Source organism: Salmo trutta, chromosome 24 (assembly GCF_901001165.1).
Source record: "Salmo trutta chromosome 24, fSalTru1.1, whole genome shotgun sequence".
Taxonomy (NCBI): Eukaryota; Metazoa; Chordata; class Actinopteri; order Salmoniformes; family Salmonidae; genus Salmo; species Salmo trutta.
This window is the reverse complement of record NC_042980.1, coordinates 33,291,924-33,436,102: the sequence shown is the minus strand read 5'-3', so window position 1 is coordinate 33,436,102 and position 144,179 is coordinate 33,291,924. Positions and strand designations below refer to the sequence as shown.

The 144,179-nt window shown below is 44.4% G+C and overlaps 5 protein-coding genes and 1 long non-coding RNA gene across 16 annotated transcripts in view; 2 read left to right on the top strand and 4 right to left on the bottom strand.

Moving 5' to 3' along the window:
- Positions 1-6,336: 6,336 nt before the first annotated feature.
- LOC115161155 (nectin-3-like) lies at positions 6,337-13,053 on the bottom strand. The gene is made up of 9 exons (XM_029711924.1): positions 12,588-13,053; positions 12,161-12,242; positions 11,338-11,685; positions 8,499-8,804; positions 8,053-8,155; positions 7,712-7,866; positions 7,089-7,191; positions 6,930-6,960; positions 6,337-6,529 (listed from the first exon to the last, which is right to left on the bottom strand). Exons 2-9 carry the CDS (start codon positions 12,213-12,215, stop codon positions 6,410-6,412), a joined length of 1,221 nt encoding a protein of 406 aa, XP_029567784.1. The 5' UTR covers positions 12,216-12,242; positions 12,588-13,053; the 3' UTR covers positions 6,337-6,409.
- Positions 13,054-13,181: 128 nt separating this feature from the next.
- Positions 13,182-14,081, bottom strand: LOC115161149 (uncharacterized). The gene is made up of 3 exons (XR_003869186.1): positions 14,005-14,081; positions 13,461-13,505; positions 13,182-13,410 (listed from the first exon to the last, which is right to left on the bottom strand). It is a non-coding gene; the product is annotated as an uncharacterized LOC115161149 (long non-coding RNA).
- A 14,332-nt stretch (positions 14,082-28,413) lies between these two features.
- Positions 28,414-30,303, bottom strand: LOC115161148 (gap junction alpha-8 protein-like). The gene is made up of 2 exons (XM_029711918.1): positions 29,209-30,303; positions 28,414-28,881 (listed from the first exon to the last, which is right to left on the bottom strand). The coding sequence occupies exons 1-2, from the start codon at positions 30,301-30,303 to the stop codon at positions 28,783-28,785; spliced, it is 1,194 nt and encodes a 397-aa protein (XP_029567778.1). The 3' UTR covers positions 28,414-28,782.
- Positions 30,304-75,244: 44,941 nt separating this feature from the next.
- Positions 75,245-95,812, top strand: LOC115161147 (gap junction alpha-5 protein-like). Of its 3 annotated transcripts, XM_029711917.1 has the most exons (4): positions 75,245-75,492; positions 76,824-77,068; positions 91,413-91,517; positions 92,848-95,812. In XM_029711917.1, exon 4 carries the CDS (start codon positions 92,873-92,875, stop codon positions 94,046-94,048), a length of 1,176 nt encoding a protein of 391 aa, XP_029567777.1. In that variant the 5' UTR covers positions 75,245-75,492; positions 76,824-77,068; positions 91,413-91,517; positions 92,848-92,872; the 3' UTR covers positions 94,049-95,812. The 3 variants fall into 3 exon arrangements, with proteins under 3 accessions (XP_029567777.1, XP_029567776.1, XP_029567775.1); XM_029711916.1 differs by lacking the exon at positions 91,413-91,517 and having other exon boundaries at positions 75,246-75,492; positions 76,904-77,068; XM_029711915.1 differs by lacking the exon at positions 91,413-91,517 and having other exon boundaries at positions 75,246-75,492.
- A 3,971-nt stretch (positions 95,813-99,783) lies between these two features.
- On the top strand, positions 99,784-112,492 carry LOC115161146 (lysophosphatidic acid phosphatase type 6). 5 transcript variants are annotated; one of them, XM_029711911.1, is made up of 11 exons: positions 99,784-100,031; positions 100,465-100,688; positions 101,107-101,235; positions 105,911-106,041; positions 108,159-108,238; positions 108,336-108,423; positions 108,558-108,690; positions 108,904-109,004; positions 109,196-109,288; positions 109,882-110,047; positions 110,825-110,959. In XM_029711911.1, the coding sequence occupies exons 2-11, from the start codon at positions 100,470-100,472 to the stop codon at positions 110,957-110,959; spliced, it is 1,275 nt and encodes a 424-aa protein (XP_029567771.1). In that variant the 5' UTR covers positions 99,784-100,031; positions 100,465-100,469. The 5 variants fall into 5 exon arrangements, with proteins under 5 accessions (XP_029567771.1, XP_029567769.1, XP_029567772.1 ...); XM_029711909.1 differs by having other exon boundaries at positions 99,785-100,031; positions 100,460-100,688; XM_029711912.1 differs by lacking the exon at positions 99,784-100,031 and adding an exon at positions 100,049-100,332.
- A 25,759-nt stretch (positions 112,493-138,251) lies between these two features.
- Positions 138,252-144,179, bottom strand: part of LOC115161144 (B-cell CLL/lymphoma 9 protein) — a 50,645-nt gene continuing 44,717 nt past the window's right edge. For all 5 annotated transcript variants that reach the window (XM_029711908.1, XM_029711903.1, XM_029711907.1 and 2 more), the window contains 4 exons: positions 143,744-143,843; positions 141,421-143,587; positions 140,471-140,752; positions 138,252-140,257 (listed from right to left, as the gene is read on the bottom strand). In XM_029711908.1, coding sequence (XP_029567768.1) covers positions 139,182-140,257; positions 140,471-140,752; positions 141,421-143,587; positions 143,744-143,843 — 3,625 coding nt within the window. In that variant the 3' untranslated portion in view covers positions 138,252-139,181. The remainder of the gene's footprint in view (positions 140,258-140,470; positions 140,753-141,420; positions 143,588-143,743; positions 143,844-144,179) is intronic.

Below are 144,179 nucleotides of genomic sequence, written 5' to 3'. Positions count from 1 at the left end.
GTGGCAGTCACTCCAACTGAGAGGGGAATGAAGGCATACATTGTTAGAGACAATATGGTCGTCTGTGGGGACGGGGAACCATGTTATTGGTACAGTCAGGATTTGCTGAGGGGGGATAACAAATATTCCTAAAACCTTGATGGAACTCTCAGAACAACTAGTACCAAGACTCATTAAAATGTCTCCCGATGACTTACACTGTACTTACTCTCTGGTATAACAAACACCCAGGTCCAGATCCTGTCTATGAGGAAGCATTACTTAGAACCCCAGAGAGAACTATAGGGTTAAAGTGGTTACACTATGACAGCACTCATGTTGCTGTGGAAGTGGAGCTACTTCCACAAGACCAGACATTGTTCAGAGAAAGGTGGAGCCCCCATGTATCTCTCGCCAGGGAGCCCTCAGAAAGGTGGGAGGACATGGGCCAGTGGGTGTCACAGGGGAGGACAATCACAGACTGAGTAGACATGATTAGTGGAGATCAACACAGTCCCTCAACTGATAGGTATTGCAAGAAGCTAAATTGGAGAGCTAATAGTGTTCCTTCTGTACACCTAGAAGCCACGATATCTTAAAATCTCTTGGGGACACCCCTTCACGTTCTCATCCCGTTAACGGGATTGCTTGACAAGATACATGGCGCGAAATTCAAAACTGCAAAAATCTAATAATTTCAATTTCTCAAACAATCAACTATTTTATACCATTTGAAAGATAAACATCTCCTTAATCAAACCACGTTGTCCGATTTCAAAGAGGCTTTACAGCGAAAGCATAAAGTTAGATTATGTTAGGACAGTACATAGACAAAACATTACACACAGTCTTTTTCAATGCAAAGACAGGCGTCACCAAAAGCAGAAACCCAGCTAAAATGATCAATTAGCCTTTTAAAATGATAAACCTGGATTAGCTAACACAACTTGCCAATGGAACACAGGAGTGATGGTTGCTGATAATGGGCCTCTGTATGCCTATGTAGATATTCAATTAAAAAGAAAATCTACCGTTTCCAGCTACAATAGTCATTTACAACATTAACAATGTCTACACTGTATTTCTGATCACTTTCATGTTATTTTAATGGACAAAAATTGTGCTTTTCTTTCAAAAACAAGGATATTTGTAAGTGACCCCAAACCTTTGAACAGTAGTGTATGTTTAATTAGCAACCAACCAATTAACACAAAGAAATGTACGGACTAGTACTGTACACACACACACACACACCACCCACCACCCCCAAGCCCACACACCTGTCTCTCATTGCTGATTAAAAAACGGCACTCATTGTTGATTTAAGAAAAGGCAGGTGTGCAGACTAGGTTCCTCTTTAAACATGTTTCAACTTGATAAGAGGCCGACGCCAAGCAACAGCTTGTCCATGTGTTCCTATTTCCAAGGCTGAAAAACAAGGACATTACAGTGCACTAACCAAAGCAAGGCCTTGACTACTAACGTAGTAAACCACCTGCATTCTAACTACTAATGTAGTGAAAAGACCTGCATTGTAACTTATAATGTAGTGATAATACTTGCATTGTAACTAATGTAGTGAAAATACCTGCATTATAACTACTAACTGCAAACAGTAACCACCGGTGGCCAAAAATGCCATGCTACACTAATGCTAGTCTAAAACAACAAATAATACAGGGTTCATCAGGGATAGGGTTAATACGTGGATCATAAGGCAGCTGTTAGTGGAGCTTCTGTTCCCAGTGGATCACTTGGTTTCATGGTTCCTTTTACAGTATAACTGCTCCCTGTACCAAAACTGCATAACCGCATAATATAAAGGAATTAATTTTGGAGCCGCAGCAAGAATTACCATCAGCCAAAGGTGTGTGTACAGTAGTAGTTACTGACAAGGTTCTCCATTTCATACATATGTCATTTAGCTTATACCAGGGCTTCCTTTAGTTGGCTTCAACACTTACAGTACAGTTCATTCAGAAAGTATTCACACCCATTGACATTTTCTACATTTTGTTGTGTTACAGTCTGAATGTAATATGTATTACATTTCGATGTTGTGTCACTGGCCTACACATAATACCCCATAATGTCAAAGTGGAATTATGATTTTAGAAATTTGTACAAATAAAAAAATACATGACAAGCTGAAATGTCTTGAGTCAATAATTATTCAACTCCTTTGTTATGGCAAGCCTAAATAAGTTCAGGAGAAAAAAGTTACTTAACAAGTCAAAATAAGTTACATGGACTCACTCTGTGTCCAATAAGTGTTTCAAATGATTTTTTGAATGACTACCTCATCTCTGTACTCCACACATACAGTTACTATAAGGTCCCTCAGTCTAGCAGTGAATTTCAAACACAGATTGAACCACAAAGACCATGGAGGTTTTCCAATGCCTTGCAAAGAAGGGCACCTATTGGTGGACGGGTAACAAAAAAGCAGACACATTGAATATCCCTTTGAGCATGGTGAAGTTAATAATTACACTTTGGATGGTGTATCAATACACACAGTCACTACAAAGATACAGGCGTCCTTCCTAACTCAGTTGCCATAGTAGAGGAAGGAATCCGCTCAGGGATTTCACCTTTAGGCCAATGGTGATTTTCAAATAGTTACAGAGTTTAGTGGCTGTGATAGGAGAAAACTGAGGATGGATCAACAACATCATAGTTACTCCACAATTCTAACCTAAATGACAGAGTGAAAAGGAGGAAACCTTCCCTGTAGCTCAGTTGGTAGAGAATGGTGTTTGCAACGCATGGTGTTTGCAACGCCAGGGATGTGGGTTTGATTCCCACGGGGGGCCAGTACAATTTTTTTTTTTTTAAATACTAAAAATGTATGAAATGTATGCATTCACTACTGTAAGTCGCTCTGAATAAGAGCGTCTGCTAAATGACTAAAATGTAAAATGTACAGAAAAAATATTCCCAAAAATATTGCATTTAGGATGCATCATGTGCATCCTAAAGTGAAAAGAAATTAACTTTATGTCAAGAATAGAAAGTATTATGTTTGGGGCAAATCCAACACAAAACATCGCTGAGAACCACTCTTCATACTGTAATTTCAAGAATGGTGGTGGCTGCATCATGTTATGGGTATGCTTGTCATCGGCAAGGACTAGGGAGGTTTTTTTGTATAAAAATAAATGGAATAGAGCAAAGCACAGGCAGTGTCCTAGAGTAAAACCTGGTTCAGTCTGATTTACAACAGATACTGGGAGACAAATTCCCATTACAGAAGAACAATAACCTAAAGCACAAGACCAAAAATACATTGGAGTTACTTACCAAGATGACATTACATGTTCAGGAGTGGCCTAGTTACAGTTTTTACTTAAATTGGCTTGAAAATCTATGGTAAGACTTGAAAATGGCTGTCTAGCAATGATCAACAACAAACTTGACAGAGCTTAAAGAATTGTAATAATGTCCAAATATTGTACAATCCAGGTGTGCAAAGCTCTTAGAGACTTACCCAGAAAGACTTACTGCTGTAATCACTGCCAAATGTGATTCTAGCATGTATTGACCTATGGGTGTGAACACTTATGTAAATGAGATATTTCTGTATTTCATCATCAATAAATATGCAAACATTTCAAAAAATATGTTTTCACTTTGTCATTATGGGTTATTATGTGTAGATGAGCGAGAAAAACATTTTTTTTTATCCATTTGAAATTCAGGCTGTAACACAACAAAATATGGAATAAGTCAAGGGGTATGAATACTTTCTGAAAGCACTGTACATACATACTGTACATACATACATACATACATACATACATACATACATGAGAGTTGTTGACGACATCCGATCCTCGTTTGCTAAGTCAAACGACACCGCTGGTCCTGCTCACACTGCCCTACCCTGTGCTTTGACCTCTTTCTCTCCTCTCTCTCCAGATGAAATCTCGCGTCTTGTGACGGCCGGCCGCCCAACAACCTGCCCACTTGACCCTATCCCCTCCTCTCTTCTCCAGACCATTTCCGGAGACCTTCTCACCTCGCTCATCAACTCATCCTTGACCGCTGGCTACGTCCCTTCCGTCTTCAAGAGAGCGAGAGTTGCACCCCTTCTGAAAAAACCTACACTCGATCCCTCCGATGCCAACTACAGACCAGTATCCCTTCTTTCTTTTCTCTCCAAAACTCTTGAACGTGCCGTCCTTGGCCAGCTCTCCTGCTATCTCTCTCAGAATGACCTTCTTGATCCTAATCAGTCAGGTTTCAAGACTGGGCATTCAACTGAGACTGCTCTTCTCTGTGTCACGGAGGCTCTCCGCACTGCTAAAGCTAACTCTCTCTGCTCTCATCCTTCTAGACCTATCTGCTGCCTTTGATACTGTGAACCAGCAGATCCTCCTCTCCACCCTCTCCGAGCTGGGCATCTCCGGCGCGGCCCACGCTTGGATTGCGTCCTACCTGACAGGTCGCTCCTACCAGGTGACGTGGCGAGAATCTGTCTCCGCACCACCTGCTCTCACCACTGGTGTCCCCCAGGGCTCTGTTCTAGGCCCTCTCCTATTCTCGCTATACACCAAGTCACTTAGCTCTGTCATATCCTCACATGATCTCTCCTATCATTGCTATGCAGACGACACACAATTAATCTTCTCCTTTCCCCCTTCTGACAACCAGGTGGCGAATCGCATCTCTGCATGTCTGGCAGACATATCAGTGTGGATGACGGATCACCACCTCAAGCTGAACCTCGGCAAGACGGAGCTGCTCTTCCTCCCGGGGAAGGACTGCCCGTTCCATGATCTCGCCATCACGGTTGACAACTCCCTCGTGTCCTCCTCCCAGAGTGCTAAGAGCCTCGGCGTGACCCTGGACAACACCCTGTCGTTCTCCACTAACATCAAGGCGGTGACCCGATCCTGTAGGTTCATGCTCTACAACATTTGCAGAGTACGACCCTGCCTCACACAGGAAGCGGCGCAGGTCCTAATCCAGGCACTTGTCATCTCCCGTCTGGATTACTGCAACTCGCTGTTGGCTGGGCTCCCTGCCTGTGCCATTAAACCCCTACAACTCATCCAGAACGCAGCCCGTCTGTTGTTCAACCTTCCCAAGTTCTCTCACGTCACCCCACTCCTCCGCTCTCTCCACTGGCTTCCAGTTGAAGCTCGCATCCGCTACAAGACCATGGTGCTTGCCTACGGAGCTGCGAGGGGAACGGCACCTCCGTACCTTCAGGCTCTGATCAGGCCCTACACCCAAACAAGGGCACTGCGTTCATCCACCTCTGGCCTGCTCGCCTCCCTACCTCTGAGGAAGCACAGTTCCCGCTCAGCCCAGTCAAAACTGTTCGCTGCTCTGGCACCCCAATGGTGGAACAAGCTCCCTCACGACGCCAGGACAGCGGAGTCAATCACCACCTTCCGGAGACACCTGAAACCCCACCTCTTTAAGGAATACCTGGGATAGGATAGAGTAATCCTTCTAACCCCCCCCCCTTAAAAGATTTAGATGCACTATTGTAAAGTGGCTGTTCCACTGGATATCATAAGGTGAATGCACCAATTTGTAAGTCGCTCTGGATAAGAGCGTCTGCTAAATGACTTAAATGTAAATGTAAATGTTGTTGTTCCTGCTGAAGCATCAAAGCCCCTCAACCACGGCAAGGCGGAGTCCAAAAATCTGAAACGAGGACCAGCACTGGGTGAAGCGGTGATGGAATCGAGGTTTCCAATGTCCTAGAAGATATTGTTCATTAGATAGTTGGAGAATGTGCTTATTCTGTTTTATTTTTTTATAATTTGTAAAAACTTTTGACCCCTTTTTCTCCAAAATTTCGTGGTATTCAATTGGTAGTTACAGTCTTGTCTCATCGCTGCAACTCCTGTACGGACTCGGGAGAGGCAAAGGCCAAGAGCCATGCGTCCTCTGAAACAAAAGCCACACTGTCATGCATCCGACAAAACCAAGCCACACTGTTTCTTGACACAATGCCTGCTTTACCTGGAAGCCAGCCACACCAATGTGTCGGAGGAAACACTGTACACCTGGCGACCGTGTCAGCGTGCATGCGCCCAGCCCGCCACAGGAGTCATTCGAGCGCGATGGGACAAGAACATCCCTGCCAGCCACGCCCTCCCCTAACCCGGCCAATTGTGCGCTGCCCCATGGGTCTCCCGGTCGCGACAGAGCCTGTACTCGAACCAGGATCTCTAGTGCCTTAGACCACTGCGCCACTCGGGATAATGTGCCTATTCTTTGCAGATGGTTAGAACATTGGAGAATGGGATTTTTCTGGCATTCCCTTAAACCTGTCTGGCGATTTCTTTGAGCTAACACAATAAATATACTTAATGAACAGACAATCTATCAAACATAAAACACATTTGGAATAACCCAAATTAAAAATGTAATGTTTACAAAAAACAAATAAGGTATATTGTTCCATACATCATGATACTTCTTCCTCCTCCTCAGGCTCCTTCCTGGTTTGGACAGTTGCAGCTAATGAGTCATCTTCACCTTCCTCAACCTTGTCATGTCTCCTCGTCTTGGAAGATATTGATATAGTCTGGAATCAAACGGACATTATTACAGTATCATTACATAGAAACCATTGGCTAATGAGAAACCTAATTCGTAAGTTTAGTCACAAAACAATGGAGGTCAGTGAAATACATATGTAGCAACTTCATTTGATCACCCAGTTGAGGGAACTGGGGAACTTCCCTGCAATGTAGGACATTTAACACTTGTAGTATATTTGAGGTTAAAAAAGCTTCTAAAATTTGCAGTTTCCACTTTGAAATTTCAGATTAGATTTTCCTCATGAAAAATGTATCAACCCTTACAAAAATGTCTATGAATTATAATTTTCATATTTCCTGTTGCTGCACGATTATTTTCCTTCTGTAGCAAACTGACTCAAATTAAGATTCTACATCTGTAACTACTCACTAACCACAGCATACCTGTTCTGGTGCCTTGGCCACGATTGAACTCCTGGAAAATATAGTCCAGGAAAAGAAAATATATTAACTTGAGCAAAATCAATAGATGATCATCTAATGCAAATGCATTATTTTCACAATGCAAAATTCTGTTCATAATATTACAGTAGTTGATATTACCAAGGAAACTGTCTGTATTTCCACCAGTACCATACAAGTGCCATACAAGCAGAAACAATCAGACATAGAATGACCAGTAGAACCCAACAGACAGCAGAGGTCTCTGTGAAGAGAGGGGATACAATTAATATAAGAAACAGTCTGTATTTATAATTACATGTAATCTTGTTGCCCTAGCAACCATCATGGCTCTAATGAAAACACTTTCCTGCAGAAAGCAAAGAGAAAATACCAGGTTATAAGACATGTACATATGCAGTAAGAGATAAGTGTGTATCATGACCATCTTAGTTAGTGGTTATACAGTAACTTCCAATAGAAAGGGTAATGAGGCAATAAGTCTGATACTAACACATGCAGTGAAAGATAAGTGAGCATCTGGCTCAACTTTGTTATCCATGCTACATCACATTTCTCATAACTTCATATATGTGTTTTATATGTATGCCACGAATGCCAATATTGTTACCAGACAAATGTCCCTATGGGACAATAAACTATTCAATCAATCAATCAATCATAGAACAATTATAAGCATCTTATAAAACAGCATAAGCAAATAGTTAAGCAACCAGCATGAATAGTGTGTGTGTGTGTGTCTCTCTCTCTCAGGTGCTTCTCACCAGAGGATGTGTGTACATAGAGGGAGCCAGTTGCTCGTCCGTAGGGGTTGGAGGCCTCACAGACATAGAGACCATTCAGCTCAGAGTTGAGACTGAGGAGGTGCAGTTTGTCTCCCTCTGCTCTCACTGAAGACCCAGGCCATGGCTGGACCACCCTGGGGGAGAGAGAGGAGGAGAAGGGCTTTGTGTGTGTGTGTGAGATAGGCAAAGGCATCATTTGACTACCAGCATAATATATGAACATACTGAAGCTTCAAGCTAATCTGTTTCATATGTTTAAACAAGTTCACCTAACATTTACATTTAAACTGGATTTAACTAGTTTACATAGGAGTGAGTACCTGCTCCAGGTGTAGTTGGGGTGTGGGTTGCCATCTGCTACACATAGTAAGACTGTGGTTTTAGAGGCCTCACTAAGGGTGATGTTCACTGACTGAGGTGGATCTATGAGAGAGAGAGAGAGAGAGAGAGAGAGAGAGAGAGAGAGAGAGAGAGAGAGAAATGGTTACAGTTACTGCAGATATAGAATGTAAATAGACCTACACACCAAGACAGACCCATAACAATGACACTACAGGCTCTGAGCAGTGGGCAGGAAAGAAACTTTAATCCACAGATGAGGCAACACTAAGAATTATTTGTTTGTGAACCTGGTCTTCCTTCATTTCAGTTTGATAGATTACTTGCAGTAGAGGAGCAGTACAATGAAAGCGCATAAAGGTCCATACCACTTGTGTGCCTCAGTGGATGTCTATAGTGTAGGACAGTGGTAGTAGAATATATTTACAGTGGATGTTTATGCTGTAGTTGTAGGTCTTCTCTGTTACCAGGGCAGACTGGTTGACCACACACTGGACCTGCTGCTGATTGGCTGCCTTGGTTGGTACCCCGAGCAGGTGGCTGAGTACTGTGGTGGTGCCGTTGGCGTGCTGGGTAGAGTTGGTCACCTTCCTCAACAAACTGCCAAATGCACCCGTCTTCCATGTCACATCTGCCTGTGGCTTGGCTCCAGCAGCCACACAGGTTGCCAAGACAACCTCATTCTGCCCAATGACAGGAGTAACATCGACTGTCACATTCACCACTGGAGGGACTATGACCAGAAAACAAACCAACAGAGAATAGAAAACATGAACAAATCACTAATTATAAATGTGGAACCATAAATGAATAAAACAACCAAAATACACACAGCTCATCATGTGAAACGTATCCAAATGCTCATGTTACATGACCAACAAACTTTAAATAAACCCAATCATGTTCTCTATCTGGCCAATTGCAATATACATCATTTGTAGCGATACATTTACTGTATTGGAGTTTTGGTCAAATCCAGTTAACAGGTTTTAGCTCTCCCTGATGAGAGGTACCTGCACCTGAGGTATTAAGTTTCACACACATCACTAAAGCTGGTTTTCCATTTTCAGCAGTTCCACTGACAAGCATTCACAATCCCAGTGATTATGCCGTTCAGGAATGCTGTATATAGTGGTGTATATATTCCAACATCTGTTCCACCATTAGGTAAACTATTAATGCCTGTACTCTCCTGGTTACAGCTTGAGTAAGAGGATACACTCTTAGGAAAAAAGACGCTAAATACAACCATATAATGTAGTGTTCTTTGGTTTGTCCCCATACGGGAACCCTTCTTGGTGGTAGTTAGAACCCTTGGAAGAGGCTGCTTCCATGTACTGTCACATACACCAGATAAGTGCAGTGAAATGTGTTTTATAGGGTCAGCCATAGTAGTACAGCACCACTGGAAATTAGGGTTAAGTGTCTTGCTCAAGAGCACATCAAGAGAATTTTCACCTTGTTGTCTCAGGTATTCAAAGTGTTAACCTTTTCAGTTACCGGCCCAACGCTCTAACCGCTTGGCTCCCTGCCACCCAAGAACCATTATATCTTTGAAGGAATCCTCCTAGAACCCTCTATGAATGGTTCCACCAACCTTATTAGCCTTTAAAATTAAACTCTTTATGACAATGCATTACATACAGTATATATCATTAAGCCTTTCTTTGAGTGCCTAGTTATACCCTAAAAAAGGAAACTCATGCTTTACAGGCCACATCAGGCCTGCAAGTCACATTATGCTGGCTTGGAAAGTGATGTGTCATTGCTATTGGTGTCCAGCCACTGAGGATATAAAACAATTGCAACTTTTAATCACCTTGCATTCAGAATGACTGCCAGGGTAGGTAAGACTGATAAATAAGCCTACCTAAATCATCTGAACTGGAATAACTTTCTGAGTAATGGGTGCAATAAATCCAACTTGTAACATATTGGATTAGTTTAGAAAAATATATGTTATTTATCTTAGTGTAGCATAATATTAATATACTAATCACTGGACTTGCAAAAACACAGATATTGAAACAAACAATAAATCTACCTCCAATAGAGCACACTGAGAAATATGATAACGTCGGGCGTGGTTTTGAGTGTTTTACACTACACCAGAAATAAACAGTGCCTTCAGAAAGTGTTAACAAATACAAATATTTCCGGAGATTTCTTATATCTCCCAGTTATATTCTTTGACTGTCTTTTTTGCCCCTAATGAATGTGTTATTCAATGTGTTTCTATGGGCTATAGTAGTAAAGGCACATGTACAAATATTGCCATATACGTAGAGTTTAAAACATGTTTTGAAATTCATCAGATTACCGGAACTCCTGATGTTAAAGTAAAAAAATGTAAATAATAATAATACAATGAAAGTCTTATAAAAGTTCAGAAGGGTTCCATGTCCTTTCTTGCCTTCCGATGAGTCAGAAAAGGATGTTCATATGATTGGTAAGCTTTACAAAACCTTGCAGAGAGCCTTTTCAACAGACAATATAAACTTTTGGAAGATTTAAAATAACTGATATTAGCACAAGATGGAGGGAAGGTTGGAACATAACTAACGAGATTAGTTAACAAAAATGTACGCTTAATCCAGAATAAATACATTTATAGAATTTAAATACAGGTCACAAAATTCACAAATTCTACCGCACAACGGCAGTCATGTCTGGAGTGTAAAACTACTAATGACTCAATAAGCCTTCTGGGAATGTTTCAAAAGTAATGGGCGGAGTTGGCAAGATGCAGAGGTACTGCATAGTAAATATACTATTAATTTGTCCGTCTTTATATTTCAAGACATGACATATGAGGGTGCAATGAGATACCCGATGGGTTGGACAATACTCTTCTCATCAATAATCTTTAAACAAAACTTTTACTCAAAATCTGGAAATAAGCCAATCCTCCGTCTTTCACGAAATGGAAAGTTCAAATGCTTTATTAATTTAAAAAAATTGAAAGAGCGTGTGTGACTGAGAGAAAGAAAATCGTGCAGTTTGAAGCCATGTGGCAGAAAGTGTAGCGGGTGCTGGAAATAGGGGTGGGGGCTAGTGGGTCTGGCGGGTGTGCTGTAGATGTTTGTATGTATGATGTAGTTGTTTGTATGTGTCTGTTTTGTATTGTTGATAAAAGATCAAATAAAATCTTGTAAAAAAATGTACCAACCAACTTTTTAGCTGTCGAGTGTTGATTATCACACGCAGTCTTTCTAGACTTTCAAAAGTAGAAACATCGAATCAAAGAGTGAAGGAAGAGTTCTTACCTAGCACAGTCAGAGGTATCTCTGTAGTGTATGCGCCACTGGGGAAAACACTGAAGATACATGTGAAGGTGCCTTCATCCAACAGTCTGACAGCTGTTATTCTAATAGATCCAAGGTTTTCTGATGGGTTCCCAATAAACTGGACTCTACCACTCAATCCATTTGGTGCAATAAACTTAGTAACCCCATTGGGTTGAATCAGCATAAAATTATGGTTCTGTGTTTCTTCCCAAGTACTTTTCTGCCATGTTATCTGTTCGAGGTCCTCGTCTGTCTCTATCAGTCTGCAGGATAAGTCCACATCCTCCCCCAGTACTACAGTCCTGCGTCCTCCAATCACCTGTGTACCTGAAGAGAAAACACAAGCCAAAAAAACAAGTCCAAAAGAGATCTGTAGAATAGATGTTTATGAACTCTAATAAACAGAGATGTTACATAAACACACAGATAAGACCATTATTAGTATTTAGCTGTGCTTATGAACTATGATATCCTATTGATGCTGAAATGTGGCTATTGTAAAAAGAAATGGCTAAAGCACATACTGATCTGGGTCCAGTCTAGGCTGAAACTACTTAGTGAATATGTTATTAGAATAATAAGCCAAAAGACCTGACTCTATTCTTACACTTAATCAAGAGTAAGATATCCAAGACATTCCTAGATACGTGTGCATGCTCAGCATGTCTCAAAACGACTGAGTTAAAAACATAGTTAACATACTGAGCTAATGTGTGTGCCTTATGGTACCCTAAAAGGACCAGGACTGAAAAAAACATGCACTCAAAATTATGGCATTTTATGACATCAATTGGAAACATACTTTCTGTATCCCTCTGGATGATGAGTAGAATCACACAGCACAGCTTCAGTAACATGCTTTGCTCTTCTCATTGCTAGGATCACTAGGGAAAATGTAATAATAGCATTATATTATATTTTGAGATTGGCGTTTTGTAATAATGACGACCTATTAATTGTTTATGTACGACAGTTATGTTGGGTAAGCTACAAAAGCATGCTCGTGCGGTAGAGTCGATATCCGCTCTTATAAACCCAGGGTCGTTACACTATGTTGCATACAATGCTAATTATTCGAGCAATGGTCTGCAATCATTACTCTTTGATGGAGACTATGCACATCTTGCAAAGTAGCCTATACCTTATTACAAAAATAAACAAACAGTCCTACATTGGTCAGTCATAATGGAACTAAACAAGAGCAACTGTAAATGTAATAGGCCACAAACCTTTGATGAATCTAAGTTCTTCTGCTGAAGCAGCCGACACCTTTTCCAACCAGATTAACGCTCCAGTAGGAAAACGCTTATTCAGTAAAGGAGTCCAACCGAAAAGGTTCTTCTTCGATGATGTTTAACGTCGGTTGGCATCGAATAAATGTTGCATTACCGCCTCCTAGGCTGGAGTATAACTCCTTTATACTTTGCTTAAAAAATAGACAAATAAATAGACAAATACTCTACCATCTAACCCAGGTGTCGGCAACCCAAAATGTTGAAAGAGCCATATTGGACCAAAAAAAACAAAAAACAAATCTGTCTGGAGCCGCGAAAAGTTAAAAGCCTCATATAAGCCTTATAATGAAGGCAACACATGCTGTAAGTGTCTATATTAGCCTACTGTCAAAATGATAAGTAGGCTACAAATACATAATGAGCATTCATGATTAAACGTTTATTTTACCTGCAGCGCAACCTGGAGAGAATGACGCACCACGTGACTACTCTGCTGTACGATGGTGCTTTAAGTTTAACTTCCATTATGGTATTAATGTATTATGTTTCGTTGCATTGATGAAATTATAGAAATACAATACAGAAATCAGATTTTTGATGTCATTTTTATTTTAGGATTCGAAAAAACAACAACAAAATGTGCAACGTGAATAATAGGTCTCCTGTAATTTCAGACCTTCCCATGGAAATAAAATGCAGTCCTTTTCAATCCTCAATAATACGGGCAACAGACAGAGTGCAATAAAACAGCAGCCTTTTGAAAAGGTAAAGTATATCAAATTAAAATACAGTTTAAGTTCGATTTCTGTGCATTATCCTCTTCTCTTTAGTTTTCTGCAAATGTAAAAGGGTAAAATGCAGCAGCACCTCTTCTCTTTTGACACGCACAATACAATGCAGCCATCCTCGGACCTGAGCAACAAAACACAATAAAATCCCTATGTGTCATTCCAAATATATTGTAATGACCCGGCTGGGTCATAAAAGGAAAAGAGACGGACTCTATGTGTGCAGGTTAGAACACAGGTTTATTCCTAAACTGGGCTATTGTTGTGGCCACAACCCACGCCGCTAAATGCCGAACGTACACAATTATACCATTTCGAGTTAAGGGTCACCCCCATAGGAACAGATCAAGGCCCCGAACAGAAAGAGAGAGAAAGATGATGAGACAGTAATCCCTATTTATGCATTTCCAAATCCCGCGGGATTACCCATCATACCCCCCCCAACCTTTCCCTCTGTCCTGACACATTTAACCCCTGCTAGTAGCCATGAGAACCATAACACACCCACAAACACAGAACACAATATCGGGTCGTTACAATATACTGACAAAAATCAGAAATCACTTTATAAAAACAGCCACTTTGTTACTAAATATGTGCCTATGACAGGATTGTGTTCTTACCCGTTTAATGTGACTTCTGTTTTCGGACATCACTGGACAGCTTCTCAACATCGGGCATGTAAAATGTAACTTTAATCTTAATCTTCACGCAGGACTGCAAGCTCTCATCTGTGAGGCGGGTGCGGTATTTGGATTTTATGTAGTTCATGTTTGAGAATATCTGCTCGCACAGGTATGTTGATCCAAAGATGGATAATACTCCAAATGCATATTTCTTCATGTTCCTATAACTGTCAGGAAGAATGGAAATGTCTTTCCACGTTACTCTTTTTGTTTTTTGACAACTTCTCATTACAAAGCAAACATGCAGGCAATCCTTCCACATTGGCAATTAAAGCAAATGATTCGGTCCAAGAACTGTGGAATCCTCTGTTCTCCTCAGCTATCTTTCTCTTTTTCCCTTTGGGATCCATGGCCCATGACACACCCGCCGGTTTGTTTGCAACAGCCACCTGTCTGGCACTACGCCGAGCTGAAAGAAACGTGTGTCGCAGGCTTTGACGTAAATCTTCGTTGACAGAAATTTTGAAATTAAATATTTATTATACACATTTTTACAGCATTGGATAATAAATTATATTAAAAAAATATATATTCACACCATCTTTTTCCATTTTCATATTTTTGAAAAAGCTCCAGGGAACCACTAGGGCGGCGCTAAAGAGCCGCATGCTGCTCTAGAGCCGCGGGTTGCCGACCCCCGATCTAACCCTACACTCACTTAAATCAAAAATAAAAACACCACCCTACTCCACTATTTAAATATATTTAGTCCTACCTCAGGCCAACAGGCTGAAAGTATGGGACGCAACCACTTATTAACAAATCAAATCGTATGTCACATGAGCTGAATACAACAGTTGTAGACCTTACAGTGAAATGCTTACTTACAAGCCCCAACAATGCAGATAAGAAAAATGAGTGTTAAGAAAGTATTTTGTAAAATAAACTTTAAAGAAGAAAAATTGTAATATAACAAATAATTAAGGAGCAACAATAAAATAACAGTAGAGAGGTTATATACGGGGGGAACCGGTACAGAGTCAATGTGCAGGGGCACAGGTTAGTCGAGGTAATTTAGGTAATATGTACATGTAGGTAGAGGTAAAGTGACTATGCCGTGCGGTAGCAGAGAGAAAAGTCTATGACTAGGGTGGCTGGAGTCTTTGCCAATTTTAGGACCTCCCTCTGACACCGCCTGGTATAGAGGTCCTTGATGGCAGGAAGCTTGGCCCCAATGATGTACTGGTCCATGCGCACTACCCTCTGTAGTGCCTTGCGGTTGAAGGCCAAGCAGTTGCAATACCAGGCAGTGATGCAACAAGTCAGGATGCTCTCGATGGTGTAGCTGTAGAACCTTGAGGATATTACATTTACATTTTAGTCATTTAGCAGACGCTCTTATCCAGAGCGACTTACGGTAGTGAATGCAAACATTTCATTAAAACAATTCCATACTGGTCCCCCATGGGAATCAAACCCACAACCCTGGTGTTGCAAACACCATGCTCTACCAACTGAGCCACACGGGATCTCTGCAATGGGTAGACTGCATCTTGCTTGTGCTACGGCAATATCCAATGCCAAATAAGTGTTGTCGTGCGCTCTTCATGACTGTCTTGGTGTGTTTGGACAATTATATTTTGTTGATAATGAGGACACCAAGGAACTTCAAGCTCTCAACCTGCTCCAATACAGACCCGTCGATGAGAATGGGTGTGTGCTTGGTCCTCCTCCTCCTGTATTCCACAAACATCTACTTTGTCCTGATCACGTTGAGGGAGAGGCTGTTATCCTGGCACCACACTAGCAGTTCTCTGACCTCCTCCCTATAGGCTGTCTCATTGTTGTCGGTCATCAGGCCTACCACTGTTGTGTCGTCTGCAAACTTAATGATGGTGTTAGAGTCGTGCTTGGCCAAGCACTCATGGGTGAACAGGGAGTACAGGAGGGCACTGAGCAGACACCCCTGAGGGGCCCAGTGTTGACGATCAGCGTGGCAGATGTGTTGTTACCTACCCTTACCACCTGGGGGCGGCCCGTCAGCTGGGGAGGCTTGGGCAAGTAGCTGCAGGGGGTGCGGAGCTGTTCGCCGGGGGTTGGGGTAGCCAAAAAATTGTCAAAGGTACACACATAAGAACTCACATGGAACTGGTTGTGCGGATAATCTATTTTCATGGTAAAATGTTGGACCCAACATTTTGAATATAAGGTACAATCACTGTGCTCTGAAATGTAGGTAGGGACAATGTACTGGTGAGGAACATTAGCATATTTGGGGGTGTGGTCTAATATGTGTGTATTTGTGCCAACAGTTAGCAGCATACAGCAAAAACACCTTGATTTAGCAGTAAAAACACAGTAACACCCAGTAGCCGGTAGTGTAACGTAAAATTATAGGGCATTTTTAACAGTGCATTTACCTGTAAGGTACTGTAAGGTACTGTAAAACAACAGGGGTAAAACAACAGTACCAAAGTTTACTGTAAAAAACAGTGGCTGCAGTTATGGATGTCTGGAGCCCAGAAGTTTTGGAGTAAAGACTTCTGCGCATGTGCAGGATCTTCTGCGCTTGTGCAGGATCTCCTGCGCGCTCCCCCTCCGAGTCCTTTTAGTTCCTACTCAGTGCGCACTCACTCTGTGACTCCGCTGTCGAATGTTTGAACAAACTTAATTCTTTGTCTAGTGTAACGGCAATCAAAGCAAAATTAACTTCGACATAACTTGCAGTGTAATGATTTCATGTTATTTTTTCAGGAGGGGATTTAGCCTACATGCAGCTATTTACTCTAGGTAAACTATACGTAGCCTATACAGCATATCAACAAGCAAGACAGACAGGCAGCAAAGAGCGATTTAATGTGCATTGGCTATTGGGAGGCAGAGTTATTTTTTCAGCAACTCATCATCACACAGCGCAGTTAGCTGATAGTTTTGCCCCAATGCAATGGGTAGACTGCATCTTGCTTGTGCTACGGCAATATCCATTACAACAGACAGATAGCCTTAATATACACTGAGTGTACAAAACATTAGGAACACCTTCCTAATATTGATTTGCACCCACTTTTGCCCTCATAACAGCCTCAATTTGTCAGGGCATGGACTCTGCAGGTGTGGAAAGCATTCCAGTGGGATGATGGCCCACGTTGACTCCAATGCTTCCCACAGTTGTGTCAAGTTGGCTGGATGTCCTTTGGGTGGTGAACCATTCTTGATACACATGGGAAACTGTTGAGCATGAAAAACCCAGCAGCTTTGAAGTTCTGGACACACTCAAACTGGTGTGCCTGGCACCTACTACCATACCCTGTTCAAAGGCACTTAAATCCTTCTTTAACCTGTCTACTCCCCTTCATCTACACTTATTAAAGTGAATTTAATATTTTTGTATAACTTAGATTTACTGCCAGAGCCCAGGTCTGACAGAATCTGTGCAGAAGATCTAGGTGCTACTGTAGGCCTTCCTTGGTTGGGGACAGAAGCACCAGATCATGAGCAACAAGTAGACTCTTTCTCACCCTCTCTTTCTCTAAGACGACACAAGCACATCCAGTATTAGTTTGACAATCCCTGCCTCCCATTCTTATGCATGGATCACCCTGTATCTTGGTTTCACAAAAAGTTGTCAACAGTTGAATGTCAAAGTACACACATAAACTAACAAAATAACAAAACAACGTATGGTTACCAATAGATCACATGAGTATATAGGCAGACTCTTCAGTTGATAATTTCATCCCAAATGTAAAGAAAAAAAATCAATGGGAGGGGGGTGGAGGATATCCATAAGGGGAGCAGCAATGGGGGAGGGGGAGGAAGTGTGGTGGGCAGGAGGGGGACAGGCAGAGCAGAAACCACCTAGTGGCTATTCAGCAGCCTGATGGTCTGGGGGTAGAAGGTATTAGCCATTCTGACAGTTTTGGGGGATAAAATTAATTTGGATGTTTTGAATGTGAAATGTGAAGATGGCATTGGAGGAATGGAGGCACTGGCTCGAAGGTGCAGAACATCCGTTCATTGTGTGGACTGACCACAAAAGTATCTCCGCACCGCCAATCGCCTCAACTCCAGGCAGGCGAGATGGGCCCTGCTGTTTACCCGGTTCAACTTTCCCTCTCCTACAGGCCAGGGTCCAAAAACGTCACGCCGGATGCCCTGTCTCACCGCTATAACCGCACAGCTACCACCCCGGAGATCGAGACCATCTTGCCCACCTCGTGTCTGGCGACAGAACTCAGCTTGGGTATCAGGAAACAAGTCCGGGAGGTGCAGCGGTCCCAGCCGAACCCTGTGGGGGACCAGATAACCGGATGTTTGTGCCTGACGTTGTCCGCTCCGTTGTCCTGGAGTAGGCACATTCCTCCAGGCTTGCCTGTCACACGGACAAGTGGCTTGTCATACAATTACATCAGGATGGCAAGATGCAGTAGATGGTATAGAGTACAGTATATACATATGAGATGAGTAATGTAGGGTATGAAAACATTATATGAAGTGGCATTGTTTAAAGTGCTAGTGATACATTACATCAAGATGGCAAGATGCAGTAGATGGTATACAGTAGAGTACACTATATACATATGAGATGAGTAATGTGGGGTAGAAAAACATTATATAAAGTGGCATTGTTTAAAGTGGCTAGTGATACATTTAATTACTTCAAGATGGCAAGATGCAGTAGATGGTATTAGCGTACAGTATATACTCAATGTTAGTGATGGCTGTTTAACAGTCTGATGGCCTTGAGATAGAAGCTGTTTTTCAGTCTCTCGGTCCCCGCTTTGATGCACCTGTACTGACCTCGCCTTCTGGATGATAGCGGGGTGAACAGGCAGTGGCTCGGGTGGTTGTTGTCCATGATGATCTTTTTGGCCTTCCTGTGACATCGGGTGGTGTAGGTGTCCAGGAGGGCTGGTAGTTTGCACCCGGTGATGCGTTGTGCAGACCTCACTACCCTCTGGAGAGCCTTCCGGTTATGGGCGGAGCAGCTGCCGTACCAGGTGGTGATACAGCCAGACAGGATGCTCTCAATTGTGCATCTGTAAAAGTTAGTGAGTGTTTTTGGTGACAAGCCGAATTTCTTCAGCCTCCCGAGGTTGAAGAGGCGCTGCTGCGCCTTCTTCACCACGCTGTCTGTGTGGGTGGACCATTTCAGTTTGTCCGTGATGTGAACGCCGAAGAACTTAAAACTCTCCACCCTCTCCACTACTGTCCCGTCAATGTAGATAGGGGGCTGCTCTCTCTGCTGTTTCCTGAAGTCCACGATCATCTCCTTTGTTTTGTTGACATTGAGTGTGAGGTTATTCTCCTGACACCAAACTCCGAGGGCCCTCACCTCCTCCCTGTAGGCCGTCTCGTCGTTGTTGGTAATCAAGCCTACCACTGTAGTGTCGTCTGCAAACTTGATGATTGGGTTGGAGGCGTGCATGGCCACGCAGTCGTGGGTGAACAGGGAGTACAGGAGAGGGCTGAGAACGCACCCTTGTGGGACCCCAGTGTTGAGGATCAGCGGGGTGGAGATGTTGTTACCTACTTTCACCACCTTGGGCAGCCCGTCAGGAAGTCCAGGACCCAGTTGCACAGGGCTGGGTCGAGACCCAGGGTCTCGAGCTTAATGACGAGTTTGGAGGGTACTATGGTGTTAAATGCTGAGCTGTAATCGATGAACAGCATTCTTACATAGGTATTCCTCTTATCCAGATGGGTTAGGGCAGTGTGCAGTGTGCACTGTGATGGCGATTGCATGATCTGTGGACCGATTTGGTCGGTAAGCAAATTAGAGTGGGTCTAGGATGTCAGGTAGGGTGGAGGTGATATGGTCCTTGACTAGTCTCTCAAAGCACTTCATGATGATGGAAGTGATTTCTACAGGGCGGTAGGCATTTAGCTCAGTTACCTTAGCTTTCTTGGGAACCGGAACAATGGTGGCCCTCTTGAAACATGTGGGGACACCAGACTGGGATAAGGATTGATTGAATATGTCTGTAAACACACCAGCCAGCTGGTCTGCGCATGCTCTGAGTACTCGGCCAGGAATGCCGTCTGGGCCTGCAGCCTTGCGAGGGTTAACACGTTTAAATGTTTTACTCATGTTGGCTACAGTGAAGGAGAGCCCACAGGTTTTGGTAACGGGCCGTGTCAGTGGCGCTGTATTGTCCTCAAAGCGAGCAAAAAAGCTGTTTAGTCTGTCTGTGAGCAGGGCATCGTGATCCACGACGGGGCTGGTTTTTCTTTTGTAGTCAGTGATTGACTGTAGACCCTGCCACATACCTCTCGTGTCTGAGCCGTTGAATTGTGACTCCACTTTGTCTCTGTACTGACGCTTAGCTTGTTTGATTGCCTTGCGGAGGGAATAGCTACACTGTTTGTATTCGGTCATGTTTCCGGTCACCTTGCCCTGGTTAAAAGCAGTGGTTCGCGCATTCAGTTTTGCGCGAATACTGCCATCAATCCACGGTTTCTGGTTTGGGAATGTTTTAACCTCTCTGGGCAAGGTGGGACGTAACCGTCCCACACTATTCAACAGCCAGTGATATAGCATGGCGCGAAATACAAAATCCTCAAAAATGCAATAATTAAAATTTTTCAAACATACGACTATTTTACACCATTTTAAAGATAAGACTCTCGTTAATCTAACCACATTGTTAGATTTCAAAAAGGCTTTACAGCGAAAGCAAAACATTAGATTATGTTAGGAGAGTACATAGACAAAAATAATCACACAGCCATTTTCCAAGCAAGTATATATGTCACAAAAAACCAAAACACAGCTAAATGAAGCACTAACTTTTGATGATCTTCATCAGATGACACTCCTAGGACATTATGTTATACAATACATGTATGTTTTGTTCAATCAAGTTCATATTTAAATCCAAAAACAGCTTTTTACATTGGCGTGTGATGTTCAGAACATGCATTCCCACCGAAAACTTCCGGTGAATTTACAAAATTACTCATCATAAAGGTTGACAAAATACATAACAATTATTTTAAGAATTATAGATACAGAACTCCTTTATCTTGTTATGGATAGGGGGCAGTATTTTCACGGCCGGATAAAAAACGTACCCGATTTAATCTGATTATTACTCCTGCCCAGAAACTAGAATATGCATATAATTATTAGCTTTGGATAGAAAACACTCCAAAGTTTCTAAAACTGTTTGAATGGTGTCTTTGAGTATAACAGAACTCATTTTGCAGGCCAAAACCTGAGAAGATTCCAAACAGGAAGCTCCCTCTCTGACTATTTCTTGGCCTTCTTGATCATCTCTATCCAAAACAGGGGATCTCTGCTGTAACGTGATATTTTCTAACGCTCCCATAGGCTCTCAGAAGGCGCCAGAACATTGAATGATGACTTTGCAGGCCATGGCTGAAAAACAGTAGCGCATTTGGATAGTGGTCGATCTGAGAACAATGAGACTGGGGGGCGTGCACGAGACGACTCCATGTTTTTATTTTTTCGTCTTTGAACGAAAACAGGGTTTCCCGGTCGGAATATTATCGCTTTTTTACGAGAAAAATCGCATAAAAATAGATTTTAAACAGCGTTTGACATGCTTCGAAGTACGGTAATGGAATATTTTGATTTTTTTTGTCACGAAACGCGCCGGGCGCGTCACCCTTCTTTACCCTTCGCATAGTGTCTTGAACGCACGAACAAAACGCCGCTATTTGGATATAACTATGGCTTATTTGGAACCAAACCAACATTTGTTATTGAAGTAGAAGTCCTGGGAGTGCATTCTGACGAAGAACAGCAAAGGTGATCCAATTTTTCTTATAGTAAATCTGAGTTTGGTGAGTACCACACTTGGTGGGTGTCAAAATAGCTAGCCATGATGGCCAGGCTATCTACTCAGAATATTGCAAAATGTGCTTTCACCGAAAACCTATTTTAAAATCGGACATAGCGATTGCATAAAGGAGTTCTGTATCTATAATTCTTAAAATAATTATGTTTTTTGTGAACGTTTATCGTGAGTAATTTAGTAAATTCACCGGAAGTGTTCGGTGGGAATGCTAGTTCTGAACGTCACATGCTAATGTAAAAAGCTGTTTTTTGATATAAATATGAACTTGATTGAACAAAACATGCATGTATTGTATAACATAATGTCCTAGGAGTGTCATCTGATGAAGATCATCAAAGGTTAGTGCTGCATTTCGCTGTGGTTTTGTTTTTTGTGACATTATATGCTAGCTTGAAAAATGGGTGTCTGATTATTTCTGGCTGGGTACTCTGCTGACAGTCTAATGTTTTGCTTTCGCTGTAAAGCCTTTTTGAAATCGGACAGTGTGGTTAGATAAAGTAGAGTCTTGTCTTTAAAATGGTGTAAAATAGTCATATGTTTGAAAAATGGAAGTTTTGGGATTTTTGAGGAATTTGTAATTCGCGCCACGCCTATCATTGGATATTGGAGCAGGTGTTCCGCTAGCGGAACGTCTAGATGTAAGAGGTTATTAAGCAATCGCTATGTCAGATTTTTAAATAGCTTTTCGGCGAAAGCACATTTTGCAATATTCTGAGTACATAGCTCAGCCATCACGGCTAGCTATTTTGACACCCGCCAAGTTCAGAGCACACTAAACTCAGAATTAGTATTAGAAATATTGTATTACCTTTGCTGATCTTCGTCAGAATGCACTCCCAGGACTGCTACTTCCTCAAGAAATGTTGTTTTTGCGAGAACGCGCATATCCAATCTCTTTGTCCCCAGGCAGACCACTGAGAAACTGAGCTACTGTACTCTGCCCAGAGACAGGAGACGGCTCAATCCGCTTTCTGAAGGCTTTAGACAGCCAATGGAAGTCTTAGAAAGTGCAACGTAACCCCACATATACTGTAGTTTCGATAGAGAATCAAAAGAAGAACTACAAATTCTCAGACAGGCCACTTCCTGCTTGGAATTTTCTCAGGTTTTTGCCTGCCATATGAGTTCTGTTATACTCACAGACACCATTCAAACAGTTTCAGAAACTTCAGAGTGTTTTCTATCCAAATCTGCTAATAATATGCATATTCTCGTTTCTGGGCAAGAGTAGTAACCAGATTAAATCGGGTACGTTTTTTATCCGGCCGTAAAAATACTGCCCCCTATCCTAATCAGGTTAATAGACGCTGTGGAGATGACATCGGCGATGCACTTATTAATAAAATCACACACCGAATCAGCGTATTCGTTAATGTTGTTGTTGGCTGCAATGCGGAACATATCCCAGTCCACGTAATCGAAGCAGTCTTGAAGCGTGGAATCCGATTGGTCGGACCAGCGTTGAACAGACCTGAGGGCGGGAGCTTCCTGTTTTAGTTTATGTCTATAGGTTGGGAGCAACATAATGGAGTCGTGGTCAGCTTTTCCAAAGGGAGGGCGGGGGAGGGCCTTATATGCGTCGCGGAAGTTAGAATAACAGTGGTCTAGGGTTTTACTAGCCCTAGTAGTACAATTGATATGCTGATATGTTAGCTATGTTAGCTAGTTGGCTATGACTATTCAACACTGGATTTCTTCCAAGTTAACAGATAATTGTATGTGTGGGGTACAGAGATGGGGTAGTCATTCAAAAATCATGCTAACCACTATTATTGAGCATGGAATGAGTCCATGCAACTTATTATGTGATTTGTTAAACACATTTTTACTCCTGAACTAATTTAGGCTTGCCATAACAAAGGGGTTGAATACATATTGACTCAAGACATTTCAGCTTTTAATTTTGTTATTAATTTTTTTTAAATTCATGAAACCAAATTCTACCTTGATATTATGGGGTATTGTGTGTAGATCAGTGACACGAAATCAAAATTTAATCCATTTTAAATTCAGGCTGTAACAGAACAAAATGTAGAAAAAGTAAAGGGGTGTGAAAACTTTCTGATAGCACTGTAGGTACAGTAGTACAAACCAGTTCACACTTGTGAGGTGTGACTTAGCAGGATTTCCTCTGTTCCATTTAGGTTTTTATGGAGAGTTTTGTCAGTATTTTAGTACACTATTGACACTTATAAAGTGTATCTTCCCACATGTGACCTGGTATGAGTTTGGTCTATACAGATCAGCGGTCGCTTTTGATGTATTCAGCAATCTCTTCAACTAATGTATTAAAGTAAGCTGATAACCAGTATATAAACACTCAGCAGGGCTTATTGTTTAGTATTTAGTGAAGCTGTTTGTAACAAAAATGACTGAGTCACTATCTTTACCAACAGAGGGCAGTAGATACTCACTAATACTTGATACAAGTTTAACCATGTACACTTAGAATACTCTGGATAGTAATGTACTGTGGCAGTAGGCTGCAAAGCATCAGATGTCAGCATAGTGTGTGTATGTGTGTGTGTGTGTGTGTGTGTGTGTGTGTGTGTGTGTGTGTGTGTGTGTGTGTGTGTGTGTGTGTGTGTGTGTGTGAGAGAGAGAGTGCGTGCGTGCGTGCGTGCGTGAAGTTTGTATAGATACGATGACACAATACTTCTTGACCACGTGTGACCTTTTATTGCCTTGGTTCACTTTCCAAAAGATGATACTGCCACACAACTAAGAGCATAAGGACTACAAGTTAGTAAAAACACAACTAGGAGCATAAGGACTACAAGTTAGTAAAAACACAACTAGGAGCATAAGGACTACAAGTTAGTAAAAACACAACTAGGAGCATAAGGACTACAAGTTAGTAAAAACACAACAAGGAGCATAAGGACTACAAGTTAGTAAAAACACAACTAGGAGCATAAGGACTACAAGTTAGTAAAAACACAACTAGGAGCATAAGGACTACAAGTTAGTAAAAAGGGTTATTTTCTTTCTAAAGATTAATCAAAAGTTTTTTAGAACAATAAAGCAAGGGGAACTGTTTTAAATCAAAAACAAACATGCCCCAGTTTTGGAATATACACTGCTCAAAAAAATAAAGGGAACACTTAAACAACACAATGTAACTCCAAGTCAATCACACTTCTGTGAAATCAAACTGTCCACTTAGGAAGCAGCACTGATTGACAATACATTTCACATGCTGTTGTGCAAATGGAATAGACAACAGGTGGAAATTATAGGCAATTAGCAAGACACCCCCAATAAAGAAGTGGTTCTACAGGTGGGGACCACAGACCACTTCTCAGTTCCTATGCTTCCTGGCTGATGTTTTGGTCACTTTTGAATGCTGGCGGTGCTTTCACTCTAGTGGTAGCATGAGACGGAGTCTACAACCCACACAAGTGGCTCAGGTAGTGCAGCTCATCCAGGATGGCACATCAATGCGAGCTGTGGCAAGAAGGTTTGCTGTGTCCAGAGCATGGAGGCGCTACCAGGAGACAGGCCAGTACATCAAGAGACGTGGAGGAGGCCGTAGGAGGGCAACAACCCAGCAGCAGGACCGCTACCTCCGCCTTTGTGCAAGGAGGAGCAGGAGAAGCACTGCCAGAGCCCTGCAAAATGACCTCCAGCAGGCCACAAATGTGCATGTGTCTGCTCAAACGGTCAGAAACAGACTCCATGAGGGTGGTATGAGGGCCCGACGTCCACAGGTGGGGGTTGTGCTTACAGCCCAACACCGTGCAGGACGTTTGGCATTTGCCAGAGAACACCAAGATTGGCAAATTCGCCACTGGCGCCCTGTGCTCTTCACAGATGAAAGCAGGTTCACACTGAGCACGTGACAGATGTGACAGGGTCTGGAGAGCCGTGGAGAACGTTCTGCTGCCTGCAACATCCTCCAGCATGACCGGTTTGGCGGTGGGTCAGTCATGGTGTGAGGTGGCATTTCTTTGGGGGGCCGCACAGCCCTCCATGTGCTCGCCAGAGGTAGCCTGACTGCCATTAGGTACCGAGATGAGATCCTCAGACCCCTTGTGAGACCATATGCTGGTGCGGTTGGCCCTGGGTTCCTCCTAATGCAAGACAATGCTAGACCTCATGTGGCTGGAGTGTGTCAGCAGTTCCTGCAAGAGGAAGGCATTGATGCTATGGACTGGCCCGCCCGTTCCCCAGACCTGAATCCAATTGAGCACATCTGGGACATCATGTCTCGCTCCATCCACCAACGCCACGTTGCACCACAGACTGTCCAGGAGTTGGCGGATGCTTTAGTCCAGGTCTGGGAGGAGATCCCTCAGGACACCATCCGCCACCTCATCAGGAGCATGCCCAGGCGTTGTAGGGAGGTCATACAGGCACGTGGAGGCCACACACACTACTGAGCCTCATTTTGACTTGTTTTAAGGACATTACATCAAAGTTGGATCAGCCTGTAGTGTGGTTTTCCACTTTAATTTTGACTGTGACTCCAAATCCAGACCTCCATGGGTTGATAAATTGGATTTCCATTCATTATTTTTGTGTGATTTTGTTGTCAGCACATTCAACTATGTAAAGAAAAAAGTATTTAATAACATTATTTCTTTCATTCAGATCTAGGATGTGTTGTTTAAGTGTTCCCTTTATTTTTTTGAGCAGTATATTTTACAGTGTTGAAATGTGCTAAACTATACTTCAATTGTGAAATGCCTGTCGTCTCATTCACAAGGTTGTCACGGCTTTGGCTTATGGGAGCCAAAGGAGTGTCTGGGGATCACAAAGTGGTCAAAGCTGCCTTTCTGTCAGAGTTTGTCTAGAGCCATTTGATCATACCCCAAAACCAACACAGGAAGTGTGTTGCGTTTGCATGCACATGTGTATGCGTGTGTGTGTATGCATGTGTGCATGTGTGTGAGTGTGTGTCTCTGTGTGTGGCTTTTCTGAACCATTTTATAATCTGTGCCACTGTATAAACACACTGCTGCACAGAACAACCCCAATGCTTTGCTTTAAGGCACAGCACTGACTGAGAAGCAAGTACACTTCTTTGCAGACATACTCTACATTTCCCCCCAAAATTAAGGATTTTACATACAGTACACAAAGGATTATTTGAATGCTAAAGAAAAATATTTCAAACATGACATTAAAAACATGACATTCACAGTTTTCCCAGAGCTATGTAAGCACTTTAACCTTTACAAAGACATTTGAGAATGTACATTACAGATGAAGCACTGAAAAAGTATACACTAGAAAGTAACATAGCCAAGCAATTTAAATAAAGCAGAGAGCGCAAGAGAGAAAAATAGATAAATATTTGGTCGTACTTTAAAGCATCCCTTTCATAGGGCATTGTTTTTGTTCGATTTTTTTAAAGTACTTGTAAGATTAACTTCTGCTCTCGTACAAGTGAATAATACAAAAAATAGAACATCTCTGGGACAGAGAGAAGACAGGTGAAAAGGTTCTGAAATGCAAGTCTTTGGTAATTATGGAAATAATGCTCAGGTTTTGAAATGCACTTAATTTTCCCTACTGAAACAGTGACTGTAGCAGCGTTATGGAAGTTTTTTATAATGTTTAAATAAATAACTGGTAGTTTCTCTATTGGATAAATGAACGATTGTCATCATAGTAATAATAATTTAGCTATAGATTATATCATAACTTAAACTAAGTGTTCTCAACATCATGTTTGCTATTTAGACATCAGATACAATCATACTTTATGTACAATAAGATTCTCCTTTTATAGTTTTTTTTAGAAAACATTGTAAACATTGCCCTAACTATTTCATATTTGTACAGAGGAAAGGCCCATCAAGGGCAAATAAAATCAAGTATAAAGATTTTCCCCCACAACAATGTCAAGGATGCTTGTTTTCATATATGAGTGGTTTATTTTATTGTCTGTGGCTCAACAATACTTTGTGCTGATCGTGCGTAATCTTTATCGCCCTGACGCCGGTTTGTACAGCGCAAAAAGAGAGGATTTGGCCTGAGGTCGTTAATATGGCCCAGTCTGTGATCGGGCAAAACCAGCACTCCTCTCTTTTCACAGACAGACAACATTTTCACAGTGCCCACTTATTATATAGGCAACGAAAGATATAAGCAATCTAAAAGATCAGATCAGATCAAAAGATCAGAAATCACATTGAAAAGAGACCATTAACATCTGGTCCTTTTTTGGTTTGTTTTTCTCTACTACTCCGCTTTTTGGCTGTACTAGTCTGTATATAAACATGAAAAGGACAGATATGCTCTTGTACTTTATTGCAAATCTGCCTTCAATTGAAAGAAGAGTAAATCGATGCGTAGTTGAGGTGATATGAGGTTTATATAGGCCTTGCACAGAGTTCTATATCCTCTAAGAAATGTGTGCAGAAATAACTATTTTCAATCCAAAAATGGACTATCAACTTGGTGTTAAATAGACATACATTTTCTGTGCAACGGACTTGGTGTGCAACAGCCCTTCCACCTGCAACATATTTGCAGCTACATATGAAAGTGATTGCCTGCCTACAGTAATTTTACTGCTTTGCAGACACACAAGAATATATGATCAATCTCTCCCCCCTACCTATTCAACCCCCCAGTATATGTAAACATTAGTAATCTTTCATTGGTTGTTGTTGAAAGTCTTTCGATAGAAAAAGGTCGACAGCATGGATTTTCATCAAGTAAAAAATATTTTTCCCCTCTTTGCATGTTTGTCCTTTCTACATTTGGTTTCATATAACATGCTTAATAAAATAAATCTATCCCTCCTCTCTTAAAACACAACTTTTTATAATATTCACTTATCTCACAAATGAGCACAGATCTTTTTGTTGCCTTATTGAGTGATGTTACCCACGTCCTAATGGTAATAAGTGTTTGTTGTCTTGAGCTAGATGTGTGTGTTCTCCTGTGTTCAGTGTTTGTGTGCGTGTAAGTTTGTGCGTGTGTGTGTTTTCTCACAGGTTCATACGGTGAGATCGTCTGACCTGGCCCTGCTGCTGGCTTTGCTCAATCTGCTCAGTGGTCTTGTGTCCTCTATCGTATCCATCGCCTCCATCCCCACCTTGGTTGAAGGTCCCCCGTCCCTGTCGACCACTTCCTCCTCCTCCACCACCTCCCCCACCTTCTCAACAACCTCCTCCACTACATCCTCCTCCTCACACTCCTCTTCCTCTTTCTTCCTTTCCACCCCCCCATCTACCACATCCTCTACCACTCCATCCACCACATCCTCCACCACCCCATCCACCACATCCTCTTCCGCCACTCCATCCACCACATCCTCTTCCGTCACTCCATCCACCACATCCTCCACCACCCCATCCACCACATCATCCTCCACCACCTCCTTCACCACCTCCTTCACCACCTCCTCCTCTTCATCCTCCACCTCCTCCTCCTGCTGCTGCTGCTCCTCCTCCTCTTGGTGTAGTGGTAGTCTGTCCTCCCCTATCTCTGTGGTCTGGGCGTAGGAAGGCAAGGTCCCATCGTACACCTTCGAAATGTCCTCCATGTGCCCCAGTTCCTCCACTTTCTCCTGCTTGCACTGAAAGGGCGGGGCCAGAGGGATTAGCCTCCCTGCCTCCATGCATGCCTCCACTAGGGGGTAGTGGTGGGTTTCCTCCTCCAGCAGCCTGTAGCCTTTTGCTCTCTGGAAGGAAGGCACGGCCAGGGGGGGCAGGCTCTTGAGAACCCCCCCTGGAGGGGGCAGGGGGCTTGGGCCCTCACCCTGGGCTGGCCCCGGGGCTGGCTTGCAGAAGATGAAGCGGATCTTCTTCAGGCTCAGGTGACTAATCTCCACAAAGTTGAGGAAGAGGGAGACGCAAGCCACGGCCAGCATGAATATGATGAAGACAGTCTTCTCTGTGGGGCGAGACACAAAGCAGTCCACGGTGTTGGGGCAGGGCCATCGGCTGCACTTATACAGCGGCAGGATGCGGAAGCCGTACAGGAAGTACTGGCCCACCACGAAGCCCACCTCAAACAGCGTCTTGAAGATTATGTGGCAGATGTAGGTCCTCAGCAGGGTGCCTTCCAGCCTGAACTTCTTGCTGCCCTTGGTGCTGGTCTCCTTGGTGGTGTGCACACTACCCTGGTCGGGCGCTAGAGGCAGCCGCTCCTCACTCAGCTCCTGCTGGCGACTCAGCTCAGCCTCCTCACGCTCTTTGCGTTTCTCCTCCATGTGGACATGGTGCACGGCATGGCCTACGTACACCAGAGATGGAGTGGACACGAAGATGATCTGCAGAACCCACAAGCGAATGTGGGAGATGGGGAAGGCCTCGTCGTAACACACGTTCTCACAACCGGGCTGCTGCGTGTTACAGACGTAGTCCGACTGCTCGTCACCCCACACAAACTCTGCCGCCGTACCCAGGATGAGAATGCGGAAGATGAAGAGGACCGTGAGCCACACCCGGCCAATCACCGTTGAGTGCTCATTCACTTCCTCTAAAATATTACCCAGAAAGCTCCAGTCACCCATGATAGGTCCGTAGCGCTGTAGATAGAATGAATGGATGGATGCAGGGGGTTAGGGAGGGTGGAGGAAACAGAGAGTGCGAGAGAGAGAGAGAGATGCAGGGGGACAGGTAAGGTGGAGGAAACAGAGAGAGAGAGATGCAGGGGGGACCAGGAGTGTGGAGGAAACTGAGAGAGAGATGCAAGGGGGACAAGGAGGGTGGAGGAAACTGAGAAAGGGAGTTGCAGGGGGGTCAGTGAGGGTGGAGGAAACAGAGAGAGAGAGAGAGAGAGAGAGAGATAAGTGTTAAAAACAGATGGGTGGAAGAAGCGAAACTTCCAAAAAGTCCTGCCCCTCACCACACAGTTATCACAATGTTTTCATTTCAGCTGAAAAGCTGTTGCATGTCAAAATCTAAATAATGCCAACAGAACAGCCAGCCATCGTGGTAAAGTCAATTTACAGTCCATACACAAGGTCTGTACAGTACACAAGGTACACAGCGTAAAAATTAACCGCCTTTTAGGACTTTTGTACTCTGCATGTTCCCCTTTATTATCCATAATAATCAGAAACACAAAGCAAAATGGTCTTGCTGTAGTCTCGCTAAAGCACTGTTCCACTAGCCACCAAATGCTACCAAATCAACCATCCATGAAAACTAGCAATAACACACCCATAACCCAAATGTTTACATCTGTAAGGTATGATGGTTAAACGTTATCAAATGGGCAACTTGCCACAGCTGCGGCTCCAGTGAACTTGTAGTGTCCTGTCCTGTTCTCTTGGTACCCGGGGAAAAGTGAACTTTATTCTGCCCTCTTTCCCACCTAAAGCCCTGTCCTTGTCGCGCCACTGAGCAGATGTGAATGAATCAGCTCTGATGGTTGGTTTTTAGTTTGCTGCAATATTGAAGCTTGGAGCCAGACGGCCTTGATTCGCCGGGTGAGGCGTGGTGACGCAGGAGACAATAGGATCAACAGACCCAGAGAGGGGATGTATGGGAGCCGGCCTGAGGCTCCCAAAGTGACATGGACGCTGCAGAGCCAGGGCACATGGTACATCCCCTCTGCACCCCGCCTTACTGCAGCCCTCCACAGAGAGCGAGTTAGAGAGACAAAACAGCCACAGCAGCTGACCTACCACTGGCCACTGTCCTACTATCAACCTGCAGAGACAGAGTCAAGCTTGAACTCTGTGAGAAGTGCAGGGAGGGGGCAGAATGTCCTCATGGACCTACACTGGGTTTTTGGTTGATGTCTTTTCATCAATGGTCATATGGTTCTATTTTACAGCTGAGTGGGGATGTATTGTCATCGCTGTTCATTGCGCAACCTGAGTGGTAACCTATTGTTATAGTCTAGTGTGGAGCAAAAGTATTTTCTTTAGGCATACTTTTTGCAAATAACTTAAATTATGACCATTCATATTCTTATACAATTGACAGTATATTATATGTGGCATGCATTGGATTGACTTTGGAATAGTAAACTTAATCTCTTCAGAAAAAGTCTAGTTAACAATGAATTTAGTGGTCATTAAAAAAGTGTATTTACAGGTGTGCTCACATTTTAGAAGGACCCAAGGCAGGAAGCAGAGTGACAACACAGTGTGACATCATAGTAGACAGGGAGGCTATAGATGGTAAGTACGAAAACAATACTGTAATGAGGATTCACAGTTTTCGTCTACATTACTTTGGTACATGTGTGACTGTTTATGAGCTGAATACGAATCATGTCATGTGTATGTTCTACACATACCATAGCTCTAGTCAGTGTCATAGGTTGCAATTATCTGTCTGGAATGTGAAGAATTTCAACTATTGAGTGAAAGGATGTGTAGACAGGTCTCATCTTTCCAGGAATAGGTAACACAAATGTCAAACCTTTATGGCTTGGTTTTATCTTTCGATCTACAGTTTAACTTGTCTTGCAGATGATGTAATGTCTACAACATCATGACATCATATGCAAAAAAAAAATAATGTACGAGTGCTGTAACATATTTGCAACTGATTTGTCAAATTAAATTACATTGTTTCATGGAATGATTTTAAGGTCAAATCAAAAAGGATTTGTTGCATTCAGAAACTCTCCACAGCATTCTCAGTGTATTTATCTCAACCCAATACCTGGCACAGGAAGATTGTCATGGCGTTGGCCTGTGGGTAAGGTTTATGACCCCCCCCATAAATACCTTTCTCCCTTCCCATCTCTCTCTGACCCTACTGAAAGACTTTTGAATAGCCTTTGTTAAAAATAGAGAGTCTGGGAACATCAAACAAGTTGGGGGAAAGGAACCATATTTCGGTAATAGAACCAGTTGGAAATATGCGTTGGAACTTAATGAGTATGGATGTCAGTTCGGTTGTCATCTGAGACATTATGACTGATGACAGGATGACATAAACTGTATCTGGGAAAGTCTACACATTCTAGTTATCAAATTCACATGGAATTGTTGTGCAATTTAAATGTTTGATATTGAAACTGTTTGTTAGAAGATTAAATGTAATTTTAGCTTCCAAATGAGAGAATTGGGTTTTCATAAGGAAAGTGCCTTGCTTAATCAGTGGCTAAAAATAAGAGGCCACTTGAAAATGCCAAAATGAAGTTCCATTAAGTGTTGTTTTTCCTGTGTATGGAGGGAGGCAGGTGCAGTGTTTCGGTTTAAAAAAACAAAAACAATGTATTTACGCAGCCCCTGTGAAGAGACAGGGGTTATAAACGATGAAACACACCCTTCTCCCCTCGCCACTATATAAGACAATGACACAATGTAGCCAGGGTTCCACTAAGTGAGGTCTGCAGACTCTGCGTTAAAAGGACACACATGTCAAGTACAGAACTAAGCCAACCTCAGCGTGAGCTTTGGTTGCGAATGGTATGAACTTTGAACGCTTATTCACTACAGAAGTGATACTTCCTAGCAGTTGAGTTAGCAGCGGCCGCTGTAAACGTGGGCTAGGAAAGGACGGACGACGGATCCAGTCTAACACACGACGAAGATACTACAACGTATCGAATTTACCACCAGAGACATTCTTCCGAGGACAGGAAGATCTCTGTTGGCCAACACGGCCAGCATCTACGACCAACCTACCGAAGCGCAGCTCAGAGTAAATATTTATTGCATTTTCCTTTTCCAAATGGGCGGAAATTTAGAATGCATACGTTAATGTATTTACGATGGCATAGCAAAGCTGTTTCTGTGTTCCTCAGTCTTCCCGCTCTTTCATTCAAGCCCAACCCCCTTTCTTTGTGTAACAAGCCGCCATGTCAGCTCCATCCACCAGGGCCGTTTTCTGCATGACATCATTTGTATTCTGTGTATATGTAATTCTGTGTGATTAGTTTAGGTATTTGGTAAATAGATAACTAAACCCAATTTTGTATTGCTGATTCAACTTGTTAGCCAGGGTTCGTGCAGATAACCAAGAATTGACAACTTTCATTATGAGACTGAAAATAAGATAAGGATTAATATTGACGGCTATCGATGTAAAATATTACTACGTTTTTAAGAGTTTATTCGGAAGATAACGGCTCTATAAACACTCTTCCGTGGTGTCCCGACTTTCTAGTTAATTACATTTACATGATTAGCTAATCAGGTGATATTAATTACAGAGAATGGATTTTATAGGATAGCATGTCATATCACTTAATCCGGCATAGGCACAGACACGACAAGATAAATACAATTACAATACAATACATAAACAATTGCATTGAGCTTCAAACAGTCTAACTCAAACACCCCCCCACTCGTTCATAACAAAGCCACTTTTCTCACACTCTGCATGTTTCTCTGACTCTGTTGTTGACATGATTCAGGAGCTCAGCTTTAGAGCAGGTGACAAGAACAGGAAGGCAGTAAGAGAGGCCAGAGCGTCATCATTTTGAAGGTGATACAGCAGGTCTCAATGGTATGTTTATCACCTGTCACACACACGCAGGCACACACATATACAAACAGTCGCACACACACATGCACACACACACACACACACACACACACACACACACACACACAAACAGACACACACACATACAAACATGCACACACACAGACACACACACACATGCAACCAAACACACACACATGCATACACACACATTCACATGCTCACAGACAGGTATACACTAAAATATAAGACTTGTCAGTGGCTAATTTAGAGATATATTAGTGACTAGTCAGTGGCTAATAGAGAGATATATTAGTGACTTGTCAGTGGCTAATTGTCACGCCCTGACCTTAGAGAGCCGTGTTTTTTCTCTATTTGGTTAGGTCAGGGTGTGGGGTGGGCATTCTATGCATTCTATTTCTTTGTTTTGGCCGAGTATGGTTTCCAATCAGAGGCAGCTGTTTCTCGTTGTCTCTGATTGGGAATCATTCTTAGGCAGCCTTTTTCCCACCTGTGTTTGTGGGTAGTTGTTTTCTGTTTTGTATTCGTTACCTGATGAAACTGTTTGGCTTTTCGTTTTGTTGTTTTGTTCGTGTGTTTCATAGTTAAATAAAATCATGAGCACTTACCACGCCGCACTTTGGTCCCCTTCTTCCTACGAACGCCGTTACACTAATAGAGAGATATATTAGTGACTAGTCAGTGGCTAATAGAGAGATATATTAGTGACTTGTCAGTGGCTAATTTAAAGATTAATTAGTGACTAGTCAGTAGCTAATAGAGAGATATATTAGTGACTTGTCAGTGGCTAATAGAGAGACATATTAGTGACTAGTCAGTGGCTAATAGAGATATATATTAGTGACTTGCCAGTGGCTAATAGAGAGATATATTAGTGACTTGTCAGTGGCTAATAGAGAGATATATTAGTGACTTGTTAGTGGCTAATAGAGAGATATATTAGTGACTAGTCAGTGGCTAATAGAGAGATATATTAGTGACTTGTCAGTTGCTAATAGAGAGATATGTTAGTGACTTGTCAGTGGCTAATAGAGAGATATATTAGTGACTTGTCAGTGGCTAATAGAGAGATATATTAGTGACTTGTCAGTAGCTAATAGAGAGATATATTAGTGACTTGTCAGTGGCTAATAGAGAGATATATTAGTGACTTGTCAGTTGCTAATAGAGAGATATATTAGTGAATTGTCAGTGGCAAATAGAGAGATACGTTAGTGACTTGTCAGTGGCTAATAGAGAGATATATTAGTGACTTGTCAGTGGCTAATAGACAGATATATTAGTGACTTGTCAGTGGCTAATAGAGAGATACGTTAGTGACTTGTCAGTGGCTAATAGAGAGATATATTAGTGACTTGTCAGTGGCAAATAGAGAGATACGTTAGTGACTTGTCAGTGGCTAATAGAGAGATATATTAGTGACTTGTCAGTGGCTAATAGAGAGATATATTAGTGACTTGTCAGTGGCTAATAGAGAGATACGTTAGTGACTTGTCAGTGGCTAATAGAGAGATATATTAGTGACTTGTCAGTGGCTAATAGAGAGATATATTAGTGACTTGTCAGTGGCTAATAGAGAGATATATTAGTGACTTGTCAGTGGCTAATAGAGCAATATATTAGTGACTTGTCAGTGGCTAATAGAGATATATATTAGAGCCATAAACATAAGTAATTCAGTGGAGTCACTTTTTATGATCACAAATAAGTGACTCCATATTAGGTCAATTCTACACTTAGACCGTGAGTGTCCTCCAACTTGGAAACCACAATCCTACTTCTCACCGCGCCAAGACTTGAGACGGCAGATACAGTACATACAAACCACACTCAGAAGTGGGAGAGGTTTATTTGAAGAAAGGAAGTGTTTGTCTGTTATCTAAACTGTTGAAATATTGTGATCCAGAAGGAGCCTTTGGTGCATCGATTCAATGGAAGGGAAAAGCGGTTATGTTGCAGTCAATGGGCAATGTTTCATGTAACCTAGACAGAACGATTATTTAGATTTACAAAATGTATTTCCTCTGCACAATCTCATTCTCATGACCCAGAGTCGCTCAATGTAGTCAAGAGATTTGCTGTATATTACTGTACATTTAGGGTAAAGTTTTTCCATTGTAGTTTAACCCCATACAATATTACAAGCCAAATAGAGATGTGCTGACAACCACACACCTGTAAGGAAAGTTAGAATTGACACCTTTGAGGAATCATTAGATAACAACAATAGTTTATTGGGCCTTAAACGGATTGTCTGACTCAGTTCCTTTAATGCACTAGTCAATAGTGGAGACAAGCCACAACACCTTTCTACACCACTACATCTCCTGTCTCATTTTACTAAGCCCTCCACTGGGATTTCCTCCAACCAGTAAATGATTATGCCCTGTGTGACATCATTGGTTTGTGGACTGGACCCCACAACCTGGGTCTTCTGTCTCTGGGGTGTCAATGAGGTATTTGGTCTCAAAGTCTGTATAGCAAGAGCAAACTGCCTGGAACAGCAGTACAGCAATAACCAGAATGGTTTTGACCCAAGACTAATGTGTCAGGGGCGTCGTAAAGGACAGACCAAGGCGCATCGGGTATCATGCTCATCTTCTTTTTTATTACGAGTGAACGAAATAAACCAACGCCAAACAACAGTTTCGTAAGGACACAAGGACTATACGAAAAACAACCACCCACAAAACCCAAAGGAAAACAGGCTGCCTAAGTATGGCTTCCAATCAGAGACAACAAAAGACACCTGCCTCTGATTGGAAACCACACTCGGCCAAACCTGGAAAACGGAACATAGAAAATGAAAACTAGAACCAAAGTCCCCTAGACCAAAAACCCCAAAACACACAAAACAAACACTCCCGCCACGCCCTGACCATACTACAATGACAAAAGACTCCTTTACTGGTCAGGACGTGACATAATGTCTATTTCCGGACAAAACCAAGAAACAGATTGAATCCTGGTCTTCCTTTATCACATAGTGTTATTACTTATCAAATTATTACATCCACTTGGTACTGGTACTCCCTGTATATAGTCATGTTATCGTTATTCGTTATTCACTGTGTATTCATTCCTTGTGTCACTCAATTTTTTTTCTTTACTCTGTATTGTTGGAAAAGGACTCGTAGGTAAGCTTTTCACTGTTAGTCTACACTTGTTTACGAAGCATGTGACAAATCATATTTGATTTGATTTGATTCTTTGTCTATGTTACTGATGAGACTTCCAGAACATCAGGTGTCAAGTTAGTGGATATTTTAGGAAATAGTTTTCTGTGTTTACAGAATTATGAGGCTAGTCGTGATGTGCCTGCCAGTCATCCTCAGATGTGAATATCATTGAAAATCCCAAGCAAAAGGTTATGATGCACATTTCCTCTCCACCAACCCCAGGAAAACAACACCCTAAGATCACTGCAGACCAGCAACCCCAGCAGAACAACCCACTAAAGGAGATCACTGCAGACCACTAACCCCAGGAGAACAACCCACTAAAGGAGATCACTGCACACCACCAACCCCAGGATAACAACCCACTAAAGGAGATCACTGCAGAATACACAGGTGTGGTGGAGACCAAGGAGAGTGACCAGAGCAGATGGGCCCATAGTGAGGAAGGGAGTCATGCTGTATACTCAGAGGGCTGGGTAGCTGGGGGACTCCCTTTAAAGCGCTGTGTGTTGGTATGGTGGCCGCTGGCATTCTGAGCCCTGCAGTGGGCCCGTGAATGGCGCTCGGATTTCACACAAAGACATGATATCGTGATGAAGGGCGCAAACTCAATTGATCATGTGCGGTGAGGCGTGAGGAAAGATTAGATCCCTGTGGCAGGGCAAAACGCCGCTAATCAGAATGCTAACACGCTAACAAACCTATTGTATGGCGATCTGCCTAGGTGCCACGCACTTCCTGCTCCCAGCTTAGCCTGTTCCAAAAGAGTGAGTGAGTGGGAAAAGAGAGAGAGAGAAAAGAGAAAAGAGAGAGAAAAGAGAAAAGAGAGAGAGAGAAAAGAGAAGAGAGAGAGAGAAAAGAGAAGAGAGAGAAGAGAGAGAAGAGAGAGAGAAGAGAGAGAAAGAGAGAGAGAGAGAGAGAGAGAGAGAGCGAGAGAGAGAGAGAGATTAAAGTGATGGTACAAACTCATATACAGTAAGAGCAAAAATACAGTGAGGAGGGTCAACAGAGTAAATACAGTGAGGAGAGTGAATACTGTAAGGAGAGTAAACAGAGAAAATACAGTGAGGAGAGTAAACAGAGTAAATACAGTGAGTATGGTAAACAAAGTAAATACAGTGCAGGAGAGTAAACAGAGTAAATACAGTGTGGAGAGTAAACAGAGTAAATACAGTGAGGAGAGTAAACAGAGTAAATACAGTGAGGAGAGTAAACAGAGTAAATACAGTGAGGAGAGTAAACAGAGTAAATACAGTGAGGAGAGTAAACAGAGTAAATACAGTGAGGAGAGTAAACAGAGTAAATACAGTGAGGAGAGTAAACAGAGTAAATAGAGTGAGTAGAGTAAACAGAGTAAATACAGTGAGGAGAGTAAACAGAGTAAATACAGTAAGTATGGTAAACAGAGTAAATACAGTGAGGAGAGTAAACAGAGTAAATTGTGGTGGATGAATCAGAATTAGTTGGGTAACATAGATAATTAAGATGTCTTATCTGCATAATATGCATATGTCATATACTTGTTATTAGAATGTATCCCTTTGGACTTTGGTGTTGGCAGTTGTACTTCTTCCCTCACCTGGGGCTCAGTCTCTTGGGGCCCAGAGAGGGGAGAGGTCAGGCTTGTCTTTTACATGTCTCTGGTGCTATGCAGAATATCAGAAAGGGAAGAGGACAGGATGGAACATGGTTTTCATATGAGAATGTGTCTTTACCTATTCTTAAACCATGTGAAGGGATGGCGTGATTAAGGGGGAACCAATTACGTGTCTCCACAATGTCTGTGCACAAGTCACTACCCCCTTTGGCATTGGGGGAGGTGTATGGCAGTGTCTGGAACCATTGTATGTCCCCTCTGATGTTGCACTTATCCTGGGATAGTGTATGACCTATAGGCTCACTCCCCTCAGTGAGCTTGTCCAGAAGTGGGGTCAAGAAGGGGTTTTACTTGAGATGGCAGTATCTAGAGTTGACAATTGATTTATGCCATTGGATGAGTTGGTGTTTTTGTGCTAGGAGTGACAGGAACAAGATAGCAACCTCTTCTTAGGGACCAAACTGAACGATAATTTATAGCGAATGCTATCTGGCTACGGGATACTCCTTTCTCATTATAAAGTTCCTTTGTGAACTGTTCCTAATATCTGTGGTTTGTTATGTTGACTAGGGGGGTGGATCTTTGCTTTAAAAGATCTCAGTAGCCATTGTGTTGTCACTCAACGGTTCATTAGAAATAGGGAATCGTTGAAAGTCAGTGGTATTGCAAAGCTCTTATTATTAAAGATGTGGTTTAAGTTATAACTCTGACTGGTGTGTGAAGTTTGTCTCTCCTCATTTGGTAATACAGAAATGAACCACCACAAAATACAGTAAGGAGAGTAAGCAGAGTAAATACAGTAAAGAGAGTAAACACAACATAAGGAAGGGTTCATGGCATTTGTCATCTAATGGTTTTCATTATGTTATGATGACCTTATGTATGATGGACAAACAATGCCCCTCTCCTTTTACACACATACCTGTGCACACAAACACATACACACCCCACCCGACCAAAAAAATGACCTCTCCGGTTTCTATGGTTACTACATTATCTTCCATCATTAGTCATTAACCTTGCTGACAGTTGTGATCTCTGCAGCAATACTATTAAATAAACTCTCTCTCTCAATGACTCCACATACATTTACCCAAAGTGAAGAATCTTACACAACCAGTTCTATGTATTGAGAACTTATAAGACCAATGAGTTAAATGAAATACATGCCAAAGACCTGCCATATTAATGCTGTGCTTACAGCTGCAGCCTATAAGACTGACTGAAGATTTCCTTTATTCTCAATGCGATTTACAAACACCGGATTTTAGCCTGACCACTGCTGTAAGTAATACAGTTCATTTACTCAGTTTGTTAGAAATGAAAGATTATATTGGGTTTGCCTTGAGAATGACATAAATGGGCAGAACATATCCCAGTAGTCACAACAGTCCTGAAAATCCCAAGAGAGATTCCTCTCCCTTCAATAACAAACCCATGGCTAAGTCTCAGCCTCTCTCCTCCTCCTCCTCCTCTCCACATGAGGCAAAAGGAAGGAATGAAACGAGTCTCATAGAACAGATACAGGATGAGTGTCATGAGAGGGGGATGAAAAAGGAGAGCAAAGAAAGAGAGTGATAGAGATTAGTATAAAAAGAAGACTGAAAGCCCTGGGCTTGATCCTGTGAGCTTGTTGTTGTCCTAAGATAGCCTACTCACACACTTGAATACTTGATCAGGATCCTTATGGAGCATTGTGCATGTAACAACCCACACTTTTCATACAGTACATGTCAGGTGAGGTATCGGATCTTTATAAGAGGTCTACATAAAGCATCCTCTTTTCCATACAGACGAATGTGGAATTTCTACATCTGAACACACACACACCACATGATTATACATAACTGTGTGGTTAGCACACGCAAGTCTCACCTGTAAGAAACATTAATGGGTTGTTTGCATAGTCAACTTACACACAGCTCTGACACACACATCCCACCAGACATGCCACCAGGGGTCTTTTCATAGTCCCCAAATCCAGAACAAAATTCAAGAAAACGTACAGTATTATATAGAGCCCTTATTGCATGGAACTTCCTTCAAGTGTATTTGATATTGCTCAAAAAACAAAATAAGGCAACACCTCGCGGCACAACGCCTCTCCCCTATTTGACCTAGATAGTTTGTGTGTATGCATTGATATGTAGGCTTCGTGTGCATTTTTAAAAATGTATGTAGTTCTGTCCTTAAGCTGTTCTGTATTATGTCATTCTGTATTATGTTTCATGTTTTGTGTGGACCCCAGGTTAGAGTAGCTGCTGCTTTTGCAACAGCTAATGGAGATCCAAATAAAATACTAAATACCAAATACCTGTACAAAGAGGTTATTGCCAGAGATAGTTAAGGCGTCCGCATACATACAGTGGATTCGGAAAGTATTCAGGCCCCTTGATTTTTTCCACATTTCGTTTAGTTAGACTTATTAGAAAATTGATTAAAAATATATATGTCTTATCGATCTACACACATACCCCATAATGACAAAGCAAAAACAGTTTTTTAGAAATGTTGGCAAATTTATAAAAAATGAAATATCAAATTTACATAAGTATTCAGACCCTTTACTCAGTACTTTGTTGAATCACCTTTCGAAGCGATTGCAGGCTTGCGTCTTCTTGGTTATGAAGCAGTGGTGTAAAATACTTAAGTAAAAACACTTTAAAATGCTACTTAAGTATTTTTGGGGGGTATCTGTACTTTATTTTACTATTTATATTTTTGGAAACTTCTACTTTACCTCACTACCTTCCAAAAGAAAAGAATGTACTTTTTAATCCATACATTTTCCCTGACATCCAAAAGTACTTGTTACATTTTGACAAGAAAATTGTCCAATTCACACACTTATGAAGAGTACATCAATGGCCATCCCTGCAGTATTCAGCTATGCGTTGTTTTAGTTGTCTTTTCATTTGTCTTACATAGGCTTTCTCACATGGACAGGTGATGAGATAGATGACCTTGTCTTGCATGAGATGACACCACTAACAGGGATTTTCAACATGTGTGTTGGTATCTGAAGAAGGATTTTTTCATAGTGCTGTTGCACTGTGCACATGAGCCGTATGTAATTCCCATTTGGAATGCCGAGAATGTCGGAGTGAGCTCAGGTCAGATGTCACTAGGCTGTCCCCAAAGTTGTGGCCACGCTTGTAGACCACCAATAGGGGTTCCTTGAAGAGAATATGCCAGTGCTTTTTTAGGATTGCATTCATTTTCTCAGAACACTTGGTGTATTTCATCCAGAAGACTGTTGCCTTGTTTTTCTTCTTTGGTTTAGTTTTGAGCAGATCTTCTCTTGGTTTTTGGGATATTTTTAAAATTGCATCGTCAAGAGTTTATTTTCCTTGTAGCCTCTCATTTTGAATTTGTCTGTAATATTCTTAGCGTTGGTGTCCAAATCTGACTGTTGGCCACAGATGCATTGAACCCTGCACAACTGGCGATATGATAAACCATTCTTGAGGGGAAGGGGACGCATACTGTCCACACCTTGCAGGGTGTTGTGGTCTGTGGGCTTTGTGTATAAGTCTGTGTGTAATGTATCATTCTCTTTAATGATCCATAACTCCAGATAGTTTATTTTTCTCATCTGTCTGCATGATGAATTTTAGAAATTCCGTTTGGAATTAATTTAGCTCCTGCAGACTTCCTTCCCAGAGCACATAAGGCAATGGCAGTGCTGGCAACACTAGCTGCAGGAACCCATGGGGAGGGGGTCACACTCGGACATTCAGAGAGGGGGCCTATTATTGTGACCCTGGTGGCACAAAATCAAAGGTCTGACTGCACGGAGATACTTGGGAATATGGTCACTACAGGGGACCATGTTGTGGGTGTTTCAGGGGAAGGGGGTATATCTGACCTCGATCATTTAGGACATGACAATGGCTAATCAAATCTCCCCATTTCTGCCCCTTTTTTTGCTCAGTTTTGCAGACCTTCTCATACAGCTGCAACTGTATATGCATTCGTAAATCAATACCTTTCTTGAGTCGGGCTCTGGGATGGTGCAACTGTTGAAAATCTGAGTCTATGGTTGTTGTGGTGGGAAAGGGGTTGTGTGTGTGTGTGTGTGTGTGTGTGTGTGTGTGTGTCTGTGTGTGTGTGTGTGTGTGTGTGTGTGTGTGTGTGTGTGTGTGTGTGTGTGTGTGTGTGTGTGTGTGTGTGTGTGTGTGTGTGTGTGTGTGTATCCCACAACTGTTGCGAGCGAGTAAAAGATGTTAGAGACAATATATGATGATTCACAATGAATGTTTACAAATATAATAATTGCTTGCCATAATGTAATTTTGGTAATGGCGAGACTGGTGAAAGGTAAAAATCCTTTGCATAAATTGCCTACATTACTACAAATATTAATAGCTAATTATGGAAAATAAGATAAACAGGATTTCAAAAATATATATTTTGGTTTATGGCTATATATACTGCTCAAAAAAATAAAGGGAACACTAAAACAACACATCCTAGATCTGAATGAAAGAAATAATCTTATTAAATACTTTTTTCTTTACATAGTTGAATGTGCTGACAACAAAATCACACAAAAATAATCAATGGAAATCCAATTTATCAACCCATGGAGGTCTGGATTTGGAGTCACAGTCAAAATTAAAGTGGAAAACCACACTACAGGCTGATCCAAATTTGATGTAATGTCCTTAAAACAAGTCAAAATGAGGCTCAGTAGTGTGTGTGGCCTCCACGTGCCTGTATGACCTCCCTACAACGCCTGGGCATGCTCCTGATGAGGTGGCGGATGGTCTCTTGAGGGATCTCCTCCCAGACCTGGACTAAAGCATCCGCCAACTCCTGGACAGTCTGTGGTGCAACGTGGCGTTGGTGGATGGAGCGAGACATGATGTCCCAGATGTGCTCAATTGGATTCAGGTCTGGGGAATGGGCGGGCCAGTCCACAGCATCAATGCCTTCCTCTTGCAGGAACTGCTGACACACTCCAGCCACATGAGGTCTAGCATTGTCTTGCATTAGGAGGAACCCAGGGCCAACCGCACCAGCATATGGTCTCACAAGGGGTCTGAGGATCTCATCTCGGTACCTAATGGCAGTCAGGCTACCTCTGGCGAGCACATGGAGGGCTGTGCGGCCCCCCAAAGAAATGCCACCCCACACCATGACTGACCCACCGCCAAACCGGTCATGCTGGAGGATGTTGCAGGCAGCAGAACGTTCTCCACGGCGTCTCCAGACTCTGTCACGTCTGTCACGTGCTCAGTGTGAACCTGCTTTCATCTGTGAAGAGCACAAGGCGCCAGTGGCGAATTTGCCAATCTTGGTGTTTTCTGGCAAATGCCAAATGTCCTGCACGGTGTAAGCACAACCCCCACCTGTGGACGTCGGGCCCTTACCACCCTCATGGAGTCTGTTTCTGACCGTTTGAGCAGGCACATGCACATTTGTGGCCAGCTGGAGGTCATTTTGCAGGGCTTTGGCAGTGCTTCTCCTGCTCCTCCTGCACAAAGGTGGAGGTAGCGGTCCTGCTGCTGGGTTGTTGCCCTCCTACGGCCTCCTCCACGTCTCCTGATGTACTGGCCTGTCTCCTGGTAGCGCCTCCATGCTCTGGACACTACGCTGACAGACACAGCAAACCTTCTTGCCACAGCTCGCATTGATGTGCCATCCTCGATGAGCTGAACTACCTGAGCCACTTGTGTGGGTTGTAGACTCCGTCTCATGCTACCACTAGAGTGAAAGCTCCGCCAGCATTCAAAAGTGACCAAAACATCAGCCAGGAAGCATAGGAACTGAGAAGTGGTCTGTGGTCCCCACCTGCAGAACCACTCCTTTATTGGGGGTGTCTTGCTAATTGCCTATATTTTCCACCTGTTGTCTATTCCATTTGCACAACAGCATGTGAAATGTATTGTCAATCAGTGCTGCTTCCTAAGTGGACAGTTTGATTTCACAGAAGTGTGATTGACTTGGAGTTACATTGTGTTGTTTAAGTGTTCCCTTTATTTTTTTGAGCAGTGTATAATGCAAATCGAGGTGAGGGCGATGGAAATGCATTTGGCAGTTGATCTGCTTCTGTTCTGTGGGTGGCACTGTGTGCTCATTTCAAAGGATGGCTACTGGTCTCTCTGGAGCTGTGGGATCCTGGGGGTCGGGGGTGGTCTGCCGGGCATTGGGATGACAACCCAACTCGGGATGAGGAGGGGTTTTAGTGGGTGGAATAGTGGGGACCAATTGGAGGTTAACTTAGTGGCAATGCAAATATCATGGTACAGCTATATAGACACTCAATCATCATGTTACTTTTTAATGGTACGTTTACAAACATATATTTTGATAAATAGAATTGGAAGTTGTGTCTCATTATTTGTAAGTGGTGAAATAAATATAGACAGTTATAATTGTAATGGCTTAGCAGATAATAAGAAAAGATGATCAGTATTTACCTGGCTAAAAGAGAAGTAATATAATATCTATTGTTTACAGGAAACTCATTCAACAATTTTAGATTAAGTTTAGTGGAAAAAGGACTGGGGGGACAAAATATATTTCTCCCATGGGCAAAGAAATTCAAAAGGGGTGATGATTTTAATTAACAGTAATTTTGATCTAAATGTGCAAATTGGTGTAGATGGTGTAGATGGACTATTTTTAATATGTTATTGGACAATAAACAGACATGGCTTACTAACCTATACGGTCCAAATAATGATGATCCAAGCTTCTTTGAAAATATATATAAGAATTGATCAACTCTACAAGCAACACTAGACTCTATTATTATGGTGGAGGATTTTAATACGGTTTTAAATACCTCTATGGACCGTAAAGGAAATCACACTGCAAACTATCACCCTCAGGCACTTAAGGAAATCATGAAGGTCATGGATATATTGGAATTAGTGGATATATGAAGGCTTAAATACCCTGACCAAGTGAGATATACATGGCGGAAGCTTAATCAAGCTAGTCGTCTTGATTACTTTCTTATGTCATTCTCTCTGGCACCAAAAGTTTAAAAAAAGTGTTGATAGGGGACAGAATGTGGTCAGATCATCACATAATTGGCATATATATTACTCTTACAGAATTTCCACGTGGGCGAGGATATTGGAAATTGAATCAAAGCCTACTGGATGATAACTTGTTTATAACCAGGACAGAAGAATTTATAACTAACTTTTTCCAACATAACATAGGTACACTTTTGGGACACTTTTAAATGTGCCTTTAGAGGCCATGCAATTCAGTACTCATCTATAAAGCAAAAGCAATTTAGATCAAAAGAGTCCATATTAACAAAGGAAATTGAAGGACTAACAGTACAGTTAGATAGCAATAAAAACTGTACCACAGAGGCACAGAATAAGATAGAGGAAAAACAACTTATTCAAGAAAGATCCAGTGTAATATATTATAATAATAAAGCGAACTGTAAGGAATATAGGGAAAAATGTACCAAATTCTTTTTCAATCTTTAAACCTCTTAGGGATCCCTTCGCCCCCATTCCTGCTCGAATCCCGTTAACGGGATTGATTTGACAACATCCAGTGAAATTGCAGCGTGCCAAATTCAAAAACAGAAATACTCATAATAAGAATTCATAAAACATACAAGTGTTATACATCAAAATACAGCTTAAGTTCTTGTTAATCCTGCCGCAGTGTCAGATTTCAAAAGGGCTTTACGGCGAAAGCAGACCACCCCGCATACAAACACATGAAAATCATATTTCAACCAGCCAGGTGCGACACAAAAGTTAGAAATAACGATATAATTCATGCCTTACCTTTGAAGATCGTCTTCTGTTGGCACTCCAAAATGTCCCAAAAACATCACAAATGGTCCTTTTGTTCGATAAATTCCTTCTTTATATCCCCAAAATGTCAATTTATTTGCCGCGTTTGATTCAGAAATACACCGTTTTCAACTCGCCCAACATGCCTACAAAGTATCTAATAAGTTACCTGTAAACTTGGTCCAAACATTTCAAACAACTTTCCTAATACAAATTTAGGTGCCCTAAAACGTAAATAATCAATAAAATTGAAGGCGGGAAATACTGTGTTCAATACCGGATAAAAACAACGTGAAGCGCGTTCCAAGTCACGCGCACAAAAACACTTGAGTCCCTCTGAGTGACACATGGAAAGAACAGGACTATTTCTTCATTTCTCAAAAGAAAAACATCAACCAATTTCTAAAGACTGTTGACATCTGGTGGAAGACATAGGAACTGCAACCATATTCCTATTAAAAAGGACTTCCCAAAGAAAACAAATGGAAAACAGATTGACCTCAAAAAAACAATTCCCTGGATGGATTGTGCTCGGGGTTTGGCCTGCCAAATCAGTTCTGTTATACTCACAGACATCATTCAAACAGTTTTAGAAACTTGAGAGTGTTTCCTATCCAAATCGACTAAGAATATGCATATCCTAGCTTCTGGGCCTGAGTAGCAGGCAGTTTACTTTGGGCACGCTTTTCATCCGGACATCAAAATACTGCCCCCTAGCCTTAAGAAATGCTACCAAAGAATTGTTTTGAAACGTGTTACAAATGATGGAGTCACGCATGATTCACCGAATGATATTTTGAAAGAGGAAGTAAAGTACTTTAAAAATAGGTTTTTGTTTCAGTCTCCTCCATCTCCACTAACCGAAGCTAATTGTATGGATTTTATTCCTATTAATAACATAAAATGTAAATCTGCACAGAAAGACTCATGTGAAGGCCAAATTACAGAGGAGGAACTTCTTGATGCAATTAAAGCCTTTACGCTGAGAAAACTCCAGGGCTGGATGGCAAACCAGTGGAAGTATACCAAACTTTTTATGATATACTCAGAGGACCGTTATTAGCTTGTTTTAACCACACCTATATAAACGGTAGATTATCGGACACACAACAAGAAGGTCTGATTTCATTATTACTGAAACAGGATCCAAGTGGTATATATAAAGATCCCGTCCATTTAAAATATTGGAGGCCTCTTACATGCAAAAAATCTAGCTAAATGCATAGAATTAAAAAGGTATTGTCAGATATTATTCATCCTAATCAGACAGGTTTTGTACATGAACGATACATTGGAAATGAAATATCAGGGAAACCCGGCCTGGTTTTCATAGCTGATTTTGAAAAGGCTTTTGATAAAGTACGACTGGAGTTTATATATAAATGCCTAGAATATACAATTTTTGGAGAATCTCTTATAAAATGGGTAAAAGTTATGTATAGTAACCCTAGGTGTAAAATAGTAAATAATGGCTACATCTCAGAACGTTTTAAACTGCCAAGAGGAGTAAAACAAAGGTTGTCCACTAACGGCATATCTATTTATTATTGCCATCAAAATGTTAGCTGTTAAAATTAGATCCAACAATAATGCTAAGTGATTAGAAATCCGTGGCTTAAAAACAAAGGTGTCATTGTACGCTGATGATTCATGTTTTCTTTTCAAACCATAATTAGAATCCCTCCACAGCCTCATAGAGGATCTAGATACTTTTGCTAACCTCTCTGGATTAAAACCAAATTCTGATAAGTGTACGATATTACACATTGGATCACAAAAAAATGCTACTTTTACATTACCGTGTAGTTTACCAATAAAATGGTCTGACGGGGATGTAGACATACTCGGTATACAAATCCCAAAAGAAAGAAATGATCTCACTCCAATACATTTTTATAGAAAGTTAGCAAATATAGATAAGATCTTGCTACCATGGAAAGGAAAATACCTGTCTATTTGTGGAAAAATCACCCTGATTAACTCTTTAGTCATATCACAGTTCACCTATTTGCTTATGGTTTTGCCTACAGCTAGTGACTTGCATTTTAAATGATATGAACAAAAAATATAGAATTTTATTTGGAATGGCAAGCCAGACAAAATTTAAAGGGTCTATTTATATAATGAATATGAATTCGGGGACAGAAGTTATTAAATATTAAAGCATTAGACCTCTCACTAAAGGCATAGAATGTGTCTGTAAAATGTGTATAATATGTATAAACTGAAGGTAGAAGCCTAAGTGTTATTGTTTATTAATTTACTCTATTGGTGGAGGGGTGGTATGTGTAACAGCTTGTCTGTGGTGGAAAGAAGCGCAGGAAGCAGCGAACACGGTGTGGTACTTTTAATCAACTACAACGTACAAAATTAAAGGACTCCCAACAACAGGGAAAATTACAGCAAAACAAGCACAGTCGAACAAACTATCGTCGACTCACAGAAAGACAATCCCGCACAATAGGAAGCGGGCCAGCTGAACTAAATAGCCCTCCTAATGACTAACTCAGGGCAGGTGAGAAAACATAAAAAAAGGGAAAAACAAAAAAGGGAATCGGTGGCAGCTAATAGGCCGGTGACGACGACCGCCGAGCGCCACCCGAGCAGGAGGGGGCGCCACCGTCGGTAGGACTCGTGACAGTACCCCCCCCCTGACGCGCGGCTCCTGCAGCGCGCCGACACCGGCCTCGAGGCCGACCCGGAGGACGAGGCGCAGGGCGATCCGGACGGAGGCGGTGGAACTCCTTCAACATGGATGGGTCCAAGACGTCCTCCGTCGGTACCCAGCACCTCTCCTCCGGACCGTACCCCTCCCAGTCCACGAGGTACTGCAGGCCCCCCGCCCGGCGTCTCGAGTCCAGAATGGCCCTTACGCTGTACGCCGGGGACCCCCCGATGTCCAGGGGGGGTGGAGGGACCTCCGGCACCTTCTTGTAGGGGACCAGCTACCACCGGCCTGAGGAGAGACACATGAAACGAGGGGTTAATACGGTAATAGGAAGGGAGTTGCAACCGATAACACACCTCGTTTATCCTCCTCAGGACTTTGAAGGGCCCCACACACTGCGGCCCCAGCTTCCGGCAGGGCACGCGGAGGGACAGGTTCCGGGTCGAGAGCCAGACCCTGTCACCCGGTGCGAACACCGGCGCCTCACTGCGGTGGCGGTCAGCACTCCTCTTCTGCCTGGCACTGGCCTCCTTCAGTGAGTCCTGTACTGCTCTCCAGGTCTCCTTGGAGTGCTGAACCCAGTCCTCCACCGCAGGAGCCTCGGTCTGGCTCTGGTGCCATGGGGCCAGGACCGGCTGGTACCCTAACACACACTGGAAGGGTGACATGTTAGTAGAGGAGTGGCGAAGTGAGTTCTGGGCTAACTCTGCCCAGGGAATATACCTCGCCCACTCCCCTGGCCGGTCCCGGCAATACGACCTCAGGAACCTGCCCACCTCCTGGTTCACCCTCTCCGCCTGCCCATTGCTCTCGGGGTGATAACCGGAGGTTAAACTGACCGAGACCCCCAGCCGCTCCATAAACGCCTTCCAGACCCTGGATGTGAACTGGGAACCCCGATCAGAGACAATATCCTCCGGCACCCCGTAGTGCCGGAAGACGTGGGTAAATAGGGCCTCCGCAGTCTGCAGGGCCGTAGGGAGACCGGGCAAAGGGAGGAGACGGCAGGACTTAGAAAACCGATCCACAACCACCAGGATCGCAGTGTTCCCCTGAGAGGAGGGAAGATCTGTCAGGAAGTCAATAGACAGGTGCGACCATGGTCGTTGCGGAACGGGGAGGGGCTGTAACTTCCCTCTCGGTAAATGCCTAGGAGCCTTACTCTGGGCACACACCGAACAGGAAGAGACATATGACCTCACGTCCTTAGCCAAGGTGGGCCACCAATACTTCCCCCTTAGGCTCCGCACTGTCCTCTCTACACCAGGATGACCCGCCGCAGGTAGCGTGTGCGCCCACCGAATCAACCGATCGCGAACATCGAGCGGCACATACATGCGCCCCTCGGGCACCTGCGTCGGCGCAGGTTCCAACACCAGTGCCCGCTCGATGTCCGCGTCCACCTCCCACACCACTGGTGCCACCAGCCTTGACGCTGGAATGATGGGAGTCGGATCGATGGGTCGGTCATCCGTGTCATACAGACGGGACAGCGCGTCGGCTTTAGTATTTAGGGAACCCGGTCTATATGAGATGGTAAACCTAAACCGGGCGAAGAACATGGCCCACCTTGCCTGACGTGGATTCAGTCTCCTCGCTGCCCGGATGTATTCCAGGTTTCGGTGGTCGGTCCAGATGAGAAAGGGGTGCTTAGCCCCCTCAAGCCAGTGTCGCCACACCCTCAAGGCTTTGACTACCGCTAGCAACTCCCTGTCCCCCACATCGTAATTACGCTCCGCCGAACTGAGCTTCCCTGAGAAGAAAGCACAGGGGCGAAGTTTCGGTGGCGCACCCGAGCGCTGTGATAGCACGGCACCCACCCCAGCCTCGGATGCGTCCACCTCTACTACGAACGCTAAAGACGGGTCCGGGTGCGCCAACACGGGCGCGTCGGTGAACAGTGTCTTCAACTTCTTGAAGGCTCTGTCCGCCTCCGTCGACCACCTCAAACGCGCCGGCCCCCCCTTCAGCAGTGAGGTAATGGGAGCCGCTACCTGGCCAAAACCCCGGATAAACCTCCGGTAGTAGTTGGCAAAGCCCAAGAACCGCTGCACTTCCTTCACCGTGGTTGGAGTCGGCCAATTACGCACGGCCTTAACGCGGTCACACTCCATCACCACCCCCGTGGTGGAAATGCGATAACCCAGAAAGGAGACGGCTCGTTTGAAAAACTCACACTTCTCTGCCTTAACGTATAGGTCATGCTCCAGCAGTCTACCAAGCACCTTGCGCACCAGGGACACATGCGCGGAGCGGGTGGCAGAATATATCAGAATGTCATCGATATAAACAATCACGCCCTGCCCGTGCAGGTCCCTGAGAATCTCGTCAACAAAGGATTGAAAGACGGCTGGAGCATTTTTCAACCCATACGGCATGACGAGGTACTCATAATGGCCTGATGTGGTACTAAAGGCGGTTTTCCACTCGTCTCCCTTCTTGATACGCACCAGATTATACGCGCTCCTGAGATCCAATTTTGTGAAGAGCTGTGCTCCGTGAAATGATTCCACCGCCGTAGCGATAAGAGGTAATGGGTAACTAAACCCCACCGTGATCGCGTTTAGACCTCTATAATCAATGCACGGACGCAGACCTCCCTCCTTTTTCTTCACAAAAAAGAAACTCGAGGAAGCGGGTGAGATGGAGGGCCGAATGTACCCCTGTCCCAAGGATTCCGTGACGTATGTCTCCATAGCCACCGTCTCCTCTTGTGACAAGGGGTACACGTGACTCCTGGGAAGCGCAGCGTTAACCTGGAGATCTATCGCACAATCCCCTTGTCGATGAGGTGGTAATTTAGTCGCTCTCTTTTTACAAAAAGCGATCGCCAAATCGGCGTATTCAGGGGGAATGCGCACGGTGGACACCTGGTCTGGACTCTCCACCGACGTGGCACCTATGGAAACTCCTAGACACCTCCCTGAACACTCCTCCGACCACCCCTGGAGAACCCCCTGTTTCCATGAAATGAGGGGATTGTGACCAGCCAGCCAGGGGACCCCCAGCACCACCGGAAACGCAGGTGAATCAATAAGGAAAAAGTTAATGCTTTCCTTATGACTCCCCAGCGTTACCATGTCCAGCGGCACCGTAGACTCCCTGACTAGCCCTGACCCTAATGGTCGGCTATCTAAGGAGTGCACGGGGAAGGGGGAATCTATCGGCACCCGTGGAATGCCCAGCTTAATGGCAAGTCCACGGTCCATAAAGTTCCCAGCTGCGCCTGAATCGACTAGCGCCCTATGCTGGGAAGAGGGAAAAAAATTAGAAAATGAAACAGGCAAAAACACATGACCAACAGGGGGTTCTGGGCGAGTCTGGTGCTGACTCACCTGAGGTGACCGAGAAGTGTTCTGCCTGCCTTCTCGACTCCCAGACTGGCTCCTCCAGCACCGGTCGGCCGTGTGTCCTCTCCGACCACAGCTGGTGCAGGAGAAGCCACCTCCTCCGGTGCCCCTTGACACGGCCCCCCCCACCTCCATAGGGGTAGGGGCGGGAGTGCCCGGGGGTGGAACGGGCAGGACCCTCTCCGAACGCCCGCGGGCAGCCAGCAAATTGTCCAACCGTATGGACATATCAATCAGTTCGTCCAGGGACAGATTGGTGTCCCTACAGGCCAGCTCCCTGCGGACGTCCGCCCGGAGACTACACCTGTAGTGGTCTATGAGGGCCCTGTCATTCCACCCCGCTCCAGCAGCCAAGGTCCTAAACTCCAGCGCGAAGTCTTGAGCGCTCCTCGTCTCCTGCCTGAGGTGGAACAGCCGTTCACCCGCCGCTCTACCTTCAGGGGGGTGGTCGAAAACAGCCCGAAAGCGGCGGGTGAACTCTGGGTAGTGGTCCCTCGCCGAGTCCGGAGCGTTCCAGACCGCGTTAGCCCACTCCAGAGCTCGGCCCGTCAGGCAGGAAACGAGGGCACTCACGCTCTCTTCTCCTGTAGGAGCAGGCCTGACGGTGGCCAGGTACAGCTCTAACTGGAGAAGAAACCCCTTGCACCCAGCCGCCGTCCCGTCGTACTCCCTCGGGAGTGCCAGGCGAAGCGCGCCAGCGCCAGACGTCGTAGGAGGAGGAGATGGTTGTATCGGGGGGGGTGTAGGTGGAGAGAGGATACCACTCCTCTCCCATCGGTCCATCCTCTCCATCACCTGGTCCATGGCGGATCCGATGCGATGCAGGACCGAAGTATTATGAAGGACACGCTCCTCCATCGAGGGTAGTGGAGTGCTCGCTGCTCCCGCTGATTCCATGCTTAGTGGTGCGGGATTCTGTAACAGCTTGTCTGTGGTGGAAAGAAGCGCAGGAAGCAGCGAACACGGTGTGGTACTTTTAATCAACTACAACGTACAAAATTAAAGGACTCCCAACAACAGGGAAAATTACAGCAAAACAAGCACAGTCGAACAAACTATCGTCGACTCACAGAAAGACAATCCCGCACAATAGGAAGCGGGCCAGCTGAACTAAATAGCCCTGCTAATGACTAACTCAGGGCAGGTGAGAAAACATAAAAAAAGGGAAAAACAAAAAAGGGAATCGGTGGCAGCTAATAGGCCGGTGACGACGACCGCCGAGCGCCACCCGAGCAGGAGGGGGCGCCACTGTCGGTAGGACTCGTGACAGTATGTAATAAAGGTATATTTAAAAAAAGAAGTGTGTACAGTCGTGGCCAAAGGTTTTGAGAATGACACAAATATACATTTTCACAAAGTTTGCTGCTTTAGTTTGTATGATTGCAATTTGCATATACTCCAGAATGTTAAGAAGAGTGATCAGATGCATTGCAATTAATTGCAAAGTCCCTCTTTGCAATGCAAATGTACTGAATCCCCAAAAAAACATTTCCACTGCATTTCAGCCCTGCCAAAAAAGGACCAGCTGACATCATGTCAGTGATTCGATCGTTAACACAGGTGTGAGTGTTGACGAGGACAAGGCTGGAGATCACTCTGTCATGCTGATTGAGTTCGAATAACAGACTGGAAGCATCAAAAGGAGGGTGGTGCTTGGAATCATTGTTCTTCCTCTGTCAATCATGGTTACCTGCAAGGAAACACGTGCTGTCATCATTGCTTTGCACAAAAAGGGCTTCACAGGCAAGGATATTGCTGCCAGTATGATTGTACTTTATCGGATCATCAAGAACTTCAAGGAGAGCGGTTCAATTGTTGTGAAGAAGGCTTCAGGGTGCCCAAGAAATTCCAGCAAGTGCCAGGACGTCTCCTAAAGTTGATTCAGCTGCGGGATTGGGACACCACCAGTACAGACCTTGCTCAGGAATGGCAGCAGGCAGGTGTGAGTGCTTCTGCATGCACAGTGAGGCGAAGACTTTTGGAGGATGGCCTGGTGTCAAGAAGGGCAGCAAAGAAACCACTTCTCTCCAGGAAAAACATCAGGGACAGACTGTTATTCTGCAAAACGTACAGTGATTGGACTACTGAGGACTGGGGTAAAGTCATTGTCTCTGATGAATCCCCTTTCCGATTTTTTGGGGCATCCGGAAAAAAGCTTGTCCAGAAGGTGAGCGCTACCATCAGTCATGTGTCATGCCAACAGTAAAGCAACCTGAGACCATTCAGGTGTGGGGTTGCTTCTCAACCAAAGGAGTGGGCTCACTCACAATTTTGCCTAAGAACACAGCCATGAAAAAAGAATGGTACCAACACATCCTCCGAGAGAAACTTCTCCCAACCATCCAGGACCAGTTTGGTGACGAACAATGCCTTTTCCAGCATCATGGAGAACCTTGCCATAAGGCAAAAGTGATAACTAAGTGGCTCGGGGAACAAAACATCGATATTTTGGGTCGATGGCCAGGAAACTCCCCAGACCTTAATCCCATTGAGAACTTGTGGTCAATCCTCAAGAATCGGGTGGACAAACAAAAATCCACAAATTCTGACAAACTCCAAGCATTGGTTATGCAAGAAGGGGCGCCATCAGTCAGGATGGGACCCAGAGGTTAATTGACAGCATGCCAGGGCAGATTACAGAGGTCTTGAAAAAGAAGGGTCAACACTGCAAATATTGACTCTTTGAATCAACTTCATGTAATTGTCAATAAAAGCCTTTGACACTTATGAAATGCTTGTAATTATACTTCAGTATTCCATAGTAACATCTGACAAAAATATCTAAAGACACTGAAGCAGCAAACTTTGTGGAAATTAATATTTGTGTCATTCTCAAAACTTTTGGCTGTAACTGTATATGTATGCATGTACAGTTGAATTTGGAAGCTTACATACACTTAGGTTAAAACTCGTTTTTCAAACACTCCACAAATTTCTTGTTAGCAAACTACAGTTTTGGCAAGTCGGTTAGGACATCTACTTTGTGCATGACACAAGTCATTTTTCACAACAATTGTTTCCAGACAGATTATTTCACTTATAATTCACTGTATCACAATTCCAGTGGGTCAGAAGTTTACATAGACTAAGTTGACTGTGCCTTTAAACAGCTTGGAAAATTCCAGAAAATTATGTAATGGCTTTAGAAGCTTCAGATAGGCTAATTGACATCATTTGAGTCAATTGGAAGTGTACCTGTGGATGTATTTCAAGGCCAACCTTCAAAGTCAGTGCCTCTTTGCTTGACATCATGGGAAAATCAAAAGAAATCAGCCAAGACCTCAGCCAAGAAACAAATTGGAGATCTCCACAAGTCTGGTTCATCCTTGGGAGCAATTTCCAAATGCCTGAAGGTACCACGTTCATCTGTACAAACAATAGTACACAAATAATAACACCATGGGAACATGCAGCCGTCATACCGCTCAGGAAGGATACGCGTTCTGTCTCCTAGAGATGAACGTACTTTGGTGCAAAAAAATGCAAATCAATCCCAGAACAACAGCTGGAGGAAACAAGAAGATGCTGGAGGAAACAGGTACAAAAGTATCTATATCCACAGTAAAACGAGTCCTATGTCGACATAACCTGAAAGGCAGCTCAGCAATGAAGCCACTGCTCCAAAACAGCCATAAATAAAGCCAGAATACAGTTTGCCACTACACATGGGGACAAAGATTGTACTTTTTGGAGAAATGTCCTCTGGTCTGATGAAACAAAAATAGAACTGTTTGGCCATAATGACCATCGTTATGTTTGGAGGAAAAAGGTGGGAGGCTTGCAAGCAGAACAGCACCATCCCAACCGTGAAGCACGGGGGTGGCAGCATCATGTTGTGGGGGTGCTCTGCTGCAGGAGGATCTGGTGCACTTCACAAAATAGACGGCATCATTAGGGAGGAAAATTATGTGGATATTTTGAAGCAAAATCTCAAGACATCATTCAGGAAGTTAAAGCTTAGTCGCAAATGGGTCTTCCAAATGGACAATGACCCCAAGTATACTTCCAAAGTTATGGCAAAATGGCTTAAGGACAACAAAGCCAAGGTATTGGAGTGGCCATCACAAAGCCTTGACCTCAATCCTATAGAAAATCTGTGGGCAGAACTGAAAAAGTGTGTGCGAGCAAGGAGGCCTACAAACCTGACTCAGTTACACCAGCTCTGTCAGGAGGAATGGGCCAAAATTCACCCAACTTGTTGTGGGAAGCTTGTGGAAGGCTACCCAATACATTTGACCCAAGTTAACCAATTTAAAGGCAATGCTGCCAAATACTAATTGAGTGTATGTAAACTTCTGACCCACTGGGAATGTGATGAAAGAAATAAAAGCTGAAATAAATTATTCTCTCTACTATTATTCTAACATCTCACATTCTTAAAATAAAGTGGTGATCCTAACTGACCTAAGACAGGGATTTTAAACTAGGATTCAATATCAGGAATTGTGAAAAACTGAGTTTAAATGTATTTGGCTATGGTGTATGTAAACTTCTGACTTCAAATGTATATATGTATGTATGTATATATGTGTATATGTATGAATGTATATGTATATATATATATATATATATATATATGTATGTATATATGTGTATATGTATGAATGTATATATATATATATATATATATATATATATGGGTATGTATGTGTGTATATATATATATATATATATATATATATATATATATATATATATATATATATGGGTATGTATGTGTATGTAAGTATATGGATTATCTTTTTACCCAAAATGATATGGGGGATTGGAAATGATGCAGACAATTACATTGATGGAAGCAACAATCTATCTGCAATATTAAAGCCGATCCACCAATAAAAAATATAAAAATAAAAAAGAGAAACAAAATAAATAATAATTATGTCTGAGTGTTGGTGTGGCACTGGCTATCCATCAATAAAATAAAATAAAATAATTGTGCCATCTGATTTCCTTAATATAAGGAATTTGAAATGATTATTACTTTTACTTTTGATAGTTAAGTATTTTTAATACCAAATACTTTTACACTTTTACTCAAGTATTATTTTACTGGGTGACTTTGAATTTTATTTGAGTCATTTTCTATTGAAGTACCTTTACTTTTACTCAAGTATGACAATTTAGTACTTTTTCCACCACTGGTATGAAGCTACAAGCTTAATATATCTGTATTTGGGGAGTTTCTCCCATTCTTTTCTGTAGATCCTCTGAAGCTCTGAAGCTCTGTCAGGTTGGATGGGGAGCGTCGCTGCATACCTATTTTCAGGTCTCTCCAGAGATGTTAGATCGGGTTCAAGTCCAGGCTCTGGCTGGGTCACTCAAGGACATTCAGAGACTTGTCCCGAAGCCACTTATGCATTGTCTTGACAGTGTGCTTAGGGTCATTGTCCTGTTGGAAGGTTAACCTTCACCCCAGTCTGAGGTCCTGAGCGCTCTGGAGCAGGTTTTCAACAAGAATCTCTCTGTACTTTGCTTCGTTCATCTTTCCCTCGATACTGAATTGTCTGCCAGTTCCTGCCCCTGAAAAACATCCCACAGCATGATGCTTCCACCACCATGCTTCACTGTAGGGATGGTACCAGGTTTCCTCCAGCCTTGACGCTTCACATTCAAGCCAAAGAGTTCAATCTTGGTTTCATCAGACCAGAGAATCTTGTTTCTCATAGTCTGAGAGTCCTTTAGGTGCCTTTTAGCAAACTCCAAGTGGGCTGTCATGTGCCTTTTACTGAGGAGTGGCTGCGTCTGCCCACTCTACCTTGAAGTCCTGATTGGTGGAGTGCTGCAATGATGGTTGTCCTTCTGGAAGGTCCTTCTGGAAGGTTCTCCCATCTTTGGAGATCTATCAGAGTGACCATCGGGTTCTTGGTCACCTCCCTGACCAAGGCCCTTCTCTCCCGATTGCTCAGTTTGGCCGGGCGGTCAGCTCTAGGAAGAGTCTTGGTGGTTCCAAACTTCTTCCATTTAAGAACGATGGAGGCCACTGTGTTCTTGGGACCTTCAATGCTGCAGACATATTTTGGTACCCTTCCCCAGATCTGTGCCTCGACACAATCCTGTCTTAGAGCAATGTGGACAATTTCTTTAACTTCATGGCTTTGTTTTTGCTTTGACATGCACTGTCAACTGTGAGACCTTATATAGACAGGTGTGTGCCTTTCCAAATCATGTCCAATCAATTGAATTTACCGCAGGTGGACTCCAATCAAGTTGTATGGAAACAGGATGCACCTGAGCTCAATTTTGAGTCCCATAGTAAAGGGTCTGAATATTTATGTAAATAAAGTATTTCTGTTTTTTGCCAATATGGGGTTTTCTGTGTAGATTGATGAGGGGAATAAAGAATTTAATCAATTTTAACATAAGGCTGTAATGTAACAAAATGTTGAAAATGTCAAGGGAATACTTTCCAAATGCACTGTAGGTTCAGATTGCTCCTAGAAGAACTTCGGCTAGGCGAAGTGAACGCCCGTGCTTGTACACTCCCTAAAGTGTACAAAAAAGCGTCAATATTACTGTTATTTGTCCCTCTTGAGTCACCGTAGCAAAAACATAGCCAGTACACTCAATATAGCCGGAATTAATCTAAGATAAATAAAGAAATCTGTTGACGTTTTTTCCAAGGAGGTCTTAGTCGTGCAATTTTACATCTAGCTAAGATGTTTGGTGCAATACTTCTCAGGTGAAAGAATTTGCATGAAAACTACAAATAATAATAAAGTGCTTTTCATTTTACAAAGCTCTCCCTCGCCCTCCATTTGGTAAATCCGACCACAACTCTATCCTCCTGATTCCTGCTAACAAGCAAAAATTAAAGCAGGAAGCACCAGTGACTCGGTCTATAAAAAAAGTGGTCAGATGAAGCAGATGCTAAACTACAGGACTGTTTTGCTATCACAGACTGGAACATGTTCCGGGATTCTTCCGATGACATTGAGGAGTACACCACATCAGTCACTGGCTTTATCAATAAATGCATCGAGGACGTCGTCCCCACAGTGACTGTACGTACATACCCCAACCAGAAGCCATGGATTACAGGCAACATTTGCACTGAGCTAAAGGGTAGAGCTGCCACTTTCAAGGTGCGGGACTCTAACCCGGAAGCTTACAAGAAATCCTGCTATGCCCTGCGACGAACCGTCAAACAAGCAAAGCATCAATACAGGGCTAAGATTGAATCATACTACACCGGCTCCGACGCTCGTCTTATGTGGCATTGCTTGCAAACTATTACAGACTACAAAGGGAAGCACAGCCGCGAGCTGTCCAGTGACACGAGCCTACCAGACGAGCTAAATCACTTCTATTCTCGCTTCGAGGCAAGCAACACTGAGGCATACATGAGAGCATCAGCTGTTCCAGGCGACTGTGTGATCACGCTCTCCGTAGCCGATGTGAGTAAGACCTTTAAAACGTTCAACATACACAAGACTGTAGGGCCAGACGGATTACCAGGACGTGTGCTCCGGGCATGTGCTGACCAACTGGCCGGTGTCTTTACTGACATTTTCAACATGTCCCTGATTAAGTCTGTAATACCAACATGTTTCAAGCAGACCACCATAGTCCCTGTGCCCAAGAACACAAAGGCAACCTGCGTAAATGACTACAGACCCGTAGCACTAATGTCTGTAGCCATGAAGTGCTTTGAAAGGTTGGTAATGGCTCACATCAACACCATATCCCAGAAACCCTAGACCTACTCCAATTTGCATACCGCCTAAACAGATCCACAGATGATGCAATCTCTATTGCACTCCACATTGCCCTTTCCCACCTGGACGAAAGGAACACTTATGTGAGAATGCTATTCATTGACTACAGCTCACCATTCAACACCATAGTACCCTCAAAGCTCATCACTAAGCTAAGGATCCTGGGACTAAACACCTCCCTCTGCAACTGGATCCTGGACTTCCTGACGGGCCGCCCCCAGATGGTGAGGGTAGGTAGCAACACATCTGCCACGCAGATCTTCAACACTGGAGCTCCCCAGGGGTGAGTGCTCAGTCCCCTCCTGTACTCCCTGTTCACCCACGACTGCATGGCCAGGCACGACTACAACACCATCATTAAGTTTGCAGACGACACAACAGTGGTAGGCCTGATCACCGACAACGACGAGACAGCCTATAGGCAGGAAGTCAGAGACCTGGCCGGGTGGTGCCAGAATAACAATCTATCCCTCAAAGTAACAAAGACTAAGGAGATTATTGTGGACTACAGGAAAAGGAGGACCTAGCACGCCCCCATTCTCATCGATGGGGCTGTAGTGGAGCAGGTTGAGAGCTTCAAGTTCCTTGGTGTCCACATCAACAACAAACTAGAATGGTCCAAACACACCAAGATAGTCGTGAAGAGGGCACGACAAAGCCTATTCCCCCTCAGGAAACTAAAAAGATTTGGCATGGGTCCTGAGATCCTCAAAAGGTTCTACAGCTGCAACATCGAGAGCATCCTGACTGGTTGCATCACTGCTTGGTAAGGCAGCTGCTCGGGTCTCTGTCCGCAAGGCACTACAGAGGGTAGTGCGTACGGCCCAGTACATCACTGGGGCTAAGCTGCCTGCCTTCCAGGACCTCTACACCAGGCGCTGTCAGAGGAAGGCCCTAAAAATTGTCAAAGACCCCAGCCACCTCAGTCATAGACTGTTCTCTCTACTACCGGAGTGCCAAGTCTAGGACAAAAGGGCTTCTCAACAGTTTTTACCCCCAAACCATAAGACTCCTGAACAGGTAATCAAATGGCTACCCGGACTATTTGCATTGTGTACCCCCCACCCCAACCCCTCTTTTTACGCTGCTGCTACTCTCTGTTTATCATATATGCATAGTCACTTTAACTATACATTCATGTACATACTACCTCAATTGGGCCGACCAACCAGTGCTCCCGCACAGTGGCTAACCGGGCTATCTGCATTGTGTCCCGCCACCCACCACCCGCCAACCCCTCTTTTACGCTACTGCTACTCTCTGTTCATCATATATGCATAGTCACTTTAACCATATCTACATGTACATACTACCTCAATCAGCCTGACTAACCGGTGTCTGTATGTAGCCTCGCTACTTCTATTGCCTCGCTACTGTATATAGCCTGTCTTTTTACTGTTGTTTTATTTCTTTACATACCTATTGTTTTTTTGCACTATTGGTTAGAGCCTGTAAGTAAGCATTTCACACCTGTTGTTTTCAGCGCACGTGACAAATAAACTTTGTTTTGATTTGAACATAAAAAGTAAGAAACCAAATAGAAGAAAGAATTGACACAAATAGTCAGGGCAATTGACACAAAAAACCCAGCTGATGCTACAAAGGACAAGGACTTCAAGGAACACCGCTATAGGGCCAAGCTGCTGCTGCACTCTCTTGTTGAATGACAGCAAACACTTTATTGAAGAATCCCGTCCATAGTTCCCACTCTTAATGATGACCAATCTCCAATGAAGGGGCGTAGATTCGGCTATCAAACTACGACTTGCCTCAAGAAAAAATGTGTGTGCACGAACAGACGAGAAAAAAACCTGCCGAACACCAAAATGAACAAATATTAGTCATAATATATGCGTGAACTGTTTTAATTGGGAAGCATGCGACAGGCTATAGAGAGAGATTCTATATAGGAGGGCAACACTGGGTCTCATGACATAGCACCAGTAGCGGTGCGTGCATGGGTAAAATCACTGGGGAAACAGAAAGAAAAGCCATATTACAACCTATGTGATAGTTGCATTGTTTGCTCTATAACCTGTTACTTCATGCAGTATGCATACAGTATGCCGAGACAATAGCAATACACAGTGGCAGAATAAATTCAACCACATATTTGTTTCATCACAAAAACCGGAGAGCAACCTACTGTATGTCCGCTGAAGTCCACAAATTATATAACATCTAACAAATAGTTACATGACCTACAGCATGGTCAAGGACTACATCACTCTCCTTCTTGGTAAAATAGCCCTTACACAGCCTGGAGGTGTGTTGGGTCATTGTCCTGTTGAAAAATAAATAGTAGTCCCACTAAGCCCAAACCAGATGGGATGGCGTATCGCTGCAGAATGCTGCGGTAGCAATGCTGATTAAGTGTGCATTGAATTCTAAATACATCACAGACAATGTCACCAGCAAAACACCCCCACACCATAACACCTCCTTCTCCATGCTTTACGGTGAGAAATACACATGCAGAGATCACCCGTTCACCCACACCACGTCTCACAAAGACACGGCGGTTGGAACAAAAATTTTCCAGTTTGAACTCCAGACCAAAGGACAAATTTCCACCAGTCTAATGTCCATTGCTCATGTTTTGTGGCCCAAGCAAGTCTCTTCTTCTTATTGGTGTCCTTTAGTAGTGGTTTCTTTGCAGCAATTCGACCATGAAGGCCTGATTCACACAGTCTCCTCTGAACAGTTGATGTTGAGATGTGTCTGTTACTTGAACTCTGTCAAGCATTTATTTGTCGCTGCAATTTCTGCGGCTGGTAACTCTAATGAACTTATCCTCTACCGCATAGGTAACTAAAGGTCTTCCATTTTGTGGCGGTCCTCATGAGAGGCAGTTTCATCATTGTGCTTGATGATTTTTGCAACTTGAAGAAACTTTCAAAGTTCTTGAAATGTTCCATATCGACTGACCTTCATGTCTTAAAGTAATGATGGACTGTCACTTCTCTTTGCTTATTTGAGCTGTTCTTGCCATAATATGGACTTGGTCTTTTACCAAATAGGGCCATCTTCTGTATACCACCCTTACCTTCTCACAACACAACTGACTGGCTGAAACACATTAAGAAGGAAAGAAATTCCACAAATTAACTTTTAAGAAGGCACACCTATTAATTGAAATGTATCCCAGGTGACTACCTCATGAAGCTGGTTGAGAGAATGCCAAGAGTGTGCAAAGCTGTCATCAAGGCAAAGGGTGGCTATTTGAAGAATCTCAAATATAAAATATATTTTGATTTGTTTAACACTTATTTGGTTACTACATGATTCCATATGTGTTATTTCATAGTTTTGATGTCTGAATGTTGAAAATAGTAAACATAAAGGAAAGCCCTTGAATGAGTAGGTGTGTCCAAACCTTTGACCGGTACTGTATGTATCTTTATTAAGGGTCTTAGAAGGTTTCAGTAAGCCTTATAAGGCAATTTACAAGTAAAATCATGCAACGGCCAGAGAGTTTTATATGGTCGTGGCAGATCTAACCTGTTTCACACCTCTGTGAGAACAAATCACCTCTCTCTACCCCTGAGCAATTTGGTGTTTCCTCTAAGAACCCAATGATCATTACTTTCCAAAGATTGTTTTTAAGATTGAACAGACCATACAAAGGCATTTCCGAAACGTCATACTCACCAAGGCAAACGGAGCCAACTGTTTGTACATAGAGAGAACTGGTGATAAGACTTTTCAATCTCACTGTTTGAACTGGAACCCCCATTTGGATCAAGCTCCTGTGCCAGATAAGCAGGAGGGGTACACAGACAAACCCACATGCACACACAGCTTGGGTTATGAAAGGTATTGTAACTCTTCAGCTGGTCACGGACCATACCTTTTTGTTTAAGAGGGTAGATCTGTTGTTGCCCAGTTGGACTTGGGGGGTCAGGTTTGTTGGGTTTGGACGAGCACTCTGTCCCTCCTTCTGCTGGAGCAGGCCTGGTTGATATTCTCACTGGACCTGCCAAGTCCAATGCTCAGAGTGTCGAGAAGGCCTCTATTGTCCTCAGTGTGTGTTAACTGTGTTACTTCCACTCCAGACAAGTATGTTTAGGACCTCTAGTGGTTTTAATGGTCCCCATGGGACATACTCCAGGCTGCTGGGCAAAGGCTTACTGTAGACCAGGGCCTGCTTCCTGCCATGTACAGACGTGCATTCACAGGTAGCTATTTAGAGGAGAACTTACCTGAGCAGGGGACACAGGCAGGCAAGACAGGGAAAACACTGGACTTTGTGACCATGCATCATCTAGGCTACATTCCTCAAATGTTCACATACTCAGTGAGGGCTCTGTCCTGGTCCTGGAGCCAGGAGGGATGAGTGAGTCACAGTCCTGTAGTCAGCCCTCACTGCAGGTTCACAAGACCAAACCCTGCTCTAGGAAGCCTGAAAATAAAATGATGCCATTAAAGAATTCCTTACTGGAAACTAGGAAACATACTCACAGAAAACATGGGCCTAAGGAGGGAGAAAGATGAAGAGAATGAGTGGAGGAAGAGAGAGAGAAAGAGAGGGGATTGAGTGTTCCCAACATTCTGACAGGAAGTGGAAGGGCAGCTTCCTCTCTGCGTACCGCCGGGCCCCTTGGGACAGAAAGGAGGATCGACACACAGTAGAGGCGAGCAAGATGGTGAGTAGGACGGGGTGGAAGAGAGGTGAGCAGGTTCAGTGTGTGATAATATGATAAGGAGGGAAAGAGAATAGAGGGTAGGGAAAATAAAACACAGAGATCCATTGCTGATGCATTTGAGGAGTTGGGGTGCAGGGAGAAATGCATAAGCGTAGGGTTAAAATTAGGTTGTGGGGCGACCACAGATTATCAAGCAATCTTGTTAGATTTGGACATATACTATCTGTTAACCCAACACAGAATGAATACTGTATTTGTGGCACAGGTACAGAACAAGGGTTGAGAAGTGAGAGGGTGGGGGATACGAGTGAGTAAAGGTTTCTGGGAAATGCAGAGGGGGAGCAGAGGGATGTAGGGGGTGAAGGTGGATGTAGGTGGGAGCAGTCGGATGCAGGAGATGTAGGGGGAGCAGAGGGATGTAGGGGGAGTATGGAGATGTAGGGGGATGTAAGGGGAGAAGGGGAATATAAGGGGGAGCAGATGGATGTTGGGGGAACAGAGGAATGTAGGGGGAGAAGGGGAATGCAGGAGGATGTATGGGGGAGAAAGGGGATGTAGGGGGATGTAGGGGGGAGCAGGTGGATGTAGGGGGAGAGGGGGGATGTAGGGGGAGCAGAGGGATGTACGGGGAACAAGGGGAAAGCAGGGGGATGTAGGGGGTAGAAATGGGATGTATGGGGATGCAGGAGGATGTGGGGGAGCAGAGGGATGTAGGGGAAACAGAGGGATGTAAGGGGGAACAGGATTGTAGGGGGAGAAGGAGAATGTAGGGGGAGCAGAGGGATGTAGGGGAAACAGAGGGATGTAGGGGAAACAGGGGATGTAGGGGGGAACAGAGGATTGTAGGGGAGAAAGGGAATGTAGGGGGAGCAGAGGGATGTAGGGGGGAACAGAAAATGTAGGGGGGAGAAGGGGAATGCAGGGAGATGTAAGGGGAGAAAAGGGATGTAGGGGGATGTAAGGGGAGCAGAGGGATGTAGGGGGAACAGAGGATTGTAGGGGGAGAAAGGGGATGCAGGGGGATGTAGGGAAAGAAGGGGGGAGCAGAGGGATGTAGGGGGAGCAGAGTTTGTAGGGGGAGGGGAGGAGGGAGATATACAGGGGAAAGGGAGCTGTAGTGGGGAGCAGGTGGACGTAGGGGGAGCAGAGGCATGTAGGGGGGAGAAGGGGGATGTTGGGGGAGCAGAGCAATGTAGTGGAGAATAGAGGAATGTAGGGGGAGCAGAGGGATGTAGGTGGACGTAGGGGGCAGAAGGGGGATGTAGGGGGATTTGGGGGTAATAGATAGATGTAGGGTTAGCAGAGGAATGTAGGTGGAGCAGGGGGATGTAGGGGGATTTGAGGGGAGAAGGTTGATGTAGCGGGAGAAGGGGGATGAAGAGGGATGTAGGGAGGGCATAGGGATGTAGGGGAAGAAGGGGGATGTAGGGGGAGAAGGGGGATGTAGGGGGAGAAGGGGGATGCAAAGGGATGTAGGGGGAGATGGGGATGTAGGGGCTTGAATGGCTTGTACAAAAGATACATGGGGGAAGGGGAATGTAGGGGAGAGAAGGGGGACGTAGAGGGGAACAGAGGAATCTTGGGGGGAGAAGGGGGATGCAGGGGCGAGCAGGGAATGTAGGGGGGATTAAAAAGATGTAGGGAGGAGCAGAGGGGGATGTAGGAGGGAGAAGGGGAAGGCAGTCAGTTAAGAACAAATTCTTATTTTCAATGACAGCCTAGGAACAGTGGGTTAACTGCCTTGTTCAGTGGCAGAACAACAGATTTGTACCTTGTCAGCTTAGGGATTCGAACTTGCAACCTTTCGATTACAGGTGTAGACATTAATGTGAAATGCATACTTACAAGCCCTTATCCAATAATGCAGTTCAAGGAAGAGTTAAGTTAAGTTAGTTAAGAAAATATTTACCAAATAAACTAAAGTGATAATAAACAGCAAGTAGCAGCAGTGTAAAAACAAACGGGGGGTCAATGTTAATAGTCCAGGTGGCCATTTGATTAATTGTTCAGCAGTCTTATGGCTTGGGGGTAGAAGCTGTTAAGGAGCCTTTTGGTCCTAGACTTGGCGCTCTGGTACCGCTTGCCGTGTGGTAGCAGAGAGAACAGTCTATGACTTGGGTGACTGGAGTCTGACATTTTTTGGGGCTTTCCTCTGACACCGCCTAGTATATAAATTCTGGATGGCAAGAAGCTTGGCAACAGTGATGTACTGGCCCGTACGCACTATACTCTGTAGTGCCTTACGGTCAGATGCCGAGCAGTTGCCATACCAGGTGGTGATGCAACCGGTCAGGATGCTCTCGATAGTGCAGCTGTAGAAGTTTTTGAGGATCTGGGGACTCATGCCAAATCTTTTAAGTCTCCTCAGGGGGAGAAGGTGTTGTCGTTCCCTCTTCCCGAGGTGTGTTTGGACCATGATAGTTTGTTGGTGATGTGGACACCAAGGAATTTGAAACTCTTGACCCGCTCCACTATAGCCCCGTCGATGTTAATGGGGTCCACCTTTTCTTGTAGTCCATGATCAGCTCCTTTGTCTTGTTCACATTGAGGGAGAGGTTGTTGTCCTGGCACCACACTGCCAGGTCTGTGACCTGCTCCCTGTAGGCTGTCTCATCGTTGTCGGTAATCAGGCCTACCACTGTTGTGTTGTCAGCAAACTTAATGGGGATGGAGTCGTGTTTGGCACCGCAGTCGTGGGTGAACAGGGAGTACAGGAGGAGACTAAGCACGCACCGCTGAGGGGCCCCAGTGTTGAGGATCAGCGTGGCAGACGTGTTGTTGCCTACCCTTACCACCTGGGGACGGCCCGTCAGGAAGTCCAGAATCCAATTGCAGAGGGAGGTGTTTAATCCCAGGGTCCTTAGCTCAGTGATGAGCTTTGTGAGCATTATTGTGTTGAACACTGAGCTGTAGTCAATGAACAGCATTCTCACGTAGGTGTTCCTTTTGTCCAGGTGAGAAAGGGTGGTGTGGAGTATGATTGAGATTGCGTTATTTGTGGATCTGTTGGGGCGGTATGAGAATTGGAGTGGGTCTAGAGTATCCGGGATGATGATATTGATGTGAGCCATGGCCAGCCATTCAAAGCACTTCATGGCTACCGACGTGAGTGCTACGGGGCGGTAATCATTTAGGAAGGTTACCTTCGCTTCCTTGGGCACAGGGACTATGGTGGTCTGCTTGAAACATGCAGGTATTACAGACTCGGTCAGGGAGAGGTTGAAAATGTCAGTGAAGACACTTGCCAGTTGCCCCGTGCATGCTTTGAGTATACGTCCTGGTAATCCGTCTAGCCCCGCGGCTTTGTGAATGTTGACCTGTTTAAAGGTCTTACTCACATCAGCTACTGAGAGCATTATCACACAGTCGTCCGGAACAGCTGGTGCTCTCATACATGCTTCAGTGTTGCTTGCCTCGAAGCAAGCATAAAAGGCATTTAGCTTGTCTGGTAGGCTCGCGTCACTGGGCAGCTCGCAGCTGGGTTTCCCTTTGTAGTCTGTAATAGTTTTCAAACCCTGCCACATCCGACGAGAGTCAGAGCTGCTGTAGTAGGATTCAATCTTAATCCTGTGTTGATGCTTTGCACTTATTGATGAAGCCGATGATTGAGATGGTATACTCCTCAATGCCATTGGATGAATCCCGGAACATATTCCAGTCTGTGCTAGCAAAACAGTCCTGTAGCGTATCATCCGCGTCATCTGACCACTTCCATATTGAGCGAGTCACTGGTACTTCCTGCTTTAGTTTGGTGGCTTTAGGGGGGAGCAGGTGGACATAGGGGGGAGCAGAGGGATGTAGGGGGTAGAAGGGGAAGGCAGGGGGATGTAGGGGGGAACAGAGGGATGTAGGAGGGAGCAGGGTATAAGGGAGGGGGAAGGGGGATGTAGGGGTGAGAAGGGGGGTGTAGGGGGGCTTGTTGGGCTTGTACAAAAGGTACATACTGTAGTAGTAAGTGAAGGGTAACACCCTTTCCCTGTCCTATCTGAGGAACACACGTCATCGAGGGTAGTATTTCATCCCTGCTTGTGCCTTCAGCCAGGCAGGCAGCCAGCCAGCCAGCCAGCCAGCAGCCCAACACAATGTTATCAGCGGATACGAGTGTGTGGACACACAGTTACAAGCCTCCCGTTCCCCTCACACACACGCCCATACACACATTCTCACAAACGTGTACAGCGTGTAATAAAACGTGTTCATTACTGTTCGTATTTCCTGAAATGCGACTGAGCCACTTTAGCAGACCCAAGTTGAAGTTAATAAAACATCACCACATGTACAGAAAACAACATGTCAATGCAACACAAAAACACATAATAAGACTAGCAACAACAAGCTCTTTCTGTTAATAGTATCCTATGAGACATGTATCAATCTAATCCATCATTAAGTTCTGTAATAGCCCCAATTCAGGAACCTTCAGTCGACCCCTGTGTCAGTGACTGGGTATTGTGTGTTGCGTGATGCAGTGTATGTTTATTGGACAAGTTGATGAGCGATGCCCTCCTCTCCTCTGTTTTCATGGACGTATAGCAAACACACGCACACACAATACACACCCTTTTCTGTCTTCAATAACAAAAGGAGCCATGTCTGTCCACAGACACATGCACGCAAACACACACACATACACGCAAACACACACACAGTGCAAGTTTCTCCGCATACCTGAGGTAGTTGCCTTGGGTGAGGGAGTCTTGTAGATACCTCTTCCTGCGTTTGTTATCCCTCTCCTACTCTAGATGGTGGAACTGAAGCTTCAAGCTCGATGGAGAAAAATACAGCATTTGAGGCCAAATTACCTCCTGCTTTCCCCCAACCTTGGTTGCCTTGTTCTCATGGAGGAACCGACAGGGGCCAATTTACATTCCTGCTTGTTTTGATTTCACTAAAAGTCCAGTCAGTTATGTTGGGAAAACTCATGTAGGTCAGAAAAGTCATGGAACATTTTAATAAGATCTGAATTTCTATAGTAATGACCCAGCAATGTACTATATACATTTTTCATCAATGACTAATGAAAGAGAAATTCCTAAGAAGCATGCTAATTGTAATATATTGGTACAACCTATAGCTGTTGGATATCAATATTATGGTTATTTTCATTGTATAACAACTTAAAGGGAAAATCCACTCAAAAACTAGGTTTTGGTATATTTTCTTCATAAGTCCACTGTTGATACAACAGTTCCAAAATGTTTTGCATGTCAGCAGTCAAGTTTTCAAGATATTGGACTTTCAAGAAACAAAGTGTTACCGGACACATCATCATCATTCTCTATATGGAAAAAGTATTGAATGGTCATTGAGGGGCTGAAAGGAAAACACACACATAAACAGAATTTGCTGTCTCCAGTGTTTAGCGAGAATAGGAGGGAGGTGAAGGGATGGGGTTGGAGAGGGAAACTGCCAGTCAACCATGACACACATTATAAGACTCACATATTCGCTCCATCCCTCAGGTCTGGGATAACAACACTATAATGAGTACAGAGGTCAGAAGTCACCTTGTAAGAATAGCAGGAGCAGTCTAAAAATGGATGGTCCAGTAGACAGATCTGAGCAACGGCCACGTGTCTGGTCGACAAGGAGAGAGACGACAAGGTGCGGCCCGCTGTGACATTGTCACCAATCCCCTCCATCCCTGTCATTCTGCTCTGACTGGTCACCTGCACCTCACCTGGTCTGACAGTATCACCATGGTGGGAACAAACAATGCATGGACTAATTTACTGTTAGGAACGCAGACAGGGTTATCTAGATAGAGTGGCTGTCAGTGTGTGCATTAAGGTAAGCTCTAACCAACAGCCCCTGCGACTTATCAGACACGTACTCTTACATACACAGACTTGTAATCAGCACACACTCAATCTAAAGACTGATTGTGTCATTTGTTCATGTCAACATCAACACTCTCCTACTGAGTGGATCATGTTACTGGTGACGCGAAAACATGAAACAGACGGAGAGACAGCAACAGGGCCCATGCAGGAATAGGAGCAACATTCTGTATTCTCTCCAGGTTTGGCTGTGGAGTGACAGAGAGAGAGAGGCTAGCAGTAGCACAACATCATTAGCAGGATGCCTACTCAGGTCACTATGTGGTCTACAGTATGTGAGCGCACACTTAAATAGAACACTTATCTCACCTACATACAGTCTGTGTGAACACATATGCATGCACACACATATACACACATGTGCAAGGTTTGGTGATTGTATCATTGTGTATCACAGCATATCACTGTTCGTGTCACTTAAAAACCATAGTCAGGTCAGCTCATGGCAGTTGTGCCAATTGTGTGTGTTGTACTGAACGTTTGTCTGTCTGTGTGCCTTAAATGTTCCACAGTGGTGTAACCTAGGCCTACAGTGGTGTGGGAGGGAGTTTTGGGGGATTTTGGAGGGTGACTGGGGTAGTGAGGTGCGTTTAGGAGACACAGCGAGTGTCCATCAATCCTGGTTTTCATCAGATACGGGTGCAGCAGGGCTGATATCGGGTCGGGTCACAAGCAGGGATGGTAGGTGGAGGGGTTATGTGGTTATGTTAATATGATCTGGCAGCGTGTTTCTTCCCACACACTCTTCCCCACACACAGCCCACACCCTGGCAGTGCTGTTCTGTTGTAAATGGTGAGATTAAGTTAAGTTGTGGAGCGTCACCTCTCTGTTCCAGATCACTTGATGCTGTTTGACTGAGTAAACAAACTATGCTCTGACCATAATCCTGCCTGATGAACACTAAAGAGGGGAAAGAAAGGGTTGAATATCCCTTAGAATGAAAGGAGGGTGATTAGGAATTAGCTACATCTTTCCTATCCTTGAATATTTCCTTTAAGAGTATTACTGATTGATTGAGCCTCAAGAAGCTAAAGGGAAGTTTTTTTTTTTTTTTTTTACAGTAAAAGAGACTTAGCTGTGGTTGTATCTGAATTTGTTTTGGGGTTGTACTGGAGTTACATTAGGTGAAAGTTAAATACTGTATATCATTATTTTCTGTGTGTGTGTGTGTGTGTGTGTGTGTGCGTGTGTGTGTGTGTGTGTGTGTGTGTGTGCGTGTGCGTGTGCGTGTGCGTGTGCGTGTGCGTGTGCGTGTGCGTGTGCGTGTGTGTGTGTGTGTGTGTATGTGTGTGTGTGTGTGTGTGTGTGTGTGTGCGTGCGTGCGTGCGTGCGTGCGTGCGTGCGTGCGTGCGTGCGTGTGTGTGTGTGTGTGTGTGTGTGTGTGTACCTGTCCATGCATGAAGACAGAGTTACAGTGCATTCGGAAAGTATTCAGAGCCCTTGATTCTTTCCACATTTTGCTACCTTACAGCCTTGTTCTAAAATGTATCAAATCATTTTTTTCCCTCATCAATCTACACACAATACCCCATAATGACAAAGCGAAAACTGTTTTTTATACATTTGACCAAATAGAAATAGCTTATTTACATAAGTATTCAGACCCTTTGCAATGAGACTTGAAATTGAGCTAAGGTGCATCCTGTTTCCATTGATCATTCTTGAGATGTTTCTACAACTTGATTGGAGTCCACCTGTGGTAAATTCAATTGATTGGACATGATTTGGAAAGGCACACACCTGTCTATATAAGGACCCACAGTTGACAGTGCATATCAGAGCAAAAACCAAGCCATGAGGTCGAAGGAATTGTACGTAGAGCTCCGACACAAGATTGGGGAAGGGTATCAAAAAATGTATGCAGCATTGAAGGTCCCCAAGAACACAGTGGCCTCCATCATTTTTAAATGGAAGAAGTTTGGAACCACCAAGACTCTTCCTAGAGCTAGCCACCCGGCCAAACGGAGCTATAGGGGGAGAAGGGCCTCTTGGTCAGGGAGGTGACCAAGAACCCAATGGTCATTCTGACAGAGCTCCAGGGTTCCTTTGCGGAGATTGGAGAACCTTCCAGAAGGACAACCAAAAATTCTAAAAACCTGTTTTTGCTTTGTCATTATGGGGTATTGTGTGTAGATTGATGAGGGGGAAAAAACAATTTAATCAATTTTAGAATAAGGCTGTTATGTAACAAAATGTGGAAAAAGTCAAGGGGTCTGAATACTTTCCGAATACACTGTTAAGGTATGTTATCTCCCTCCTGGGATAAGAGATTAGAGAAAGGAGTGAAGGATTATGGGTAGCAGAGGAAGTGATGACAGGCCCGAGAGTGACAGTGGCACCTCGACTGTCCCTCCTACATATACTGACACAGGCTGAAACAGACATACTGACAGATATATCCTACCCCTGTCACCTCATTGCCAAAACTACTGTATTTAAAAAATATATATATTTCACCTTTATTTAACCATGTAAGCTAGTTGAGAACAAGTTCTCATTTACAACTGCGACCTGGTCAAGATAAAGCAAAGCAGTGCGACACAAACAACAACACAGAGTTACACATGGAATAAACAAGCGTACAGTCAATAACACAGTGTGTGCAAATGGCGTAAGGAGGTAAGGCAATAAATAGGCCATAGTAGCAAAGTAATTACAATTTAGAAAATTAACACTGGAGTGATAGATGTGCAGATGATGATGTGCAAGTAGAAATACTGGTGTGCAAAAGTAAATAAAAACAATATGGGGATGAGGTGGGTAGATTGGATGGGCTATTTACAGACGGGCTATGTACAGCTGCAGCGATCAGTTAGCTTCTCAGATAGCTGATGTTTAAAGTTAGTGAGGGAAATAAAGTCTCCAGCTTCAGCGATTTTTGCAATTCGTTCCAGTCATTGGCAGCAGAGAACTGGAAGGAAAGGCGGCCAAAGCAGGTGTTGGCTTTGGGGATGACCAGTGAGATATACCTGCTGGAGCGCGTGGTACGGGTGGGTGTTGTTATCGTGACCAGTGAGCTGAGATAAGGCAGAGTTTTACCTAGCATAGACTTATAGATGACCTGGAGCCAGTGGGTCTGGCGACACATATGTAGCGAGGGCCAGCCGACTAGAGCATACAGGTCGCAGTGGTGGGTGGTATAAGGGGCTTTGGTAACAAACCGGATGGCATTGTGATAGACTGCATCCAGTTTGCTGAGTAGAGTGTTGGAGGCTATTTTGTAAATTACATTATGTACAGTATATCTTACCTTATACCCTCTCTCTGTAAGCTACGGTTTCATTTGTTATCATATCCTCATGCCTAAGATGGATGATGAACAAAAAGATGCAGATAGCAGACATGATGAGGAACACATTGAGGAGAAGACAAAAAGAAAGGGAGAGAGATCCAGGGGTGCTGATGTCACAGGGTCACGAGGAGCCTAGCATGTCTGGGGGGCACGGCATGAGATCTGCATCATGAACTAGTTTCCCAGATATATATATACACACAGAGGCATTATCTACAGGCTCCCATCAAAGACACACTTGTTACAGGGAGAACGGGAGACAACAGGCTCTTTTAGATGGTCCATAAGGCTGTGACATTAGCATGACTCTGCAGATCTAACCCACAGAGATCTGGCTGATCTGAGACTAGCACAGACAGTATAGTCTCTGTGGCCAGCACAGACAGCATGTACTGTAGGGAGCAGTATAGTCTCTGGGACGATATCAACTAAATGGCAAAAGAAATTATATATATATATTACTTGACTAAACTAACCATACATGGGAAAAGTGAGTGAGGGGACGTCCAGGTGGCCTAAGCCATTATTGCCTTTAGGAGGCTAATCAATGGTAGATTAGAGCTGGCAAGAGAGATGGAAGGTGATAACACCCACCTTTTAGCATTTTCCATGTGTGCATGTGTGTTGTCGGGACAAGGTCTTTTTCCATGTCTCCTCTCACTCCTCTCATTGTAGATGAAAACAGAGTTCCCACAAGGTGATGGAAAGCAATGTCACATTTGACAGAGGTGCCCCTGCCACTAAATTAACATTGTCATAATGTATATGCGTGTACTGTATGTGCATGCGTGACCATGTACACGTGTGCACACTTGTGCATGTGTGTGTGTGGCATTCGGTGTGTGTGACATTCAGTGTGTGTGTCTGTGACATTCAGTGTGTGTGTGTGTGCCCCCACCACATAATTACAGTTGTTTGAACAGGCTGCCTTTGTGCACACTCGAGCCCTGCAGCAAGGAGGAATCACAACATAAAAGATTGCCATTATATAATGTTGTCATATATCTGCAGGCCCATACATCTACAACAGTGGAACCAGCCAGGCCAGACACTGGCTCTGTGTACAGGACAGGAGGAGAGAAAAAGAGAGAGGAGGAGGAAGAGGTGAAGAGGAGTATCGGCCGGAATCCCAAACTTTGTCTCCTGACTCAAGAACAGGACCGTGTTTGACAGCAAGGGAGGAGGGAGAGAAGACAAGACATGACCAAAACAGGTATTCTCACCACAGCGTAGAGGGGGTCGATTGTTGTTGGCATCTGTGGGGCATGCTGTAATATACAGTAGGCCAGATATGCTTGTAATATCGCTGACTTCATGTTTACAAAGTAGTTGAACAAGGGTGAGGTATCCGATTCTGGCTAATTTAAAATGGTTATTGAATTCTGATCATCGTTCATATTTTTTTACGTTTGTTATTAATCATAATCAATATTTTTTTTGCAAATGTATCATAAACATTCAACCTGTTTCAAATATAACAATGACATTATCTACTGCAAGTAACACACTTAAAACTTTGCACTAAACACTAAACATTTTCCACAAAACTTTTTAAAAGCTCGAAGACACAATATTTCATAACTACTTGCAGTCATCTGAAATCCTATTTATTTCCCGGTGGAGCGATTATACTACGTATATTCCTTGACATAATTACTCATGTTACCTACACATTTCACAACTGAAAAAAATGACAGTAGTTATATAGTAAGCTGGGACAGAATTTATTGCTGTCTGAGGTTTATGCTGACTACCACATACAGACTATACTCTTGATAAACTAAAAAAACACAATAAAGACTAAATAATGCAGCTGGAATCTTTGTCAGAACGGAATTCCTATTGATCCCTGAACACAATTATACTTTCCTTCCTGATGTTAAGGAATTCTTCCCACCAAAATACTGTTAAGTGGCAGGAAGCCAACCAGGGAATCTGGGAGAGGGATTGTAGCTTGAGGAGACTGGGAGGGAAGTGAGGAAAGAAAGAGGAGGAGGATATGGAGGAGGAGAGAGGGAGGAGGGAAGAGTGGAAACGCTCTCTCGTGATGCCTCTGCTTTTCTTCCCATGCCCCCTGCGCAGGCTAGCATTCTCACCCTGGGACAGCACAGTGCTCCAGCACTACTACACTCTACTCTATAAAGATCCTACTCAACTCTACTCTACTATATTCTACTTTACTCTACTCTGCAAAGATCCTACTCTACTCTACTCTACTCTAATCTACAAAGATCCTACTCTACTCTACTCCAATCCTATCCTATTTACTCTACTCTACTCAGATCCTATCTAATCTACTCTAATCTACTCTACTCTACTCAAATCCTATCCTATCCTATCTACTCTACTCAGATCCTGTCCTATCCTATCTACACAGATCCTATCATATCTACTCTATTCAGATCCTATCTAATCTACTCTACTCTAATCTACTCTACTCAGATCCTATCCTATCTACTCGACTCAGATCCTATCCTATCTACTCTAATCTACTCAGATCCTACTATACTCTGCACAGATCTTATTCTACACTACTTTACCCAGCTCCTTTTGATGACATTGGATGCTGTCTGCAAGAGGTACGACTCAGCATCACTGACCTCCACCAACCTCTGTCCTCCAAGCCAGCACATCTCCACTCATCCGACCAGGTCACCACTCCTCTACGTCCCGGTCCCATCCTCCATCCTCCACTCCATCCGTCTCTGAGGGGAAGACACTGCTAGGAAGCAGCTCCAAGGACCCTCTTCCTCAGTGTTGACAGCCATCACCATCTGCAGCAAGAACAGGTAAATACCACCACATCACCTTCGATCGTGCATACAAACATAAAGGGGACACTTCAAAGGAGATAAAGGAAACTCAGCCCACTGGGCACTGACGTCATTTCAACATCTAGTTGTGATTTACATGTGGTCGAGTTGTCAGCTAATGTGAATTCAATGTGAAATTAACAAAACATTTCACCATGTCATTGGATTTAGGTTAAAGGTTGGGTGAAAAGAACTTCTTGCAAATCCAATCAGTTTTCCATGTTGATTCAACATCATCACATAGATTTTATTTGTTGAAATGGTGTGAAAACAACAGTGTTGATTCAACCAGTTTTTGCCCAGTGGGAGGGAAAGAGTCTCTTTTCTTAGGTGCACTCAGGGATACCAGGACTTCCACAGGCATCATACAGGTGTCACTCAGTGAGTGTGTGTAAGGGTTGTATAGAGGCATGCTAAATAACATCTGTCTCTTTTATTAATTATATATTGTTGCTGTGCCACTAAAGCATCATACCCAGTGTCTCTGTCAGTTACTATTTGAGACAGAGCATTGACAGGGCACTGGTCCATAGCCGTGAAGTCTCTGTCACAGACAAGAGTGTAGGGACAATTGCTAGGGGTTCTGGTGTGCATTAGTAGCTCTGTTGTCCCAGGAACACTGTTACTTTCACTCCCTCTCCTCCCCGGACTCCCGTTCTCTTTTTCTCTTTCTTTCCATCTCTCTCGCTCTCTCTCCCTTTCACTTTTTAGTCTCTCTCCATACGCTCTCCCCCCCCCCCCCTCTCTCTCTCACTCGAACTCTTTGGCTGTGATTCTCTGTGACACCTCTCCTCCAGAGTATAATTCATCCAGCCAGCAGCTCAAGAGACAAATATACTTTAACAATGTATTGACCTGCTGTTTTCGACTCTATTTCTCTACCACACCTGCTGTCTCTAACTCTGAATGCTCGGCTATGAAAAGCCGACTGACATTTACTCCTTAGGTGCTGACCTGTTACACCCTCTACAACCACTGTGATTATTATTATTTGACCCTGCTAGTCATCTATGAACGTTTGAACATCTTAGACCATGTACTTTTATAATCTCTACCTGGCACAGCCAGAAGAGGACTGGCCACCCCTCAGAGCCTGGCTCCTCTCTAGGTCTCTTCCTAGATTCCTGCCGTTCTAGGGAGTTTTTCCTAGCCACCATGCGTCTACATCTGCATTGCTTGCTGTTTGGGGGTTTTAGGTTGGGTTTCTGTACAGCACTTTGTGACATCGGCTGATGTAAAAAGGCCTTTATAAATACATTTGATTGAAATTTGATTGAACAAACTACTTCAACGTTCAGCTGTGTAAGATGACACAGCTGAAATATCAAACCTTACACTGAGTGTACAAAACATCTTTCCATGACATAGACTGACCAGGTGAATCCAAGAAAAAGCTACAGTATGATCCCTTATTGATGTCACCTGTTAAATCCACTTCAGCCAGTGTAGATGAAGGGGAGGAGACAGGTTAAAGAATGATTTTTAAGCCTTGAGACAATTGAGACGTGGATTGTGTGTGTGCCATTCAGAGGGTGAATGTGCAAGACAAAAAATATAACTGCCTTTGAACAGGGTATGGTAGTAGGTGCCAGGCGCACTGGTTTGTGTCAAGAACTGCAACGGTGCTGGGTTTTTCATGCTCAACAGTTTCCTGTGTGTATCAAGAAGGGTCCACCACCCAAAGGACATCTGTGGGGGGGTGTTAGTAGGAAGGTGTTCTTAATGTTTTGTACACTCAGTGTATATTACGAAAGGTTTATTTCTTGTGTTTATCAGTATGCTGCTGACAATGAGGGATAGTCATACAGCTACACCACCATTTAAAATCTACAAGAAATTATCCATTGTCATCAAATAAGTAAACTAAAAAGGCATGAAATATCAAAACGGCATCATTAACAAATACAAGACACATACCAATTTGCCATTAAGTAGTACCCACACGTCTACAGCTTAGATGACAGATGTCTACCTTTTTCAGTGTTGTAGCTATAGCTCTTTGTTTACCTCGTAGATGCACATAGTCTCATGACACATGACATAGCACCTTGTCATTAGAGTTTACACAGAAGCCAGGCAGAGATGGGCAATCTTCACTTCCTATCATTTCTAAACACAAGAGAGAAAACGGACACAGTCAATGATAACAAGCAGGCATTTCAGTGCAGATGGAAATACTGATGCTATTGATAAGAAAGAGCATTATAATAGTGTTAATGTATCGCACAAACATTCCATGGTCTGACACAACCCTGTTCACTAGAAGAACCTTTGGAAATAGAGATAACAGTAAAACATCTGAAGTAACACTTGGTCTCTGTTCTGTATGCTACTGACATTGCCTCACTCTCTACCCTCTTTTCTATGAAAACAAACTAGTGACATAATACTATTAAATCCATAATCCAATTTGATAATCCTGATAACCACAGAAAATATGAACCTCAACTTTATAATCAAACTAGAAATATGTGCAATAACAGAACATTTTCTTTCAGAACTTAACTTAAATAAAGGTACTTGATAATCAAACATAAAATAGATAAGATCAACTGTCTTCCCCTCTGGCAACAGACTGGTGTCTGGTCTGAGCGACCCAGTAACAATATGCAGTTAAAACAAAAGCTCATAACAGGGATGTGGGTCTGTACAGTTAGTGTGCAGATGAGAAGGCAGACCTCCATGTAAGGTAGCAGATCATCTGGTTAGCTGTGTGTTGTCTGGAGGGGTTAGACAGTGACTGATTTATGGCTTCCCAATCCCCATGGCCTGCTGGTGGCTCACTGCTCTGTAAGTAGCAGTCATGTGGCCCCCCTGTCACCCCCCAACTTGCCCAGGGGGTCTATCCCCACTCCGTCATGATTAAACTAATAGTTAATGTTAATCCAGGGGAGGGTCCCGGTGCTTAGAGAGGAGGGTCACTCAGACCTCAAACAGTTTCCGTCTCATATATACAGTACCAGTCAAAAGTTTGGACACACCTACTCATTCAAGGGTTTTTATTTATGTTTACTATTTTCTACATTGTAGAACAATAGTGAAGACATCAAAACTACGAAATAACACATATGGAGTCATGTAGTAACCAAAAAGGTCAAACAAATCAAAATATATTTTATATTTCATATTCTTACAAGTAACCACCCTTTGCTTTGATGACAGCTTTGCACACTCTTGGCATTCTCTCAACCAGCTTAACCTGGAATGCTTTTTCAACAGTCTTGAAGGAGTTCCCACATATGCTGAGCACGCTGACTGCTTTTCCTTCACTCTGTGGCCCAATTCATCCCAAAACATCTCAATTGGGTTGAAGTCAGTTGGAGGCCAGGTCTGATGCAGCACTCCATCACTCTCCTTCTTGGAAAAATAGCCCTTACACAGCCTGGAGGTGTGTTGGGTCATTGTCCTGTTGAAGAACAAATGATAGTCCAACTAAGCCCAAACCAGATGGGACGGTGTATCGCTGCAGAATGCTGTGGTAGCCATGCTGGTTAAGTGTGCTTTGAAGTCTAAATAAATCACTGACAGTGTCACCAGCAAAGCACCCCCACACCATCACACCTCCTCCTCAGTGCTTCACTGTGGGAACCACACATGCAGAGATCATCTGTTCACCTACTCTGCGTCTCACAAAGACACAGCGGTTGGAACCAAAAATCTCAAATTTGGACTCATTAGACCAAAGGACAAATTTCCACCGGTCTAATGTTCATAGCTTGTGTTTCTTGGCCCAAGCAAGTCTCTTATTCTTATTGGTGTCCTTTAGTAGTGGTTTATTTGCAGCAATTTGACCGTGAAGGCCGGATTCACGCAGTCTCCTCTGAACAGTTGATGTTGATTTCTAAGGCTGGTAACTCTAATGTACTTATCCTCTGCAGCAGAGGTAACTCTGGGTCTTCCTTTCCTGTGGTGGTCCTCATGAGAGCTAGTTTCATCATTGCGCATCATGGTTTTTGTTACTGCACTTGAAGAAACTTTCAAAGTTCTTGAAATTTTACGCATTTTAAAGTAATGATGGACTGTTGTTTCTCTTTGCTTATTTGAGCTGTTCTTGCCATAATATGGACTTTAACACTTTTTTGGTTACTACATGATTCCATGTGTGTTATTTCATAGTTTTGATGTCTTCACTAATATTCTACAATGCAGAAAATTGTGAAAATAAAGAAAACCCTTTTGACTGGTACTGTCTGTTAAAACCAAAACAACGATTGGGCACCTGGTTTATTTCAGGGTGAGTGTGGCATCCTTATCCAACATCTTTGTTCTCTAATGGTACACCAAGCAGTGCACTGGGACTTCAAAGAGAAAGGTGGGAGGAGGGGGATTTGAAGTTTTCTTAATATTTCCCTGAGGTTGTGCCGCTGTTGCTATGCTGTCACTGCACAGTACATGCAAGCGGGACTGTTATTGGTGAGGATATTTCGGTTACAAAGCGCCATTGGCAGAGGCTTTTATACATCTACTTAAAGTGCAAACTGTGGCATACAGTGACATGATATGCTTTGTTTCTACAGTGGTATAGATAGACCTTAAAAAATCCAGGTCCAGCACTACATAAGAATAAAGAAAACTTTGTTAATGGCCATGGGTGTTCAGTATGTTACCAGATTTGTCAATGTCTTCCATCTTAAACAGGCACATGCAGTAACATGGACACAGGACATTACAATCCTTGGTCTACCAACCAGACATACAGTAACATATACCATCTGACAAAACGGGCCCTTTCAGCCATACATAATGGCACTAATACATACTTAATGGACAAGGCATATCACTTCTTTGCTAGGAGATTCATTTCAACACATAGCATTGCATGGAACCTCCCAGTGGAAACCTATGGCTCTTAAAGTGACTGTCTAAATGTTTTTAAGATGCTGTAGTAGTCATATTGTTGTTCTATATTCATGTTATATACTGTATATTGTTGTTCTATATATTGTTGTTCTTTATATTGTTGTTATATATATTGTTGCTATATATATTGTTGTTATATACTGTATATTGTTGTTCTTTATATTGTTTTTCAATATATTGTTGTTCTTTATATTGTTGCTATATATATTGTTGTTATATAGTGTATATTGATGTTCTTTATATTGTTTTTCTATATATTGTTGTTATATATAGTATGGTTGTTCTACAGTGCATTCGGAAAGTATTCAGACCCATTGACTTTTTCCACATTTTGTTACGCTACAGGCTAATTCTAGAATTGATTAAATAATTACAAATCCCATCAATCTACACACAATAACTCATAATGACAAAGAGAAAACAGGTTTTTAGACATTTTTGCATATATAATACAAATAAAAAACAGAACACAGTGGCCTCCATCATTCTTAAATTGAAGAAATTTGGAACCACCAAGACTCTTCCTAGAGCTGGCCGTCTGGCCAAACTGAGCAATCGGGGGAGTAGGGCCTTTGTCAGGGAGGTGACCAAGAAATGATGGTCACTCTGACAGAGCTCTAGAGTTCCTCTGTGGAGATGGGAGAACCTTTCAGAAGGACAACCATCTCTACAGCACTCCACCAATCAGACGTTTATGGTGGAGTGGCCAGACGGAAGCCACTCCTAAGTAAAAGTCACATGACAGCCCGCTTGGAGTTTGCCAAAAGGCACCAAAAGGACTTTCAGACCATGAGAAACAAGATTCACTGGTCTAATGAAACCAAGATTGAACTATTTGTCCTGAATTACAAGAGTCATGTCTGGAGGAAACCTGGCACCATCCCTATGGTGGAGCATGGTGGTGGCAGCATCATGCTTTGGGGATGTTTTTCAGCGGCAGGGACTGGAAGACTAGTCAGCATCGAGGGAAAGATGAACGGAACAAAGTACAGAGAGATCCTTGATGAAAACCTGCTCCAGAGTGCTCAGGACCTCAGACTGGGGCGAAGGTTTACCTTCCAACAAGACAATGACCCTAAGCACACAGCCAAGACAACGAAGGATTGGCTTTGGGATAAGTCTCTGAATGTCCTTGAGTGGCTCAGCCAGAGCCCGGACTTGAACCCGATTGAACACCTCTGGAGAGACCTGAAAATAGGTGTGCAGTGACGCTCCCCAACCTGACAGAGCTTGAGATGATCTGCAGAGAAGAATGGGAGAAACTCCCCAAATACAGGTATGCCAAGCTTGTAGCTTCATACCCAACAAGACTCGAGGCTGTAATCGCTGCCAAAGGTGCTTCAACAAAGGACTGAGTAAAGGTCTGAATACTTATGTAAATGTGATATTTCAGTTTGTATTTTTTATAAATTTGCAAAAATTTCTAAAAACCTGTCTTCACTTTGTCCTTATGGGGTATTGTGTGTAGATTGATGAGGGAAAAAACAATTTCATCAATTTTAGAATAAGGCGTAACGTAACACAACGTAACACAATGTAACACAATGTGGAAAGAGTCAAGGGGTCTGAATACTTTCTGAATGCACTGTATATATTGTTGTTCTATATATTGTTGTTCTATATATTGTTGTTACATATAATGTTGTTATATACTGTATATTGTTGTTCAATATATTGTTGTTATATGCTGTACATTGTTCTATATGTTGTTGTTCTATACTGTACATTGTTGTTCTACATATTGTTGTTATGTACTGTATATTGTTGTTCTATATATTGTTGGTCTATTTATTGTTGTTATATACTGTATATTGTTGTTCTATACTAAATATTGTTGTTCTATATATCGTTGTTATATACTGTATATTGTTGTTCTATATATTGTTGTTATATACTGTATATTGTTGTTCTATATATTGTTGTTATATGCTGTATATTGTTCTATATATTGTTGTTTTTCTTATATATTGTTGTTCTATATATTGTTGTTCTGCATATTGTTGTTATATACTGTGTATTGTTTGTAACGGGTGTCGTGTGTGGAGGACCAAGACGCAACAAGGAAGTGTATACTCATCTTCTCTTTTTAATATATAAGAAGGAGAAACAAAATAAACACGTATACAATTAACAGAAAACGACTAACAGTTCTGTCAGGTGACAAGCACAAAACAGAATACAACTACCCACAATCCACAATACAAACACACCCCTAATTATAGGACCTTCAATCAGAGGCAACGATAGACAGCTGCCTCCAACTGAAGGCCCCAACACCAATTAACTAAACAAAGAAATACAAATGACTAGACAGAACATAGAAATAAACTAACAGAACAATAACCAAAACCCTGGACTAATAAATCAAATACCCCTCTCTACATGGACACACACACAACCACCCTGAACCACATAAAACAAATACCCCCTGCCACGTCCTGACCAAACTAAACACTAACAAATAACACCTTTACAGGTCAGAACGTGACAGTACACCCCCCCAAAGGTGCAAACCCCGGGCTGAGGCACTGTCGTCGGGCACTCTGGGTTAGGTGCTGTCGCTGGGTACTCTGGGCGAGACGCTGTCGCTGTGCCATCTGGGCGAGGCGCGTGCACTGAAGGCCTGCTACGTGGGGCTGGCGTAGGGGACGCCGGACTAGGCCCACGTACCTCAGGGCTAGTGCTAGGGGCAAGAGTAGGACGAGTTGGGCTGGGCTGCCGCACTGGGAGCCTGGTGCGTGGTGCTGGCTTCGGGGGGAGTCAGGCTATAGACACGCACCTGTAGGCTTGTGCGGGGAGCAGGGATAGGTCGAGCTGGACTAGGCTGCCGCTCGGAAAGCCTGGTGCGTGGTGCTGGCTTCGGAGGAGCCAGACTGGAAACACGCACCTGTAGGCTTGTGCGTGGCGCAGGAATAGGTCAAGCTGGACTGAGCTGCCGCTCGGGAAGCCTGGTGCGCGGTGTTGGCTTCGGAGCAGCCAGACTGGAGACACGCACCTGAGGGCTTCTACGAGGAGCAGGAGTAGGATACACCGGGCCTTGGGTGAGTACTGGAAGTCTGGAGCTCACCTCCTGCACAACCCGTCTTGGCAGGATGGCAGTAGTAGTCCTGTACGTTCGGGGTGCTGGTACAGGGCGGACTGGGCTATGCAGGGGCCTGATGGTCACCGTGTGTAGAGGAGGTGTCCTGTAGCCTGGCCTTCGGAGGCGTACCGGTGGCCAGACGTATTGGGCTGGCATCCTCCTTCCAGGCTGGATACCCACTCTAGCACGGCCTTTGCTTGGGGCTGAGATCACACGCACCGGACTGTGCGTGCGCATGGGCGAGATCTTGCGTACCTCTTCGTACTTCGGCGCTCTCCACTCCATGTGCTCCCTATAATAAGCACGAGGTGTTGGCTTCAGGGGCATCCTTTGCCCAGCCACCCACCCCGTGTGCCCCCCCCCCCCAAAAAAATGATTGGGGCTGCCTCTCAGGCTTCCTTGCTAGCCTTGTCCCAACGTACTTCTCCCGGTCCTCACCGTTCCTTCGCCACGGACCTTCTCCCGCCAGGATTTCCTCCCATGACCACGATTCCCTGTAGTCCTCCAGCTTCCTTGGCTGCTCCCTCTTCTGTTGCTTGGTCCGGTTGTGGTGGGTAGTTCTGTAACGGGTGTCGTGTGTGGAGGACCAAGACGCAACAGGGAAGTGTATACTCATCTTCTCTTTTTAATATATAAGAAGGAGAAACAAAATAAACACGTATACAATTAACAGAAAACGACACTAACAGTTCTGTCAGGTGACAAGCACAAAACAGAATACAACTACCCACAATCCACAATACAAACACACCCCTAATTATAGGACCTTCAATCAGAGGCAACGATAGACAGCTGCCTCCAACTGAAGGCCCCAACACCAATTAACTAAACATAGAAATACAAATGACTAGACAGAACATAGAAATAAACTAACAAAGAACAATAACCAAAACCCTGGACTAATAAATCAAATACCCCTCTCTACATGGACACATACACACAACCACCCTGAACCACATAAAACAAATGCCCCCTGCCACGTCCTGACCAAACTAAACACTAACAAATAACACCTTTACAGGTCAGAACGTGACATTGTTCTTCTATATATTGTTGTTATATACTGTACATTGTTGTTCTACATATTGTTGGTCTATTTATTGTTGTTATATACTGTATATTGTTGTTCTATACAGTATATTGTTGTTATATATATTGTTGTTATATACTGTACATTGTTGTTCTATATATTGCTGTTCTATATATTGTTGTTATATACTGTATATTGTTGTTCTATATATTGTTGTTATATACTGTATATTGTTGTTCTATATGTTGTTGTTCTATATATTGTTGTTTTTCCTATATATTGTTGTTTTTCCTATATATTGTTGTTCTATATACTGTTGTCATATATTGTATATTGTTGTTATATATTATTGTTATATATATTTTTGTTATATATATTGTTGTTATATATAGTGTTGTTATATATATTGCTGTTATATACTGTATTGTAACAGCTGTCGTGGAAGAGAGAACGGGACCAAGGCGCAGCGGGTTGCGTGCTCAACATCTTTATTATAACAATGAGAACACCACGAAAAAACAATAAACAAACGAACGACAGGAACAGAGTAGCATGCTCAACAAAAGCAGTGCTAACAAATAACTACCCACAAGTGACAAACAAAACACACACCTACTTATAGGACTCCCAATCAGAGGCAACTAGAAACACCTGCCTCCAATTGAGAGTCCAGCACCCAACCTACACATAGAAAAACTAACCTAGAACATACCCATAGAAATACAAACATAAACCAGTGACCAACAAACCCCGTAATACATAAATCAACTACCCTCTGCCACGTCCTGACCAAACTACAATAACAATATATCCTCTATACTGGTCAGGACGTGACATGGATGCTGTTGTTATATACACTGCTCAAAAAAATAAAGGGAACACTTAAGCAACACAATATAACTCCAAGTCAATCACACTTCTGTGAAATCAAACTGTCCACTTAGGAAGCAACACTGATTGAAAATAAATGTCACATGCTGTTGTGCAAATGGAATAGACAACAGGTGGAAATTATAGGCAATTAGCAAGACACCCCCAATAAAGGAGTGGTTCTGCAGTTGGGGACCACAGACCACTTCTCAGTTCCTATGCTTCCTGGCTGATGTTTTGGTCACTTTTGAATGCTGGCGGTGCTTTCACTCTAGTGGTAGCATGAGACGGAGTCTACAACCCACACAAGTGGCTCAGGTAGTGCAGCTCATCCAGGATGGCACATCAATGCGAGCTGTGGCAAGAAGGTTTGCTGTGTCTGTCAGCGTAGTGTCCAGAGCATGGAGGCGCTACCAGGAGACAGGCCAGTACATAAGGAGACGTGGAGGAGGCCGTAGGAGGGCAACAACCCAGCAGCAGGACCGCTACCTCCGCCTTTGTGCAAGGAGGAGCAGGAGGAGCACTGCCAGAGCCCTGCAAAATGACCTCCAGCAGGCCACAAATGTGCATGTGTCTGCTCAAACGGTCAGAAACAGACTCCATGAGGGTGGTATGAGGGCCCGACGTCCACAGGTGGGGGTTGTGTGCTTACAGCCCAACACCGTGCAGGACGTTTGGCATTTGCCAGAGAACACCAAGATTGGCAAATTCGCCACTGGCGCCCTGTGCTCTTCACAGATGAAAGCAGGTTCACACTGAGCACATGTGACAGACGTGACAGAGTCTGGAGACGCCGTGGAGAACGTTCTGCTGCCTGCAACATCCTCCAGCATGACCGGTTTGGTGGTGGGTCAGTCATGGTGTTTAGGTGGCATTTCTTGGGGGGCCACACAGCCCTCCATGTGCTCGCCAGAGGTAGCCTGACTGCCATTAGGTACCGAGATGAGATCCTCAGACCCCTTGTGAGACCATATGCTGGTGCGGTTGGCCCTGGGTTCCTCCTAATGCAAGACAATGCTAGACCTCATGTGGCTGGAGTGTGTCAGCAGTTCCTGCAAGAGGAAGGCATTGATGCTATGGACTGGCCCGCCTGTTCCCCAGACCTGAATCCAATTGAGCACATCTGGGACATCATGTCTCGCTCCATCCACCAACGCCACGTTGCACCACAGACTGTCCAGGAGTTGGCGGATGCTTTAGTCCAGGTCTGGGAGGAGATCCCTCAGGAGACCATCCGCCACCTCATCAGGAGCATGCCCAGGCGTTGTAGGGAGGTCATACAGGCACGTGGAGGCCACACACACTACTGAGCCTCATTTTGACTTGTTTTAAGGACATTACATCAAAGTTGGATCAGCCTGTAGTGTGGTTTTCCACTTTAATTTTGAGTGTGACTCCAAATCCAGACCTCCATGGGTTGATAAATTGGATTTCCATTGATTATTTTTGTGTGATTTTGTTGTCAGCACATTCAACTATGTAAAGAAAAAAGTACGTAATAAGATTATTTCATTCATTCAGATCTAGGATGTGTTATTTTAGTGTTCCCTTTATTTTTTTGAGCAGTATATATTGTTGTCCTCTATGGGTACAGAAAAGGTGCACGTCAGTGGGTCAGACTAATGATGATAGTATTAAAGGGAGTATGTGTGTAAATCAACCCTGCCCCCTGTTATTCTCATCTGGTGGATACATGAGAGGAGGGAGAGATTGGGGATGATGGGTGGGGGAGATTGGGAGATTGGGAAGGAGAACAGGGTTGTGATGGGAAGTGGTTGGAAAGAATAGGGGTTGGAGGAGGGGTGGCTGTTTTGTAGCAAGACTGATTTCTCTCAACAAGCCTGTGTAAAGTTTTCTAATTTACTTGTCAGTGTGAGGGAATCACTTTCCTCTCATATAGTTCAGTAAAGTAGACTGACTAGTTCTGATAGTACTCTTGCGGGAGTCTATATACCTGTGGTAAGCAAAGATAGAGCATTGAAGACTTGAGAGAGGACTAACTGGGGTTGTGGGTTAGGATTTTCAAGTGAGTCATCACTTGTTAAACGTCACTTGTTAACACCGAAAAAAGTCTTACACTCAGCATTTTAAAAGGCAGCTATAAATTATAGAGACCAGTCCCATGAATGGAGTGGTGGCTCTCCAGCTGGAGAAGGACTAACTGCCCTCTAAGGCAATGCTTTGAGCCCAGGCAGAGAGGAGAGGCGTCAGACAGGATTTATTGTTGTTGTGTTGCTGCCTGCCCTGCCCTGCCCTGCATGGAGAGAACGCACTGCGTTCATTCCAATGGCATTGTAAGCCCTGCTGCTGCTGCTGGGTCTGTAGCTGCACTGCAGGGGAATAGCAGTCACCAACACACACTAGCGATGCAGTTTGCTAACCATTTCATCTCTAAGGAATACAGCCTGGCTGCTCTCCAGTCAAGGTCAACTCAATTTCCATGTATGTATAAACGACTGTAAATACCAGCCAAGATTCTACCTCTACTATACTGGACCACAGGTTGTCTATATTACTCTGTGTGTCTCTCTTGTTATTTCCTGATCCACTCTCTGTCGATAGGCTGCTCCACTACAGGTCCCTATGGTAAGAGTTAAGGCATGACACCCACTTTTCCAACCCTATGTAGCCCTCCGTTTACAGTATGTTCACTAAATGCAGTGCAACCTCACTCAATGCAAAGTGTGTAGGCCTACTGTCCAACCACAACCCCATCCCTAAACATACAGGATTCTCTTACTCTCTTGTATTAACAATAACTCTCTTTCTCTATACAGTACAATACAGACCACAGACTCTCTTCCATGCCGACGCAGCCTATGGCCTCATCTGCCTACCTGCTCTGTAACGTCCCCTGTGCTCTGATCAATGTCAAATAGACGTAGCTGAGTGATGTGCAATACCCAGTGTGCGCAGTGTTACATACCTCATAGCCCATTACTCGGAGACAGATCTTATAAACCAATACGACAGCTATGACAGTGTACAGATGATCCATGGTGCTACCAGTGTATTACAGTAAATCCCTAGTTATTACTGGGCATCTAGGAATGGAACAATCTCAGATGTGACGGCAAAGATGGGAAGATACCAGGTGGTGCTATGTATACATCAGGACAAATGACTGGAACTTCTCTCTTGACTAGTAATGACACATACGCAAAACTTGTCATTTTTGTTAACATATTTTTCAATGCAGTGCATCCCTCCCTATTGTATTTAAACAAAACTGTTTAACCTTCAGCCAACCACTTTCTAAAAAGCAATAACTCCTCTCATCCAGCTCCACCACTCCTCCTTTTCCATTCATATCAAATTAGCTCTCTTCCCAACTACGAGTTATTAAGAGGGAGGTTTCCTTTTAAGTGGCTTGTCTTTAGGAAATCATATTGTTTGGGATTGCTTCCTCTGAGAATAAGAACAGGAAGTAAAGTAAAGGAGGGAGACACTGAGACCACTCGGGCCTACTCCAACCGATTGAGGTATCCGCTCCGTTCCCGTTTCTCAGTGTAGCTAAGATTCCATTCCCACCACGCTATGGCCAGTGTGTATGTGTGTTTGTCCAGACAGACTGACAGACTAATAATTGCTCCAGTGACAAGTCTGTGCCCCCGGTGCCCATGCTTCTACCTCTCACCCCTCTTACCCTCCTCTGACTGACCATGCCAACTCTGTCTGGGAACAAAAAAAATGTCAAATAAAGTCTGAGAAATAAACACAGTCAGAAATATCAAGAGTGACTCATAAGGGTGCGGGTCTAAAGCTTACTGGAATGCTCAAGACACAGAATGAAGAACAATAACAAAAGACGACCTCACCACTTTGAGCAAATTTGTCTGAACATACCATAACTTGCTTTAACTAACGAAGCACAACATTAGTCTATATGAGTCTATGTATACGTCTGACTTCATTATGGTCCTAATAATGTAGCTAATGTTGGCCAGCCAGGCTAGACAGCCTGTAGGTTGCATTGTAAACTTGTGAGGAAACCCTTTGTCAGTCCAGCCTGGTAGCAAAATGACTGTTTTAATGTTTTAACTCCTACCTCCTGCTATTGTTTTAAGGCCAGGCTCTCACTCCCTTCCTCTTGTCTAGGCTGGCTACACCTCCGTTTTTTGTGACTTGCTGTACACACATTATCTAATGGCAAGAAAGCATTATAGCTAGCCAAAGCTGTGTGCTGATTTGATAGTTGGATTTTGATAGTTTTTTTAAAGACCCTGTGGCGAATTCAATTAATTCAATTACTTTGCGAGCATTTAGGGAGCATGGAATTTAAGGGTTTTAGCTTGGCTAACTCTCCTACATATCAGTTCTGAACTCAGGGAATGGATGGACACCGCTAACATTTCCCCTCTCCTGTTCTCATAGTGGTGCTTTTTCCAGTGTCCCAGTCTCATTGACCCTCTCCCCTCCCCTCCTCACCCCTCTGCCCCTCTCCCCTCCCTGAAACGCAATCCGCCTGGGGGGATAAGAGCACTGACTCTGCTTGGAGCACCACCCGGTTTCCATCCAACTGCCATAAACCAGGGAGAGAGAACTGCCGAACGTCTCATGGTCATGGTCACTTCACAGCGAGGGTGAGAGAGGCAGATAAGATGGAGCCAGGGTCCTACTCACCGTACAGTCTTAACCATGTTCTAAGAGAAATTTAACAAACATTTCAAAACAGCTTTATGGGTAACAATCAATGGGATATGACACACACGGTAAGATGGGTTTGTGTGTATTTGTATGCGTGTGTGGGTGGAGGTATACACAGGTATAAGATACTTTTTTCCCCCTGTTGAGTATTTGTAGTAAAATTCAGATTAGTTCACTCTGTGAGTACTTAGTGGTACCAGTGAGTCTGAGGCTGAAATGGTGGAAAAACCTCTCAGACTGTTCTACCGTCATCCTTTCTGCTGTAACTCATTGTTATTAGTTACTCATTGCCATCCTAAATCGTGCTCTGGGTATATATTTAGACAGCTCTCTGTCTCTCTGATGTTTCCTGTTGAGGACTGATGGATTGGTTTAATCCTTGGATGATTGGGGCATTTATGACACCCATAAAACTGTCTACTGAGATGCCTTATAGGGGTATTAGACACACACCAGCCTGTCACTGCCATGTTTGGGTCTCACCCTAACTCTCACACTGAGGTCAAGGTGCAACATCACATACACACGCACACGCACACACATACACACAGGCACACATATACACACACACGCACACATACACACACACACACACACACACATGCACACACACACATACAAATCACAGAAGGAGTGGAACTTAGAGATGGAAAGTGTAGAGAGAGTGAAAAACATCAAACATCAAAGGCGTCAATTAACCGGTTCAAACATGGTGACCGAGGATTGTTGCCAGGTGCTCTGGAGATGATGAAGATTGTCACAGAATTCCATTTGTAACATTAGGCACTACTAGCTCCTAGCCTTGTGCTGCCCTATGGTCCATCAACCGGTCTGTCTGTCATACATTATCTGGGTTATAATGTGTCAGTGTCAAGGATTGCAACAAAATCATCCAAATATAATTTCTCAGAAACAACCTCACTATTTACTTCGAAATGCCATAAAACATACATTGTGTTTGTGTGTGTTGTGGGAAAAGGATCATTCTCAGGCCGTTGTGTCGTGTCCAAATCTCCAGGCTGATCACAGGCTATTTATACCATGCCACACACACACTGGTCATTTTATCACCAGGATAAGGGAGTCATGGTTGATCATAATCTACATTTTGTCTCCTTTCTTTACTCTGCCCATTTTCTTTCTTCACTGCCTATCTTTCTATCTCTTCTCCATTCTCTCCCTCCCTCCTTGACCCATTTCTCTCTCTCTCCTTTACCCATACTCTGCCCCTCTCTATCTTCCTCTCTCCCTCTCCTCCTCTCTCAGGTGTGCCAGTGACCAGTGAGCAGACATGGGGGACTGGAGTCTTCTGGGGAACTTCCTGGAGGAAGTTCAGGAACATTCCACGTCGGTAGGGAAGGTGTGGCTCACCGTCCTCTTCATCTTTAGGATCCTGGTGCTGGGCACAGCCGCTGAGTCCTCATGGGGAGACGAACAGAGTGACTTCCTGTGCGACACCCAGCAGCCCGGTTGTACCAATGTCTGTTATGACCGGGCGTTTCCTATCGCACACATCCGCTACTGGGTCCTACAGATCGTCTTCGTGTCCACACCATCACTGATCTACATGGGCCACGCCATGCACATAGTGCGGAGGGATGAGAAACGAAAAAGGAGGGAGCAGGAGAAGACAGAGGGGATGGAGGAGGAGGAGGAGAGGGGAGAGGGGGGGAGCGTATCGGGGGAGAAAGCGTATCTCCAGCATAGGGATTGTGGGAAGGCGCTGGAGGCATCTGGGCGGGTTCGCCTACGGGGGGCGCTGTTATCCACGTACATTCTGAGCATCCTGATCCGCACGGTGATGGAGGTGATCTTCATCGTGGTCCAGTACATGATCTATGGAGTCTTCCTCAGGGCTCTGTACCACTGCAAGGCCTGGCCCTGCCCCAACCCAGTCAACTGCTACATGTCCCGGCCCACAGAAAAGAACGTATTCATCGTCTTCATGCTGGTGGTGGCAGGTGTCTCCCTCCTCCTCTCTGTGGTCGAGCTCTACCACCTGGCCTACAGGCGGTACAGGAAGTGCAGACGCACTCGCGCCTCCCTCAAAAACACCACTCATAATGCTGTGGCAATCCCCTTCACCAGGGACCCCGACAACCCAAGTCACAACTCCCCAGGCTGCACCCCTCCCCCTGACTTTCGCCAGTGCTTGGTGTTGTCGGGGACAATGACCCCCTTGACCCCTGTGAACCCCATGAACTCCATGCCTTCTCACCCCTTCAACAACAGAATGGCGCACCAGCAGAACTCCGTCAACATGGCCACCGAGCGCCACCATTCCCATGATGACCTGGAGGGAGAGGGAGGTTTCCTGAGGATGAACTACACCCAGGTGCCAGGGGAGATGCCCAGCGGGTGCTCTGCGCCACCCTTACTGCATACCGGGTACCTGAAGGACAAACAGAGCCTCAGCAAGATCAGCGGCACCAGCAGCCGGGTTCGACCAGACGACCTGGCTGTGTAAAACCAGACAGACGGAGAGAGAGAGACAGAGGGGCTTAGAAGGTGCGGAGGGAGATGACTTTCAGACACACAGAGAGAGAAAGGCCCTGCTTAGAGGAGAGTGGAGCAGGCTGGGTATATATACGCAGCCAGAGACAGAGAAGGGGAGCAGGCAAGACAGACACCGGGGCTAAAGATGGATGTGTTAGCTCCATTGTTAGCTCCATTCAGCCCAAATCTAGGGGAACAGTGGAAGATTGCCTGGCCTAGAACTCCATGAGCACTACAGGAAGAAAGACATTGGGGTCTGTAAGCTCCCTGGGAGTGGGTTGAATGGATCTTGAGAACTTCTGCATATTGGACTGAGCTTTGAGACTGTGACCGTTGGTGCTGGGAGAACTGGTTGTTTTTGTTAGAGCAACAAGTGGCCGGCCAAGCTTGAAACATGGACTGTGATAACGTTGATCAAATATTGACATTGAAGCAAAATATAAATATACCTTTTAAATCACTGTGTGGAAAAAGCCTTGAAATAAATAACAGATAATTGCACATTGTATGTTTTTGATGTTTTAAAGTACCTTTAAATCTGAGAATATTGTACTTTAAACTTGCACAATCAGTATGCTAAAAACTGTCCCACTGTCTATCCAGCTGCCCATTATAATAACACAAACATTTACAAGCATGCAAATGTAAACACGCACACACAAGCATGCACGAAAACACACACACACATGCACACACTGCTCTCATAGGAGGACAAAACCCTATCCTCAGGGGTCTGACCAAACAGTGTTGCCCCGATCCCTGGCATCCAGTGACGGAGGCTATTTGCAGCTGTCATGTTGTTTGGAAAGTGAAATTGTGACACACATCCCTGCAATGCAATCCACTGTGCATTATATCACCTTCAAATATAGCAGGAGCAACTGTGTTCTCTGTGTTTAATCCTGATGGCATACAAACAGAAACATAGCACCAGCATTATCTTCCAGTCAGAAGTAAGGACAAGGGACAGCTGTGCCAAAATAACTGATTTCTCTCCATTCAACAGACGCTTAGACCAATAATTACAGAGGGTTGTATGCACTCAGGTACAGATAGTGAAGAGCTATGCAAAAGTGCCTACAAAATGTGAATCTACAAAATGTTCAAAGTCAAAGTCTTTTAGCTCCATGTTAGATGTGTGAACATGTCCTGATATAATTTAAAAGTGTGTTCAAAAGTCATATACAGTATGTATACAAATAATTTACCTTCAATCAAGGCACAAGTTTGAAAAGTTGATCATCCTTCAGTATATTTCAGCGTTTCGTTTTTTGTTAACCACTAGGTGGTGTAATTTCCCCTTGAACATTTAAAATACAGTGTAGTTCCTTCATTGTGACTGTGACTGTTGATTGTCACATTAGTAGCTATCCACCTCTCTTCCATATCTTTTCATCTTTGTTTCAATTTGATTTATTTTTGTTTAACTGTGTGAGGCTGGTCATAAAATGACATGTCTAGGCCTATAGGCTAATAGAGAAGGCATAACCACAGTCTGTGAAGTTCTCAACCTATTTTTGCACTAGGCTAGGCCTTTTGGGGTTTGGAATATAAAGACCTCTTTGTAATTACATGAATCATATTTTCTTTATCTATAGAGAGGAACAACCAGTAATTTACAGTATTAGTATTTTGGAATGCCAACAAACGGGTGACTGGTTGACATTTCTCTGTGCACATTTCAATGTCATTGTGTTCTTGTAAAGTCTGCAATAAAACGAATATGTCAAACAAATTGTTCTCACAGAAGTTAATGGGCTTGTTTGACATTGCAGCCAACAGTGCAGGCGATCTGCCAGACTAATCTACAAATCACCTTGCATCATAAATAACTACTTATTGTTATTTGTAGATCAGTCAATCACCATTTACCCACAAAGCATCATGGATGTGATGCTCTCGAACACGGTCAATGTAACGCATACCTTCTCAGAAAAAGTCTACCACAGCCCAAACATTTGTCCTCTACAGACTGGTCCTAAAAATAGTTGCCTTCAAAGAAATACATTGGCATTGCAACGCTGCACAACCTTTACTCTTGCCTCCAGACAAGCTCTCATCTGGTTGTCCACAGTAGCAGACATACCATTAGGCAGAAGATGCAATTGCCTCAGGCCTCACATCCTCAAAGGGCCTTGTGAGCTGTGCAACCCCCATAATAATGAATGCATAATAATTCCTAATAGATCAATAATGTATTTTCATACATATACATAAATTTCATATAAATATGAATTTAATTCAAGTATTTCTCATAATAGAAGTAACAAGTGTCATTCATCATCCATGAACTGGTCCATAATAATGGATTATTCCACCCTGACAGAGTTTCCATTCATTGTTTCATGAGTTATGATTGCAAAAGTGATTTTTATTGAAATTAAACTGCAGAAATGATGCGCTTTCAGAGCGGGGCAGAGAAAAGAAAAATAAATCATATTTCATTTTAACAGTTAAATTACGTTAGTTAACACATTTCACATTTCTGCTTCTGATAATACTGCCATCGTCATTGAGGCAGAGGACATGTATGTGTAGCCATGTATCTGATGCTGTCTGGACAAAAATAGTATGGAAGACTGGCCTCTGCCTTTGGCCTCAATCCCTAAGTCCACCCCTGGCCATCCAAGGGGTGGTTTTATGCATTCTGTCATGTCCTTCTTCAATTAGGGTCCCCTGGGAAACACCAAATAAAACCATGGTTCCCACCCTATATCAAACTTGTCTACTGTAGGCCTACATGCAATCTTAAAGGCTCTGCATCTGACAACTGAAGAGGCAGTACAGCATTTACTACGATGCAGCCTCTGCAGGGCTTTCATACTTCTTGCACCTAGCGAAGCAGAGCAGAGCTATTGTGAAAGAAGTTGTCAAGGAAGTGAGTTTGTGTTTATACAGGACGTACCGCCCCCCACCTACCTTCAACCAATCATGTCAATGCGGAGCTATACGGAGCCCTCCGTATTGTTACAAAATTTGAGAGGTGCACGGCGATGCGGTACGGAGCTTCGTTTGGCCTCTGTATGCCTCCGGAGGCTCCGCAATTGCGTTACACCATCCATATGAAGCCTCCGACCACATTTACGTATCAAGCATAAATTGGCTTTCACTCGTTCTTTCAAATAGCCTATATTAATGCTACTCATAGCCTTACATATAATGAATTGGCTACCATGATCATCAATGGATATTCATTTTTAGCCATATTGCCTGTCTGACCATATAGTGATGACTATCAGCTTCATCATTAGATGATGTGAATACATTTTAACATCCAACTTGTATCTACTTTAAAACAACCTTGTAAAACAACACATTTTAAAACAACACATTTTACTGCACCGTTTTTACGACTTCCACACTAAAGCACACGGGATGGGTCTAAAGATCAACTTCAGAACTCAGGGCTGGTAGGCCTAAGCAGGGGAATTGATGCATTTAAAGACTTAGTTGTCAAGTAAATCGCCACACATAAAACCATAGACTGTGGGCTTATATATGTGTAACAGGGTCAGGATTGCCTTGTTACAAGTAGTAACTTTGAGTATTTATATTCTGTGTTGAATGTGCTCTGATTGAGTACACCTGTGCCCCTCCCTATAAATGAGGAGCACATGGTGTGCTGTGGGCGTAAGCCAAGCCAGGTCAGGTAGTCAGTGCTGCACTCCAAGATTCCATGCCATTCCCTGTCTAGGAGGATTCTTTTTTTTATTTTTATTTCTGGTAGATGATCTTGGTAAGGCATCAAAGTAAACCCTCACTAACTTTTACAGGTGCACAATTGAGAGCATCCAGTCGGGCTGTATCACCGTCTGGTACGGCAACTGTACTGCCCACAACCGCAGGGCTCTACAGAGGGTGGTATGGTCTGCAAACTACCTGCCCTGCAAGACACCTACAACACCCGATGTCACAGGAAGGCAAAAAAGATCATCAAGGACAATAACCACCGGAGCCAATGCCTGTTCCCCCTGCTACCATCCTGAAGGCGATGGTAACAGCTTCTATCTCAAGGCCATCAGCTTGTTAAACAGCCACTACTAGCACAGAGAGGCAGCTGCCTACCTACAGACTTGATATCATTGGCCACTTTAATAAATGGAACACTAGTCACTTTATTAATGCCACTTTAAGAATGTTTACATATCTTGCATTACTCATCTCATATGTATATCATGTATACTGTATCCTTCACTATCTATTCTTTACTATCTATTGCATCTTCGCCGCTCTGTCACTGCTCATCCATATATTTTATACTTATATATTCTCATTCCTTTACTAGATTGTGTGTATTAGGTTTTGTTGTGGAATTTGTTAGATATTAGGTTTTGTTGTGGAATTGTTAGATTTTACCTGTTAGATACTGCTGCACTGTCAGATGTAGAAGCATAAGCATTTCGCTACACTCGCAATAAAATTTGCTAACCATGTGTATGTGACCAATAAAATTTGCTAACCATGTGTATGTGACCAATAAAATTTGATTTGAAGTATATAGTTTGTTTCTAGGTGTGGCACCGTGTAGCTCAGTCAGGTAAAGCACTACATTCTTGAACATTGTTATTTAAATCTTTGTGTGTTCTAAAGGGGAAGGTTTACATTTTTATAATTAGCCTTGAGCATCAGCCATTTAGTAGTTAACTTGCTGTATTTAATAGTATAGCTTTGTGTGGCTTCACTGTGTGCTGTGCTTTGATGGGCCTCTTCACTGGGCCTCTTCACTCTTCACTTCTGTGTAGTAACTGCTATTACCTGCATTTTAAGAACGTTACTACTTAGTATCTGTTTAGCTCCAGTACTCAAGAATTTGAGAACAAATGCTTTTCATCTTACCCTGAGTTTTACCAACAAACTAATAACATGGTAATAACTAATAAACAAACTATTTGTATTTTTGTCTTGATCCACTACTTCCCCAGAGAGCTCCGGGGCTGGCTGTCCTCATAGACTATTTTTGTTAGACAGCAGAGGCAAGTCGAGTTATGAATTAATGTCGCTTTTGCATGTTAATTACCACTAGTGTGTTAACCATCCTACCGTGTTCCTACCGTGTTTTATCATGCCTGTGCTATCTTGCAGGTGAATGTAATTTATCTAACATTATTTCTTGCCCCGCTGCCAAACTCTAATAAATATTGGCACTTTGGTAAACACTGTTTGTAATTTACTTGACAGACCTGTGTTCAACCTGTCGCGAGGACCTCCCCTCGTGTGTAAAAAGCAGATAGAACAATGAGACAGATATTTCACTGGATGTATTGTGAAGCATCTGCTTGGCGTTTCCACTCACTACCAAATATGGTATTGAGAGGAAGCCCAATTGCGAGCAGTGGGAGATGATTTTGGCCGACATTCTGCAAATTTTCACATCGATGAAACATTTGATGTCAATACAGTTTTCTGTTCCCAAAACTGAAATCTGTTCCCAACAGAGTGGACTAAAGTTTGTAGACTTTACCTTTGCAAAAATCGCGTTGTTTAGAGGAGCGCAAAGGCGAATTGAGTTATCGCACACGCGCACTTCACAGACTAGGCGTTCTCTAACGGAAATATGCAGATGACGCCAGAGCTCGCCAATAGGCTCTCGTTAGCTCGTGCTTGGCTCTGCCCCTTCTTGTTTGTTCTGCCCACCATGGCTCATTTGTTCCCATTGGAAACGACTGAATGTTGTCTATCTTGGTTTACTTATACATTTCTTTTAAAAATTGGCCATATACAGTTTAAGGGGGAGAAGGATATGACGCTTGTAGGCAGCTTTTTCGGGAAGAGTAGTTTACCGCTACCATTGATTCGCTTTGAAAGCATGGATCATACCAGAAAGAACTACATATTCCAAAAAAACTTTTATCCTTAACCGGTGCAGTGTTTTCAAAATAGCCGGAGTTAGTCCATAGGGGAATTTTATCCCAAAAAAATTGTTGGCTAGTTAACTGTTCCAGTTCTTATTAAACGTAAGTACATTTGAGTTCAAAATCGTGTGTCATTCGAGTAGCTTGAGATGTAACGTTAGCTAACCCCTAATCGATAGAATGACGAATTTCTTAGTTTGACATTAGCTAGCTATGAGTTGACATTTGATAGCTAGCTAACCTTCAGTCTGCAGCAACTGCTCGATCTTGACGGCTAGCTAGCTAAGAGTGATTAGCTCAGTGGCAGCCAGCTTGTTCGTAGCTCCTGCTTCAAAACTTGCTCCCATCGCCACCAAAAGATCAAGTGCCAGGTTCAACCATACTGCAGTTGTATAACTACCCGGTAATAAACTCTGGAATCGCTAACAACATTACAATTCATGAAGATCACAAACTGGTTCGTTGTAAATGATTGACTGTGCTAGCTAACTATGTTTTCAATGTTGTAATTGTACGGTCTGTCTCGGCAGCACAGTAATCATGAGGATGAGGAACCTCTGGACCAAAGCAGGTGTTCTGGGCTCGGTATCCATGGCGTTTGGATCCATGTTCTGGTCTCAGAAGAAGACGGAAACGACTCAGACGGGTTCGACCACCGCATGCACGGAACCACCTTCTCCTTATGAGCTCAAACTCGTGCAAGTCCTGTTCCGCCACGGAGCCCGAACTCCGCTGAAGTCTATACCGGATGTCATGGAGGTGAGGGACCATTTGTGTCAAAGATGGTGAATAAATGAAGATGTCCCACTCAGGCCTTTTACCCTAGAAAAAAAAGATTAGTTCCGGTCTGCTTAACGGGGAGGCTCTCCCATAGGCACCAATGCATTAGCAGCTGGGTGTGAATGATCTACTTAATTCATTCACTTAATTCAATAACCAGAAAAAATGAGGGAGTGGGATGTCTTGTTTCCTTTTCCATCTCTGCTTGTGTTCTGCCCCTGAACAAGGCACTGTTCCTAGGCCGTCATTGAAAATAAGAATTTGTTCTTAACTGACTTGCCTAGTTAAATAAAGGTAATACAAATAAATGTTTAGCCTCATTGACAAGACAATGCATGCTGAAGGTATGGTCACCAGTATCTGAAAAGCTAAAATACTTCCTTGTCCTGTCTCTCAGGCCCAGTGGGTGCCTAACCTCCTGGAACCCCCAGCACACACACATATCAACTATGTCGTGACAGACCTGGAAGGAGGTCCACGGCCCTCCTCACCGGTGGAGGACAGCTACCGGGCCAACATACTGACCGTGAGAGAGAGTGTGTGTGTGTGTGTGTGTGTGTGTGTGTGTGTGTGTGTGTGTGTGTGTGTGTGTGCGCGTGCGAGCGAGCAGAGGAAGTAGTACCTAGAGCGATAGGGTCAGGGCGAGGAGTAGGCGCTTTGATAAGTATGGTTAGGGCTGTTACGGTGACCGTATTACCGCCACACCGGCTGTCACGAGTCATGAAGGCAGTCAAATTCCACGGGACTGTTTAGTCACAGTAATTAGGCTTCTCCAAGCTCTGATGCTGCTGATGGTCATTAGTAGCCTACCAAACTTGCTAACTGCCTGGTACTCAGCACGCTATTGTTCCTCTAATCACTCTGACATCATTGCAAATGTATTAGAAAATCTTATCAAACACTTCATGAGAGCCCATGAGCTCATGTTGCACAACATTTCTACAGGCTATGCAATTGCGTGAGAACGTGATGGCCTCTATTTAAAAAGAGGAGTGTCCCATCATCTTTCTATAGGCAAGGCCTACTATATTTATTTCTCAACTTTCCTATTATTAAGCACATTTCTTCTCTTTACAACAGGAGTATAGCCTAACTGGCTGGCATGAAAATGAACCACAGGAAAAGCGTTCTCCGTTCGCTTTTTAAGTGCATAAATGACATGTATTTTTTCCCCTGCCCCAGTTTCCAGACAGATGCATGATAATAGTCCATTCTAAATCAAAACAAATGTCACACATATATTATTTAGTATATGTAAAGACAATATTAAATCAAGAACAGTCTGATAGTCTAATATTTTCACCTATCACTTGGGAATTACAGTACCAGTCAAAAGTTTGGACACACCTACTCATTCCAGGATTTTTCTTTATTTTTACTATTTTCTACATTGTAGAAAAATAGTGAAGACATCAATACTATGAAATAGCACATATGGAATCATGTAGTAACCAAACGTGTTAAACAAATCAAAATATATTTTCTGTTTGAGATTCTTCAAAGTAGCCAACCTTTTCCTTGATGACAGCTTTGCACACTCTTGGCATTCTCTCAACCAGCTTCATGATGTAGTCACCTGGAATACATTTCAATTAACAGGTGTGCCTTGTTAAAAGTTATTTTGTGAAATTTCTTTACTTCTTAATGTGTTTTAGCCAATCAGTTGTGTTGTGACAAGGTAAGGGTGGTATATATACTGTATTATTGATTGTATGTTTGTTTATTCCATGTGTAACTCTGTGTTGTTGTATGTGTGGAACTGCTTTGCTTTATCTTGGCCAGGTTGCAGTTGCAAATGAGAACTTGTTCTCAACTAGCCTACCTGGTGAAATAAATAATATACAGAAGCCCTATTTCGTAAAAGACCAAGTACACATTATGGCGAGAACAGCTCAAATAAGCAAAGAGAAACGTGAGTCCATCATTAAAGTTTCTTCAAGTGCAGTCGCAAAAACCATCAAGCGCTATGATGAAACTAGCTCTCATGAGGACCTCCACATGAAAAGAAGAACTAGAGTCACCTCTGCTGCAGAGGAAAAGTTCATTAGAGTTACTAGCCTCAGAAATTGCAGCCCAAATAAATGCTTCACAGAATTCGAGTAACAGACACATCTCAACATCAACTGTTCAGAGGAGACTGTTTGAATCAGGCCTTCATGGTCGATTGCTGCAAATAAACCACAACTAAAGGACACCAATAAGAAGAAGAGACTTGCTTGGGCCTAGAAACCTGAGCAATGGACATTAGAATGGTGAAAATCTGTCCTTTGGTCTGTTGAGTCCAGATTTGAGATTTTTGGTTACAACCGCCGTGTCTTTGTGAGACACAGAGTAGTTGAACAGATGATCTCCGCATGTGTGGTTCCCACCGTGAAGCATGGAGGAGGAAGTGTGATGGTGTGGGGGTGCTTTGCTGGTGACACTGTCAGTGATTTATTTAGAATTCAAGGCACACTTAACCAACATGGCTACCACAGCATTCTGCAGCAATAATCCATCCCATCTGGTTTGGCCTTAGTGGGACTATCATTTATTTTTCAACAGGAAAATGACAAACACAGCCTGGAGGTGTGTTAAGGGCTATTTGACATAGAAGGAGAGTGATGTAGTGCTGCATCAGATGACCTGGCCTCCACAATCACCCGGCCTCAACCCAATTGAGATGGTTTGGGATGAGTTGGACAGCAGAGTGAACAAAAAGCAGCCAACAAGTGCTCAGCATATGTGGGAACTCCTTCAAGACTGTTGAAAAAGCATTCCCCATGAAGCTGGTTGAGAGAATGCCATGAGTGTGCAAAGCTGTCATCAAGGCAAAGGTTGGCTACTTTGAAGAACCTCAAATATAAAATACATTTAACACATTTTTTGGTTTCTACGTGATTCCATATGTGTTATTTCATAGTTTTGATGTCTTCACTATTATTCTACAATGTAAAAATAAAGAAAAACCCTTGAATGAGTAGTTGTCCAAACTTTTGACTGGTACTGTATATATTATCACTTGTGAATGAAGCATAAATAAAATAAATAAATGCCCAGCTTGTGTGCAATAAGGCAAGAAACAGTGCATGCCTTTTTTTCAAATCATAGTCGAACATGTAGCGTAGCCCATAGGCCTATATGTTTTGATACGGTTTGTATCACAACTCAAGTGGCCAAATGGCTTTTTAAAATTAAGCACATTAATGCGCTTTACAACGGGTGTAGAGCCTAATTGGCATACATAAGCAGTGCGTGAGTTTCAAGTTTTGGGAAGATAATTTTCACCATAAAAATGCACCTTTAAATTAAAATTACATGCATAATCGTATTTGTGGTCACTTTTGAAAATGGTGTTTTCCTGCTAATTGATTGCATTTTGGATCATTCGCGCTTATAGCCTACTGCCATGTGCGCATTGATGCGCTTATAATGTAAAGAAATAGCCTAATAATTTATCAACATTTTAATCAAAACGTTCTGATCTGTTGCATCAGTCCTCATTGCTTAAAAATGCTTGTGGTTGTATCTATCGCAACCCACAACTGTCCAAGACTATGTTCGGAATATTTATTTCTCGCACAGAATAGAATAGGTCAACCTTTGTACTATGGGGGATGGTAGATTGACGTGGGCTAGTACTTTTGCTGTTCGTTTGGCCTACTCATCTTGTTTGCTGCCATAAAGTAAATGTGGACGGTTCTTCCAATATCTTCAATATTACGCTCGGAATTAGATAAGGACACGCGCAGTTGCTTCCCAGATGTGTCTTTCACTTGTAGCCTGTGAGAACGACCCGATCACGTGACGGGCATTGGCTAATAAGAATTTAGCTATTTGAGAGAGCCATGTGAGTGAGAGGTGCTTCAGAGCACGCAGCCAGGAGAAGGGAATTGTCATTTGTATATTCAGCCCAATGGCACAATGTACACTGGCTGCAAAAGGCATGGATTTTTTATGGGGCATTACAGCCACACAAACGGGATGCTGTCGGGAATTTTGAGGCATTATCATGCTTGTCAAATTGTGAATGAGAGACTGATAAAGTGTGTACAGCCTGTGCAAATAACAAAGCAGAGCTCATGCCTTTCATGCAATTTTTTCAAATCATCATTAGAGTCACATCACGCTGCCTTAGAATGTATTAATAATCAAAACAAATAGCCCAACGTTTGTATCGGAACTAAAGTTGCATAAATAACTCTAAATTAAGCATATAGGAGGACCTGTTTATTTCTTAACCGCTCAACACAGAATAGCTACATGTGCACGCTCCCTCAAATCGTTTGGAGAAAATATCTTTTCTATTTTATTCAGCTTTGTTCAATTGTATTCTTCATAATATAAGATAATGCCACAGAATTCTAAGCAAATCTTGTCAGCTATATGAACTAGTGTAGCCCACAGCCATATGGCATAGCCAGTTCAGGGCCTAACATAAGGACAACTCAGAGTAGGCTATTCTGTTCTTCTGAAATGGACTACATTTTCTTCATATCATGTTTCTTTAGACCTGTCTTTAAAAAAAATATTTATTGTGATGGTGTAGGCTATATTAAATGGATTTCTTAGACTTTTTAAAAAGTAGATGTTCCTAAGGTCTGCATCAGTGGCTTGTAGGCTATGCGTGGAAGCCAGGAGATGCTAAATGTGTTTATGTTAATTAACAGTCAATTACCGTGAGACCGGCAGTTATTTGCTTGACAATCAATGGCTGACAATTTCATGACCGTCACAGCCCTAAGTATGGTTAATGGGTTTAAGTTGTCATGTAGGAGTGCTAGCATGGTACTGACGGACCTCACATTGTCAATTATCTATCAGATACAGAGGTACCATACTCTGGAATTCTTACCTTCACATTGCCAAAACCTCATCATCCCCCAATAAGTGAAGACTGGGGTCAACCTGATGAACCAAACTACCCAATAATCCCCTCCGTGTATCCTAACTCTCACACTTACACACATAATCAAACATGTTTTTTATTTTATACTGAGTATGTCATGTACAATTATAATTCAAATGCTTTTAACTGATTTTATTTTTTTTACTTACTTGTGGTGTGGTTTTCATGTCAGCCCTTTTGGGCTTCCAGCCTCACTTGCACACTGTTTTTTCCAGTTTTTTTATCTGTCTTTTTTTGTTGTTGTCTTTCACTTATTTTCTTTGGTGTGAATAAATAAAACCTAACCTTTGACCCCTGTCCCTTTCCCCTGAAGGGGGGTACGTACCCAGGTCAGTTGACCACAGTGGGCATGCAGCAGCTGTATGAGCTGGGAGAGAGGCTGAGGAAGAGGTACATCCAGGACACGGCCTTCCTCAACCCCACCTTCAGCCCTACAGAGGTCTAGTAAGTACCACAGCCTTCCTCAACCCCCAACTTCAGCCCTACAGAGGTCTAGTAAGTACCACAGCCTTCCTCAACCCCCAACTTCAGCCCTACAGAGGTCTAGTAAGTACCACAGCCTTCCTCAACCACCACCTTCAGCCCTACAGAGGTCTAGTAAGTACCACAGCCTTCCTCAACCCCCAACTTCAGCCCTACAGAGGTCTAGTAAGTACCACAGCCTTCCTCAACCCCCGCCTTCAGCCCTACAGAGGTCTAGTAAGTACCGCAGCCTTCCTCAACCACCACCTTCAGCCCTACAGAGGTCTAGTAAGTACTGCAGCCTTCCTCAACCACCACCTTCAGCCCTACAGAGGTCTAGTAAGTACAACAGCATTCCTCAACCACCACCTTCAGCCCTACAGAGGTCTAGTAAGTACCACAGCCTTCCTCAACCCCCACCTTCAGCCCTACAGAGGTCTAGTAAGTACCACAGCCTTCCTCAACCACCACCTTCAGCCCTACAGAGGTCTAGTAAGTACCACAGCCTTCCTCAACCACCACCTTCAGCCCTACAGAGGTCTAGTAAGTACCACAGCCTTCCTCAACCACCACCTTCAGCCCTACAGAGGTCTAGTAAGTACCACAGCCTTCCTCAACCACCACCTTCAGCCCTACAGAGGTCTAGTAAGTACCACAGCCTTCCTCAACCCCCGCCTTCAGCCCTACAGAGGTCTAGTAAGTACCACAGCCTTCCTCAACCCCCACCTTCAGCCCTACAGAGGTCTAGTAAGTACCACAGCCTTCCTCAACCACCACCTTCAGCCCTACAGAGGTCTAGTAAGTACCACAGCCTTCCTCAACCCCCGCCTTCAGCCCTACAGAGGTCTAGTAAGTACCACAGCCTTCCTCAACCCCCGCCTTCAGCCCTACAGAGGTCTAGTAAGTACCACAGCCTTCCTCAACCCCCGCCTTCAGCCCTACAGAGGTCTAGTAAGTACCACAGCCTTCCTCAACCCCCGCCTTCAGCCCTACAGAGGTCTAGTAAGTACCACAGCCTTCCTCAACCACCACCTTCAGCCCTACAGAGGTCTAGTAAGTACCACAGCCTTCCTCAACCCCCGCCTTCAGCCCTACAGAGGTCTAGTAAGTACCACAGCCTTCCTCAACCCCCGCCTTCAGCCCTACAGAGGTCTAGTAAGTACCACAGCCTTCCTCAACCCCCACCTTCAGCCCTACAGAGGTCTAGTAAGTACAACAGCATTCCTCAACCCCCACCTTCAGCCCTACAGAGGTCTAGTAAGTACCACAGCCTTCCTCAACCCCCGCCTTCAGCCCTACAGAGGTCTAGTAAGTACCACAGCCTTCCTCAACCCCCACCTTCAGCCCTACAGAGGTCTAGTAAGTACAACAGCATTCCTCAACCCCCAACTTCAGCCCTACAGAGGTCTAGTAAGTACCACAGCCTTCCTCAACCCCCGCCTTCAGCCCTACAGAGGTCTAGTAAGTACCACAGCCTTCCTCAACCCCCGCCTTCAGCCCTACAGAGGTCTAGTAAGTACCACAGCCTTCCTCAACCCCCACCTTCAGCCCTACAGAGGTCTAGTAAGTACCACAGCCTTCCTCAACCCCCGCCTTCAGCCCTACAGAGGTCTAGTAAGTACCACAGCCTTCCTCAACCACCACCTTCAACCCTACATAGGTCTGGTATGTACCACAGCCACATGTGCTCTTGTCAGCAGCCTGGTAGTCACGTTCTGTAGCCAACTCAGTCATTGTTTGGCTTGACAATGAGAAAGAAGTTGGCTGTAGAGCGGACCCACATCTAGGTAACATAAAAGTAACTTAGGTAACATCAGCCTAGCTAACGTAAAGGTCACCTAGGTAACGAGAATGGCTTACTAGGAAAAACGTCCAAACTGACTAATTCGAGGTAAAAAGGAGTTGGAGCACTCAACAAAAAAAGACAGAGATTGATTTTGTCATTGTTGTTGAACACCCCTCCTTTCCTTTTTTTGCTGAGCTGTCACCTAGGTAACATCAGGCTAGGTAACATAAAGGTTGAAGACATAATACCACAGTACATGTACAAGACATTGATATATTCTTCTAATATATATGCCGTTTCTTCTCTCTCCCAGTGTGCGTTCCACTAACATTGTAAGGACCATAGAGTCTGCCAAGTGCCTGGTGGCAGGGCTGTTCCAGCAAAGCCAGAGCGGTAGGTGTCACTGTTTGTTTGTGTGCGTATGAGGCGTGTGTGTCAAAGGCCAGTATTTCCGATCTCCTAATGTTGCTCCCCCTCTCTTCTTCTGAAGACATGGTTTCCATTCTGACGACTGAGGCAGAGTCAGAGATCCTGTACCCTAACTACCACGGGTGCAGACTGCTCAAACACCTCAGCGGGTTAGTGAGTGACTGGCTGGGTCCCTTTCCTATACATTTTTGTGTTTGGCTGGATCTCTCACTCGTTAATGTTTGTGATTGGATGTTTCTATCTTGTTGATTTTTGTGATTGGCTGTGTCGGTGTGTGCTGTAGTCATCGCTGGGCGGAGTCGTCCACTCTGCCAGACATCGCTGCGGACCTGAGGAGCATCCAGAGTGCTCTGGGCATCGCTGCCCACCAACGGGTTGACTTCATTCTCATCAGGGATGACATGGTGGCCAGAGAGGTGACACAATGCAACAAAGAAATATATTCTTAATTTCAAACCTTTTGTTACCAAAATGTATTATGAGATCCAAAGGTATAAATAGTGATACTGTCATTTTGTTTGCATTGCATAGAGATGTTAACATGACAAAGTGTGTGTGTGTGTGTGTGTGTGTGTGTGTGTGTGTGTGTGTGTGTGTGTGTGTGTGTGTGTGTGTGTGTGTTATATCAGACACACGGACTGCCCTGCCCACCAGTCCTGGACTCCTGGAGGAACACAGTGGAGCAGAGAGCTGTGGAGATGATCTGTCACATCTACGAACCCAGCAAGAGGTCAGGGGTCAAAGGGCAGTGGGATGTAAATACAGATGAGCCTGTGTAGAGGGCCGGGTAGTAGAACACAGACAATATAGTTCCCTGTTTCATGAGCATAAGCCGCTTCCTTATTCCACATTCAGAAAAAAATTCCCCCAAGACAGTTGTTGTTTTCTTAATCTTGTCTGGGGTTTGCTTGTTGTGATCAGGGAGAACCTGCAGCTGTGTGTGGGTCCCCTCTTCCACACCCTGATGGGCAACATTGAAGACCAACTACAGGGCACAACCTCAGAGCCCAACAGGTGAGTTACTCTTACTTTGATTGCATTCGTTTTGGAATGGGGCTGCCTCCCGGCCGTGAACCGGGGCTGCCTCCCGGCCGTGAACCGGGTGACCATCTCTGGCCAACGACAAAGTGACCTAGATTTTAGCATGTGGATTGCTTTTGATGATTGCTTTTGATTTATCTGCCTTCCCAGTGAAAACGAGTTTGAAAATTTGAACATATATTTTATGGAAAAGAGATGCATGTTTCTGAACGATGCATCATGCTGCCTTGGTGACAACATGAATGAGCGGTGCAGATTACGGTTTGATTTGAGAAGGGAGGGCCTGCAAGGGATTGATGATTAGTTGACATGTAGAATCAGGTGTGCTTGTCCAGGGCCACAAACAAAATATGTACTTTTGGGGGGCGGTAGGTACTAGAGGACTGCAATAGAAAACACAGCCATTAAGAGATTTATTGAGCTGCAGATCTCAACCCAACCACTTGATGGTAGCAAATGCCCTTTTCTAAATGGCACATTCTTAGTTTTTCATTCCCTACCCCTACTTGTTGCTAAACATCAGAAATTATCTGAGGGCATTTTCACATATGCGTTTTCTCTCTCAGGAAGCTGTTCCTGTACTCTGCCCACGACACCACTCTGATGCCCTGTCTCATGGCTCTGGGTGTTTTTGACATGCAATGGCCACCGTACGCCGCTGACATCACCCTGGAGCTGCATCAACACAGGCAAACCAAAGAGGCCTTTGTCAAAGTGTCCTACATTGGCAAGGTATGGTCTAGGGCAGGGTTTCCGTTAGCTGGCAATTTGTAAGTCGCTCTGGATAAGAGCGTCTGCTAAATGACTTAAATGTTAAATATAGCAACCCATCCTAGTTGTTGCATCTTTAGATTCCCCCTCTTTCTAAGTTTCCAACAGAGATTTCCATCTTTCACATATGGAACAGCTATCAGCTGTGCTGTTTAGAATGGTGTTTTCCCAGCTGTGCTGTTTAGAATGGTGTTTTCCCAGCTGTGCTGTTTAGAATGGTGTTTTCCCAGCTGTGCTGTTTAGAATGGTGTTTTCCCAGCTGTGCTGTTTAGAATGGTGTTTTCCCAGCTGTGCTGTTTAGAATGGTGTTTTACCAGCTGTGCTGTTTAGAATGGTGTTTTCCCACAAATTGTATTTTGTCAAATGTTTGAAAATTATGTTTCATTAGCTTCATTAAATGAGTTGCATGTTGTGTTAAGATGAATTACTATAATCTAAATATGATTTCTGTCATTCTGAGCACCGTGGGTAGACACCCTAATGGGTTATATATCCAATGCTTATGAGTCCAGTACATTTCTCAAATGGCAGGTAAATTTAAATCTTCCCAGTCACATTGTCCAGTGCCATATTTTCCGAACGGAAAACTTGGTCTTGGGCGCAAGTGTGCTAGGGAAGAGGCAAGGCTCATAAAAGTGTGCACATATTTAAACACTTTCAGGACCCTCTTTCTCTCTGAGAAAGTTAGTGATCTCTTTTTGTGTGTGTGTCTCTTTCTTATGTTCTTTGTGTCTGTAGGACCAGTTGATTCCAGGCTGTAGTGGAGTCTACTGCCCCCTGCAGGAATTCAAGCAGGCCTTCTCTAACTACTCACTGACCTCTGAACTCTATGAGTCGCTCTGCAACCGCACAGAGGGCATGGCCGACCCCTGAGGCTTCCACACTCTCACTGTTACCAGCCACCCTGTTTACATTCCACCAGACATCCACTCTCCAGCCCTAGCCTAGCATTAGCCCGTGTATTCGAGTATTTAGTATGTTAGGATACCTCACTGTTTAAGCCAGGGGTGGGCAAACTTTTTGGCTTGAGGGCCATATCGGGATTTAGAAATTCGATGGAGGGCCGTACAGATTTTTGGGGGATTTTTTTTATCTATTCATTTTTTTTAATCAATTTGCGGGCCAGAAAATAGGTCCATTGTAAATGGGTCCATTATAAATAACCCATTGGGCTCCCGAGTGGCACAGCGGTCTAAGGCACTGCATCTCAGTGCTAGAGACGTCACGACAGACCCTGGTTCGATTCCAGGCTGAATCACAACTGGCTGTGGTTGGGAGTCCCATAGGGTGGCGCACAATTGGCCCAGTGTTGGCTGGGGTAGGCCATCATTGTAAATAAGAATTTGTTCTTAACTGGCTTGCCTAGTTAAATAAATAAAATAGTTCTCTTATAATGTTCTTTCTATCTATTTTTAGACATTCAAGTGTGGCCTGGGGTGTTTTTGTTAACCAAAATTATAATTCCCCCCCACATTTATTTGATTATTTTATACCTCCCGTGGGCCGGATTGAATGGTCAGGCAGGCCAGAGTTTGCCCACCCCTGGTCTAAATGCACAAAGGCAGCGTCACTGTCAAAGTGGATAACTGGCTTTGAAACCACACCCAGGGCAATAGGCATCCTGTGGTACTGCTTCAACTGGTTAAGATGGGCAGTCCCGTTTGGCTCAGTTGGTAGAGCATGGTGCTTGTAACACCAGGTTTCTGGGTTTGATTCCCACGGGGGACTAGTACGAAAATGTATGCACACGCTTTGGATAAGAGCATCTGCTAAATGACTAAGATGAAGACAGTTTTACTTTACAAAGTAAATCTTAATCATATTGAAATAATCTGGTGATATTATAATGCCTAAAATGTTACCAATTATAATCATAAATGTACTTTCTGCGACAGTACCATGCACAGAGCGATGTGCTTTTATGTCTGTAGATACACTGCATTTACCTGGTTATTACTTTATGCACAGCACCATAAATGCCAGGGCTTATAGATACTGTATATTGACTTTCTGAAATGTTCTGGCTTTGTTTTCAGAGTGAACCAAAATGCTTCATAGCAAACTGCAACCTTCTCCTCAGGGGAAAACCAAGCACTTCATGTACATGGTGTTCATTAACCAAGGCTACCAAAATGTATGGTGTGTATGAGAGTGTGTGTGTTTACCCACTCAGAATCATTTTAGAAAGGGATTTATTCTGTTTACGATATGTTGTGAGTGAAACAGTAGGTGCCTTCTTTTAGGAATGTGTTGATTATATTGAGTATAAATTATATGCATGGGCATGTGAGCAAATATACACTACACACTGGAGTGTTTATTTGTTGTAGGTCCCATCATGAGGAGTTGACCTGAAATTCTTTGACTTTTGAGTGGTGGTTATTAATAAAGAGTTGGTAAATGCTTTGTCTGTCTCTAATGTGCAACACCAGTGGTCATATGGTCAGTCAGTGGTCGTAAGGATACCTGACCCACACTTTTTAGTCATGTGTTAGATCATGTATCATAGATGACTGTATGATGTAAGACAATGGGCGCATTTGAGCAGATCAGTTGTGCTAAGTCGGTGAAAATTGTTGGTCAACACTTATCAAAGGGTGTTGCTTTATGGGGGAAAAAATGATCTGACTTGCGCCAACATGTTGACTGCACGAAGGTCATGATGTTTTGACTGCAGTCGACTACAAGTTTCTGTAGTTGCTCCAGAGACGGAAGAAGAAGCAAGACATCCCACGCCCCGGATGTTCGTTCCTGACTCCGTCCGCAGTTCTCGTCCCAGTTCTGGAAGGCGTTCTGCACCCTCATTGGGTCGTTGGCCAGCCTGTCCTCCGGGTTCCACCCCCAGTCCAACGGCCAGTCGGCGCAAGCCAACTAGGACCTCGAGATTACCCTGCGCTGCCTGGTCTCCACCAACCCCACCACCTGGAGCCAGCAGCTTGTGTGAGTCGAATACGCCCGCAACACCCTTCCCTGCTCTGCCACGGGCCTATCTCCCTTTGAGTGTTCCCTGGGGTATCAGCCCCAGCTCTTCCCTGAGCAGGAAGAGGAGGTCGACATACCTTCTGCCCATATGTTTGTCCGCCGCTGTTGTACCTGGAGGAGAGCCCGGTCAAGACCACCTCCAGGTACCGACGACAAGCGGATCACCATTGGATGCCGGCCCCCGGTATCGTCTCGGGCAGAAGGTATGGCTGTCCACCCGAGATCTGCGGGTGGAGTCTCTTAAACTGTCCCCCCATGTTTATCGTCCCTTTCCCCATCTCCAAGATCATTAGCCCCTCTGCTGTCTGCCTTCTGTACCCCCGTACCCTTCGTATTCATCCTACATTCCATGTGTTTAGAATTAAGCCCGTGTCTCACAGCCCTTTGTCTTCTATTTCCAGGCCCACCCCTCCTCCCCGTGTCGTCGATGGACATCTGGCGTACATGGTGAGACGCATCCTGAGGGTTCGACCACGGGGCAGGGGTTTCCAGTACCTGGTTGACTGGGAGGGTTATGGCCCAGATGAGAGGTGCTGGGTCCCCGTTAAAGACATCCTGAACCCAGCACTCATTGCCGACTTCCACCGCCAGCACCCCGGTCAACCAGGTAGGACGCAAGGTGGCGCCTTGCGGGGTGTACTGTCAAACCCTGATCTGTTTCACCTGTCTTTGTGATTGTCTCCACCCCCCTCCAGGTGTCGCCCATCTTCCCCATTATCCCCTGTGTATTTATACCTGTGTTCTCTGTCTGTTGCCAGTTCGTCGTGTTTGTGAAGTCAACTAGCGTTTTTGTATTCAGCTCCTGCTTTCCCCCAGACCTCTGCCTCCCCCTGACCCTGAGCCTGCCTGCCGTCCTGTACCTTTTCCCCCGTTGCTGTAATAAACATTGTTACTTCGACACGGTCTGCATCTGGGTCTTACCTTGATTCCTGATAGAATAGTTATGTAAACGTGATATTTCTGTTTTTATTTTTAATACATTTGCAAAAAAATATCAACATGTTTTGCTTCGTCATTATTTGTAGATTGATGAGGAAAATTATTGAATCAATTTTAGAATAAGGCTGTAACGTGACAAAATGTGTAAAAAATCAAGGGGTCTGAATACTTTCCAAATGTGCTGTATACATTTATAGAACATCAGACAAAGAAAACGTAAGTTTGTCAGACCTGTTTGGAAGTCAAAATTGGTCTTATATTTACATCCTAAATGAACGGGAAACAATGTAGACCATTTGATAACCAGATATCAGAACCAGACTTATACAACTTGTGAACACCAATTCCAGGTTACTGTACCAATGTTACAGACTGGTGTCTAAGCTAGGTCTCTTGCAGGCCACAAGAATGTGTTACTCTGCTAAGCTTAAACGTAGGCATTAGCACAGAGAGCTTACACAAAAGTTTAATTACACCTACATCACTTTTCAGGTGCTATCCCCTACTGCCTTGGTGGCTATGAGTTAGGCACGTTTCCCCCTGCTACAAGGGCAAGGCTGACCCTGTTCTGCTCCAAGCCAGTTCTGTGTTTGGTGTGTCATAGTGTTGTGTACGGTGACAACAAAAATAGTTTTATTTTTAAATAAAATGTTGCCTAAATATGTGTGTGTGTTATTTTGTCACGTGCCTATATGTTCCTGTGAGTGTATGTGCATGTGTATGTTTGGAATACAGGTTGAGACTGTATGTGTGGGTATATACCAGTATGTGTGTTTTAGTAACACCAAAGGGAGTTTACATATGTATTGATAACACTTTATTTTAATTTTATAATAGAATTATCTAGTTGAATTGACCTGGCTGGTTGCTGGGGTTACTGGCTGGGTCAGTTCTGCGCTGCAAAAGACTATGATAGCCTCTGCTGAGCTTAAACCATGGTCTTAGCTTGTGGACCTAACACAAGTGTTCAGGTTTCAGGCCATCCAGATTTGAAATTGTTCAAATTCTTTGAGCGTTTGCATGCCTGAAGTGCCAGATTGACGGGTTTTGCACTTTTGGGACTACTCCATATCCATCAAAATAAGAGTCATGGGCCTCCCGAGTGGTGCAGTGGTCTAAGGCACTGCATCACAGTGCTAGCTGTGCCACTAGAGATTCTGAGTTCGAATCCAGGCTATCGCAGCCTGCCACGACCGGGAGACCCATGGGGCGGCGCACAATTGGCCCAGCGTCGTCCGGGTTAGGGGAGGGTTTGACCGGCTGGGATGTCCTTGTCCCATCGCACATTAGAGACTCCTGTGTCGGGTCGGGTGCAGTACACGCTGACACGGTCGCCGGGTGTACGGTGTTTCCTCCGACACATTGCTGCTGCTGGCTTCCGGGTTAGGTGGGCATTGTGTCAAGAAGCAGTGCGGCTTGGTTGGGTTGTGTTTCGGAGGACGCATGGCTCTTGACCTTCGCCTCTCCCGAGTCCGTATTGGAGTTGCAACGATGAGACAAGACTGTAACTACCATTTGGATACCATGAAATTGGGGAGAAAAAAGGGTAAATAAAAATAAGGGACATAATAAATAAAGACATTGATGTTATTACATGATTGGTTGAAGTTATTACATTATTCATAAAAAACGTTATTCACTGGTTAATGTAATAAACACCGGTTCATGTAATAACTTATTACATGTAACCATTCAACATGTTATTATGTGTATTAAGTACCAGGTTTATTACATACACATGTTTAAAGTTATTACAAATAGAAAAGTTATTACATTTACGTATGTTATTACATTTACCGTTGTTACAGGGCCAAAGCCACTAAGGCTCATCCGTGTTTCTCTAGGCCATTGCTCCGCCGGTCCTGCTCTCACTTGGGGTCAAAGACAGGCCACTACTTTTCAGCTGGCATTTACATAACTGACATTTTAAAACCTCACAAAGCAACTGTTTGGATTATGCAGAGATTTTGATTCTGCTCTCCCTTACTGTCAGCCATAGCTATGGAAACACAATTTCCCTAGTAAAACATAAGGATGTTGGCCCTATACACCAGTATACACTGGTCATTGCACACAACCACAGACCATGTCTGAATCAAGGACATGCAATTATCCTTCATCCTCGTGGACATGCTGTGCAAATCATCTCTTAATGTCTGTAAGTGACCAAGGTAAAATATGTTTAATATGGGACATTTGGTTCTCTCATCAGTAGCTATTGAACCATTGAACCAAGCATGCCATGACTTTGTCCCGGACCTGCTGTTTTCGACTCTCTACCGCACCTGCTTTCTAACTCTGAATGATCGGCTATGAAAAGCCAACTGACATTTACTCCTGAGATGCTGACCTGTTGCACCCTCTACAACCACTGTGATTATTATTATTTGACCCTGCTGGTCATTTATGAACGTTTTTATATCTTAGCCATGTACTGTTATAATCTCCACCCGGCACAGCCAGAAGAGGACTGGCCACCCCTCAGAGCCTGGTTCCTCTCTAGGTTTCTTCCCAGGTTCCTGCCTTTCTAGGGAGTTTTTCCTAGCCACGTGCTTCTACATCTGCATTGCTTGCTGTTTGGGGTTTTAGGCTGGGTTTCTGTACAAGCACATTGTGACATCTGAAGTAAAAAGGGCTTTATAAATATGAGGTATTGTGTTGGGTTGAGCATGCATAGATGGATGCATAGATGGATGGACACAGAGACGGGAAGGTTCTAGTCAGAAAAAAACGACTTTACTAGGCAACAAAATAAACATAACAACAAAATAACTTAGGGTTGGCTCTGTCCTTCTTCTTATATTCTGCTCTGTGCCTCCGGGAGATTCGCTCGATCTCTCTCTCTCTTTGTCTCTCTCTCGGTGAGCCACGATGCTCCATTTATGTAGCCTGCACGGCTGGTTGGCACTCTCCCCTAATTATCTCTACTTGGGCTATCAGCGTCGGGCTGCCCACCCCGTGTACTCCTAGCAGAGGGAGCCAACATCGCGGAACGTACCTCCCCTCTATCACCAACCCCCGGGGTAGACCTCCAGGCATACCTGTCCCTCAACGTGATCAAGACAGGGGAAATGATTGGGGACTACAGAAAAAAGAGGGCCGAGCATGCCCCCATTCTCATCGATGAGGCTGTAGTGGAGCAGGTTGAGAGCTTCAAGTTCCTTGGTATCCACATCATCAACAAACTAACATGGTCCAAGCACACCAAGAAAGCCGTGAAGAGGGCACGACAAAACCTATTTGCCCTGATGAAACTGAAAAGATTTGGCATGGGTCCTCAGATCCTCAAAAGGTTCTACAGCTGCATCCTGACTGATTGCATCACTGCCTGGTATGGCAACTGCCCGGCCTCCGACTGCAAGGCACTACAGAGGGTAGTGCGTATGGCCCAGTACATCACTGGGGCCAAGCTTCCTGCCATCCAGGACCTCTATCCCAGGCGGTGTCAGAGGAAGGCCCTAAAAATTGTCAAAGACTCCAACCACCATAGTCATAGACTGTTCTCTCTGCTACCGCACAGAAAGTGGTACCAGAGCACCAAGTCTAGGTCCAAGAGGCTTCTAAGCAGCTTCTACCCCCAAGCCATAAGACTCCTGAACATCTAATCAAATGGCTACCCAGACTATTTGCGTTGCCCCCCCTTTAGTTAATCTGTGTATCTCACATATTATGTGCCCAGTATGATACAGCAAGAAAACTTTCTTAGCAGATAATGACAACATGACAACAGTAGCTGTAGATGATGTAATGAAAAGTTGGAGGGTGGTTGGTTATGGAGGACATCGGGGGGATTTACGTCTGGGTGTTGGGCAGAACCCCTAGCTCTTGGAGAACAGGAGCAGAGTTAAAGGGAACAGGGGAGGTGACAGAGACGTAAACAAGCAAACACACAGGTTACACTTTACTGTGAGAAAATGTGATGGATTAGTGCAGTGTTATAAAATAAATGAACAGCGGAAAATCATTTTTACCTGGTCAAAAACCTCCACATCCTTCTCAGTCTGTGCCTGAAGGTAGTACTCGAAGGCTTTCTGATCTGGATCTACAACTTTCACCACATCAGGTGGAGTTTCAGTGATCTCAAACTTCTGGCAGGCTACACAGGGTTCTGACCTTTAAGCAAAAAGTGGCAAAATGTTATTTCTTTCACTTGCCCAGCTGTCCACCTCCTTGGCAATTCCCTGTCAGAAAAAGCATAGGTTGATTTTGACGTTCATGCACTTCACTCCGAAATGGCCAGCATGCATCTCGGTCAGCACGGCCTCCTTCTCCTTAATACAAATCACCCTGTGTGGCTGGCCATCCTTCCCCGTAGGTAGATATGATTGCCTAACAAGTTGGAAGAGAAGAGTTGTTGAAATACTCAAGTCTAAGTATATTTGCACTGCTGTCTTTCTCTCTCGGTTTCTCTCTCTCTCTCTCTCTCTCTGTCTGTCTTCCACTCTCTTCCCACCTCTCTCACTTTCATCCTTTCTTTCTCACCCCCCCACTCTCTCTGTGTCTGTCTAGCAAAGACACTTAGTTTACACCTATCCATTTGATTGATCAGGTTTAACTTATAGCTAGGCACCTCAATATGACAGACATAACTATATCAGTGGAGGCTGCTGAGGGGAGGACGGCTCATAATAATGTCGGGAATGGAGTCAATTGAATGGTGTCAACCACATGGAAACCACGTGTTTGATACTATTATATTTACTCCATTCTAGACATTATTATGAGCTATCCTCCCCTCAGCAGCCTCCACTGAACTATATGTATAGATAGCAACTAGCTAACGTTAGATGGAAAATGGTTGTTGAAAAAATGGCTGTGCATAGCTAAATCCGTCCAGTTATCTAATTGAAGTTAACTGCTTAACCTTACCCTGAATTGTGAATTTCTCTGAATGTTGCGCCTCTTGTCCAGCTCAGGGGTGTCTTCATAGTACTTCGCCTGGTTGGAAAGATAAAAGAAAATCTCCTCGAGAGATGCCATTGAAGTGCTAACTACATAAAAACAGAACGCTGCAATAGCAGTTACATTAGCTTGCTTGCTTGCTAGCTGACTAGGCAGGCTGAGGTATATAAGTACAGTAGCTAGCAACGTCAATCTATAAAAACAGCTTAAATTATTTATTCCTATTTAACAATATGTACTTAAGACAAATACATGGCAAAGAGTGTTCTCTTTCCAGTCTTTCGGTGCTCTGAAGCAGCAGGTTATCACTGTCAAAAACACCATCCTTGGAGAGCAATTCTGAGGTAATAATTTTGTGCGGACTGAGCAAGCATTTATGCAGTGAAATAGAACTCGAACTGCCCGCATCCTCCTACTAGGTAAATTAGAGCCAAACAACCAGCATAGCAACGGACGCTTGGTTTCATTACGTAATCCGGTCAGAATGTTGCAACAGAAGCTAGAACTCATCGAATCCCATTGTGACATAGAGGGGGACACTATTTGGCAGAAGGACACTATTTGGCATGACAGGCCCCAAACATGTGGCTGAAAGAGAAAAACAATCGCAGGAACCTGCGGGTGACGCGGTCATTTGTGTCCTTACCTCTTGCCATCCACACAAGGGGGGCATGGTCAGTAATTAGGGTGAACTTACTCCCGAGGAGGTAATACTTGAGGGTGTCCAGCGCCCATTTCACGGCGAGGCACTCCTTCTCGACAATCAAGTACTTCATTTCCCTCAGGAGGAGCTTCCTGCTGACATACATGATGTGGTGCTCCTCACCTTCTTGCTCTTGGGACAAGAAGGCCCTTACCCTTGTGTCAGATGGGTCTGTCTAGACCAGGAGGTTTTTTGAAAAGTCTGGGGTGACGAGTACTGGGTGCGAACACAGAGCTTCCTTCAGGGCCTGGAACACCGCCTCTGTGTCCTTCGTCCATCGCGTCTGTGAAAGGGGAAAAGCTATTGCGGCAAAGTTAGGTGCGAATCAACTGTAGTATCCTGCTAACCCCAGGAACGACTTCACCTGCCTCTTGGGTCTTCACATTTCCCCACCCAATTTGATAGCCCAAGCACTACACCTCGGCGTAGCCCAGCTTGCACTTGTGGGGGTTCGCGGTCAGCCCTGCATCCCTTAGCGCATCCACCACCACCTATAACCTACAGAGATGAGACTCCCAACTGTCACTGTGCACGATTACATCATCCAAATAAGCAGCAGCGTACTCACGTTGCGGGCGCAGGACGCGGTCCATGAGTCGCTGAAAGGTCGCTAGGGCCCAGTGGAGCCTGAATGGAAGAACCCGGTAGTGGTATACCCCCTCCCGGGGTGGAGAAGGCCGTCTTCTCACGGGAACCCACTGCCAGCGGCACCTGCCAGTACCCCTTCGTCAGCTCCAGGGTGCTAATGTATCTTGCCTTCCCCAAGCAGTCGATCAGTTCATCCACCCTGGGCATGAGGTAGGTATCGAATTTACTGTTCAGGCCCCGGAAGTTGTTGCAGAAACGGACGGTTCAGTCCGGTTTCGGTACCAGCACTATAGGGCTAGACCACTCACTGTGGGACTCCACCAGTACCCCCATCTCCGGGCTTCTGGGATCCGGTATGCCCGTTTACATACTTTTTCTTCCGGGCGTTAGTGGATATGATGTTCCACGAGATCCGTAAGCTTTGGCACCTCTGAGAACACTGCTGTATTCCGCTGGACCAACTCTAGGAGCGATTGTCATTGGCTCGGTCTGAGGTCTTCCCCCATGGAAACGTCAACAGAGGGTAGGTTCTGCTGTGGCCGGGTCTACATTGTGCACAGTGCCTCCTCTCGTGCGTGCCACTTCTTCAATAGATTCACATGGTAAAGCTGGAGGGGTTTTCTCTGCCCCGGTTGGCAGACCTTATAATTGGCGTTGCCTAACCGCCCGACAATGTCGTAGAGCCCATGCAACGTAGCCAAGAATTTGCACTCCGTTGTGGGGATCAGAACCAAGACCTTCTCACCTGGTTGGAACTCTCGTGGTTGGGCCCCCCAGTTGTATACATGCTCCTGGGTGTGTTGCGCCTGCGCCATGTGCCTCCTCATCGCTGGCCAAATCACCTTCATCCTCTCCCTTATCTCCTCCACATGTTCCACCACACTGCGAAGGGGGGTCGGTTGGTCCTCCCAGACCTCCTTAGCTAAGTCCAGCAATCTGCGGGCTGATGGCCATACAGGAGCTCAAAGGGGGAGAACCTAGTAGACGCTTAGGGTACCTCATGCACCAAGAACATCAAGTGGGGTAGCAGCTGGTCCCAGTTCCTCCCATCTCTCTCGATTACCTTCGTCAACATCTGCTTTAGGGTCTCATTGAAGTGTTGGACTAGCCCGTCTGTTTGTGGATGGTACACACGGGTCCTCGCCTGTTTGATTCATAAAAGATTGCAGACATCTTTCATTACACGAGACATGAAAGAGTTGTACTCTTTTAATTAAACTCAGAAAATAAAAACTTCAGAAGATTCCATGTGTGTGCGTCTTTAAAATATCTCCCACCCGTCAAAAACCTACTAAAACTAAATGAAATAGAACACTCACAATAAATCAGACATAGCATTTTAAAAACAGCAACAAATACTAATTGCAAGTGTGTTGTTTGTGGGTGCCTGCAAACCATGTGGCAAAACAAACAAAAATGGCCAGGCCGTATTTAATTTGGTAGTTGACGGCTTAATCCGGATACCTTTATGCTAACTACACTGCAGAATTTCACTCACTGCTCTACGTAGACTATAATACTTTTCTTGCCTCACACCCAAGCTAACACAAACAAGAAACACCTCTTCACTCTCCATTCTACTCACCTAACAGAGCTGGTTAGGCTTTTTACATGTTTATTCAAAACATTGGTGACTAACTGTGCTGCTGGCAATAATTCAAATCACGTTACTTCCCTAACATTTACTGACACCGGCCATATTCAACCGCCATTGAGCATTCATGAATTCATTAGCTATTCTACGCTCTGGAACATTCAAACCAGTGCTCTAAAATCCGAACAAAATAGCCTGAGCGAATTTATCAAGTACCCCATTTAACAATGTCCATACTCAAATTACTTCACAAATAGTACGGTTAGTGCGAACACGCTGATAGAACGCAGTCATCAATACGCTGGTGTATTGAGGTAATGATTCTTGATATCATTATATCACTGGCCTGGGTATCCTGGAAGGATATTGACTTCATCCCGTCAGTCGAGGATGCCTGGTCGTTCTTTAAATGTAATTTCCTCACCATCTTATATAAGCATGCCCCTTTCAAAAAATGTAGAACTAAGAACAGATATAGCCCTTGGTTCACTCCAGACCTGACTGCCCTCGACCAGCACAAAAACAACCTGTGGCGGACTGCACTAGCATCGAATAGTCCCCACGATATGCAACTTTTCAGGGAAATCAGGAACCAATACACGCAGTCAGTCGGAAAGCAAAGGATAGCTTTTTCAAACAGATATTTGCATCCTGTAGCTCTAACTCCAAAAAGTTTTGGGACACTGTAAATAGATAATAGGAGCACCTCCTCCCAGCTGCCCACTGCACTGAAGCTAGGTAACACTGTCACCATCGATAAATCCCCAAAAATCGAGAATTTCAATAAGCATTTCTCTACGGCTGCCCATGCTTTCCTCCTGGCTACCCCAACCCCGGCCAACAGCTACGCACCTCCCACAGCTACTTGCCCAAGCCTGCCCAGCTTCTCCTTCACCCAAATCCAGAGAGCAGATGTTCTGAAAGAGCTGCAAAACCTGGATCCTTACAAATCAGCTGGGCTAGACAATCTGGACCCTCTCTTTCTAAAATTATCCGCCGCCATTGTTGAAACTCAGTCTGTTACCAGTCTGTTCAACCTCTCTTTCGTATTGTCCGAGATCCCTAAAGATTGGAAAGCTGCCACGGTCATCCCCCTCTTCAAAGGGGGTGACACTCTAGACCCAAACTGTTATAGACCTATATCCATCCTGCCCTGCCTTTCTAAAGTCTTTGAAAGCCAAGTTAATAAACAGATCACTGACCATTTCGAATCCCAACGTACCTTCTCCGCTGTGCAATCCGGTTTCCGAGCTGGCCACGGGTGCACCTCAGCTACGCTCAAGGTACTAAACGATATCCAAACCGCCAACGATAAAAGACAGTACTGTGCAGCCGTCTTCATCGACCTGGCCAAGGCTTTCGACTTTGTCAATCACCGTATCCTTATCGGCAGACCCAACAGCCTTGGTTTCTCAAATGACTGCCGCACCTGGTTCACCAACTACTTCTCAGACAGTTCAGTGTGTCAAATCGGAGGGCCTGTTGTCCGGACCTCTGGCAGTCTCTATGGGGGTACCACAGGGTTCAATTCTCGGCCGACTCTTTTCTCTGTATATATCAACGATGTCGCTCTTGCTGCTGGTGATTCCCTGATTCACCTCTACGCAGACGACACCATTCTGTATACATCTGGCCCCTCTTTGGACACTGTGTTAACTAACCTCAAAACGAGCTTCAATGCCATACAACACTCCTTCCGTGGCCTCCAACTGCTCTTAAACGATTGTAAAACCAAATGCATGCTTTTCAACCATTCGCTGCCCGCACTCGCCTGCCCGAATAGCATCACTACTCTGGACGGTTCTGACTTAGAAAATGTGGACAACTCCTAATACCTAGGTGTCTGGCTAGACCGTACACTCTCCTTCCAGACTCACATTTAACATCTCCAATCCAAAATTACATCTAGAATCAGCTTCCTATTTCGCAACAAAGCCTCCTTCACTCACGCCGCCAAACATGCAATTGTAAAACTGACTATCCTACCGATCCTCGACTTCGGCGATGTCATTTACAAAAACGTTTCCAATACTCTACTCAGCAAACTGGATGCAGTCTATCACAGTGCCATCCGTTTTGTCACCAAAGCCCCTTATACAACCCACCACTGCGACCTGTATGCTCTCGTCGGCTGGCCCTCTCTACATTTCCGTCGCCAGACCCACTGGCTCCAGCTCTCTATAAGTCTATGCTAGGTAAAGCTCCGCCTTATCTCAGCTCACTGGTCACGATAACAACACCCACCCGTAGCACGCGCTCCAGCAGGTATATCTCACTGGTCATCCCCAAAGCCAACACCTCTTTTGGCCGCCTTTCCTTCCAGTTCTCCGCTGCCAATGACTGGAACGAATTGCAAAAATCGCTGAAGCTGGAGACTTATATTTCCCTCACTAACTTTAAACATCAGCTATCTGTGCAGCTAACCGATCACTGCAGCTGTACATAGCCCATCTGTAAATAGCCCACCCACCCAATCTACCTATACCTCATCCCCATATTGTTTTTATTTACTTTTCTACTCTTTTGCACACCAGTATTTCTAGTTGCACATCATCATCTGCTCATCTATCACTCTAGTGTTAATTTGCTAAACTGTAACTGCTTTGCTACTATGGCCTATTTAATGCCATACCTCCTCACGCCATTTGCACACACTGTATATAGACTTTCTTTTTTTCTATTGTGTTATTGACTGTACGCTTGTTTATTCCATGTGTAACTCTGTGTTGTTGTTTGTGTCGCACTGCTTTTTTCTTTGCTTTATCTTGGCTTGCAGTTGTAAATGAGAACTTGTTCTCAACTAGCTTACCTGGTTAAATAAAGGTAAAAAAATAAAAAATAAAATAAAAATTGTGCAGTCACAATTACATCCCTGAATTCTATTAGATTGGAATTTTCCTTTCAGCAGTTTTTGTTTTTTTTATCACCGAGACGTCACTTAATCAGTTGCCAGCCCAAGCTCCATAAACACTCCTCTCAGTTATCAAATCAAATCAAACTTTATTTGCCAAATGCTCCGAATACAACAAGTGTAGACTTTACCGTGAAGTGCTTACTTACAAGCCCTTAAACAACAGTGCAGTTCAAGAAGAAGAAAATATTTACCAAGTAGGCTAAAATAAAAAGTAACAAAATAACAACAACAATAACGAGGCTATATACAGGGGGCACCGGTACCGAGTCAGTGTGCAGGTGTACAGGCTAGTTGAGGTAATCTGTACTGTCACGTCCTGACCAGCAGAGGGAGTAATTGTATTAGTATTTGGTCAGGACGTGGCAGAAAGGTGTTTGTTTTGTATGGTTTAGGTTGAGTGTGAATATTGTAGGGGTGTTTGGTTTAGGTAGTCCGGGGTTTTGAGTAATTGTTCTAGTGTTAGTTTTCTATGGTGTTCTAGTTTGTCCTTTTCTGTGTGGTCTGTGTGGCTCCCGATCAGGAATAGCTGTACGTCGTTGTTCCTGATTGGGAGTCATATATTAGTTGCTTGTTTTCACGTGGGGATTTGTGGGTAGTTGTTTTTCACACTGCTGTGTGTATTAGGCTGTGAAACTGTCAGTCTGTCGTTCTTTGTTTTCTTGTTTTTCTGTGTTCACATTTATTTAATAAAATATAATGATGAACATGCAACCCGCAGCGCCTTGGTCCTCTCTACCCAACGACACCCGTTACATGTACATGTAGGTGGGGGCAAAGTGACTATGCATAGGTAACAAACAGTGTGTAGCAGCAGTGTACAAGAGGGAGAGGGGGGATGTAAATTTACATTGATGTAAATCAATGTATATTGTCCGATGGCGATTTTTATGAATTGTTCAGCAGTCTAATGGCTTGGGGGTAGAAGCTACATTCCGGAGTTCCAAATTGAGCAGCAGCTGCTGAAAAATGGAGCTCCTACAAATATTGAAATTTACATGGTTTTTAGAGTGAAGTACTTCGTAAAAAAGCAAAAGAAAACTGCAAGACTGAATAGGAGAAAAAACAAGCAACAAACAAAGAAGATAGGCTTTTGAAAAAAGTTACAATTTTTCATAAAATTGTAGTTATCTTAGCTAGCTGAATTGTTTACCAGTTGCTAAGCAGTTGCTAGGGACTCTTTTGGAAGAAGCTAGCTAGCTAATGAAGAATAACAAAGAATATCTAGTTAACAGAAGAAAAGAAAGAGAAAATCAGGACAGAAGAAAAAGGATATCAAAGTGAAACAGTTATCTAAAGACACAAGAGACAATAATACAAGAAACAACACTTCTGTAGCTTGTCAACTATGTGTCTGTCTATCCCTGTTCTCTCCCCTCTGCACAGGCCACACAAACGCTTCACACCGCGTGGCCGCTGCCACTCTAACCTGGTGGTCCCAGCGCGCACGACCCACGTGGAGTTCCAGGTCTCCGGCAGCCTCTGGAACTGCCGGTCTGCGGCCAACAAGGCTGAGTTCATCTCAGCCTATGCTACCCTCCAGTCCCTAGACTTCCTGGCGCTGACGGAAACATGGATTACCACAGATAACACTGCTACTCCTACTGCTCTCTCCTCGTCTGCCCACGTATTCTCGCATACCCCTAGAGCATCGAGCCAGCGGGTTGGTGGCACTGGAATCCTCATCTCTCCCAAGTGGACATTCTCTCTTTCTCCCCTGACCCATCTGTCTATCTCCTCATTTGAATTCCATGCTGTCACAGTTACCAGCCCTTTCAAGCTTAACATCCTTATCATTTATCGCCCTCCAGGTTCCCTTGGAGAGTTCATCAATGAGCTTGACGCCTTGATAAGTTCCTTTCCTGAGGATGGCTCACCTCTCACAGTTCTGGGTGACTTTAACCTCCCCACGTCTACCTTTGACTCATTCCTCTCTGCCTCCTTCTTTCCACTCCTCTCCTCTTTTGACCTCACCCTCTCACCTTCCCCCCCTACTCACAAGGCAGGCAATACGCTTGACCTCATCTTTACTAGATGCTGTTCTTCCACTAATCTCATTGCAACTCCCCTCCAAATCTCCGACCACTACCTTGTATCCTTTTCCCTCTCGCTCTCATCCAACACTTCTCACTCTGCCCCTACTCGGATGGTATTGCGCCGTCCCAACCTTCGCTCTCTCTCTCCCGCTACTCTCTCCTCTTCCATCCTATCATCTCTTCCCTCTGCTCAAACCTTCTCCAACCAATCTCCTGATTCTGCCTCCTCAACCCTCCTCTCCTCCCTTTCTGCATCCTTTGATTTTCTCTGTCCCCTATCCTCCAGGCCGGCTCGGTCCTCCCCTCCTGCTCCGTGGCTCGACGACTCACTGCGAGCTCACAGAACAGGGCTCCGGGCAGCCGAGCGGAAATGGAAGAAAACTCGCCTCCCTGCGGACCTGGCATCCTTTCACTCCCTCCTCTCTACATTCTCCTCTTCTGTCTCTGCTGCTAAAGCCACTTTCTACCACTCTAAATTCCAAGCATCTGCCTCTAACCCTAGGAAGCTCTTTGCTACCTTCTCCTCCCTCCTGAATCCTCCTCCCCCTCCCCCCCCCTCCTCCCTCTCTGCGGATGACTTCGTCAACCATTTTGAAAAGAAGGTTGACGACATCCGATCCTCGTTTGCTAAGTCAAACGACACCGCTGGTCCTGCTCACACTGCCTTACCCTGTGCTTTGACCTCTTTCTCCCCTCTCTCTCCAGATGAAATCTCGCGTCTTGTGACGGCCGGCCGCCCAACAACCTGCCCACTTGACCCTATCCCCTCCTCTCTTCTCCAGACCATTTCCGGAGACCTTCTCCCCTACCTCACCTCGCTCATCAACTCATCCTTGACCGCTGGCTATGTCCCTTCCGTCTTCAAGAGAGCGAGAGTTGCACCCCTTCTGAAAAAACCTACACTCGATCCCTCCCATGTCAACAACTACAGACCAGTATCCCTTCTTTCTTTTCTCTCCAAAACTCTTGAACGTGCCGTCCTTGGCCAGCTCTCCTGCTATCTCTCTCAGAATGACCTTCTTGATCCTAATCAGTCAGGTTTCAAGACTGGGCATTCATCTGAGACTGCTCTTCTCTGTGTCACGGAGGCTCTCCGCACTGCTAAAGCTAACTCTCTCTCCTCTGCTCTCATCCTTCTAGACCTATCTGCTGCCTTTGATACTGTGAACCATCAGATCCTCCTCTCCACCCTCTCCGAGTTGGGCATCTCCGGCGCGGCCCACGCTTGGATTGCGTCCTACCTGACAGGTCGCTCCTACCAGGTGGCGTGGCGAGAATCTGTCTCCGCACCACGCGCTCTCAAATCTGGTGTCCCCCAGGGCTCTGTTCTAGGCCCTCTCCTATTCTCGCTATACACCAAGTCACTTGGCTCTGTCATATCCTCACATGGTCTCTCCTATCATTGCTATGCAGACGAAACACAAATAATCTTCTCCTTTCCCCCTTCTGATAACCAGGCGGCGAATCGCATCTCTGCATGTCTGGCAGACATATCAGTGTGGATGACGGATCACCACCTCAAGCTGAACCTCGGCAAGACGGAGCTGCTCTTCCTCCCGGGGAAGGACTGCCCGTTCCATGATCTCGACATCATGGTTGACAACTCCCTTGTGTCCTCCTCCCAGAGTGCTAAGAACCTTGGCGTGATCCTGGACAACACCCTGTCGTTCTCCACTAACATCAAGGCGGTGACCCGATCCTGTAGGTTCATGCTCTACAACATTCGCAGAGTACGACCCTGCCTCACACAGGAAGCGACGCAGGTCCTAATCCAGGCACTTGTCATCTCCCGTCTGGATTACTGCAACTCGCTGTTGGCTGGGCTCCCTGCCTGTGCCATTAAACCCCTACAACTCATCCAGAACGCCGCAGCCCGTCTGGTGTTCAACCTTCCCAAGTTCTCTCACGTCACCCCGCTCCTCCGCTCTCTCCACTGGCTTCCAGTTGAAGCTCGCATCCGCTACAAGACCATGGTGCTTGCCTACGGAGCTGTGAGGGGAACGGCACCTCCATACCTTCAGGCTCTGATCAGGCCCTACACCCAAACAAGGGCACTGCGTTCATCCACCTCTGGCCTGCTGGCCCCCCTACCTCTGAGGAAGCACGGTTCCCGCTCAGCCCAGTCCAAACTGTTCGCTGCTCTGGCACCCCAATGGTGGAACAAGCTCCCTCACGACGCCAGGACAGCGGAGTCAATCACCACCTTCCGGAGACACCTGAAACCCCACCTCTTTAAGGAATACCTGGGATAGGATAAAGTAATCCTTCTAACCCCCCCCCCCCTTAAAAGATTTAGATGCACTATTGTAAAGTGGTTGTTCCACTGGATATCATAAGGTGAATGCACCAATTTGTAAGTCGCTCTGGATAAGAGCGTCTGCTAAATGACTTAAATGTAAATGTAAGCTGTTGAGGAGCCTTTTGGTCCTAGACTTGGCGCTCCGGTACTGCTTGCAGTGCGGTAGCAGAGAAAACAGTCTATAACTTGGGTGACTGGAGTCTCTGACAATTTTATGGGCTTCCCTCTGACACCGCCTATTATACAGGTCCTGGATGGCAGGAAGCTTGGCCCCAGTGATGTACTGGGCCGTTCGCATTAACCTCTGTAGCGCCTTACAGTCAGATGCTGAGCAGTTGCCATACCAGGTGGTGATGCAACTGGTCAGGATGCTCTCGATGGTGCAGCTGTAGAACCTTTTGAGGATCTGGGGACCCACGCCAAATCTTTTCAGTCTCCTGAGGGGGAAAAGGTTTTGTCGTGCCCTCTTCACAACTGTCTTGGTATGTTTGGACCATGATAGTTCGTTGGTGATGTGGACACCAAGGAACTTGAAACTCTCAACCCGCTCCACTACAGCCCTGTCAATGTTAATAGGGGCCTGTTCGGCCCGCCTTTTCCTGTAGTCCACGATCAGCTCCTTTGTCTTGCTCACATTGAGGAAGTTCACTCTGACCTCCACTCATCATTGTCGGTGATCAGGCCTACCACTGTTGTGTCGTCAGCAAACTTAATGATGGTGTTGGAGTCGTGTTTGGCCACGCAGTCGTGGGTGAACAGGGAATACAGGAAGGGACTAAGTACACACCCCTGAGGGGCCCCAGTGTTAAGGATCAGCGAGGCAGACGTATTGTTGCCTACTCTTACCACTTGGGGGCGTTCCGTCAGGAAGTCCAGGATCCAGTTGCAGAGGGAGGTGTTTAGTCCCAGAGTTAACTCAGAAAGGAGAGAGAGTGTCCTAAGAACCTTACTCTATTAAATAAAACAACAATTTGGTGCATAAACTATACCACAGGTAAATATAGTCTTCCAGTTTAACTGTCTATCCTGACCTCTATCCACCATTCATAGTGACAATAGCAGTAGGTGGATTGTGTGTCCATGAAAGATTGCATGAAAGAACAGTGAAGACATGAGACACACAGCTCAAAAAGCTCCCCTATTAATAACGTAGATTAGCCTACAACACCACAATGCAATGAATAATGTGTTATTGTTTTCAAGTGAGTACAACATTCTACTCCGGGCTGCAGTGAAAATGTCATTTGAATAACGGTGCAAAATCCCTGTGATTTGAATGTTTCTTTACATTTGGATAAATTGTGGATCTACTCTGGACAGTTTTAATCTTGTTTTAATCTTATAGCGTCTAGAAAGGCACAGTAGCAGGCCAGTCTGGCTGTATTTTTACTTCTGGTACGGAGATGCGCTGCCTATTGCAGATCATCAAGTCATCCTGTAATAACGTGACCACATGTGCCCCCTGCAGGCAGAGTTATTCAGGAAAGCTTAAAGACGCAATATGTAACTTTTTGGGCGCCTTAACCAAATTCACATAGATCTGTCATTCTCATTGAACGCGAGTCTATGAAGCAGTAGATCTGTTCTATGTTCACTATTTCTATGCTTCCCGTTCTTAAGTTTCGTTTTAGCATCTTTTACTTCCGGATTTGTTCACCACCTTGAACCAGCTGAAAACACAATATTTTTGCTTATGGAAAATATATTTCACAGCGGTTTAGATTGTACAATGATTATTAGAATTTTTGCAACCAGGCAATGACAGCGCGATTTCAGCATAGGGCACCTTTAATTAACGGCCGCTCTGCCTCCTCTCCAATCCGAGCAGCTATTCATCGCGCACCTAGAATTTAACGCTTCAAAATAGCCTAAATATTTATCATGTAACTTTTAAAATGTATTACATTTTATATGTGGCCAAACAGTCACAATGTTTTAATCTGATTAGGCTACTTCAAAAGTCTCTTGTAGTCATGTGCAAGTTTGTCCAAAATCTAATTCCAGCATCCTCAAAACACTTGACACTAACCAGGTTCCCATTCAACCTTTTTATGAAAGTAGAGTACATGTCGGATGAAAAATGACAGGCCTGACAAAACAAAATACGCAAGACAAAGTGAGATCTTTTTGTGACGGTAAAATTCATTATGCGAGAATCGGCGGTGGAAATGCCTTTATGCACAAATGTTGATATAATTACCATCATATCAAAGTAAAATTGTAGTCACGCGATGACATGTTGTGTAGTCCTGCCACTACGACCCGGGAAAGCATGTGGTTTATTAGGCTACAGATGAAATAGGTTATGATGAACTTCGCAGGGTGGTGAAAGTGCAGGGTGATGAGCTTGATGCTCCTTTTCAATACATATTGAGGGTCTTGATGTTTTGATCGATGCTTGGCTGCAGTTTCACAAATACAAATAATCTTGCTCTTTTGTCCATAATAATCTCATGTAGTCTATACTCGCACTCTATCTGTGAGCTGTTGGCTAGAGCACAAGTGCCAAGACCAGAGTGGGCACATTCGCTATACAGTGCATTCAGAAAGTATTCAGACACCTTGACTTTTTCCACATTTTGTTACACTGGAGCATTAATCTAAAACGGATTAAATAGTTGTTTTCCCTCATCAATCTACACACAATACCCATAATAACAAAACAAAAACAGGTTTTTAGAAATGTTAGCAAATTTATGAAAAGTAAAAAACGAAAATATCACATTTAAATGAGTATTCAGACCCTTTACTCAGTACTTTGTTGAGTCACCTTTGACAGCGATTACAGACTCGTCTTCTTGGGTATGACGCTGCAAGCTTGGCACACCTGTATTTGGGGAGTTTCTCCCATTCTTCTCTGCAGATCCTCTCAAGCTCTGTCAGGTTGGATGGGGAGCATCGCTGCACAGCTATTTTCAGGTCTCTCCAGAGATGTTAGATCAGGTTCAAATCTGGGCTCTGGCTGGGCCACTCAAGGACATTTAAGGACTTGTCCCGAAGCCACTCCTGCGTTGTCTTGCCTATGTGCTTCGGGTCGTTGTCCTCTTTGCCTCAAACCTGACTTGTCTCCCAGTCCCTGCCGCCGAAAATCTTCCCCACAGCATGATGCTGCCACCACCATGTCCTCCAGACGTGACGCTTGACATTCAGGCCAAAGAGTTCAATCCTGGTTTCATCAGAACAGAGAATCTTGTTTCTCATGGTTTGAGAGTCCTTTAGGTTGCTTTTGGCAAACTCCAAGCGGGATGATTTGGGCACCCTTCCCCAGATCTGTGCCTCGACACAATCCTGTTTCGGAGTTCTACGGACAATTCCTTTGACCTCATGGCTTGGTTTTGTGGGACCTTACATAGACAGGTGTGTCGTGTGCCTTTCCAAATCATGTCCAATTAACTGAATTTACCCCAGTTGGACTCCATCAAGTTGTAGAAACATCTCAAGGATGCTGAATGGAAACAGGATGCACCTGAGCTCAATTTTGAGTCTCATAGCAACGGGTCTGAATATTTATGTAAATAAGGTATTTTTTTTATTTTTTTTTTAATACATGCAAACATATCAAACTAATGCTTCTACATCTGCATTGCTTGCTGTTTGGGGTTTTAGGCTGGGTTTCTGTGTAGCACTTTGTGACATCCGCTGATGTAAAAAGGGCTTTATAAATACATTTGATTGATATCTTAAAAATTGCTTTCACTTTGTCATTATGGGGTATTGTGTGTAGAATGATGAGTACATTTCTTTATGTACTCCATTTTAGAAAACGTCTGCAACGTAACAAAATGTGTTAAAAGTCAATGGGTCTGAACACTTTCCAAATGCACAGTATACTGTAACACCATATTTGGGGGGGACAAAACAATCAGTAGAGTTGAAAAGGCAATGGAAACCCATTTAAATTGTATTTTTTTTATTCGGTGCATGGATATTTAACAGGAAAAGTATTTTTATGTGTATTACATCATCATGCACAGCTTTTTATCCAAAACAAGTCAATTTGATGGAAATAGATCTCTGGAGAGAAAATACCCATGTTGTTTTTATGCGGATTTTAGAATATTTGCATGAAAATCTGTCTGGAAATTGGTGGAAACCTAGCTAATAATGAGGTTTACATCCAACCTTATATGTAAGTAAAGTACATGTCAGATAAAAAAATGTAACGACATCATTGGAAAGCACACAGTTTAGTAGGCTACAGATGAAATACAGTGCATTCAGAAAGTATTCAAACCCCTTGACTTTTTCCACATTGTGTTATGTTACAGCCTTATTCTAAAATGGATTAAATAAATGTTTTTCGTCATCAATCTACACACAGTAACCCATAATGACAAAGCGAAAACAGGTTTTTAGAACATAAGAATTCACACCCTTTGCTATGAGACTTGAAATTGAGTTCAGGTGCATCCAGTTTCCATTGATCATCCTTGAGATGTTTCTACAACATGATTGGAGTCCACCTGTGGTAAATTAAATTGATTGGACATGTTGGAAAGGCACACAGCTGTCTATATAAGGTCCCACAGTTGACAGTGCATGTCAGAGAAAGAAACAAGCCATGAGGTTGAAGGAATTGTCAGTAGAGCTCCGAGAAAAGGATTGTGTCGAGGCACAGATCTGGGGAAGGGTACCAAAACATTTCTGCAGCATTGAAGGTCCCTAAGAACACAGTGGCCAGAGACATGAAGACTCTGGCAAGTGTGCTAGTCCAGTGTCACTTTGATTATGCCTGCATGTCATTGTTCCCCAGCAGCCACAAACATCTAAAGAATAAGCTACAGACCAGCCAAAACAAGTTTGTAAGAATTGTACTTAAACTCCCCCCCCATGCTCATCTGGAAGTTAAGCATTTATTTGTCTATATCTCTGGAATCTGTCTGTATGTATCTATATAATTGTATATCTATTTATGTCAGAAAGTAGGGACCATAATGGAATTAAGTCCCCAACTTTATTGTGCAATCCAGGTCACTTGTTTGTGCACACTGTTTTTTGGGGTGAGAAAAACTAAATCCATCCAAACTGTACATCTGCCATTTGTTGAATGGAAAGAGATATCTGTTACAAAACACCAAAAAGTTTAATTTAATTCTGAGATTGTCAAGCCAAGCCCTCAGTACTGGGTAGGCCTACAAGGTAGAGAGGAATGTATTTTCTGGCCCCTACCTTTCTCTTTTCTCTCTCTCTCTCCCTCTTGCACACACAAACACACACACACACTCACTTTTGCGCTCTGTTTCTACATTTCTCAAGGGCATAAAAACAAACAAACAGGCATGTTTGTTTAACATTTCTGGGTCCCCCTTCATTTGTATTGTCTGGATAGTCCATCTGTACATGGTCATACTATCAACAAACTATCTGTTGATAAGCAACTGCTTGCTAAAGTTACTGTTAGGGTTAGGGCTAGGGCAAGGGTTAAGTTTAGGGTGAGGATAAGGGTTAAGGTTAGGGCTAAGGATAGGGCTAGTAGATACAGCAGTTAGTTGAAATGTTACTGACGTAGATAGTCTGTTACAGTCTGCAGATAGTCTGTAGCACATACACAGATGGACTACCCAAATAAGGTTTTACCAATTTCTGTCCATGGCTGATAGGTGTTTGGTTTAGACACTGTGTAAACAATGATGAAGGGGAATGAGATGACTTCTGCCCATCTGTCCTGCTCCTCTACCCCTGGTCCCTCACCCCATACGGGGTAGAGAGGACCACCTTCCCTATGGTGAATATGAATGTAGGTTCCTTTTTGTATGTGTAACGGACTGTGCATGCATGCGTGTGTATGTGTGTGTGCATGTGTGTGTGTGTGAGTGCATCATTACTGCTCTCTCCCCCACTGTAGCTAGACCAGGGGCTTCACATTGTGTCAGGCTCAATGGAGTGGAGCAATGATGAATTGCTGAATTGCATTCTGGATCTGTTCTGTTTGCCACCATTTTACAGTTGTTCCTTTTCACGCTGATCATTAAGATGATATCTCACCATCAGCCCCTGATGAATAAAAGGCTTACAGAAAGGCAAGGTCAGTGTTCATTACTACAAGCCAGTCACTTAGACCTATCCAACAAAACAAGCCTTGTTGTAGGCAAGTTAGCATGGTACATTGTGGCTTCATTTCAGTTACATTTTCCAATGCTTTGCCACTGTTTGTCTATCCCCGTTGGATACCAAGACATTCGAAGCCATTATGTGCTGTAGGTCTACAACTGTTTCTGATCTCACATCCATTTGAAGTGAAAAGCCCTCCCTTGTTTTGGTTTCATATCCCTGCATGCCAGTGAAAGGTCACTCTCTGAATACAGGAGATGGGAGGAAAATGAAAAACAAATACAGACATCCCTTTGGGGGAGAGATTTCCATTAGTAATGGAAAAACATGGAAATGTGATTTTGTCTGATCATATGAAGGTGCTTGTTGTCATGAGGATGTGCACAAGGGGCTTCTTTGCACTTCAACTAGAGCCATGCAACTCAAAGCACATGTGTAGATCCAAGGGGACCTCTTTAAACAGGTATATACACTGAGTATACCAAATATTACGAACAACTTCCTAATGGACTCTACAAGGTGTCTAAAGCGTTCCACAGGGATGCTGGCCCATTTTTACTCCAATGCTTCCCACAGTTGTTTCAGGTTGGCTAGATGTCCATTGGGTGGTAGACCATTCTGAATACACACGGGAAACTGTTGAGCGTTAAAAATACAGCAGCGCGGCAGTTCTTTGACATAAACCGTTGCGCCTGGCACCTTCTACCATACCCTGTTCAAAGGCATTTACATTTCTTGTCTTGCCCATTCACTCTCTGAATGGCACACATAAAATCCATGTCTCAATTGTCTCAAGGCTTAAATATCCTTCTTTAACAACCAACCCATCTATATAGTCAACTAAGATGACCAGACCCAGCTGCTAATCCATTAGTGCCTATGGGAGAGCCACCCCACTATTAAGCAGACCAGGACAATTTTTTTTCAATGGTAAACGGCCTGAGTGGAACATCATTTATCAACCGTCTTTGGTTGCATTGCGGTAGGCTCTATTGTCAGCCAATAATTAGGGTGATTTTGTTTGACCAATGTGAACATGACCAAAGACGTGACTGACACTGTATACAGTTGAAGTCGGAAGTTTACATACACTTAGGTTGGAGTCATTAAAACTCGTTTAACAACCACTCCACAAATTTCTTGTTAACAAACTATAGGTTTGGCAAGTCGGTTAGGACATCTACTTTGTGCATGACACAAGTAATTTTTCCAACAATTGTTTACAGACAGATTATTTCACTTATAATTCACTGTATCACAATTCCAGTGGGTCAGAAGTTTACATAGACTAAGTTGACTGTGCCTTTAAACAGCTTGGAAGATTCCAGAAAACGATGTCACGGCTTTAGAAGTTTCTGATAGGCTAATTGACAATTGGAGGTGTACCTGTGGATGTATTTCAAGGCCTACCTTCAAACTCAGTGCCTCTGCTTGACATCATGGGAAAATCAAAAGATATCAGCCAAGACCTCAGAAAAAAAATTGTAGACCTCCACAAGTCTGGTTCATCCTTGAGAGCAATTTACAAACGCCTGAAGGTACCACGTTCATCTGTACAAACAATAGTACGCAAGTATAAACACCATAGGACCACACAGCCATCATACCGCTCAGGAAGGAGACGCATTCTGTCTTCTAGAGATGAACGTACCTTGGTGTGAAAAGTGCAAATCAATCCCAGAACAACAGCAAAGGACCTTGTGAAGATGCTGGAGGAAACCGGTACAAAAGTATCTATATCCACAGTAAAACGAGTCCTATATCGACATAACCTGAAAGGCCGCTCAGCAAGGAAGAAGACACTGCTCCAGAACCGCCATAAAAAATAAATAAAAAGCCAAACAACGGTTTGCAACTGCACATGGGGACAAAGATTGTACTTTTTGGAGAAATGTCCTCTGGTCTGATGAAACAAAAAAAGAACTGTTTGGCGATAATGACCATCGTTATGTTTGGAGGAAAAAGGGGGAGGCTTGCAAGCCGAAGAACACCTTCCCAACCGTGAAGCACGGAGGTGGCAGCATCATGTTGTGGGGGTGCTTTGCTGCAGGAGGAACTGGTGCACTTCACAAAATAGATGGCATCATGAGGAAGTACAATTATGTGAATATATTGAAGCAACATCTCAAGACATCAGTCAGAAAGTTAAAGCTTGGTCACAAATGGGTCTTCCAAATGGACAATGACCCCAAGCATACTTCCAAAGTTGTGGCAAAATGGCTTAAGGACAACAGGGTTAAGGTATTGGAGTGGCCATCACAAAGCCCTGACCTCAATCCCATAGAAAATTTGTGGGCAGAACTGAAAAAGCGTGTGTGAGCAAGGAGGCCTACAAACCTGACTCCGTTACACCAGCCCTGTCAGGATTAATGGGCCAAAATTCACCCAACTTACTGTGGGAAGCTTGTGGAAGGCTACCCAAAACGTTTAAAGGCAATGCTACCAAATACTAATTGAGTGTATGTAAACTTCTGACCCACTGGGAATGTGATGAAAGAAACAAAAGCTGAAATAAATCATTCTCTCTACTATTATTCTGACATTTCACATTCTTAAAATAAAGTGGTGATCCTAACTGACCTAAAACAGAGAATTATTACTAGGATTAAATGTCAGGAATTGTGTAAAACAGAGTGTAAATGTATTTGGCTAAGGTGTATGTAAACTTCCGACTTCAACTGTATGTGTATATATATATATATATATATATATATATATATATATATATATATAAAATATATATATACACACACACAAATGAATGCGATATGAGTCTCTGACTTACCAATTTATTGTACAATGTATACACATTTTAGTTTGTGAGTGTCATTTGGTGGTTAGAAGCATGGCCAGGAAGAACTCTGGTTGGCGTCTGGCTTCTTGAAACACTGGCTCGATTCAATATGTATCGCCGAAGACCAGCACTATAGAGTGCTTGAAATTTAAAAGCAATTTCCTATTGAGCTGACATATACCAGAAAAGAATAGAGCCCTAGCTCACCTGTTATGTCTGGTCCCACTCAGTTAATCTTCAGATTAATGCTGTGGGAATGAAATCCCAGAGTCAACAGAAGACCAAACAGCAACAGGAATCAGAAACGACACACACAAACTGTCTGGTAGAAGAGTTGAAATGGGAGAAAGAAGACACTACAGTTTATCAATGTTTGTGCTTTTTTAATAATACCATTATCTCTATGAGGTCATAGTTTGGTTTGTTATACAATGGATTTAAAGGAAATTAAAAGACAAAAAAGAAAATATCCCACCAATGGTAAACAGTACTGTTCTTTAGAGTGGCGTCCCTCCCCCAATGAAAAGGTGGGTAAGAGAGCTTAGAGGTCACTGATAGAATCCCTATACATACTTACAACACAAAACGTCGCAGGCTCGTACACACACACACACACACACACACACACACACACACACACACACACACACACACACACACACACACACACACACACACACACACACACACACACACACACACACACACACACACACACACACACACACACACACAGGACAGAAATAGTCAAAACAATGGAGCTAGAGAAGATAGAATTCCATTAATCTTCACAAAATACGATTTTATTTCACAAAGTCTTTTTATTCCATTTTTTAGTTCCTTATCCTTTGCTGGGAAAATCCGTTGTTGATTTTTTTACTGATTTGAAAAAGTTGATATACAGCTAGCTAGCTGTACAGTCCTCCAAGGTGGTTTATCTCATTCCTCTTCGACACTCAAACCTCAGTCAGAGATTTAACACAAAAAAAACACTTGAGGAAGTTTAATTGTGACATTGAAGCACAACAATCCCATACCATACATTCAGACATTTCTGAAGGGACCAAATGAAATGCTTGTGGCAAAAGACAAGTACTGGGCTATGTAGACCACACAAGCCATTAACGGCATCACTCCTCTCCCATACATGTTTCACGCCAGAGTACCAATCTCTGTCTGTCATTCCTTACTTTCTATGTTTTAATCCATCTATCTCTTATCTGCTGTGACACATTCCATCCACATTCTGTATATGAGCTCACAACATTCGAGGTCCAAGGTTCTATGAGTTGTGTGTTAGAACATTCCAGGCCCTGGGCTGAACCCCATGTCCATGTCCATGCTACGCGGCCTCATCTGCCCCCCCATCATCATCATCGTCGTCTGCTGGGGGGACACACCCATGCCTTGCAGAGACATCATCATGTTGGGCGACCCCCCAGGCCCAGGGTGGTTGTAGAGTACCCCCCTCTCCTTTCCCTGCATCATGCCCGCTGGACCCCCCTGTGACATCATCCGGTGTTGAGGTCCCATCATGCCCTGACCCATGAACCCTGGGGGCCCATGTGGCCGCATAGGATTATGGGAAGGGTTTCCCATGGGCATATCCTGGGGGCCCATAGTGCCCCCCGGCCCCCCGGGCATCCCCCCCAGCCCCTGCATGGGCATGCCCATCCTTGGGGGGCCCTCCCCCATCATCCCTTGCATCATTCCCTGCATGTGTGGAGGTTTCCCCCCTGGGCCGGGGCCATCTCCTCCTCCCCTAGGGAAGTAGGACAGCGTCTGGCTCGGCTTTTCTGATGGGATGATCCTGGACAAGTCAAACTCTGGCATACCGGACGCTCCGGTTCGCATCACCTCATGCAGGTCTGCATCACTAAACTCTCCGTGCATGTTGAACTGTGGTCCTCCAGGGTTGTTGGGTCTACCTCCGTCGCCTCCACCTCCAGGAGGCATGTTCCCCATCCGACCCCCCATGGGACCCCCTTCTCCCTGGAAGCCCATGGGGTGTCCTGGGAAGCCCTGGGGCCCAGGGCCGTTGTGGGGGGAGTAGGCGCCCTGCTGGGAAGGGGACTGGGGGAGGGGGTAGCCCTGCCCTCGGTGGGGGTAGCCCATGCGCCCCTGGGGCATCATCTGGGGGTTGCCCATGCCTTGGTCCTGGGGGTTGGGATGCATCATCATGCCATGAGGCATCATGCCCGGGCCAGGGCCCATGCTGGGGGGGTTTGGGGAGGGCATCTGCTGGGGCATGCCGTGGGAGAGGGGCTGTGAGCCCATGGGGGTCATACCCAGGGGACTGAGGACAGGCATGGGGCCAGAGGAGCCGGGGCCCATCATACGAGGAGGACCTTGGTGGTGGTTCATTCCCATACCTACAGAGGGCCACAGAGAGAGAGAGGGACATTAGTGCACAGACAGCATGTTATAATTTAATTCCTCTTCAATCAAGTCGAGCAAACCATAAAGTCAAAGCTCTAAGAAAAAGTGTTACAAAATACATAAATTAAATCTCAAAATACTTATTTATTTACAAGATATTTGAATGCGGTATAACATGACATCTAAGCAAGTCTCCGTCCACTCACCGTTGTTGTTCATGGAGGGCAGGTTCGGGGAGCGCGCAGGGGGCGAGTCGTCGTCTGAGCTCGCCACGGTCTTGATGGCGTCATGGTAGAGGGGGGTGGAGCTGGGCATGGCGAACTTGGACATGCGTGACATCATGATGGAGAGGGGGTTCTGGGATAGCGTAGGTTCGGGGGGTAGGGAGTAAGGGCTGCCGGTCGGGGCGCTGCCTGGACCCCCCTGGAGGGGCATGGAGCCAGACTGGGCTCCTGACGAGGGGGGGGCAGAGAGGGGGCCATTACCACCTGTGGAGAGGTGAGAGATATGAAAGTAAACTCTTTACATGAGTCCTATTCATTAAGTAGCAGAAAATACCCTGGTTTACCCTGGTTACTTTGAAAGAAGGGACAATGTGTCAAACACATTTCAGGTTGACATACAATACATGTCAATTGTAAATAATGACCTGAATTAATTTAGATACAATGAAGTTACATGGCCACAAGGGGGAGCAATTTACCTGAAATGGGAAAATGTTTTCTGCTTAGGGAAAATGTGTTTACATGGATGAGAATGATGCTTTCAATTGACTTATTGACTTATAAATGATTTGATTTGAAGCTGATGGAGACAAATTCTAGCCTGTACTCCCAGAAATACAACAGAGGTCTGTTTAGACTGCCTGGACAACAGACTGCAGGAGGAGGGATGTTACAAAACAGCCCTCTATTCAAGACATGACGTCATCTTCACCCAATCATGCATCTCCATCAGGTAGTAAGTATAAAAAAACTCTCAAAATGAATATTAACTCTGTCTTGAACTCAACATTAGTAATGTTATTTATCACAGCAGGTAAGAGAAAGATGTGAGAGTGAGAAGAGAGCAGTGGAGGGAGAAAGAAGAGAAAGAAGTGAGAGCGAAAAGAGAGCAGTGGAGGGAGAAAGAAGAGAAATCCAGAAAAGTACTGTACCTTGCTCCATATTTCCCATCATGTTCGGTGAGGTCATACTGAGGGGGGTTTTACCTCCTTGCTGCTGGGGGATTCCTGGGCTGGGCATGGGGGGTTTTGGGGAAGAGGCCCACCCTGGAGAAGGGTTGGGGAGGGACGGGGACCGCATATTTACAGGGGAGGCACCAGCAGACCCCATCATAGAGTGAGGAGACTTCATGGGAGCCGAGTTGGCAGTGTTAGGGGGGCCATTGGGTCCCGGAGGGCCGGAGAGCATACCAGCCAGCTGGGAGGGGGTCTGGGGAGACTTGAGGTTCCCAGAGGGAGAGCCCATCATGGGGGACTGTACCTGCCTCAAAGGAGGGGACTTGAGGGGGTTAATACTGGGTGAGCTGCCCCCTCCTGGCTGGATGATCAGCTCTGCAGGCTTACGTCCCCTCTGGCCCTGGGGGGGTCCGGCGGAGGGCGGGTGGTGGTTGAGGCGGCCATTGCCCCCCGTAGGGGTGGTCCTGTGCTCTGGGCCAGCATAGGCCTGCTCGCCATGAGGGCCCCTCATACTGCCAGGACCACCAGCGAAGGGCCGTGCGGGTCCCATGGGGAAGTCCCCTGGCTGGGGCTGGTCTGTGAAGTGCATCTGCCTTCCCTGGGGCCCCATGTTGTCCATTGGATGCCCTCTCATTCTCATCATCTCGTCTGGGCTCATGTTCATAGGCCCCTCTCGTAGTTGGGGGTTCCCATGGGGGCCCATGCCAAACTCAGGGCCCATGTCCCGGCTCCCCATCACAGCCAGTCTGGAAGAGGGGCTCATGGGGCCCTCGCCGGGCATCCTGGGAAACATCATCCCGCCCCCGTTGCCTGGCTCCATGCCGCCTCTTTGGTGTCCCATCATCCTCTGCATCTCCATCATCATCTGCGGAGGAAGGCCCGGTCCCTTGTCGCCCCCCATGCCCTGGTGAAACATGGCCTCCTGGACTGACTGGGGGTTGGGGAAGCGCTCTCCCCGCACCCCTGGACCTCCGAACATACCCCCTGGCCCTCCTGGGAACCCCCGGCCGTCCCCCATCCTCGGGGGCATGTCTTCAGGCCAGCCCATCCCGGGCCTGGTTGCTCCCTCCATGTCAGGGTTCATCATACCCTGGGGGAACCCAGGCATCCTCTGCATGTGAGGAGGCATCCCTCTGGGGCCCATGACCATGCGATCGTGATAGTGCTCTGGTGGCCCTCCCGGCCCCCCTGGAACCCACACCTCTCCGGGGCCCATCTGGTAGGGTGGTGGGGGCCCACGCATCATGCCGCGCGGCCCGTGGGGGTGTATCATCATGTCGGGAGGAAGTGGGCGATGATGCATTTCCTGTTTTCTCTTCTTTTCCTCATAGAACTCCTGCTGCAGCTTCAGCCAGGCCACCTGCTCCGGGGTCATGTGATCTCCGTCCCCACACCCTCCAGGACCCATCATGTGCCCCAGCTCATCTGGGAAAGGGGGCATGTCTCTGGGGTGACCATGTGGGGGGCCAAATGGGGTTCCCTGGGGTCGGGACCCTCCGGAACCCCCTGGCGGACCTAGGCTCTGGGATTGGGCCATCATGGCCTGGAGAGGGCCCTGCTCCGACCTCCTGGGCCCCCCATCGGGCATGCCGTCGTGGGACTGGGGGAGTCCCCCAATAGGACCGGGTGGCGGTGGGGCATCGCGGTCATCAGGGAAGAGCATGCGCTGGATGTCTCGCAGGGTCTGGAGGGAGCGCTGGCGGTGCTCCAGCTGTTCCTGGGACAGGCCCTCTGTGTTAGCCTCCATGTTGAGAAGCTCCTGGGCCAGTTGCTGCTGTTGCTGCTGGGGGGTCAGACCAGGCTGACCCATCCCTATGGGCCCCAGCCCTCCTCCTTCACCAGGCTGAGAGGGGTTCAGAGGAGGCATGCCCTGCTCAGACTGGGGCTGGCACCCAGGGGTCTGGTCACCTGGACCCATGGTATTACCAGGGCTGGTGCCATGGAGGTTCTTGGGGTCCATGTCTGCTGAGGAGGCCCCATCCTGGGTGAGTGAACCAGGCTTTACCCCCTGGGGAGGGGGCTGGGGTGGTGCTTGATCAGTCAGGCCAGGTTTAGACCCTGTCTGGTGGTTCTTGTCTGAGGAATGAGATGAGGACTGCTGGGAGGTCTTGGAGTCGCCTCGGAGGGGTCCTGCCTGATCGTTCTAAAACAGAGAAAGGAAAAAGCGATAAAGGCAGGGGGATAAGAAATGAGGTTTGAGTAAATGAGGGTTTGTAAATCAAGTATTTATCAAAGCTGACTGTATGCCAAGTTACATGTCTAGTCATCACATCATGGCAGTGTGTGCGCGTGTTCTTACCAGGGGTGGGAGAGGGATCTTGTCCTTGCTGTTGGAGATGTTTCTCATGTGGAAGTTGATGATGTTTTCTGAGTGGCCTGTTAGAACAGCATCAGCAGCCCTGAGGAACAGAGACCAGACAGTCACATTTGTGTCTGTGTCTGTGGCAGCAGAATGAGGGCAGTGTTAGCAGAGGGCATGAAGGAAATGCCGAGGTCGACAGACTAAACAAACAGTTTCACACACATCTTCCACTTTACATCCACAACTTTCCTCCCCTATTCCGTACAGAGGACAGTGTTAATCGGAGACAACTGAAACAAGAACACACTTTCAGGCAAGCACACTGAAAACAAAGCATAGCTGCAGGCTTTCACATGTTAGGAGGAGAGCTAAATTTCTGGATTTGATATCTCCACACCTTTCTCAGGTGTGTGTGGTCTATCCAAACCAAGCT

Bases quoted from the DNA above. Each gene is read 5' to 3' on its own strand.
- LOC115161148 (XM_029711918.1), bottom strand. From the start codon at position 30,303: ATGGGTGACTGGAGCTTTCTGGGTAATATTTTAGAGGAAGTGAATGAG. The intron at 28,882-29,208 runs GTGGAGGATGAA...CCTTCAACCAAG, and splicing joins AGCAGCAGCAGGAGGAGGAG to GTGGGGATGGAGGCGATGGA.
- LOC115161147 (XM_029711917.1), top strand. From the start codon at position 92,873: ATGGGGGACTGGAGTCTTCTGGGGAACTTCCTGGAGGAAGTTCAGGAA.
- LOC115161155 (XM_029711924.1), bottom strand. From the start codon at position 12,215: ATGTTACTGAAGCTGTGCTGTGTGATTCTACTCATCATCCAGAGGGAT. The intron at 8,805-11,337 runs GTAAGAACTCTT...TTCTGGTCATAG, and splicing joins GATACCTCTGACTGTGCTAG to TCCCTCCAGTGGTGAATGTG. The intron at 6,530-6,929 runs GTATGCTGTGGT...GTTTGATTCCAG, and splicing joins TGGCCAAGGCACCAGAACAG to ACTATATCAATATCTTCCAA.
- LOC115161146 (XM_029711913.1), top strand. From the start codon at position 100,470: ATGAGGATGAGGAACCTCTGGACCAAAGCAGGTGTTCTGGGCTCGGTA. The intron at 106,042-108,158 runs GTAAGTACCACA...TCTCTCTCCCAG, and splicing joins TTCAGCCCTACAGAGGTCTA to TGTGCGTTCCACTAACATTG. The intron at 109,289-109,881 runs GTGAGTTACTCT...TTTCTCTCTCAG, and splicing joins ACAACCTCAGAGCCCAACAG to GAAGCTGTTCCTGTACTCTG.